This window comes from Neovison vison, chromosome 14, assembly GCF_020171115.1.
Source record: "Neovison vison isolate M4711 chromosome 14, ASM_NN_V1, whole genome shotgun sequence".
NCBI lineage: Eukaryota > Metazoa > Chordata > Mammalia > Carnivora > Mustelidae > Neogale > Neogale vison.
In genome coordinates, this window is record NC_058104.1 from 27,568,988 (window position 1) to 27,699,328 (window position 130,341).

The 130,341-nt window shown below is 46.3% G+C and overlaps 1 protein-coding gene and 1 non-coding gene across 2 annotated transcripts; both read left to right on the plus strand.

Annotated features, from left to right (window-relative positions):
* The first annotated feature begins 14,252 nt into the window (after positions 1–14,252).
* On the plus strand, positions 14,253–121,055 carry BMERB1 (bMERB domain containing 1). Its single transcript, XM_044233249.1, has 6 exons — positions 14,253–14,495; positions 80,439–80,562; positions 109,070–109,143; positions 115,681–115,795; positions 117,093–117,175; positions 119,766–121,055. The coding sequence occupies exons 1-6, from the start codon at positions 14,390–14,392 to the stop codon at positions 119,876–119,878; spliced, it is 615 nt and encodes a 204-aa protein (XP_044089184.1). The 5' UTR covers positions 14,253–14,389; the 3' UTR covers positions 119,879–121,055.
* LOC122896197 lies at positions 107,686–107,849 on the plus strand. Its single transcript, XR_006382375.1, has one exon. It is a non-coding gene; the product is annotated as a U1 spliceosomal RNA (small nuclear RNA).
* Positions 121,056–130,341: the final 9,286 nt, after the last annotated feature.

Below are 130,341 nucleotides of genomic sequence, written 5' to 3' on the forward strand. Positions count from 1 at the left end.
AGGGAAGCACATGACCAGGGTTAAGCCAATCGGTGCACTTCCTGCCCCTGGTGCGTGATTGGTTCAGAGATGGCCACGTGACCCACTATGGTCCAGTTAGAGCGAACTGCCTCCCTTCTGCTGGGAAAACCAGGACCAAGGCCTGTATGCTGTCGTTTTCTGGTTTGGGTGTTAATACTGGACGCCTGTAACTGCCGTGACCCTTTTTATTAGCATGAAGGCAGGGCACATAAAGAAGCAGGTAGCACGGCAGGAATCTCAGACGAACAATGAGGATTTCATCATCTCCGGACCAGCCTATGCTGAAAGCCTACCCTATCTCCCGGCTTCTCTGTTACAGAAGCTGATGGATCTTCCTTATTGTGTAAACCACCGTGAACTGGGTTTCCTGTGACTTGAAGGAAAGCATCGCACATGATCTCATAGTAAATAACAGGCCCATTTTCATAGTTGAGCAAACAAGAGTATTTGTCTCCATCACCACGCCAATACATAGCAGAACTATGATCTCAGTCAAAGTTCAATGGACTCCGAAATCCACGCTCTATGACTGTACGTCCCGCAATCTTAATGCAGTGTAAGAGGTAGATGAAAAGTACAGTAGTGACAGAAAGGAAGGAAGGATCAACTCCCGTGTGTGTGTGGTGGGCGTGGAGATATTCCCGGAGGAGGAATGACGTGTTCAGAGGCATGCACGGAGTGACTGGCTCATGACATATACCGAATCAATGTTTTCTGTTTTATCTTCTTTCACCCATTTCTGAAAAATACACATTGCCAGAGAATCCTAACCTGAGGGTCCCCATCTCTTCATGGGGCCTTGAAGACAACACAGGCAACTGAAAGTAAAGTTACCATTCTAAAGCAGAGTTGCACTGATTAATTCAAACACTCCTTTACCGTTCATAAGAGCTATGTCAGACTACTGTGGCTACCCCTTGCCACTTGGTCAGCAAGTCCCGTTGTCCCTTTAATGTCATTTTGATCTAGACCCTCCTTCTGATCTCACTGCCATTGTTCATTGTCATGTAAAGCCTTGCTACTCAAAGTATGGTCCACAGACCAGCAGCCTCAACATCACATGGGAACCTCTAAGACTTTCAGAACCTCGTCTAAAACCACCTGGATCAGAACGTCCATTTTAGCCCATTAAACTTTGAGAAGCACTTTTGTATTTTACTGCTAGAGCCTCCCTGCCTCTAATTTTATGTCACCTCCACTCCCCACCCCATTTCCTGGGAACCATCAAATGACATTTCAGAAATCCCGACTGTGCCACTATCCTGCTGAATATCAGTGGTTCCTTCCATAGTCTCTTTGTGGCCTTCTCTACATTCCTTTGACCTAGGATGTGACTAGGTCACAAATGTGACTCTTTTCTGCCTGGGGAGTCTCATCTCTTGCTGGCCTTGACTCCTACCTATATGGCAGCTTAGTTGTGGAACAGCTCAGTGGTTGAACACATGGGCCTTTGGGTCATACAGACTTGGGTTCAATATCTGGCACCAACCGGGGTGACTTTGGAAATCTCACTTAACCTCTCTGCAGCTGTCTTTGTCTGTTAAAAAGAAGGGGGAAAAAAGGCAGGTGTGTGCGTATACAAGTAAAGCCAACTCACTGGCTTGTAACATGCATAGAACCCAGAACTCTGAGCCTGGCACAGAGCAAGCCCTCAATAGAGCAGCCATTTTGGTTTGGACTTCCCTAAACTCATTTGCATCTTTTTTGTATCTTTCCACTTGCTGTTCCAGCTGCCCAGAACTCTTACTTTTGCTCTTCACTTGATCACTCCTATCCATACCTCAAAACCTAGCTCAGGTGTCACCTCCTCCAGGAAGCCTCACTTGTCACCTTTGCCATCTAAATCAGTGCTTCTTGACATTCGTGGCTTACCTCTATCATGACACTCTTCAGAGGTGCCGAATTACACAGGTATTTCTTTAATAAAATGGGAAATCATACATATTAACAAATGTAGCTTGTTTATAGACAGAACCTAACAAAACAGGGCATCCCCAGGGAAATAAATATACAAGGTCTTGGTTGAAACGTTTATATTCCTTCTCATGAGGATGCACTTTGTGACACAGTTTTAAGAACCTTGTAACTGATATCCAACAAGAGGGTTCCTTGTTGAGAGAAGTGTGGGAAACACAGGGACAGGGTTACATAAAGCCGAATAGTTCTCAGAGCTTCTAAGGTGCTAATGTCTGTAAAGAATTTCCAACAAAGTGATATATTATGCACTGGCCAGCTGCCCCGGCCCACAGTTTCTGCCAACTACTGAACAATACTTCTTCATGGCTGAACCCTGGAATCTAGCACATTCTCTGGCACTGAATTCAGGCTCACAATTGCTTGTTGGAAGAGTAAATATTCAATGTATATTGCATTGTCCATGGGGAGACATCGCTGGAACTCAAATTAGTTCAACAGTAATAGAAACAGAGAGGAAGGGACAGGCTATTGGTTAACCGATGTCAAACCACTTAGGCTAATATCAGCAAGATTTGTAGGTCGAAATACACATTTTCTGGCTTGAATGACTGGCTGGAAGAAAAATGTCATCTGCTGTGGCTGGTTTTGAAGAGAAGGGATTCAATGTGAGGTGCTTCTGGGACATTTAGTCTAGTGGAGCTGTCCAACAGAGTTGCTTATACACATCTGGAAATACAGATCTGTGAACTTGTGGCTCCTCTACTCACTTTGCTATTAGGTTTATGTCAGCCTTTTTCTAAGAGAGTACGTGACCTGCCTCGGGGCTGATGGAAAATGGTAGAGAGTAGAACTGGTTCTGTACCTACACAGCCAGTGTGGATAGGATACAAGGATTTTGCTCCCTGGATGGAGCAGTATTGTAGAGCATCTGGGAATATCAGCCTCGTGTACAGAGGGGGGCTCCCAATCATTCCACATGGAACAGTCAGGTGCACATAGAACAGCACAGAGCATTTGTGTTATGACATGCCTGTGAGAGCTATACACAAATCAGGGAGTTTTTAATAGACTTCTCTTCCACTTGCTTAGTTCATTCATTCACTCAACAAACATTTACTGAGTACCTACTGTGTGCCATTCTGTATTCCAGCTCTGACGATTTGCAAGTGAACAGAGCATAATTCTACTCCATGGATAGACTCATGTAAACATGTGAATTGTAATAAGCTGTAGTACACACTTTCTGTATAATTATTTTAAAAATATTTTATCTATTTATTTATTTGAGAGAGAGAGGAAGAGTGGGGGAAGAGAGCGCATGGGTGGGGGAAAGGGGAGAGGGAGAAGGAAAGAGCAAGAGGCAGATTCCCACTGAGCACAGGACCCAACCCTGGGCTCATGACCTGAGCCAAAGGCAGACACTTAACTGACTGAGCCACCAAGGCATCCCCATGTAGTACACAATTCTGGTGAGTATAACTTGGCAGGACATCTCTGGAGAACAGTTTAACAAAAGGCATCAGGTGCCCTTGACAATGTATATATCGTTTGACTTGGCAATTTCACCTTTAGGAACTCCTCCTAAGGACAGAAAGGATGTCTCCAGAGCTTTCACTGCAAGACTGTTCTCACAGTTTTCTAGATCATTCCACGAAGCTGGGGATAACCTGAATTCCTCAAAACCAAGGAATAGGTTACATCAATGATTCTGCAGGCAATGGGAATGCAATGGAGGATTAAGCACACGAGGGGCATTGAATGTGTGTGCACTCCAGGATAATTTTAGAAGCAGTGTGGAGAATGGTCTCTAGTCGGGGGAAAACAGAGAAGATGGTTTTTGCAAGAGTCTAAGTGAAAGATGACACAAAAGTGAGCTAAAACAAGGCAGTGGAATGGAGGGGACAGTTGGATTTGGGAGAGCTGTCGGTAGAATCAGTAGGATTTGTTGACCAACTGTGGTCAGGGGGAGACCACAGCACATTGGAGAGTGAGGTACTGAGGAAAAAATGTGAGATTACTAATTCAGGTGGAACAGGTTTGGGCAAAGACCTAAGGATCTGATCTTGAAAAATGTTCACATTTTGAGGTTATAAACCTCTTTTCCTGGGCATTGCCATGGTGATTCCTTGAATGGAAAGGAAAGCTTTGAGAGGTGGTGTGAACTGTGGGTAAGTGGCCTCTGGAACTGGCGGGCTGAGATTCAATGCAGGTCCTGCCTTTTACTGTAAGCAGTTTACTTACTTATTAATGAGGAATTCTCTGAGCAACAAGCCTCTATGTCATAGGATATTGTTTGGAGTACAGAGTTAAGTAGAGTAGGTATTGGGGTGCCTGGGTGGCTCAGTGGGTTAAGGCCTCTGCCTTCGGCTCAGGTCATGATCCCAGGGTCCTGGGATCGAGCCCCGCATTGGGTTCCCTGCTCAGAGGGAAGCCTGCCTGCTTCCCTCGCTCTCTCTCTCTGCCTGCCTCTCTGCCTACTTGTGATCTGTCAAATAACTAAATAAAATCTAAAAAAGAAGAGTAGGTCTTGTAAAGTGCCCAGTTTGTAGTAACCGATCAATAAATGTCAGTTAAAAACAAAACAAAACAAAACAAAAGGGGCGCCTGGGTGGCTCAGTCAGTTAAGTGTCTGCCCTCAGCTGAGGTCATGATCGCAGGGTCCTGGGATCGAGTCCTGCATCAGGCTCCCTGCTCAGCTTCTCCCTCTGGCCCTCCCCTTCCCATGCTCTCTCTCTCAAATAAATAAATAAAATCTTTAAAAAGTATTAAACAAAAACAAAAAAACTAGAAAAGCACCATAATACAGAGAGAGTCCCCACGCACCCTGGGGATTTTTCTCCGACTCCCTCCGTACCCTACACAGGAACATAGCCTTGGCTTCTCTCATAATAACTTCACATCTCAGCATGGCTGAAACACCTGATGCCCTCCCCTTGAGCATTTCGTGCAGAAGCACAGTCCCAGCTCTCCAACAGATGCAGGATTTCAGGTCTTAAGTCTTGGGTCTATATTTCCTTAGCTTCTTTTCTCTCTCCTAAGCCTCCTTCAAGAGAGTGCTTGAAAGCACACAGTGTGCTTTCTGGAACTCTCTTTAACTCTGTTTGCTCCTCCAAATCCATTTCCCTCTTTTGTCAATTTTACCAAGACAGCTGGGTATTTCCAAGAGGTGGCGGGGGCAGGGGTGGTGGAACACGGGGGAGGAACAAGGGCTGCGGATGGAAATCAGAAGCCACTGGGGTCGGGGCCACCGCAAAGGAGAGTTTTAAGTAGGAAGGGGTGAAGAATGAGAAGAGAAGAGCCGGAAGGGGATCAAGACCAGAGAGGTATCACTGAAAGCGGTGAGCCATGGGGAAAGAGCTCGTAAGGGAGATGGAACCATGGGGCTGGAACCAGAATGAGCAGAAAAGAGGAGTTCTGGGAGGCAGGTGCAGTGGGAGTTTAGAGTAGGGTCTGGTTTGCAAGGCTGTACTTTTTTGGAGAGATCAAGTAGGATGATGATTGAAACAAAGAGAATGGATATAACAAGAAATGGGGATCTTGAGCTATTTCAGTGGAATGGAGAGAGGCGACTTGCCCAAAGGTTATGAGCTGGTCAGCGGTGTAGCGAGGACCCCACGCACACTAGAGTGTTAGTGGTGTCTCTTGTGTGTTTTGGAAACTAAGGATATGTTATTGCATTGTTCAGGAGACGAAACCCTACACCCCAAGCTCATACTTTTGTGCTTAATCCAGTATTCACTTCTCCCTAAGCTGGGAGGAGGTCTGTCAACACATTTGGTCTATTGTGCCCCATCTGTATTTATTTGAGATGCCTAACAAACACATCCAGATTTGCTTTATGGAAGCTTATGAGCTCCTAAGACATTGATCACAGGCTTTACAAACAGAGAACTGTAGGATTCCCAACTCTGCATGAAGAAAAGTACACAGTTCTGCTTTGGAACCAACCCTCCTGGGCCCCCAGCCCTAGGCAACCATTCACCTGCTTCCTTTCTCTATAGAGTTTCTATAGATGTGCTTCCTCTATAGACAGACATCCCAGGCACTCCATATAAATGGAATCATGCAATACACATGTGGTCAGTTACGACTGGTATCTTTCACTTAGCATAGTGTTCTCAAGATTCACCCATGTTGTAGCATGCTATCGACACTTTTTATGGCCAAATACTATTTTACCTTAAGAACATGCCACGTTTTATTTGTCCATCGTCGTTGATGGACTTTTCTGCTGTTTCTAGCTTTTGGGATCTCCAGAATCATGCTGCTATGACCAATGGTGCACACGTTTTTATATGGTCGTATTTTTTCATTTCCTGCGGGTGCATAGCCAGGATTGGAATTGCCGGGTCCTATGGTAACTGTGTTTACCCTTTTGAGAAAGTGCCAGGCTTTTACTTCCAAAGTGGCTTCTCCGGGGTACATATCTACCCGTAACACGTGAGAGGTCCAATTTCTGTCCAGAGTCTGTTTTAACAGATCTCTGCTTTGTCTTGGAGACTTGAGTAAATGCCCTCAAGGTGAGAACTCCAAACCATCAGCCAGCACAATGTAGTAGCAGGAATAATAATACAAACAGCAAAGATGATGACAGTTGTTTTGGGGCCCTCCGATGTCACGACACACATGTTCTCATTTTGCCATTGCGGGAGTCCCCCCGCACAGTGTCATTAGAGGCTGAGAGGTAAAGAAAGTGAAGCTCACAGAAATGAAGTGGTATGTCACACGGGGTAACGCAGCTGGCAGGTGGCAGATTCGGGGCTGGAACTTAGATATTCCAAATTTCAAAAGCCTGCGTTTTTGAGCAACATGCTGTTCCGGATACGCTCGGGGTTGCATCCATTTACAAATTGTTAACATGCTGAATAAAGGATCAAATTACCAAGATGATATTGCATTATTTTCCCTTTCAATCAACCCAAATGACAGTTATACAAGTGTGTGGCACTAGCCCTTTGTAATCATCCAGCATCCCCTACGAGTCTGGCATTCCCAGAGGAGAGAGGCGCAGAGCCAGGATGGGAAGCCAGGGCTGGAAGAACCACTTAATAATTCCACGCAGATGGTTACTTCAGTCAGTTACCGACCTTGAAGCATTACCACCCTAGACTAACACAAACAGACAGGGTTCTGGGCACGGCTGTGGCAGAGCTCCTTTTGTCCCCTAGGATTACGGAATTGTATTACTCACACATTTTTAGAAACAGAATTCATCCGCCTTTCAACGATGCAACAGCACGTGCTCAGTAGAGATGACTGGAGAATTCAGAAGATTAAAAAGGAAAAGGTTTCCCCCAACTTTCCACTCTTAGAAACAACTACTGTGAATATCATTGTGTATTTGCTCCTAGTCTTTTTATTTTCCATGCATTAAAAAACATTATTGAGGGCGCCTGGGTGGCTCAGTGGGTTAAGCCGCTGCCTTCGGCTCAGGTCATGATCTCGGGGTCCTGGGATCGAGTCCCGCATCGGGCTCTCTGCTCAGCAGGGAGCCTGCTTCCCTTCCTCTCTCTCTGCCTGCCTCTCTACCTACTTGTGATCTCTCTCTGTCAAATAAATAAATAAAATCTTTAAAAAAAAACATTATTGATTCTTTTTCTGATTATAAAAGTAACACCTATCCCTTCTGGGAGCATTAGAGAATTCAAACAAAACATTATTTGTTATCTTGACGGTCCATAGGTAGTCACTCTTGATGCTTTGGTATATGTCATTTCAATGTTTTCTTTTGGGGCACCTGGGTGGCTCAGTGGGTTAAGCATTTGCCTTTGGCTCAGGTCAGGATACCAGGGTCCCGGGATGGAGTCCCACCCTGGGCTCCCTGCTCAGTGGGGAATCCACCTCTCCCTCTGCTCCTCTACCCACTTGTGCTTGCTCTCTCTCTCTCAAATAAATAAAATCTTCTAAATTTTTTAAAAAGATATTTATTTATTTATTTGACAGAGAGAGATCACAAGTAAGCAGAGAGAGAGGGGAAACAGGCTTCCCACCGAGCAGAGCGCCCAATGTAGGACTCGATCCTAGGACCCTGAGATCATGACCTGAGCCGAAGGCAGAGGCTTAACCCACTGAGCCACCCAGGTGTCCCTCAAATAAATAAAATCTTAAAAAAAATAAGTCTTGTTTTATTGGGTATGTATATATGTGAATGGATAACAAAATTGGATCACAGAATTTTTCATTTAATTTCTACTATTATCATCTTATGAAATACTTAATATGACTGAGATCACAGTGTACACTTGATCTTAACAAAAGATAAAAAAAAAACCAGCCCATACTTTGCATTACACTGTGTTCTCTACTCCATACTTTGCATTACACCGTGTTCTCTACTTTTCCATCTTAAGTTTTGGTGAACGTTGTGTTACAATGTTTCCCTGTGACATTTCAAACTCTTTGTAAACATAATTTTACATTAAGTACAGAATTTATTTAGCCATTTCCCTTTTGTTAGATACTAGACTTTTCCCACATTTTACAGAAATTATAAGAAATACCTTGTGCGTATTTTTCTTAATATTTCATGTATTTCTTAGGGTAGATTCCTAGGAGTTGAATGATTGGATCTAAGAGGTCTGGCTATTTTTTTCTTTTCTTGTTTTTTTAAAATTATGACATTAATTTTAATTTAATACAGAAAATTAGAATAACATGACAAAGTTCCCTGAACCTACTGACCATTTTGTCTTTAATTTTATTTATACACCCTTTTGTTTAGTTTCTTTAAAAAAATATTTTACCTATGTATTTGAGAGAGAGAGGGATTGTATACATGAGCAGGGGAGAAGTAGGTTCCCTGATGAGCAGGATGAGTTGTGGGGCTTGATCCCAGGACCGTGAGATCCTGACCTGAGTGGAAGGCAGATGCTTAACTGACTGAGACATCCAGGTGCCCCATTTAATTAGTTTTTAATACTGAAATATAATTTCCACACAGTAAAGGGCATTTATATTAAGTGGTTTTCTCAATGAATATCCATATTCACATATATATTATATCCACGTAAGTCATATATACGTGTTTGTGTATACACACACACACCCCACCATGTCATCAATCATTTCAGTACATTTCTAGTACTTTAACGAATTCCTCTTCTTGTGTATTGTTCAGTAGCCCCCTTAAAGTAGCCACCATTCTGACACTTATCACTATAGATAAGTTTTGTGTTTTTGAAACTTACATGGATAGAATCATTCAGTATGTACTATTTTCCATCTGGTTTCCTTAGTTTATTATTAAGTCTCTACACGTCATCCCTTTTTTGGTAGTAGTTTGGTTTATTCCATTGATGTGGCTGTAACTCCCCCAAATAAGTACATATTGTAAGTGTTAGTGAGGATGTGGAGAAATGAGATCCCTCCTACATTGCTGGAGGGAATGTAAAATGGCTCAATCACATGGAAAGGAGTGAGGCTGTTTCTCAAAAAGCTAAACACAGAATTACCATATAACCCAGCAATTCCAGTCTTAGGTACCTTAAAATAGGTACTCGAACAGGTATTTCTATGCACACGATCACAGCAGCATTATTCACCACAGCCAAAAGGTAGAAACCACACACATGTCCATTGATGGATAAACCAAAGGGGGTGTATTCATACATGGCGTGGCCGTCCAAAGGAAGGAAATATTGATTCATGCTACAGCATGGAGTATGCAAACAGTACGCAAAGAGCAAGAAGCTGGACACAAAATTCACACAGTGTATGATTTCATTCATGTGAAATGCCCAGAACAGGTAAATTCATACAGAAAGAAAGGACCGGGGGTTGCCAGAAGCTGGAGGGAGAGGGAATATGGGATCACTACTTAATGGCCGTGGAAGTTTCATGAAAGTGTAATGAAATGTTTTTTCTTAATATATTTCTTTAAGGTTTGTGTTTTGGGTTCTTAGCTAACATAAGCTTCTACTACGAAAGAATAAAGATATTCTTCTACATGATCTTACAAATTTGAAAAAATTTGTTTTTTCTCATTCAGGTCTTTAATCTACCTGGAATTTTATATATGATATGTATCTATATTAGGAAGTCCAAGGTTGACATTTTTTTCTTTTTTAGTTCTCCATTTGGTTAGGCAACTCATTTAGTGAAGAGTCTATCCTTTCTGTACTCAATGCCTCCTCTGTCATATACCAGCTTTCCATATATATGTGGGTCTATTCTGGGGCTCTTGATTTTCTTCATATGTCTTAAAGTTTTACAATAGGTTTTTAAAAAATATTTATTTGATACAATTCTTATGCTTCATTTATTTTTCCTGTCTAACCAGACCAGGATCTCCCAAAGTGGAGATGACAGACATCCTTGTTTTGTTCCTGACCTTAATGATCAGGCACAGAGAGTCAATAGTAAATGTCAAATGTTTGCTGTTGATTTTTTATAATGACTCTCTAGAAGGTTAAGGAAATGATCTTCTATTCTTAATTTGCTAAGAAAAAAAGACAGACATATATTTGCTGATTTTTTCAAATGTTTTTTTCTGTACCCATTAAGGTCATCCAACAGGTTTTTCTTTTAATCTGTTACTATGGCATATTCTATCAATAGATTTTCTGATTATGAGGTCATTTCTACATTTTTAAAATAAACCTCATTTGTTCACAATGTATTTTAACATTTAGAACATTTGTACCTGTGTTTATAGGTGAGCTCACTCTAGAATTATTTTACTGTGCCATTTTAATCTAGGTTTGATATCAAGGTCATATATTATCCTCATAAAATGAGCTCTGAAATAATTTTTATGAAATAAGGATTATCCGTTATCTTGTTAAAGCTCACTTATAAGGGGCACATGGGTGGCTCAGTGGGTTAAAGCCTCTGCTTTCGGTTCGGCTCAGGTCATGATCTCAGGGTCCTGGGATCGAGTCCCAAGTCAGGCTCTCTGCTCAGCAGGTAGCCTGCTTCCCTCTCTCTCTCTGCCTGCCTCTGCCTACTTGTGATCTCTGTCTGCCAAATAAATAAATAAAATCTTAAAAAAAATTTTTTTTAAAAAGCTCATCTATAAAACTATGTGGGCCTGATGCCTTTGTGGGACTCAGGAGGAAAATAAATTTTTATATTAAGAATTCAGCTTTTGGGGTGCCTGAGTGGAGTTGGTTAAGCAGCTGACTCTTGGTTTTGATCTCAGGGTCCTGGGATTGAGCCCTGAGTCAGACTCTGTGCTCAGCGGGCAGTTTGCTTGAGGATTGTCTCTCTCCTTCTCCCTCTCCCCACCCCACACTCACTCTCTTTCGCTAAAATAGACAAATCTTAAAAAAAAGAGAATTCAGTTTTTGAAGCAATTATTGATTTTTTTTTTACTTCTTAAGTACATATTAGTAATTTACTTCTTAAAGAAAGTTATCTATTTCAACTGGTTTTAAAAAAACCTTCCTGAATTTGTATCATGTATCCCTCTTCATTCTTAATTTTACTCATGAATGCCTATCCTGGTGGGTCTTGAGAAGTTTGCTTTTTTTTCTTTTTAATTTTTATTTATTTATTTGACAGGCAGTGATCACAAGTAGGCAGAGAGGCAGCAGAGAGAGAAAGAGGAGAAAGCAGGCTCCCTGCTCAGCAGGGATGCAGGGCTCAATCTCAGGATCCTGGGATCACGACCCGAGCGGAACCAAAAGCAGAGGCTTTAACCCACTGAGCCACCAAGGCATCCCGAGAGGTTTGCTTTCTTTACTAGTAATATTCCCCCCAAGGAATGAGCTTTTGGTTTTATGGATCTCCTCTACTGCTTCTTACTTTTCCATTTTTAAAATTTATGCTCTTGTTATTATTTTTTCTACTTCACAGGTTTTATTTTTTTTTAAAGATTTTATTTATTTATTTTAGAGAGAGAGAGTGGGGTGGAGGGGCTAGGGGGATAGGGAGAGAGAGAGAAACTGAAGCAGACTTTGCATTTAGCATAGAACCTGATGCTGGCTTGATCTAACGAACCTGAGATCATGACCTTAGCCAAAATTAAGAGTCAGGCTTTTATCAACAGAGCCCCCAGGGCACCCCATCTATTGTTATTCATCAAAGTCTTTTGAGTTGAACACTTAACCCCCCCCCCTTTTTTTTTACCATTTTTAAGGGTATAGTCAGTGGTAGTATACTCATTCATTTGTATGCAGCCATCGCCATTCATCCCCCAAATTATTTTCATCTTGTAAAATTACAAATACTCTACCCGTTTAACAGTAATGCTCTATTCTTCCCTCCCCCAGCCCCAGGCAATCAACATTCTACTTTCTATCTCTATGATATCTGACTCCTCTCAATGGCTCATATAATTGGAATCACACAGGTATCTGTTCGTGACTGGCTTACTTCCCTTAGCATCCTGTCCTCAAGGTTTATCGATGTTGTGACATACTGTAGAACGCCCTTCCCTTCTAAGGCTGAATAGTATTCCGTTGTATGGCTAGACCATGTTCTGCTTATCCATTCATCCTTACCCACTTATTTTTAGCCTTTTTTTTTTCTGGAGTCAGTTGGGATTTACTTTTTAGCCTAAATTCGATTACTTATTATATATAATTTATTATAATTAATAATAAATTCTAACTTATTACAAGTTATATATAATTTATTAATCACTTAATTATATATAATGTATAATTATACAATTATGCAGTAATTATATATTGTGTAATTATAAATTACATATAATAATATATAATATACATATTATATATTATATTATATATTTTATTTATATGTATAAATATTTTTATTATATTTATTTATTTTTATTTTATTATAAATAAAAATATTTTATTTATCATATTTATATATATAATATATATTTTTTCAGGGGTACAGCTCTGTGATTCATCAGTCTTATATAATATCCACTGCTCATTACAACACATAACCTCCCCAATGTCCATCCCCAATTTTTTTTTTTTACTGTAGGCACTGAAGGCTAAACATTTACTTCCACCAAAACTTAACAAGTTTTGATATGTGGTACTTTCATGGTTATCAGCTCTAAACAGTTTATGATTTTCATTTTTATTTCCTTTTTCTCCCATGGGCTATTTAGAAGTTCATTATTGATAATAACTTTTTTTTTTAAAGACTTCCCCGCTCATTTTGAGAGAGAGAAAGTGTGTGTCCGTTGGGGGAGAAGCGGAGGGAGAGAAGCCCCAAGCAGACTCCCTGCTGAGCATGTAGCCCAGTGTAGGGTTCGATCCCTTGATCCTGAGATCACAACCTAAGCTGAATCCAAGAGTTGGACACTCAACTGACTGAGCCACCCAGGTACCCCTATTGATAATGACTTTTTAAGGATACTTACTACCAGTGGCTAAATACTTTTCTTAAACACCTAGGCCATGCAACACTTCCACAAGCTAAATGGATATAAAAATCACCCCAGATGACATCTTAAAAGCAACAACAACAAACAACTCATATCCTCCAGCCTCCTTCCCACCCCTCCTGCCATAGAGAACACCATATCACAGCAGTGTAAGAAATCAGTACGCTAAAGAGGCTATGTCCGGATTCAATTGCTGACCAGGCCCCTTGGTAAGCGTGGAACTTGGAGCAAACCATCTTTTTGCACCTCAGTTTCATGCTCTGTAAAACAAGGCTGAGAAAAGAACATCTGTTTCACAGTTATTAGGAAGTTTAGCACCCTGCCCTCATTCAATAAACTCTTCCTCATTTTTATCAATCTAGCTGCTGATTTTACTTTGTGTTCTTAATGCTTCCATGCTGTGTTGCTTAGATAAACCTCTGAGCTTCTGGAAAGTAGAGATCCGTGATCCAAGCAGCTTTGTTATATTTGTGTCCAAAATATGTTCATGTCACTCTCAAGTTCATGCAAACACCTAGGGAGTTGACACAGGGCATCGGGGTAACAAGACTGTCCCATTCCACATTCTAGCTACATGCAGAAGCAAAAGCCCAGAGATTCTCTCAAAAATGCACCCGACCAAGCTAAGAACCCCACAGATTCAGGACCACACTCTAGCTTCTGCACACTCCCCACCAAAGATGGATCCATCGCCCACAGCTAGAGAGGCGCTCACCAATCCCACTCAAAACCTAGCTGCCCGCTGACAGATCACAAAGCAGCGCAGTGTCCCGGCAAAGCATCACCACCGGCTTCAGCACGGGCGGGGCCTATGTTTTTACTTCCTTTGGGTTGGTTCTGTTTTAGTTGTTGTTTTTGTTGTTCTTCTTAGAGTTATCATCTGCCCCTCTTTCTCTCTACCCAACCCCCCAGCCCCCTCGCCTCCAGTGCGCATGCGCCCCATATCCCCCCCCCCCCCAAGCCATCCTGCCCCGCTGGGTACCAGTCAGCGCCCCCCAGCCCTGACGGCGGAAGAGATGTAGCAGCGTCACCATCGCCCGGCCCCTTAAAACGCTGCTGGCTGGAGCCGCCTCCCTCCCTGCAGCCCGCGGCGGGGATGGAGTAAAGGGGGACCCATCGACCTGCCCGCGGGGATCAGCGATGGAGTTAAAGCAATCTCTATCCACCCATCTGGAAACCGAGAAGCCTCTGAGGCGCTATGGGGCGGTGGAGGAGACGGCGTGGACAGCGGAGGGACTGGGGAGAAGTGAGTACTCGGTTGGAAGCGGGGGGAACCGTTGGGGATCCGTGCGCTGGAGCCGGTGGTCGGGGGAGCGCTGGGATCGTAGGGGAGCGGACCAAGGGGAGCGCCCCCGCAGCGGGGCTTTCAGGGCTGGGAGGGATGCGCAGCGCTGCGCAGCGACGCGCTCTTCCGCGAACCTTTTGTTAAGGGGGACCCTCCAGGCTGGGCTTCGCCGGGAGGCTTGGGAAATCTCAAGGCAGCAAGCCGGGAGCCTGGGGTGGACTCGGTAGTCCCGGATCCGTAAGCTCGCAGCTGATCTTGGAAAGTAAGGTCTTGCCCGCAGCCGAGATTGGAGAGTCGGTTCTCCGGTTCTCCGCCTGGGGTGCGCTAGGACGCTGGAGCGGTCGGACCATCCTGGAAAGCGCCCACGTCCCTGGAGGGGGGAGTGTCCGCTGGGTTTCTGCCGTGTTTCTCCCCCGGCGCCGCGAGGTTTAGGGCACACCTGAAATCCCCAGCTTTTCTTCCCCCGCCTTCTCCTGGGTCGCGGGTGGGACGGAAAGGGTTAGGGGAAGGTTAACCCTGTGTGCACCCTTCTCCTTTTTCCCTTGACTCATTCAGTCTTTGGTTTGGGTATAATCCTAGAAGGCACTTCTGAAACGGGCCGACTTTATTTGCCGAGTCTGTCTACGGTATTTAGGTGTCCACAGTGTTTGCAGATAAACCAAGGATTTTTGTTGTTCATGAATAGGACGCAGCGGTTAAAACTCCTGCTTTCGAGTATAGAGGCAGCCGCAAGGGCCCCACAGGGGCACCAGCCCTCCCTGCAAAGCCAGGGCTCTCTGTGGTGCTCCTGTCTTTTCAGGGCTCCCCCTAGCACGCTGCCTCCTGCCGGGCTGGGAAGGGCCTCTCACCCTTCTCAAGGACCCTCAGCTTCCTGCCCTGGCTCTGGGTAACCGTGCTCATCTCCAGTCGCAGAGCTACGTTGGATCAAAGTATTGAGTGTGCTCCTGTTTTGACTTGGTAGAAGACGGTGTGGGTCCATGCATGCATGCGTGCGTGTGTGTGTGTGTGTGTGTGTGTGTGTGTGCGCGCGCGCGCGCGCGCACGCTCCTTCTCCACACCTGTTAAGACAAATTCAGAAAATCTTCCTAGAATGGCTCAACTGTATTCTGGTTCTCAAGGGTTCAAGTTGAAATCACAATCAAATGCCTTCGTTCTGCACCTGGCACCCACAATGCTCCCAACCTCTTTTCTTGCTCCTTTTAAAATCTGGATCCTTCCTCCTCTTTCTTCCTTTCAAACCCCGTTGGCTTTGGTACTTTGGCGTGACACGGGGGCTGAGGGGCTCTGCTTCCTACAAGCTCAGAATAATCCCCACAATGGCTGCCCTTTATTGCTAAGACAGACACGCACCAGGTTCTGTGCTATAAACTTTAAAGGCATTATCTCATTCAGTCCCCACAGCTACGTCCCGGGTGAATTCTGTGACTCCCCATCCGCAGCTGGAAAAAGCACGGCTTGCTAGGAGCCGTGACGGTGAAGTTTCAGAGTCAGAATTTGAACCCAGAGCCCCTCTCCGCTTTTAACATGAAGGTTTACTGTTTTCACAGTTTCAGGAAGCTCTCTCAAATCTGTGTGAGTCTCAGAACATATACAAGTACACGGCCACCCTTTTGGTCTCTGGAGCCCCCAGTGGCCTTGAAAGAATGCTGGGTCCTTGCAGAGTGGAAGCCGTGTTCAAATACTCTCTGGGTTTGAATGCTGGCTCTGCCCCTTGCTGCCTATGGGACTGACTCAAGGCACATTTCTAAGCCTTACTCTGCCTCTGTTCTCTGAAATGGAGATGGTAACAAGACCTACCTTATAGCTCCACTGCAAAAACTCAGTAAGAAGGTATATGTCGAGCTCAAGGTTTAAGAGCTCAGTACGTGTCAGCTGCTTCAATTATTTTATTACTACATCTGTAGAAGCAACAGATTCCATCCTTCCATCCTTAGCAAGGCACTGCATAAAGAACACGCTGGACTCAAACTGCCATGATGGTCAGTTCCCTAATCATTCTCTTACAGCTTTTTATTTTCTCACCATTTTGCTAGGACAGTTTTCAAACATACAGGAAAATCACACTGAACACCTAATATAAAGCAGATTAGCTCCTGAAATTTTTATCCTTCTGAGTCTTAGGCTGCAAACCGTTAAAAGCCTAGTAGAAAGGCTTTCTCATCTTCTCTGTTCCAAACCATCAAAGACTCTGACTTTTCTTCCTATTCACATACAAGACTATAGTTTCTGATCTCCTTTTGCATGGATCCCCAAATCTGCTTTTTTCCCCTCCCACTTGAACTTGAAATATTCTTAAGGCACCCATCCAGAGTCCCCTTTTGAATCATAAATCTGTGGTTGTTACCTTTAGAAAGCTTTGATCTCTGGACTTTTGTCTGCAATCTGACCTTTTTTTTTTTTCTTCTTAAAGATTTATTTATTTATTTGAGAAAGAGAGAGAGAGCATGAGCTGGAGGGGCAGAGGGAGAGGGAGAGAGAGAATTTCAAGCAGACTCCGTGCCCACTGCAGATCCCCATGCAGGGCTCAGTCCCAAAACCCCGAGGTCATGCCTGAGCCGAAACGAATGGTCAGACACATAATCAACTGAGCTACCCAAGCACCCCTTAAAAACAATTTTAAAAGGGGGAAAAGATTGCAGAACTGGTCATTTTCAGGATAAGTTGTATGAACTATTGTCTTCAATTTGAACTATAGTTTTTAGATGGAAGATACATTTTGTATGGCAAGAATGGGAGTTTTGAAATCTGGTTAAATGGGTCCAAACCAGTTCTAACACTTTGTTGCTTTGTTAGAAATTGGTGAAACTGGTGAAACTCTCTGTGCGTCAGTTACTTCATCTGTAAAATGGGGATATGTTGGTTTGAGATGTTGGGAGCTTCTCCAAGGTGAAATTCAAAACTGAACCCCCACGGAGAGGAAGGAAGGAGAGACAGAGTCAGGATGCTCCAGAGAGACAGGTGGCAGGTGTAATCAGGAAGGAAATTTATAGGTGGCCGCAAGGCAAGTAGATCTCCATACCTACCCACCAGAATCTCAAATAGTTTCATGCAGGCCTGAATAGGGTTCAGTTATATATACTTCCAGATGGTCCTGGCAACACCTTACTCTTTCAAGGCTGTGCCCTTGGAATAGCTCCTGCTGTGAAAATGCTTGTACATTTCAAGGACAGGGGAGGGAGTGAGGAGTCTGCAATTGCTGGGGGGGGGCAGTTCTTGGGTCAAATGGTGGTCATATCCTCTCCATAACCTCCCCCAACAGGATGATAATCATAACGATCACTTCAGGCTGTCAGCAGGTTTAATGGAATAATGTATATAATGTGTTCAGCACAGAGTCTGGCACACTGTAGGCGCTCAATGCTATAAGGCTGTCGTGATAGGACATAAGCGGAGGTGCCCAACAGCATGGGAGAGGGTTATTTCGAGCTCACCAGTCAGTTCTTGCTTGTGTCCATTGCTTTGTAAATCGCAGATAATGATTGTGTATACACCACGTTCCTCCTCGTGGGAATGTTTGGAGGAATGAATGGCTTTTGAACCCTTGCAAACCACCTGGTATTTTCTCCTTTGAGAAGGATTGGAAGCAATTGCTTGCATCCACCTGAGACAGCATTTTGCCCCTAGAAGTGAGTTAGGTTTTTTTTTGTTTGTTTGTTTTCTTTTTACTCAGTTGGAAAATGGATAGTGACATTTCAGTGTGGTTCGATGTATAAAAATATTGCTTTCAACCAACTGTAATTAATTGAGAGAGACACAAAGACAAGGTGACTTCTGAAAAAGCGTGGAGCTTTTTAAAGCACAATTGTCTGTGGTCATAGCCATTTCACAATAGGTTTTCATGTCCCCTAAAGGGTGATCAAGATTTTGGACAGAGGAATGTGGGTTGTGGGGTGGGTGGGGTAGGCACTGGCACAGCGGGGAGGAAATGCCCTTAGAGGTAAAAGCATTGGCAAAAGCACAGAGGTAGAAATAAATGAGCTGAGAGAGGGGGACTGGAATAAAGCAGAGAGCTGAAACACCAGGGGAGGTGACAATTATTTAAAAGTCCGAGGGTGTGTGCTGACTAGCAAGCAGGTCATTCCACTGGCCAATGTTTCAGGTATTAACAGTGTGGGGGTAGAAATAACATGGATTGCCGGCGATCTACGTAATCGATTCTTGGCAAAGGTTTTATGTTCCTTTCATCTGTCTGATTAACAATGCTAATTTTATTATCTCAGTTTTATTTTGTTCTGGCATGATTTCTTTTTTCAAGTGTACAGACTAGTATGTGCACTTCATTTAAAAAAACTGAAATTCATCTGAAATAGAAAAATAAAAAGTGAAAAATGACTTAATCTGTTCCTCCCGCCCATTCCCCATGTATTCATTCAACAAATAGGTATTGAGTGCTTTGTGACTGCCAGAAAGTGTTCTAGGGGCTTCGGATACAGTGTTGAGCAAGGCAGACAAGGTTCCCGCCCACGGGGAGCTTCTCTTCAGGGAAGTGAAGGGGTCAGATAATACAGAGACAAACAAATAATGTAGCTCAAATGGTGTTACATGGGAATATTTCCCACCTGGTGGTCGGGAAATGCTTCTCTAAGAAGGTGGCATTTTGCCAGTAAACGTCAGAGATCATATGCAAAGGTCTTTGCCGTGTTAGAGGAAGGATAGAAGGCCAAGGTGGCTGGCACCCAGAGAGTCAAGGAAGACAATGGAGATGAATCAGAGGGGAGCCATAATGGGTCGGGACTTGTAGGTTGTGGTTACCAAAAAAAGTACATGTTTTATTCCTCTTATGGAAGAAGCTACTGCTGAGTGTTAAGCAGGAGACTAACATGAGCTGGGTTTTGTATTTTAAAAGGTCACATAAGCTCCTGGATAGAGAATAAGACCACAGGGGCAAGTGAGGGTCAATGTAATTATCCTTTGCTGTGGTCCTAATTTTTCCTTCATCAATCCCATTGGTAAGGTAGGAATTTTCATGAGTGTGAAAGGTATGACAAGGGGTAGGGCAGCTCTGGCTGTCTGGTGGGAGATCAAGCTCTGGCTTAAGATTGAGGAACTGTGACCATCTCTGCCCTAGGCTGGATGGACAGCGAATGTGTAATTTACAGCAGGAACTATGTAGCAGGAACTCGAAGATTATGAACTTGATCCTTATCTAGTATGCACAGGGATCAAATCCAATTATTTATGTTTCTCTGTGTTCATACTGTTGTTTCATTGTTTTAAATTTATTTATTTGAGAGAGAGTGAGAGGGAGAGTAGGAGCAGGGGAGAGGGACAGAAGGAGAGGGAGAAGCAGGCTGCCCTTGGAGCAGGGAGCCCCATGATCATGACCTCAACCAAAGGCAGGTGCTTAACTGACTGAGCAACCCAATGCCCCCGTTGTTTCATTTTTGCAAGCATTTCTTTCTTATATGTTAATTGAAGAAAAAACTATTTGTGCCTCTTCTTGGTCTCTGATTAGTTATTAAAGACTTATTAATAATAATGGTAGTTAATGAGCTCTAGCTGTGAACTTGAGCTTATTAAATTCTCATAACAACCCTATTATGTCAGCTGAATTCTCACTCCCCTTTTACAGGTGGGGACATCAGGGCTTCAGGAGGTTGAGAAACTTGGTCAAGGTCCCAAGTTGGTACGTGGCAGAGCTCAAGCCCCCTGCCACTCTAGCTGTCTGTGACTGTAAACGTTCCTCGCCTGTGTCTGTTATGCCTAGCATAGATGCTGAAGAGAATAAAAATGAGATAAGACACAGCCCCCTATCCTTAGGAAGCTTCCAGATTTGGGGAGCGTGGAGACACAGAAGTAAAGAACAGCATAATCTGTAATACCAATAACAAGAAACGAATGTGAAATGAAGGGACAGGGGAAAATGAGGAAAGAGAGCTCTGCTCTTCCTTGGGGCCCCCAGCGTGACATCAAGGACTGTCTGCACTGGGCCTGAAGGTTAAGCAGGGTTTCGAGAGGATATTAGTGGAGAGAAGGGCATTTCAGTGAGCTGCCCAGCCCGACAGAGAAGTGGGGATCCCTAAGGCCAGGGTCCATGCACTAGGGTCCTTTTTTTTTTTTTCCCCCCTGTTTCTTTCTCATTGGCTCTCGAGTCCTGGGACCCAGCTCTGTGTGGTTCACAGATGTCAATCTCTATTATCTGGAAGAGCCTGCGAGCTGGAGACCAGCACGGGCAGATGCTAATCGTGTAGCCGCGCAGACCAGTGCTCACAGAGCTCCCACAGGGATGCTGCCCAAACGGTTCATTCGTTCCTCCACTAGTCACTTATGCAGCAGGCTTGAGCCCCTGTGGGGGTACTAGCTTCAGAGGCAGAGAGAGGAAAAAGACCCAGGCCCCGCCTTAAGGAGTTCTCAGGTTGTCTGTGTTCCTGGCCTCCTGCTGCTGCATTTTCGCCTCATGATCTGAGCCCAGTCACCTACCTTCCCTACACCTTAATTTCCTCCTCTGAGAAATGGGAGTGTACCAAATACCACTGAACTGTTCTGGGGTCTGGGAGAGAAAGTGGTTCTTAAAGCAGCCTGAAAAGATGAACAGTAATTCAGGCTCCTTGCTCAGCGGGGAGCCTGCTTCTCTCTCTGCCTCTGCCTGCCACTCTGCCTGCTTGTGCTCTCTCCCTCTCTGACAAATAAATTAAAAAAAAAAAGATGAACAGTATTTCATTAGTGATTGCAAGGAACAGCATTCCAGGCAGAGGAAACAACATGTGTGAAGACACAGACTGAAGCAGCAGGAGGTAGAAGGCTCACCACATTGAGACAAAACTTTCCTGCAGGGTCCAGGGGGGCACATAAGGACCAGATTCTTAGAATAAGTTTGAATGAATCAGAGTCAGACTTACTAATAATTACTTTTTTCTTAAAATGTCTGTACACATAGGGATGGTAAAAGGAGAAAAAAACAATTATTCTAAGGGAAGTAGAAGGGAATGATTATAAAAACTAACCCGCACAGAAACTTCCTACATGCCTACTTCATGGATGTGTTTATATACATCCTCTAGTTCCACTCCTTACAAAACATCTTGTGATGTGAAGTACATGGAGATTATTTATTCCATTTTACAGATGAGGAAATTGGGACTCAGGGAGGTTAAGCAACTTGCCTAAGGTCACTCTGCCCATAGAGGGCAGAGTTGGAACTTGAACCCAAGCCTGGGTGACTGAATCCTGCTCCCTTCTTGATGTCCTGGGAGTGGCTGGGGTTCCTATTCATTCAGACGGGGAAGGTCAATTAGTGCTTCTAGTACAGCGTCGTGTCTCCTAGTACTGATTCTGAATTCTTGGGCAACAGAGGGGCCGATTAGGGTCGTGTTTGAGAGTGGAAGTGCTGCCTACATTTGAATCCTGGCTCCTAAGCTGTGTGGTCCTGGGCTGCTTCCTTAACCTCTCTGAAGTTCGGTCTTCTCCTCTATAAAATGGAGCTAATCACAGGACCTGCCTCATATGGTAACAAAGAAAATCCAAAGAGGAAGAGGAGTCATGAGGGCCGAGGTGGGTTGAACAGGGTTGCTACCCTCAGCCAGAGTAATCATGCCAGGTGTCTGGAGCAGGACAAGGGACAGAGGTAGCATTTAGAAAGTAGCATTCAGAAAGACTTGTATGACAGTGGTTGCACCCTGAATGGAAGGGCAGGGAAGCTGGAGGGTTCTGGAAACATCTGGTCATGAGGTCACCTAGGCTGGGGTCTTAAAACAGAGGCAGTGGGCGGGGAGGAAGGGGTGAATCAGATATCCCGAAGGGAGAAGACATTAGTACTCGATTACAGGTAGGAAAGAAGGAGGGTCTCCTAAGAGCCACAGTGTGGTAGGGAAGGAATAACAGTGTGGTTAGCCTGGAGTCTTAGGGTTCAAATACACTGGCATCTGTGCTGCCCACTCTCACTTTCAATAGGGCTCAAAGAGGTGCAGGCATTGTGTGTATGGGGAGAATAATGACCCCTTACATTCATATAGCACCTTCTAATTTATACTTTTCCTGTGTTTTCTCATTTACTCTTTATAAGGAAGGGCTAAGAGCTGGAACTGTCTTGTCCTTTGGGATATGGGTTAACAGGTTAAGGACTCACCCCAGGGAAGGGGTTAAGCCAGTAAGGACTGAGCAAGGATCTAATAGTTGAGGTGATTTGCCCTAGACCAAGGTTTCCAGGTGCATTTTTTATTTGTGTAACACACAACCAACTGCATTATAAATGATATGTCTTGGGGCACCTGGGGGGGCTCTGCTGGTTAAGCATCTGACTCTTTTTTTTTTTTTTTTTTTTACTTAATTTTTTTTAGGTTTTCTTTACTTATTGTCAGAGAGAGAGAACACACAAGCAGGGGGAGCAGCAGGCACTGGGAGAAGCAGGCTCCCCACTGAGCAGGGAGCCTGATGCAGGACCCGATCCCAGGACCCTGGGATCATCACCTGAGCTAAAGGCAGATGCTTAACTGACTGAGCCAACCAGGCGCCCAAGCATCTGACTCTTGATTTAGGCTCAGGTCATGATCTCAGGGTTGTGAGATGGATCCCTGCATCAGGCTCCTCACTGAGCATGAAGCCTGTTTGAGATTCTCTCTCTGTGTCTCTGCCCACCCCTTCCCCACTCTCCTGCCTCTCTCTCAAAAAAAAAAAAAAAACAAAAAAAAACGAAAAACAAAAACCCAAAACAACAACAAAACCCCAAAAGCAAAGAAACCCAAATGGTAATACTTGTGTCTAGATTCCATAACATCAAAATTGCAAAATAATCACAGTTCTGTGCATTTATTTGAAATCCCTGAGTAGGTCAGTCATTCATTCACCCACTTGCCCATCTACCCATTCATTCCCTCATCCATTCAACAGCATATTTATTGCTGGCCTCTTATATGCGGATTATTGTGCTAAGCTCTTGAGAATATTTTATTGAGTAGCATTTTGAGTAAGATGTTTACAGTTCCTGCCTTCAAAGTGATTTAAGGTCTACTGGCAAAAATAGAATTACCATATGATCCAGAAATCCCACTTCTGGGTATATATTTGAAAGAAACGAAAACAAGATATTGAAGAGATATCAGCACTCCCATGTTCATTGCAGCAATATTCCTAACAGCCAAGATATGGAAACAATCTACATGGCCACTAACAGATGAATGGATAAAGAAGATGTGGTGTGTATATCCAAAGCAGTATTATTCAACCAGGAGAAAGAAGGAAATCCTGCCATTTTCCCTTTAAGACAATGGATGGTCCTTGAGGGCATTAAGCTAAGTAAAATAAATCAGACAAAGACAAAGACTGCACGATCTCACTTATATGTGGAATCTAAAAAAAGAAAATGAAGAAAAAGCCAAGTTCAGAGAAACGTAGTAGAGAAGCAGTTGCCAGAGGCTGGGGGATGAGGGAAAGAGAGAAAGGGGTTGGTAAAAGGGGCAAACTATCATTTAGAAGAGGAGTAAGGGCAGAGGATCTAATGTAAAACCTAGTGACTACAGTTGATAACAACATATCCTATAATTAATTGAAACTTGCTAAGAGTAGAACTTAAGATATTCTCTCTCTCTCTCACACACATACACAAACATAAACACACATACACATGAGATCAGTAGGTCAGGTGATGATGGATACGTTAATTCCTAGATGACAGGAGTTCTTTCATACTGTATCTCTGTAACAAATCACCACAATGTCCACTTTAAAGATCTTATGATATTGTCAGTTACACTTCAACCAAGCCGAGAAGAGGGGGTCTACAGGGAGTGGTCCCTGTTTCCAGGGGTGCTGAACCAAAGAACCAAGAGATGAGGCTGTCCCTCTTAGTCCTTTAGAAACAGGATTTAGGTCAGTTGGGTGACCCAATGCGTTCTTAGTGAAATGCTGTCAAGAGATGAATTCAGTTGTTTTGCTAGATGTGTATTTCTGAAGGCCTTTGAGAAGATGAGTCCTAATGGGGTCAAACCACATTTTTTGGGCAAATCCAAGTGCAGTGATGTGATCCCGTCTTCTTGCAAGAACAATGACTGCAGAAACCCTGGATGTCTTATGTCGCGCTGTTCAGTGCTGAATGCGCGGCATCGACCACAGTGGCCGGTACTTAGAAGCCTCTCATTCAATCAATAGTTGCCGAGTTAGGGGGCTGTTAATCCACAAAGACTGAGGTCCAAAGGATTTAATCATGTTTTGCAAACCTCTGAAATCATCAAACTAAAGAGTAAAGTTAGCTGGAATCTTGGTCTGAATTGTCTGCCTGTCCCCTGGTTTAGACAGTTTGTTCCCGAGGCTGTAGTTATATGAGCAAGCCCCCTTGCTTGCCTGCTTCCAGGGAGAGGCAAGATTTTCAGATCTGATACAAAATAACAGGAATAGGCACTGGTTACTGCCAACTGGCCCTGTACTAACAGTGTCACGATGGGAGTAGGCTTGGCTAGGTGCTTAATGTCTGAGTCATATCTCCTTGACAATTAGATGTCCACAGAGGCGGGCACGCCACTCAGAGTTGCTCAGATCTTTTTGCAACCACAGAACCAAAACCCAGCATGGCCACATTAAATATACCGGGCCATTAAAAGACCTTTTAATTTCATGCAGAGAACAGAGTCATCTTAGACGCCGCTGGTGGAACTGTTTGGAGTGTTCCAGGCTTTTTTGGAAAGCCACCGGATAACATCTATTAAAATTTAAAATGCTCAGATGCTTTGACCTAGCAGTTCTGACTCCTGGGACTCTGTCCAACAGAAATAAAAACACCAGCATACAAAAACATATGTGCACAAAAATTTTTAAAAAATGGACACAAAATGAAGGCCCATCAGTAGCAGGATACATGAATAAACTGTTCATCTTTGTGCAATGCTGCAAAACCATTAAAAAGGAAAAAAGGTAGAGGAAGACCAGTTGTCTTAGAAGTATGATTCGGGGAGGAAAAGGAGAGCCAGGAAAATGTGTGTAACAGGATCTCGTTTCTGTAAAACAAAATTCTCTATGTCTGTCTCTCTAGCACATACAATATATAGCATTTATGTGCATGTGTCTGTGTGCGGTTTTATTAGGAAGAGAAAAACACAGAAGGATGCATAGTAAGTTGATGCCATAGGCTACCTGGAGGAAGGGACTGGAGGCAGGGCCGATGTGAGGGAAGGAAGAGGAGGCGGCAGCCGTCAGCCAGGGAAAAAAGAAAATTAAACAGCTATTTCCCTGGCCAAAAAAAAAAAAAAAAAATCCTCTGATATTAATACACATATCTATTTGTGCAAAGTTACACATTTGTGGGGTGAGGAAGAAGCATCCTAACTTCAGAAAGGTTAAAATGTGCTGGGAAAGGTGGGTCCCAGAATTGAGAGAGAATTTCCTCGGACTTAATCCTCACCACAATCCTACAAAGATCAAGCAGTGTGTGTGTGTGTGTGTGTGTGTGTGTGTGTGTGTGTACAGATATATATCCAGGAGCTTAGAGATGGAAATCTTGCCTCATTAGTCAAGAATGAAAGGATTTGAATCTCTAGACTTTCTGGTTAAGAAGTTCATACCTTTTCCTCTACAATGATTTGTAAATGTCCAAGCATATTAAATTCCATTGCAATTTCACATTTTTTTAAAAAAGGAAAGGCATCTGCAATAGTTTGTGGAGCTCTATTTTAAGAATCTGGGTCATCCCAGGGTGGACCATGTTCCTTTAGATCTTCTCTCTTTGCACTTCCCAGTTTCCCCCTGGTGGTTCCGGCGCTGAGAAATGAAACCGCTCACTCCCCATAATCCCGGTCTCAGAGACAAATTTGGGAAAAAGGCAATAATCAGGAGAGGCAGAGATCTAGAGGCTTTCCTCAACTCCTGTGTTGCTTCCTGTTACCCCTCAGGATGCTGTAACAAAAGGCCACAAACTGTGGGGGGTTATGAAAAACAGAAATTTCTTGCTTATGGTTCCAGAAGCTAGACGTCCAAGGTCAGGGCATCTGCGGATTCCGTGCCTGCTGGGGACCTACTTCACAGATTGTCTCGTAGCTGCGTCCTCACATGGCTGAGCATGCAGGGAGTTCTCTAGGGTCTCCTTGATCAGGGCACTAATCCCATTCATAATGACTTCACCCTCAAGACCTAATCACCTCTCAAAGGTCCCTCCAAACACCACCACCTTGAGGGTGAGATTTTTCACATATGAATTTGGAGGAGGGAGGGCAGAGACATTCTAGCAACCTCCTTAGTCCTGGAAGGAATTAAGACAGCTGGGAAGTTGGAGATCTGTCCAGGCCCCCACTCCAGGGGTGAAATGCTTTTACCAGGTGGCCCTTAGAAAGTAGCCATCATTTTGACAAGGAACAAAACTGATTCCCATTTTGGTTCTCTTTGGTTTTTGCATGCCCAGCACCCCATGTGACGAGTTCTCCCACTGGGGTGTTTGCAGTGCTGTGTCCCTGCTGGAAACCAGCCGCCCACCACAGCAGGGATCCGTCCATCTTCAACCTGTTGCCACAGACCTAGGGAAGGTGTTCCCAGAGCACGTCCTGCTGGTTAAATCCGGTGCAATGCCATCCGCCATCCACCATCTATAAGAGCGGCTCAGCCCCGGCCCAGGGCGGCCCCGGGCTGGATTCCAAGAGCTAAGACGTCTGCTTTCTCAGGGATCAGTTCTGCCTTAGAGCGGGGTTTTTGTTATTTCCCAAATGCTTAGCCAGGACTGGTTTAGTTTTATGTGTCTTTCTTCTCTACAGAAATAGAGATTTTTTAAAAAAAACTGAGATAAAACTCAACAATACCATAAAATGAATGCTGAACACTGAAGTGTACAAGTTAGTGGCATGTAGCACGTCCACTGTCTTATGCAACCTCTGCCTCCAGCTACTCCCAAGAAGGCGTGTACCCATGCAGCAGTCCCTCCCCATGCACCCTTCCCCTAGTCCCTGGCAACTGCTTTTTGTCTCTATGCAGGAACCTTTTCTGGATGCTTCAGATAAATGGAATGGATCAGTGTGTAAGCTGGCTTCTTTCACTGAGTGTAGTGGTTTTTTAAAAAAGATTTTACTTATTTATTTGAGAGAAAGAGCACAAGCAAGGGGAGCAGCAGGCAAAGGGAGAGGGAGAAGCAGACTCCTGCTGAGCAGGGAGCCCGATGTAGGGCTCCATCCTAGGACCCTGAGATCATGACCGAGCTGAAGGCAGAGGCTTTAACCCACTGAGCCACCCAGGCGCCCCCACACAGTTGTTCTTAAGAAGAGGAGAGGACACCTAAATCATCAGGAATACTGATAAATAAATACTGGAATACAGGAATACTGATAAATTTCTCAGGACACGTCTACGCTAAAGAAATTCATCCGGTATATTAAAGGAACCATGTGTTCGTCTCCTCTCCACCCCACCAAGCCAAGGGCTCGTTTCAGTTCACAAGAATGGAGAGGTCATCTGTTACCCATTGTGCTGTTTTCTTGGTCCCTTTCATTATGGTCTGTGCACTCTTTGGGGTAGTAATAGAGAAAAAAAAAATGGTCAGTCTCTGGACAGAGCTTTCCAGAGAAAACTTCGAGTCCATGTTCTCCAGGCTGACATAAATCCCCCTCATTTTGGTAGCAGAGCTAAGAGTTGATGTTTATCTCCCTGAAACATTTTCTTTGTTGTCCGTGTAAGCGACAATTTCTTCTTCACTTCAATTTGTAGTGAATAGAAATCCTCCCAGGCAGGAATGCCTTGAGGAAAATCGAATCCATTTTGCATGGGGAGATTTCTTTAGGCTTTAGGGAGCTCATAATCGGGTTTCTCTTGGCTTACTCCTGAACACAGCCCATACAGTTTTTATCAACAGTACTTTCTGTGCATGTGAACAGAAAACTGTGAGGCATGTGGAGAAAAAGAGGCCAGAAACCTTGGTACCAAAGTGCAGAGATGGGGTAGAAAAATCTTTGGAATCATCCACATCACAAAATGAGGGTGTCTGTATCAAAAAGGAATTAGATCTGAACGGCGCCTCTCAACTGGGGACAAGTCCTCCCCTCTCGTGAACATCTGGCATTGTTGGGAGATGGTTTTTTGTTGTCGCAATTGGGCAGGAGTGCAGGGGGTGGTGCTACTTGGCGTCTAATGGGCAGAGGCCAGAAATGTTGCTGGCCATCCTACAATGCCTGGGACAGCCCCCACAGTACAGCATGATCCAGCCCCAAATGTCAATGTCAGTAAGGCCAAGGTTGAGAAATCCTGGACAAAGGAACTCCACAAATTTCCCTCCAGCCCTAAGACCTCATGATGCTAAAACATGATGTCCAGTCCAAAAGCCCAAGTCTCTTGTTAGGGACTTAAATGTCCCTCCAAATTCCTGTTTTAAGGCCTTAGCACCGCACCCCCCGCCATGTGATTGTATTTGGAGGTAAGGCCTATAAGGAGGTAATTAGGTTTAATGAGGGGGTGGCTGGGTGGCTCAGCATATTAAGCCTCTGCCTTCAGCTCAGGTCATGATCTCAGGGTCCTGGAATCGAGCCCCGCATCGGGCTCTCTGCTCAGCGGGGAGCCTGCTTCCTCTTCTCTCTCTCTCTGCCTGCTGCTCTGCCTGCCTGTGATCTCTGTCTGTCAAATAAATAAATAAAATCTTTAAAAAAAAATGACTGTGTGTATGTGTCTGCCTATTAAAGTGTTTATGGTTCTATTGCTTCTACAGGGCATAAGACAAAAATTGTTATTTCTGGAGACAGCCTAGCTCTGTGTGATTCTCAGCTCTGACTATACATTAGAATCCCCTGAGTAGCCTTTAGTACAGTTAGCCCACTTCCTCACATCCCTTTTTTATAAAGATTTTATTTATTTATTTACTTATTTACTTGAGGGGGGGGAGTGTGTGTGTGTGTGTGCGCGCGCACGCACGTACATGAGTGACGGTGGAGGGAGGCAGAAGGAGAGGGAGAAAATCTCAGGCAGACTCTGGGCTGGGTGCAGAGTCCAACGTGGGGCTTGATCTCACAACCCTGAGATCATGACCTGAGCTGAAATCAAGAGTCAGATGCTTAAACGACTGAGCCACTCAGGTGGTCCCTCCCCACTCCTTTTTCAATGGACGAAATATTCCTACCCCACAAGGACGGTGATATTCCCAAATGCTCAAGCTGCACAGAACCAGAACTTGAACCCATTTATCCTGTCTATTCAAAAGGAGCTAAGTAAATAAGAGTTCCCTTCCTTTTTACAATATTATTTTATTTTATTTATTTGAGAGAAAGAGGAAGCATGAGCAGGGGTGAGGAACAACAGGAGAGGGAGAAGCACACTCCTGGCTGAGCAGGAAGCCCCATGCAGAGCCTGATCTCAAGGCCCTAAGATTATGACCTGAGCCAAAGGCAGATGCTTAACCAGCTGAGCCACCCCAGGCGCCTCCAGAGTTTCCTTCCTAATAAAGGAGTTCCTCCCCCAGACCTGAAAACTCTCAGTAAAATAAATTACTCTCAGTAAAATAAATTACTAAATCCTCAACTGTAACTCTGTCCTTGCTCTTGGCAGAACAATTCAACCCACGAGTCCTGTTGCCCTAGATCTGCCATCCATTTCTGAATACAAAAGATACTACTGCTATTATGATTAGCAAACATGGTTCTAAAATTTGTCCTGGATCCAGAGAGGCATACCCAGTATTAGATGGACCAGCCTCTCCATTAATGTAACTCCTTTTCTGAAACACAATCATCTATATTTAGAAAAGATAATTGTTTGCTCGTTCATGTTTCTCAAAGAAACAGCCGGCTACTACACGATGATGTGGCAGTAGCAGGAGAAATTCACTCACAGTTCTAATGGGGCATAGGGCAAGAGACAGGGCATATTTGAGGGCCACAGAAAAACATTAATATATCTTTGTTATTGTTAAAAGGTAATTTTCAGGGGCGCCTGGGGGGGGTGGTGCTCAGTTGGTCTAGCAGCTGACTCTTGGTTTCAGCCAAGGTCATGATCTCAAGGTGGTGGGATCGAACACCACGTCCACCTCTGGCTCCACACTCAGTGGACAGTCTGCCCGAGATGGTCTCTCTCTCCCTCTGCGCCCCCTCCCCCGTTCACACACTCTAAAAATACATAAATCCTTAAAAAAAGATAATTTTCAGAAAAAGGTAAAATCACGACTCTCATGATGATATAAAAACAAACACGTCACAGGGCACTGGGGCTCAGCTGATTAAGCGTCTGATTCTTCGTTTCAGCCCAGGTCTTGATCTCAGGGTCATGAGTTTGAGCCTTACTCTGGGCTCCGTGCTGGGCATGGAGCCTACTTAAAAAAAAAATTATATAACAGGGGAGCCTGGGTGGCTCAGTGGGTTGAGGCCTCTGCCTTTGACTCAGGTAATGGTCCCGGGGTCCTGGGATTAAGCCCCGCATCGGGCTCTCTGCTCAGCGGGGAGCCTGCTTCCCTCTCTCTCTCTGCCTGCCTCTCTGCCTACTTGTGATCTCTGTCTGTCAAATAAAATCTTTTAAAAAAATTTATACACACACACACACACATATAGAAAAGAAAAAATTTTTAAAGACCCACATGGTGAAGATTTTATTCTGCTCAGTCCTGGGGGGCACCAAGTAGATATTACAACCTGAATTCAACAGTCTGAAGAAGAGACTAATATACAGATCAGGAATATTGATATGACGGGGTAAGAGAAAGTAAATCTGGGTTTTCTTGGAAGGCAGCTATGCTCACCACTATACCACCAACGCTGCATGTAAATCTGGGTTTTCTTGAAGGAGGGATAAGTCAGTCGGACCTCTACTAGCTAGCTGAGGATTTGCAAGTGCACGAGCATTATTTTTGCCTCATTATACTACTACTTACAGAGCTGTAAAACAGCTCAAAGACAAGGAAAGACCAGAATCAGATAACCCAGGAGGCAAGCCCTAGGTACATAATCTCCCTACCAAGCCCTTTCCCCCTTACACGACCCACTCGCCCTCCTCAAGAGGAAGCAGGGGGAAATCAGGTTCTGAATTAACTAGCTTTCCCACACAGAGAAAGCGACACATTTTCAAGAGTTAACGGTTAGGAAAATCATCCTTGAGAGCTGAAAATGATTTCAAATGAAACCTGGTCTGGGGAAAGTCTGTACTTGGAAACGAGTCCAGAGGGGATGGAAAAATGAGGGAGAACACAGTCTATTAATTATCCAGACGTTGATCTCTTGATGCCAAACATTTTATGGACTTGAAAGCACCATCCAGATGTTCAGCTTGATTGAAGCTGAGAGAGGCTAAGTTGCTGCTCAGCAAATGAAAATTATCTCGTGTGTGTGTGTGTGTGTACACATGTATGTATATATTTTCAAGTTCATGTATGTATGTATATATTTTCAAGTTCAGGGTCATTTCCATATATCCTGTGACATATCTCCCAACCCTGCCTGGTTAACAGATCTTCCTTTCAAAGAAGACGCTGTTAAACACGGGAATTGGCACACACTAGGAATTCCGTGCGTGTCTGCCGAATTGCACTGCAGTAATTGATTCCTAAGCAACTGAGGCATGTTGCTTCTTTTCCAGGAGGAGGTAGGGATACTGGGCAGGATGTTGACAAGCTTCTAAAAATGGCCCTGAGAAAGAAATCACTTTGGCCTCTGTGGGACTGGAATCGGGTGTCTCGATTTACAGTACGTACTCAGCTGCCACTTGTATTATCTAAAAATAAAGCCAAGCAGCTTGGAGTTGGCAAGGGAGTCCAAACCCCTTGGTGTTCCATTACTTACTAGCTTGACATACGCAGCGGCTCGGTGTATAAGATCTGGAGACTCCTCACAGAGGCAAATCGGAGGCAGGGTTTAAAGATAGAAATCCGTGCATCCATTTGTCTTTTTGCCACATTTATGAAATCTGCCATCTGGACGCTCGTGGTCCAATAACATGATCTCTCATATGACCGGAGGCCTTTTCTCAAAGGCAGCATTTCCTAAGCCGTGTTCTGAGAAAGAGCAGCTGGTAATAGGTTTTCTAAGAAAAAGGGAGGACTCTGGGCCGTGAGCTTGGGAATTGCTGGGTGAAATTTAGTGGTGCACAGATCTTGATGGTAGGGATCTTCAACAGGCTACCGCCCGCTGTGAATTTCAAAGGTGCAGGATGTGCCTTGGGGCTGGTGTCCTGCCCTCACTTCTGCCCGCTCTGCTGCTGACCAGCATTTTTATCCCCCTCCTTTTTGGCTTATCTCCTCTTTCCCCCAAACTTCCCATTGCCTTTGACACCAAGGGCAAACTCCTCTATCATAGACAGATAGATAGACAGACAGACAGATGGATAGATGGATGTATAGTTTTTTGTTTTTTTTTGTTTTTTTTTTGAGAGAGAGAGAAAGAAAAAGAGAGGGGTAAAGGGAGAGAGGATCTTAAGCGAGCTCCACACCCAGGGCTCGATCTCAAGCTCATGATCGGAGCTGAAATTAATTAAGCTGGGCACTTAACTATCTGAGCCTCCCAAGTGCCCCACCTCTACCATTTTTTGTTGACTGTTCTTTTTTTTTTTTTAAAGATTTTATTTATTTATTTGACAGACAGAGATCACAAGCAGGCAGAGAGGCAGGCAGGCAGAGAGAGGAGGAAGCAGGCTCCCCGCTGAGCAGAGAGCCCGATGTGGGACTCGATCCCAGGACCCTGGGATCATGACCTGAGCTGAAGGCAGCGGCTTAACCCACTGAGCCACCCAGGCACCCTTGTTGACTGTTCTTACTTATTTATTTAAAGGTTTATTGGCATGAGAGCACGAGTCAGTGGGGGAGGGGCAGAGAGAGAGGGAGAGAGACAGAATTCCAAGCAGGACTACCCGCCCAGTACAGAGCCCGAATCAGCGCTGGATCCCACCACCCCGAGATCATGACCTGAACCAAGATCAAGAGCCACCCAGGTGCCCCTCATATTTACTTTCTAATTTGAGGATAATACACCCTGCCTGGTCTTCCCCACCCTCCTTAATCCGCAGCCTCTCTCCCTCCCGACAGACTTATTGCCCTCCATGGTCTGCAATTCACCTCTGATCTGGGATCAGCCGCCTTCACATCCTCATCTGTAAAATGGGACGAATACGTCCCTACCTCATCATAGTGGTGGAGAGTAATCAGTAGAGGCGAGGCACTGAACACAGTGCCCAGCACGTGATAAGGGCTTGATCATAGCAACTGTTATTATTACTGTTGTCGATATTGTTGTGACTCCCTTCTTTGTGCCGTGCCACCCTCCTTTCTTCTTGTCTGCTTAAGCGTGCTCCTACCTTGCCTTGGTGGCAGGTCCAGTGATCTCCCTGCTTTCGCAGCCCCTTTCCTGTGGTGTGCACAGCGGATCTCTGCTCCTTCTGTAAAAGAAAATGCCAACATAGCCCGCAGGTCCCACCCAGACTGTCTCCAAGTCCCACCTACAAAGAATACACATGTTGTCAAGGTTTCAGGCTCCCCTCCTCCAGAAGCCCCCGTATTGCCTTCCAGTCCCCCCGTATTTTGAAGAATTTCTTCCATTTCTGACCTCCTGTTATACTTCCTGTCCTGGGTCCTTGATCCACCTCACCCCATTGATCCTAATCTCCCCTAGAGCAGGAAACACGCCTTACCTTTGTTTTAATCTCCCTCTAGCCTTTCAGCCAGGGGTTGGCAAACTCTTTCCATACGGGGCTAGACAGAAAATACTTTCGGCTGCACAGTCCATACAGTCTCTTTCAAAACGACTCGGCCCTCCTGCCGGAACCCCAGAGCTGCCGCGCACGAGAACACCCGAATGAATGGGCACCGCCATGTTCCTTAGGAACTTTATCTCTGGACACCGAAATTTGGATCTCATGCCATTTTCCCACGTCGTGAGATCTTCTTCTTGGGATTGTTTTTTTCCCCAACCATTTAAGTGGGCGTCTTTGGCCTGCAGGCTTGTCAACCCCTTGCCTAGACAAATGCCAGGCAGAGAGAAGGCGGTCAGATCCCAAGTGACGGTTTGTTTGCTGCAGGAGGAGAAAGTTCTGGCTGCTTTGCCTTTGCTGTTGTGCTTGCTTCTTCCCAGTCACCAGTGGCAGGCTTTCAGCTTGCAGAGCTTGTCCTGCAGGTGGGGAGAATATGCTGCCCGAGAGACTAGTTGGCGTGGTTTGGTATTTCTCTCATAGGTGCTCGTCTGGGGGCTTTCCGCACACAGGAGGTAGGACTGGTTGACAAGCCAACAGAAATCGACTCTGGATAACCGAGAGGCTTTCCATGTGTGGGGGTAACCCCCGATCAGCTTAAGGGGCTGAAAACAGAGTTTAAACAATGAAATAAAAGTGAATAGAAAACATGAGGATGCATCTAAGATACTAAGGGTAAATATTAATTTGTGTGATTCTTTTTTTTAAATTTTATTTATTTGATAGAGAGCACAAGTAGGCAGAGAGGCAGGCAGAGAGAGAGGGGAAGCAGGCTCCTTGCTGAGCAGAGAGCCCAATGCGGGGCTCGATCCCAGGACCTCGGGATCATGACCTGAGCCAAAGGCAGAGGATTTAACCCACTGAGCCACCCAGGCAGCCCAAATCTGTGCAATTCTTATTTTACTTCTGCTTATGAGCGTATGTGGATGCCGGGACCACTCTGTGTGGGTCTCACTGTGCATCCCATTTATGTAAGCTTGTAGAGCAGAGAACCTTAAGGAGAAAAAAAAAGGAGTTTATTGGAAGCACATGGAAATCGTTACAGAATAATAATAATTTTTAAAAAGGCTAAATAGCCAGGTTTTGAAAGGAAGAGGACCCATGATCACTACTGAGTTCTGGGTACAAAAATCAATCAATCAATCCAAGTGGCAGAAAATTCATGCTGACTCAGCACGCCCTTTCCTGGCTTCAGACTCCAGACACTGTGCTCAAAATTCAAACACACAAGGAGAGGACAGAGAGACAAATTTCTGAGTTAACCAGTGTCAGCTGTGTTGCCTGAAAAAGATCTGACCTCCTGTGTGCAAAAACTCCTGAAATGAGAACCTAGAAAGGCAGGCCGGACCCTACAAACTTTCCCAGTGCCTCCTCCCGATACTGACCTTTGCAACTACCCTCAGGCAGTGGGCCCTCCCTGGTCACGGTCACAGGACCGGCTCCATGAGCCAACAGTGGCTGCAGGACGGTTGGGGGAAGCCATACTAAGGTCACAGACAAATGCCCAGGTTAGTGTAGCTCGACCGGTACCCAAGCCTGGGCTAGCAAGGGTGTGGCATCTTGACTGCCGGTCCCAGCACACAGCACTCCACAGGGAAGAGAGACTTTCACAAATACAACGGAGGTGCAGGGCCAGGGAAAGGACAATGGGTTTGCAGAGCAAAATCTCTCCATCCCTCAACAGATGACCTCCTCAGGAGGGAGGCTGCTTTTCCCTCTCCCATAAAAGTACCTAGGTTTTTTATTCTGATAACAAGAACATGAATGCTCATTAATTTTTTTTACTAGATCATCAGTTTATTATAAAAGGATATAATTTAGGAAGAGCCGATGGAAGAGATGTGTACAGCAAGGTATGGGGGCGGGGTAGCGAGTTTCCAGAGGCCGGTCTCCCTGTTTGTCCACATGTTCAGCAGCCCGGAAGCTCTCTGAACTCTGTCCTTCTGGGGTTTTATAAAAGCTTCATCACCTAGGCACGGTTGAGTCATAGTCTTTTTTAATTAAAAATACTGCAGATTATCAAAGAAAGCAAATGTCACTTAAAATAATGCTGCCACCCTCAGATAACCACTGACTGACATCCTTCAGATGTCCCTTTGTCCTCCTTCCTTTCCTTCCCCTTTTCCCACCCCCGCCCCTCCTTCTCCTCCTCCTCTGAATCAAAGAGAGGCAAATCACAGTTTGGAATCTGGTCCCTTTTCTCACACATTTCCACGGTTCTAGGGTACACCCCCCCCCCACTATGGACAGGAGGGAGGGTTCTTCTCTTTTTTAGTGTTTGGAGGCAGAGCTGCCTGCAGCTCACAGCAGGTGAAAAGGGGCAGCTCTTTCTCAGAGAGAAAATAGTCCTTGACAAATTGGATGTAACTCACAAAATTTAAAGCCACGGTAACGAGAATGGGATGCAACAGAAAGTCTAACTTGACTCAATAAACACACGTTCTGATCCTTTGTGTACAAATGGCTTGCTGGACTGGGAGAGGGAGGAAAACCAAGGTGAATAAGGCAGAGTCACTTCCTTCCAGAAGCTCACCTTCTAGTAGGGGAGAGAATGACAGACAATGGGCCATGCCAGCCAGTGGTAAATGCGGGAAAACGTGATTAACATGCAGCTACCAAACTGGTTGGTTCTCATACATTTTCATTTCACAAATAGGCGGCATCCGGTCTGTCTTGCATTCCGGTCTCGCCTGGATCCCCTCCTGGTTGGTTGTTTTACTCTCAGTTCCCAGAGTGGGGAACCTATTCTGCGGGGGCCTTTGCTTGGATTCTCGCCTTTCTCACCTGGCAAACTCCTCCTTCTCACGCTTTTAGGTGTCCAGTATCAGTGCCCCCCCCCAAAGGCTTTCCCTGGTCTCCTGCAGGCTGAGTGCCCTTCTGTCTTGCCAGTTTCCTTCCCATCACACCGTTATTCTATCCCTGACTCCTGTTACAGAGGGGCTCACACGTGCTCTGTTTCTCCAGCGCTTGGCAAGGACTCAATTATTACTGGTTGAATGAATGAGAAATAAGTAAACGCGTCCAATCGTAGAACACACTTTTTGAAAAACAAAATCCAACCGAATACATTTTAAAGATCTTACGGGCTTTAATCACGATTCGGGCAGCAGCCAATCTAATAGATAGAACAGAGCTCTGAAAAGCGGTACAAGGCAAGAGATTTTATAGCCAGAAGGGAGCAGGAAGAAGAAAGTCATACTAGACAAAAAGGTGGGTTGGTTATGGCATGATTACTGTCTTTAAGGGGATGGCACAGGTTTGCCAGGTAGAGGATGTAACTAATCTATCAGGCAAGTCCTGATTGGTTTAAGGTTCCATTTCTGGGAGAGCTAAAACTGCAATTAAGTTAAGTCTCAGTGGGGCCTGGCATCAGTAATTCCATTTGGGGTCTGCTGTCTAGTTTCTAACACACTCCAATGAAAAAAGGGAACTGAGACTCATCGTCCTGATTCAGACAGCGTAGCTCTGATTAGTTAACAAAGGGAGACACTAAAGCAGTGTGGGAGGCTGGACTGAATCTTGCAACAGAAAAAGAACATTAATGGGAAGAGTGGTGAATTCAAATCAAGTCTGTGGTTTAGGGAATAGTATTGCACCAGGTAAATTTTAAGTATACTCCACACCAAGCATGGAGCCCAATGTGGGATTCGAACTCACGACCTGAGATCGTGACCCAAGCTGAGATCAAGAGTTGGATGCTTAACCGATGGAGCCACATGGGCATCCCTAAAATTCTTCATTCGACACACGTGCCATTGTTCTGGAAGATATTAATACTGGAGAAACTGGGTGAAGAGGACATGGGAACTTTCTGCAGTATGACTACAACTTTTCTCTAAGTCTAAAATTATCCCAAAATAGAAACTTCATTTTAAGAAGGGAGGGAGATGAGAAGAAGCAAAGAAGTCAGTGTGTGGGTATGACCAGTGGTGCAGAAGCTCTCTGAAAGTGTGAATATTAATGTCTTTTTCTGACCTTTGTTTAGAACTCCTTCCAGAATGCTGGGATAGTGTGGGTCTTTCTGTTTCTGGCTCCATGATAGTCAATCCAGAAAGGTTTATCTGTGGTTAGTAAACTCATTCAAGTTTTGGAGGTATGGGATAACACTTAAGAGAAGGAAGCAGAGGGACCACACTGAGCTTTCTGTTCCCTCCTGGGCAGTCACCTGTGAGGGGTCACTCATTTTCTTTTTTTTTTTTTATTTTTTTTTTAAAAGATTTTATTTATTTATTTGACAGAGAGAGATCACAAGTAGCCAGAGAGGCAGGCAGAGAGAGAGAGAGGAGGAAGCAGGCTCCCTGCAGAGCAGAGAGCCCGATGCGGGACTCGATCCCAGGACCCTGAGATCATGACCTGAGCCGAAGGCAGCGGCTTAACCCACTGAGCCACCCAGGCGCCCGGGGTCACTCATTTTCAAGGCTGGTAATGAACCACACTCAAGAATATGAGGAAAAATACTAAAAAAGTTTTTTCTTCCCATGTGCCAAGTTTTATGGCCCAATTTTGTATTTTCAGAGAAATATCAGGTCTCCCCATTTTTTAAAGATTTTATTTACAGGTCTCCCCATTTTTAATCACATTTTTAAAAATTTTTTTAAAGATTTTAATTATTTATTTGAGAGAGAGAAGAGAGAGCCAGACCATGAGCCGTGGGAGGGGATGAGGGAGAGGGAGAAGCAGACTCCCTGCTAAGCAGAGAGCCCAATGCGGGGCTCGATCCCAGGACCCTGAGATCATGAGCTGAGCTGAAGTTAGATGCTTAGCCGACTGAGCCACCCAGCCACCCCTAATCACAATTATTAAAAAAAAAATATGAAATTCTCTAAATAATAAAGCCTAATTTGACGCTAACTGAATAATGACTAACTCTATTTCTCCAACACTTGTCGAGCACCTCAATTCAGTCTAGGACATTTATCAAGGTTCTACTGAGTGTATGGGACAACAGCAGCAGTAATTGAAAAAAAACAAGAAATCTACCTCTGGGTATCAAATAATATCTCTGGGATCAAATAATTTTCAGTCTCCTAGAAGAGGGTCTTTTGTGATACCAAGAGTGTTTTACTTTTATTTTTTTTGAGATTTTATTTATTTATTTGACAGACAGAGATCACAAGTAGGCAGAGAGGAAGGCAGAGACAGAGAGAGGGGGGAAAAGGCTCCCTGCTGAGCAGAGAGCCTGATGTGGGGCTCCATCCCAGGACCCCAGGATCATGACCCAAGCCGAAGGCAGGAGCTTTAACCCACTGAGCCACCTAGGTACCCTAAGAGTGTTTTAAGTCTCAAAAAAAAAGGGCACCTGGGTGACTCAGTCAGTTAAGCCTCTGACTCTTGGTTACAGTTCAGGTCATGATCTCAGGGTTGTGAGATGGATCCCCATCTCAGGATCCAAGCTCAGCAGGGAGTCTGCTTAAGATTTTTCTCTCTTCCTCTCCCTTTGCCAACCTCCCCCTGCACATAGGCACATGCACATGATCTCTCTCAAATAAATAAATAAACATCTTTTTAAAAGTCTCATAAAGTGGCGCCTGGGTGGCTCAGTGGTTGAAGCCTCTGCCTTCAGCTCAGGTCATGATCCCAGTGTCCTGGGATCAAGCCCCGTGTCATGCTCTCTGCTCAGCGGGGAGCCTGCTTCCTCCTCTCTCTCTCTGCCTTCCTTGATGATCTCTGTCAAATAAATAAATAAAAATCTTTAAAAAAGAAAAAGTCTCATAAAATGAGCTTTCAAAATTAATTCCTTTGCATTGCAATAATAAACACATGCAGTATACCTGTTTAAATGTATTTTGCAAAGTCAAGCTATACCTAATCAGATCATAGTGTCAAAACTTATGTGTCATTTTGTTAATGCCTAACTGATTTTTCCTTCTGTCATCTAACTTGTAATCATTATAAGCTTAGCCATGGCCAGTGATTAATTATTAACTGCACTGATGGAGAGCAGTCATGTCTGAATGTGCCCTTCTCAAACAAGCCACTGGAAGGGACCAAGAAGAACTGTCAAGTTTCCGGCCCTACTTGCCTTCCATTGAGTCCGTTTCTCTTCTGAAGTACATACTAAAATCACCTATGCCCAGACAACATCTCAATCTCAACACAGATTCTAATATCTGGGAACATGCAATAGGCTTTTGACCATAAATGACTTCGCATGAAGCTACAAGATCAAGATCACTACTCTGTTATACTGTGAACATGGTGGGGAATGAGCAGGAAAAAAGGGAGCTCAACACTCAGCAAATTACATTCGAAAGACTCTCCTTTGAACAGAGCAATAGTTCAGTTAGTGGAATCTGGTTACAATGAGTATTTTGTGAGAAATCATTTACATGGGCTCCGAAGCATCTACAGTCTCTTGCAACAAAGAAGGCTTGAAATTAATAGGGGAAGAACAGAAAAATGTCACCTGAAAAATGCACAATGATGGCCACCACCAGGGTGTTCCAACATCTTGACTGGCCTGCCCCCAGTTGAGCACTGATAAGTCCTGCATTCCCGGAAACCATCAGCCCCGGAGCAAACCAGGCTAGTTGGTTGCCCCTACTACCTGTCTTATGGAGATTGCAAAATAAGAAAGTGTTTGCTACCCAATGGTGCACAATACAACTGGTCACCCCTGCTTATCCCTGACACGAAAGGCCAGGCACTGTGATGCTGGGGGTAGGTGCTTCAAGAACATGGCCCCCAAGGAGAAAAATATATGTATGGAATGAGCCGGTATATTGGATGCACATGAACCAAATCAACAAAGCAGGCTGATGTTAACTAGATATCAAGATAGGAAATAGCTTTATTTTAAGGAACACTCCTCCCCGGCAATTCCGGGTTGTGAGTTCGAGCCTCACATTGGGTGTATAAGGAACGTTCCTTTGAAGCATTCACCAACAAGGCAATTTAACCTCTATACTGAAGCCAGGACCTTCTGGCTTGATTTTCCTTCCATTTTCTCAAAAAGGACCGTAGTTAATGTTTGACTGTTCTTTATAGCAATTTCTGGCTAAACAAGTTGACATTTTCCTTCCTCTTCAGGCAGTGGAGACGTAAGAGATTGAATTAATTTTGTGGTATTTATTGCAGGGGCTGCAGGAGATGCTGTCAGTAGGCTTTTAAAAAGTCTTTTAAAAGTCATATGTGCTCATTATAAAAATTCAAGCAATACAGAATGCAAAAAGTACTAAGTCAGAGCCATTTCTCACCCTCAAACTACCCCCAGATTTGGTGGACATATATTACCATAGCATTTCTTTTTTTTTTTTTTTTTTTTTTTTACCATAAGCATTTCTTTAAGGAAAGGAATTATATGTAGTAAACATAGCCTAATTTTTTCACTCAAAATATCATGGCCAACTTCCTATGTCAATAATACAGAACTAGCTCATCCCCCCCTCCCCAACTTTTTTTAAAGATTTATTTATTTGACAGAGACACACAGAGAGAACAAGCAGGGAGAGGGGCAAAGGGATCAGGGGGCAAATCCGACTCCCCACTGAGCAGGAGCTGGACTCAAGGCTGGATCCCAGGACCTCAAGGTCATGACCTGAGACAAAATCAGGAGTCTGATGCTGAATCAACTGAGCCATCCAGGTGCCCCGTAGCTCATCCTTTTTGATGACTGCATAATCTTCCAATGTCTGGGTACCCTTAACCAGTTCCCTACTGATGGACATGTAAGCCACATAATATTTCTGCTCTTATTGTCAATGCTACAGTAAATATCTTTTTTAGTTTCTGTCACATCTATCCCATTATTTCCTCTGTTTAAATTCTTAAGAGTGGAACTGCTGGATGAAAGGTGTTCTGTTAGGTTTAGATTGTGAGAGGTATGTAAGTCTGAATTCATTTTGTGGGGTTCATTTTGAAACTACATTAAAATTTCTGAATTATGCCAAAAGAAAATGTGATTCAAAGTGAACATGATGTAGTAGAAAAAGTAGCAGACTAGGAGCCAAATTCCTTGGTTCCAGTCCTTGTTCGCCCCCAACCTAAATGTCTGACCTCTGACAATTCCCTTAAGCTGACTCTTGTCTTCCACTCTCTCTTGTCTCGTGAATCTTCCAAATAATTGACAGAGTCATTTTGTACAATATGAGTGTGACCCCCTGTTTAAATTCATTAGGAATTCAACATTGCCTTCAGGCTGCAGCTGAATTCCTTTCTAGCTCCCTAGCAGCTTGCCTTTCTAGCTTTCTCTCTTTCCACATACCCTACCAGGACCTTGGATCCAGCTGCCAACATTTCCTTATATTTCTTGCAAGGCTTACAGTTTAACATGTTTCCAGACTGTGTTTGAGGTTGCTCCCTCCTTCTAGAATATGCAGTTCCCACTTCTCTGACCTGTTAACTCCTCCTCATTCTTCAATAAATAGCCTGGGCTTCTTGCCTCCTTAGAAGGATTTCCTGATCTCCCCAAGTTGAATGGGTATCCCTCCTTTTGGCTTTCATGGACATAATGTATTATCCCATGCGTTCTTGGTAATGTAGCACTAATCATACTGCACTATAATGGCTGACTGTTTTGTCTGGGTCACATCCCTCTTTAGAGGGCAGAAACTGGACCTGTTCATCTTTGAGTCCCCAGCGTCTATCACAGTGTCTGACACAAGTAGGTGTTGGCTAAATCCTTGCAGAATAAACAACTGATCTGACAAAGAAGTGATTAGATTCAGTGATACAAAATTCTGTGATTTTATGAGAATTAAAAATTGACAGGAGCCCCAGAGCAACCACTAAATATCTCAAAATAAGATAGTGATGGGACTCCTTGGTAGCTCAGTTACTTAAGCGTCTGCCTTCAGCTAAAGTCATGAAACTAGGATCCTAGGATTAAGTCCTGCACTGGGCTCCTTGCTCACCAGGGAGTCTGCTTCTTCTTCTGCCTTCCTCTCTCCTTCTCTGACAAATAAATGAATAAAATCTTAAAAACAAAACAAAGATGGCAGAAAACAAACAAACAAACAAAAGAATTAAAATGGCACACTAGAAAATAGAAAATAAAAGAAGTCCTTAAAGGAGCAATAGAGGAATAAAAAGACACAGAGAAAACAAATAGCAAAATGGCAGGTGTAAATCCAATCACATCATAATCACATTAAAGGGACACCTGGTGACTCAGTCTTAAGCCTGCCTTCCACTCAGGTCATGATCCCAGGGTCCTGGGATGAGGCCGGTGTGGGGCTCTCTGCTCAGTGGAAAGCCTGCTTCTCCCTCTCCCCCTTCCCCTGCTTCTGTTCCCTCTCTCGAATGTCTCTCTCTGTCAAATAAGTAAATAAAATCTTTTTTAAAAATCACATTAAATGTAAATGGATTAAATGCTCCAATCAGAAAGCAGAGATTGTCAGACTGGAGGAGGGGAATGGGGAAGACCCAACTACATGCTGCCTATGAAAGACAAATGTTAGATTCAAAGACACAAACAGGCTGAAAAATATATACCAGGCAAACACAGGAGAGCATGAGTGATTCTACTAATGTTGAACAAACTAGACTTTAAGACCAAAAAAAAAAAAAAAAAAAAACACAAAACACTAGAGACAAGGAGGGACATTTTGTCATGACGAAAGGGTCAATGTAATAGGAAGTTCCAACATTTATAAACAGAGATGCATCTAACCACAAAAGTAGAAGGGAAGAGTAGAATGAGTGGTATGTGTTTTCAGAAGCATCCCTTGGAACCTCTCCAAGTTCTTTTCTCTATTCCATTCAAAGGCATCATGCTCAGGTGTACCATAGTGGGGTCTCGGATGCAGGAAAGAAATCACAGCAGCATCAGTAGGAAAGAGCCTAAGGGAGGAGGCACCATCATTTTTAGGTGGGGCAGTGGGAGGGTGTTCAAGAGCCCATTCTCAACATCAGTACCCCTGGTCCCCAGACTTTTGTTCTCTTCTTTGTTCTCTTCTTCTCTTCTCAGGTCTCTGTTCCCTTGGTTGCTCTCCCATTTGCCACATGGCACATCTCATTAGCTCTGGTCTTGATGCCACCAACCTTGCATTTCTGCATCGAATTAGCACATTTTCTACTTTAATTCCTGTCCCACTTTCAGATGGATAGTACCACCTTCTGGTGTGACCAGGAAGCCCTAATTTAAATGATTGCTTTAAAATTCCCCTAGCCTTCTCCAACTTCTAAGGAAGTGGACTCCCAAGAAGACTTCTCTGAGGGGGGTGAGGATTCTCTGATACAAACTGGAAAAGTCCAGAGAGGACTAAACAGCCCTACCTAAGAAAAAAACCCAAAAAACTACAGGTACAGGGAGTTGGGGGCAGTGCTTGGGACCCTGGAGCCAGCTTTCCAGAGAGGGGTGGGGGACAAATCTGGAGGAGATTCAGGGAAGTATCAAGGGTATACGAGGAAAAGAGATGCAAAGCAAGAGGACATTTAGATATTTTGCTCTGGGATGAGTCAGATAACCATCTCTCCCTAAAGCTTCAATTAAAGAAAAAATACATTACTTCCTGTTGGAGTTGGGTTTGTTGTTTTTGTTTTTCATTTTCATTTTTGATGTTGTTAAGTGCCAAAATCTGCCTGAAGGTGGTCAAAGCAAGAAGCAAGGGTGGGCCACATTGAGACTAGGCAGTCAGTGTGACCCATCAGCAAACCAGCTTAACACACCAACGACTACTGGCTGAGCACCTACTTACCAGCTCTGCCTAGTTACAGGGTTTCCAAGATGAATGACCCACTGTGCCTGCCCTGAAGGAATTTATGGGCTGATGAGAGAGACAGCCACATTAATACATAATGATCTCATATGTTAAGTACCTCATAAGAGGGAAGATCTGGGTACATTGGGAACTCAGAGACTTCTGGCCCAGCCTGGGGAGCCCAGGAGGGCATTCAGACAAATGACCCCTGTGTTCAGGTGACCAGATGAGGAAGAAAATCAAAAAAGTCACAGAAGTGCAAAGCAGAGTAGTGCTTCCGGAAACTAAACACAGTTCATTGTCAAGAGAACAAACCTTGCATGGGTTCTATTCTTACCCTTCCTTCTTCCCCTCCCCTTCCTCCCTTCCTTCCCACCCACCCACCCACCTTCCCTCTATCATTCCTTCCTTCCTTCTACCTCACACTCATCCATTCACCTAAGAGAGTTCATTCCCTGCCCTCTGGTTTCAAAACTTGCTGCTAGAAGCCAGGAATAAAACACAGGAGAAAGGAACCTACCCATGGCTCTCAATGGAGCTCATGATACCAACAGAAATCTAATTTCCACATGAGTTAAGCGCTATGCAGGAGAAGTCCAGCTGGGGCTGACAGATAACAATGCCCGGTTAACTTCGAATTTCAGACAACCAAGAAATCATTTTTGAGGTATAAGTATATCCCATGTCACATCTGGAACATACTTATACTAAAACATTGGTTTGTCTGAAGTTGGAGTCAAGGGTGGGTCTGGGGCACAGACACGGAGGTGGTCGGAGACTGTGTGCATGAGACCTGTAGAAAAGAAGCCTTTGCCTGGCAGAGGAGTCCAGGAAAAGGAAGGTGCTTCTGGAGGAGGAAACCACAGGAACCAGAGCAGCAAGCAGCCTGGACAGAGAAAGCATCTGAGAGAGAAGCCCCCACCCCCCACCCACCCCCCGGCTGGGGGTGGAGGATAGAGATTTAATTCACTGGGACGTGGAGAGAGAAGCAATTGAAAAATGAATAAATAGATCATGTTTTTAAGGAGGATGCTATAAATGTCAGGTATAGTGACTCAGGTTATTGATTCTAGAAGATTAGTCAAGGGGCAGCTGTGCACCGGACTCACTCAGTCCTTCTGTTGCTAGATGTCAAATAACTCAGACGCGGGGGCTGGGAAGCCGGCAGGCCAGGATTCTGAAAGCAGCAGAGTCATCTCTCAGTGCGTGGGACTTGGCTTGTAAACACGCATCCACAGAGAGTCTGAAAAACTGGACAGGGTTCTGGAAGGCCCATTTGTTTCCGCCTGAATATAACGTGCTGCCTAACCGATCCGGCTGAGGGACACCACTGCGGAAACCTCTCAGGAGAGGAGAAGCAAACGTTCCTGGCCATGCGGCTACAAGGCCAGGAGGTGAAGAGGATGAGTGAGCGGGCACCCGGGGGGCTCAGCTGCTGAAGCCTCTGCCTTCTGCTCAGGTCATGATCCCAGGGTCCTGGGATCGAGGCCCAGGTTGGGCTCTCTCCTCAGTGGGGAGTCTGCTTTTCCCTCTCCCCCTGCTTGTGCTTTCACGCTCTCTGTCTCTCTGACAAATAAAAAGTAAAATCTTAAACAAGCACCCTGGACCCAACCTGCCGCTGAAACCATAGGGTGGCAGGTGACCTGAACCAAAATACCCATTAACTGTGCATCCGGCCAATTGCCTGGGGCAATGGTTCCCAACCTGGGATGAAGTGGCCCCAGGGTACTTTTGGCAATGTGTGACACATTCTTCCCTGCCCCCCTCCCAGGGATAGATAGAGGGAGACAGAGGTAGAGGCAGGGTGGTAGGACCAGAGGGAGAGAGAGAAACCCAAGCACACATCCACACTGGGCACGGACTGGGGCCCAATCTCAGGACCCTGAGATCATGACTTGAGCCAAAATCAAGAGTTGGAGGCTTGACCTACTGCACCACCCAGGCGCCCCCGTCTTAATTGTCACAACTGGGGCTGAGGGCGTGCTGCTGGCATAGACACATACTGCTAAACCTGTGATGTGCGGGTCAGCCCCCCTCCTCCCCAACAGACTTATTTGGCCCCAAATGTCAATGTGCTGAGGGCGAGAAATCCTAGCAGGGATGCACCGACGTGGGGAGGAGCGGAAACATCATTCTGAATCCAATGGCAGGAACGAGGTCCTGTGCCTCCTTCTAATGGCATCACGGGTGGCAGGGTCTTTGAAATACCTTTAAGAGCCTCCATGGAGTCAGTGTTAACAGCAGAAGCAGTCGGGTCCTAACAGGAAGGCTGAAGAAGCCCCGGGGGCAGGAGGATGTGGAGGTGGGGGAGGGGGCATAAAAGGCGTTTCTCTTTGCACACCTGCGGTGGCTGCCCTATCACAGGACCAGTGAACAGCCTGCCCTTGGCTTTCACACAGCCTCTTCTGGTAAACCTTCGCTTAGCCTTGAAAAAGATCACAGTAACTTCTCACCTCACCCGAAAAGATACACTTTGGGAGAATGCAATTACAGAGAGTCACCCTCATGCCTCACTCTCCCTGCTACCCCACACCCCTCCTCAACCACCACCTTCCCCCCTCCATCCCCCCCACCCCCCACCCCCCACTCCAGCCACAGCAAGTGCCCTAGTGGTGAGGCTGTGGGTTTTCACATGGGGAGATGCCCCAGCATCCTGAAGCAAACATGGGGTTCTTTCTGTGTGTGTGTGTTTTGTTTTGTTTGTTTGTTTTTTAATTTCAGGCACAAGAGTAGCACAGAGAAAACCTAACACTCCCATATCTACCGTCCAGATTTGGCTACTGCTGAGATCTTTATTTCACATCAATTAAAAAAAAAAAAAACCTTAAAAATTCAGCCGAAGATCCCTCTTTTTTTTCTCCCCCCAAAGATTTTATTTATTTGAAGGAAAGAGCAGGGGGAGGGGCAGAGAGAGAGGGAGAGGGAGAAGCAAACTCTACACTGAGCAGGAAGCCCAAAGTGGGGGCTCAATCCCAGGACCCTGGGATCATGACCTGAGACAAAGGCAGATGCTTAACCGAGTGAGCCAGCCGGGCACCCCTGAAGATCCCTCTTTCGTCCCCTTCCTTTCCAAAAGTGACTCCTGTATCCTTTGTATCATGCTTATGTTTTTACTGTATGATGTATATATCCATAATATATCCCATATATATGGAATATCACTGTACATATCTTTTGCCACTAAACATTATATTTTTAGGATTTATGCACATTGATACATATAGACCAATTCTTTTTTTTTTAACTGCTCAAAGTATTTATAGTATATGAATATACCACAAATTCTTCACCCAATGTCCTATTGATAATATCTGGGGGGTTTTTGATTTGCCACGTTTAGCAAACACTGCTCTCATGATCATCCTGGGATGTATCTTTTTTTTCGGCCCAGAAGCAAGAGTTGAGGCAGGGTATTTATCTGTAAGGGAAAGGACTAAGCATAGAGTATGCCCATCTTCAGTTTTAGCAAACACCCTCAAACTGTTACCCAACTGTGACTGTACAAATTCACATCCCTCCCAACAGGGTATGAATAGCTGTCTTTTTTTAATATCCACACTGAACAACCATCAGCTCTCAAGATGATTAAAAGTTAGCCAGTCTGATATTTATTATTTCATTTTTGCATTTTCCTGATTACCAGTGAGGTAAAAGATCTTTTTATATATTGACTGGACATTTGAATTTCCTCTTCAGGGAATCCTCCTTTTTTTTTTTTTTTTTTTCCTCCTTACCATGTTATTTTACTTGGTTCCTGATCATAGGTATATTTGTGGGTGATAAATACCTTCACTCAGTCTGGCCTGTCTGTTTTTTTTTTTTTTTTTAACATCTTAGAGATAATTGTGCTGTGCATGCAGTTGTTAAGAAATCTCGGTCTACCTTCTACCCATGTTCACCCAGTGGAGAACTGTGCATAACTATTGGATAATGTCAAAAGCAGAAGTTTGACATTTATCCAATCTGTTGATTTAATTCAGATTTCCCCAAATTTATAAATACTGTGTATATATATTAGTGTGTATGTGTATGTTAAAACTATACAGTTTTTTTTGTTTTGTTTTGTTTTTATTTGTTTGTTTTTTAAACTATACAGTTTTTTTGAGATTTATTTATGTATCTGAGAGAGAGAACGTGCACATGTGGGTTGGTTGGTCAGAGAGGGAGAATCTTCAAGCAGACTCCATGCTAAGTGCAGAGCCCCCATGGGGCTTGATCTCATGACTCATGAGACCCTCTGAGCCGAAACCAACAGTCAGTCATTCAACTGACTGAGCCACCCAGATGCCCCAATTTTGTTGATTTTTCTCTATTGTTTTGATGTTCTTGGTTCACGGATTCTGCTCTTATCTTTATTATCTTCTTCTCTGTTCTTTGGGTTTTTTGCCATTTTTTAAAATGTCCTTGAGATAGGAACTTAGATTATTGATATGAGAACTTTGTTTTCTAGTATATTTAGTGCTATAAATTTCCCTCTCTCTACTGTCTTAGCTGCATTCCATATATGTTGACATATTATATTTTCATTTTCTTCTTTTTTTTCCCTTTGCGGTTTCTTTTTTGAACCAAGGATTATTTAGAAGTATATTGTTTAATTTCCAAGTGTTGAGAGTTTTTTTGGTTACATTCCTGTTACTGATCCCATTATGCTCAGAGAACATAACTTGTATGCTTTCAATTGTTTTAAATTTGTTAAATTTGGGTTTGTGGTCCAGATGTGGTCTATCTTGACTAATGTTCCATGGGCACTTGGGGGAAAAGTACGTTCTACTATTGTTGGCTCAAGTGTCCCAGAAATATCAGCTACATTGAGTTAATCGATAGAGCTCTTCAATTATTCTCTATCTTTGCTGATTCTCTGTCTAGTAATCTCATCAGTGTGTGGAACTGACAGTGGAGGGTTGAAACCCCCAACTATAACTGTGGATCTGTCCATCCTTTACACTCTGTCAGTCCACATCATATATCTTGATGCTTTAATGTTTGGTGCATAAATAGGGTTGCTATATCTTCTTGATGGAATGACCCTTATATAATGTCCCTCTTGTAATTTTCTGTGCTCTGAAGTTTACTTTATCTGATATTAGCATAGCCACTCCTTCTGTCTTTTGATTAGTATTTGTATACTTTTTTCTGTCATCTTACTTTTAATCTGCCTATGCTGTTGTACTTGAAGTGAGGTTTTTTGCAGATAATATATTGCTGTATCATGTTTTTCTATTCACTCTGCCAATTTGGTGGGCTACTTTAGTTGATATATTTAGACCATTTAATTTAAGATAATTATTGATGTGTTAGGACTTAAGTCTTAACTCAGTTTTCTGCCAGGAATCACTATCTTTTTCACTGCTATGCACTCAACAGTTAAAAACAAGTAGACATCAGTTTCACTTAAGACTGTTCTTGATGGGTGCCTTAGTCAGTTAAGCATCTGACTTCAGCTCAGGTCATGATCTTGGGGTCCTAGGATCGTTCCCTGCTCAGTGGAGAGTCTGCTTCTTCCTCTGCAACCCTCCTCCACTCACGCTCACTCTCACAAAAATAAATAAATAAAATCTTTATTATTTTTTTTAAAAGATTTTATTTATTTATTTGACAGAGAGAGATCACAAGCAGGCAGAGAGGCAGGCAGAGAGAGAGGAGGAAGCAGGCTCCCTGCTCAGCAGAGAGCCTGATGCGGGACTCGATCCCAGGACCCTGAGATCATGACCTGAGCCGAAGGCAGCAGCTTAACCCACTGAGCCACCCAGGCACCCAATAAATAAAATCTTTAAAAAGAAAAAAAAAAAAGAATGTTCTTGGTGAAGCAATAAGAATTACTAATTTCTTGGGGCACCTGGGTGGCTCAGTGGGTTGGGCCTCTGCCTTCGGCTCAGGTCATGATCTTGGTGTCCTGGGATCGAGCCCTGCATCAGGATCTCTGCTCAGCGGGAAGCCTGCCTCCCCTTGTCTCTCTGCCTGCCTCTATGCCTACTTGTGATCTCTCTCTCTCAGTCAAATAAATAAGCAAAATCTTTTTTTAAGTTAAAGAAAAGAATTACTAATTTCTTTTGACTTTGGACCCTTGAGTACATGCCTTTTAAATATTCTGGATAATGGGATGCGAAGGACATATAAAAGCACTGAAGGAAAAACACTGCAATTGTTTGAACTAGCTGCTTTTTTTTCTGTATAGAGTGCCATTTTTACTTAAAAGAATAACTGACAATTTTCAAGGCTTGGATGTCTGCCAGACAATTTCTCAAAAGTGAATGAAGTGAGCCTGTCACTTCAAGGAAAACAACTGAGAATATTTGTTGCCAGTGATAACACTTGAGCTTTCAATAGACAATCAAGGTTTTGGAAAACTTGCCTCTGTTCCCATGAGCTTGACAGCTTCCCAGTACTGACTTCTTGGATGACGCTGGTAGTAACGTGAAGTAATGTGATTTTTCTGACGAAATGCATCAACATTTAGAGATTAGCATAACTCAATGAATCGATATTTTCTAAATGACCAATGTATGACATTAAAAAATTATGCCTGGTTAAAAGATTTCTTCAAAGAGTAGGACAGACCAATGGATTTTCATGTAACAGTATAAGAAGTTCTTTGATATAGTTTCAGAATCCACATTGCAACTAACCTTGAAGATACTACTTCGTGAGTTTTGGTCTAGTAGAAAATAAGAATATCCACAATAATCTGGAAGGCTATTAAAACTACAATAGCCAATGACAGAGACAGCCTAAGTGTCCATCTACTGGTGAACTGATGATGGGGTATATATATGTACAATGGAATATCACTCAGCTGTAAAAAAGAATGGACTCTTGCCACTGACAATGACACAGATGGAATTAGAGAGTATCATGCTAAGCAAAGTAAGTCAGTCAGAAAAAGGCAAATACCACATGATTTCACTCAAATGTGGAATTTAAGAAACAAAAGAAATGAACAAAGGGGGAAAAAAGAGAGAGATAAACCAGGAAGCAAACTCTATAGAAAATACAGTTGATGGTTACCAAAAGGGAGGTGGGCAGGGGTGGAGTGGGGTAGGTAGGTGGGAGTGGTGAAACAGGGGATAGGGATTGAGGAGGGCACTCGTCATGATGAGCACTGGGCGTTGTATGGAAATGTTGAATCACTATACTGTACACCTGAAATTAATATTGTGCTGTATGTTAACTGGAATTTAAATAAAAACCTTTTAAAAGGCTATTAAATTACTTCTCTTTGCTAACCACATAATCCATGTAAGGCTGGATTTTCTTTATGTGCTCCAACCAAAACAAAATCACAACAGACTGAATGTAGAAGCAGATATGGAAAGAGCCAGACGTTAATGCAAAATGGTGCCACTCGGAGTTTTTCTTGTTTTGGAAAACAGGCATTTTTTTCCTAATTAAAAATGTTATTTATGTTAACATGTAATGAGTTTGTGGTAATTATTTTTAAATGAATTAATAAATATTTCTAAAAGTTCTCAGTCTTAGATTATTTATATAATAAATGTTGATAGATGTATAAACAAAAACTCTTTGAGTCAATAATTATTTTAAAGCATTGAGAACTACTGATGTATGGCTTGAAACAGAGATATAATTTTATCTTTTTCTCATGTGAATAACTAGTTTCCCCAGGACTGGGGAATCTATCTGTCTCCACTGATTTATAATGGAACCTCCTGCCTTTAGCACATTTCCATATGCTTGCATGTCGAGACCCTTTTTTATTATGTTTTTCTATTCTCTGTCTACATGTCAGTTCCACGGTATCTTCATTACTGTTGCATAATATTATTTTGCTATCGGGGAGAATTTGCCCATTTACAATACAAGTCTTCCCATCTATGACCAAGGTATATATTTCCATTTTTCTCTTTATGTTCTCCAATAAACTTTCATCACTTTCTCTCTGAAGATTTCACATATCTTATTAAATGTATTCCTACAAGAACTACAGTTTTATTTGCTGTTGTGATTTTTTAAATGAAATTTTTAATTAATAGTTACTGGAGTATAGGAATCTCACAGGTTTGGGGGGATATTAATCTTATAACCAGCAACTTTACTAAAATCTTTTTAATATAGATGCTCTTGCAACCATCATGCAATCTGCAAATTAACACTATTTTGTTTCTTTCTGTTTCTTATACTTTTTTTTTTTCTCATCTTATTGCACTGGCTCAGCCTTCAAGTGTAATGTTAATAGTGGTGATGTTGTGCTTCATCAAATGCCATGACTTACTGAATCTGAATTCCTGATGATGAAGAAGGGTGTCTGTGAAAGGGCTGTGCAGGTATGCTCTTACGGTCGTGGTGTGTGGTGGATGAGGCATTTTAGCATGGTGGTTAGAGCGTGGCTTTGGGAGTCACGTGATCTGAGTTCCATTCATAGTTGTGTCTTGTTCTAACTCTGGAATCTGGGCAATCATTTCATTTCTTACAGCCTTGGTTACCTCACTTGTAGAAACACAATAAAAATAGGGGTACCCAGGTAGCTCAGTTGGTTAAGTGTCTGATTCTTGGTTTTGGCTCAGGTTGTGATCTCATGGGTGGCAGGCTTAAGCCCTGGGTTGGGCCTGGAGCTTAGTGGGGAATCTGCTTGAAGATTCTCTCCCTCTACCCCTCTCTTCATTCGTGCTTGTTCTCTCTCTCTCACACACACAAATGAATAAATAAATCTTAAAAAAAAAAGAAATTGGGAAAAAAAAGAATAAAAATAGAAACTTAACGGTGTTTTTGTGAAGATGATATAAAATAAACATCGGTTTTTGTTTTGAGCCCCTCTACCTTGGAGAGGACAATTAGTCTGTTACTGAGTTCCCATGTGGGCAGTGGTGGATTTTGTCAAGACAACCAAGTGCATTTTATTGCTCTTTCCCTTAGGTCAATTATGCAATTATCTCTTCTATCTTACATTCAAGTTCAAGGTAGTGAATGTGCCTATTCTATAAATATTTATCTCTTTGTGGAGATCCCTTGAAAGAAAGGAAAATATAGGGATAAAGCAAACTTAAAAATACTTTTTCCTAAACACATATCACAAGTGTCTGTTAAATCCTGACAACTCAGCATCAACTCGAAAGACTGAATTTGGAAATTCATTTCCCATTTCAGAAAGGCCTTTTGGCAATATTTAACAATATTTTAAATGAACCTCACCTTCGCCCCAGGAATTTCCCTTTTATTTGTGTTTTACACATTTTTGCATGAATGCATAAAGCTCTCTATAACAGAATTTCATTATATTATTGTATCTAGTAATGAAAATGTGGAAATAACACAATGTCTATCAATAGGGAAGAGATCAAACTTTGGTAGAGCTTAGCTTTTTTTTTTAACTTTTTCTTTAAAAAAAATTGTTTGAGGGACGCCTGGGTGGCTCAGTTGGTTAAGCAGCTGCCTTCGGCTCAGGTCATGATCCCGGCGTCCTGGGATCGAGTCCCATATCGGGCTCCTTGCTCGGCAGGGAGCCTGCTTCTCCCTCTGCCTCTGCCTGCCTCTCTGTCTGCCTGTGCTCGCTCTCTCTCCCTCTCTCTCTGACAAATAAATAAATAAAATCTTTTAAAAAAAAAAATAAATAAAAATAAAAAAATAAAAAAAATTGTTTGAGAGAGAGAGCACAAAGGGATAGAGATGGGGGGAGAAGCAGACTCCCCACTGACTGGAGAGCCTGACTCTGGGCCCTGATCCCAGAACCCTGAAACCATGATATGAGATGAAGGCAGACACTCGACTGTGTCACCTAGGTGCCCCAACCTTTTTCTTTTTTAAAAAGATTTTTATTTGAGAGAGTGAGCAAGAGAGAGTACAAGGTAGGGGAGGAGCAGAGGGAGAGAGGAGCAAAGTCCCCACTGAGCAGGGAGCCCAATGTGGGACTTGATCCCAGGACCCCTGGATCATGACCTAAGTTGAAGGCAGCCACTTGACCGACTGAGCCACCCAGGCACCCTGGTAGAGCTTTAGCAGCTATATAGAAAAGACTGCAGTAGATCTATTTTGAAAATCAAGGAAAAGGTCTTCAAGACGTGTCAATTAGGAAAAAAACAAAAAACAAGTTGTACAACACGTACATTCCCATTTCTGTAAAAAATAAAACCAAGAACCCTGTACACGTGCATATATCTATATGCCTGCCCAACTATCACCAATGGTTGGTTACCTCCAGGAAAGGCTTGGGCCCAGACGAGAGATGTCAAGGGAATACTCTCCTTTCCTTTCTTAGTATACTTCTAGAATGTTCCATTGCTTGTGTAATTCTAAAACTGATCTTAGCCAAAAGGCTGAGAAGCGATTATTGCTTGTGTAATTCTAAAACATCACTGGGACCCTGAACCAGACCTTCTGGGAAAGACAGATATGTTTCCTTGCAGGATATAATCCACTGCCATTGATATGGGCACGATACCCACAGCTCCCCAGCCTGCCCCAAGTGGCAGAGTGACCTTGAGTAGGAACCAGCCTTGAGAGAAAGACAAAAAAGGCCAGGTCCTACTCCGAGGAACTGCCCAGAGGTATGGGATGATGCTGAGGCCACATCTTCTCTATTTCTAAAGGAAAAAGTCTTTGCCCCACATGGACTGAATTGGATGCCTTGATGTCAGTACCCACAACACGAACCCAGGAAGTGAGCAGAGATGCTCTTCCTGATTGCCTAGGGTTGGAAGTAGGGAGTGAGATGTCTTGGTGGCCACCAGAACCATCTGCTGATATGGCTTTGAGTCCTGTCACCTTCTGTGGAGTAACCCCCTTTGGAGGGGCAGCCTAGGGACAGAGTGCTGATCCTGGAAGAACCTAGTTGGTTTCTACGCAGAGTAGCATGGAGCTGAGTCAAGCTCACATTTCAAGGGCACCTGTGGAAGCAGCCATGACTCACTGCCCCCTCCAGTTTCACACCTGGAGGAGGATATCACTGACAGAGAGCAAAGAGAGGTGACTTCCGGGGGCTGGGATGTAGGAGTGTCCTATATTTAAAACAAAAGCCGAGAAACAAAAAAGGTTCTACAGGATTCTGAAATAGCATTTACTGTCTGTGTTCCCAGTTACAAAATTAATCCATGTGCCTGATAATATTTCTAGTTCCAGTTATTTTAATTGGGCATTTATCCTAAGTCAGACACTATGCTTTAAACTTTACATACATTATCTCATTCGGTCTTTGTAACAATTTGATGGGAGAAGTCCTAATATTATGTCCATTTTACTGACACGAAAACTGGGGAAAAAATTATAAAATGTAAGAGGAGTATCACCCACAATTCCACCTTCCTAAGTTAACGAACATCCTGATGCGTGTTTTCTGTCCAGTCATTTCTCCATATATTTTTTTCCCATGCATCTAATAATAGGAAACTCTTCACTTTTCCATATTACACCTTTTTTTACTTGGTACCATATATTGCAAGCATATTCCCAAGTCATTCAATAACTTGATTTTAACCATCCCTTGCAGCTCAACATTTCACATTTCCAGTTTTTCACATTGTAAAGAAGGCTGTTATGAGTATATATCTAGTGGATTAGTCTTCCATGAAAAACCTGAGAAGCGTAAATTCTTTTTTCTATGGAGGTATAACTAACATATAACATGCTATTAGTTTCTGGTGTACACCATGACGACCCAGGATTTGTATATACTGTGAAATGATCCCACTCATCTAATGCTCGTCACCACACACAGTTATGCATTTTTAAAAATTATTGTCATGAGAACTTTTAAGATCTACTCTCTTAGCAACTTTCAGATGTACAATACGGTAGTATTAACTGTAGTCACCAGCTGTCCATCACATGTCCAGGACTTACTTTTTTATTTTTTTTGAAGATTTCTTTATTAGGGAGAGAGAGGGAGCATCTCAAGCAGACTCTGTGCTGAGCGCGGAGCCCATCTCGAGGCTCGATCTCACGACCCTGAGATCCTGACCTGAGCCAAAATCAAGAGTTGGACCCTGAAATGACTGCACCACCCAGGCAGCCCAGGACTTATTTCTTTTATAACTGGACCTTTCTACGTGTTGACTCCTTTCACCCATTTTGGATAAGTTAATTAAAAGGAGAATTCCAAGTGTACGTGCTTTTCCTTCTATAGGAGACAGCTCTGCCTGGCTGAGTCTAAGCCTGGATCAGATCCCAGCTCTCCACTACTCCCCAGCCCTGCAATCTTAGACGGCTCATTTCCCTTTCTGGGACTCCCTCCTCTATCTATAAAACAGGGTAATGTATTGCTTCCTTCTTGGAAGGCTTGCCCTGAGGATAACTGATGTAATTAAGCCTCACATCTTTATTAGGCTCAGGGAATGGATGACTCTTACCCTCTTCCTGCCTCCGGACCTCCACAGGACAAGACCCAAACCATCCGTCAGGATCCAGCACCAATGCCACCCCCTCCATGAAATCTTTAGTCTCTTCCCGGCTAGAATTACGTCCTCCCCCGCCCCTTGTTCTTTTCTTATTTTTGGTTTTAAATGGAAGCAAAATCCACAGAGTGTAAAATTAACCATTATACAGCGTACCCCTTAGGGTGCTTAATACATTCACAATGTCATGCAGCGGTCACCTCCACCTGGTTTCCAAACATTTCTGTCGTCCCCAGAAGAAAACTCATCGCTTCTCATACACCCCCTCTCCTGGACTGCTCTTTCTGTCTCTCTGGATTTGCCTGTTTTGGGTATTTACCCCTAAAAGGAGTCCTACAGCTTGTGGCCTTTTGTGTCTGGCTTCTTTCACCATCTTTACTTCTCTGACATTGAAAATACTTGTTCTAGGGGCGCCTGGGTAGCTCAGGTGGTTAAGCGTCTGCCTTTGGCTCTGGTCATGATCCCAGAGTCCTGGGATCGAGCCCCACATCGGGCTCTTTGCTCAGCCGAGAGCCTGCTTCTCCCTCTACCTCTGCTTCTCTCCCTGCTTGTGCTGTCTCTCTCTCTCTGTCAAAAAAAAAAAAAAAAAAAAAAGCAAGGGAGGGAGGAAGGAAGAAAGGGAGAAAATAGTTGTTCTACACTTGCTTTTCCTCTTTTTCCTCATGAATTTCTCTCTCTCCACGGGTTTCAAAGCTCCTCCGCCCAAGACGTCCTTCTGTGTGTTCCCGACACCAACCCCCAGACCCCGCCATCCAGCACGCGGTCCTGCCCAAAAGAAGCCCCGAACCTGCTTCGCTGAACTGACCGGGAAGTGCGGCCCTGCGCACGTCCTCCGCCTCGGAGGCTAAAGAATTCAGGGAAGACCCCGGAGTATAACAAATCATTACTCACTGTGAATTGACTCAGAGCAGCCTGGCTGACTTCGTCCTCACCGCCACAATTCCTCTGAGTTGCTCTTCCGGTAGACCCTCCTGCTTCCGGTAGACCCTGCCCCTTCCGGTGGCCCCGCCCCTTCCGGCAGTCTGAACGCAAGTTCAGAGAAGGGCTTCAGGCCCCGGGTTAGAGATAGCTAAAGATGAGCTCTTCCGCCTTTAAAGTGGAGACCTGGTCGCAGGAAGAGCATCTTCTTTCCGGGCTCATGTTCTTTCGGTGGCTTCCTACTGCCTTTAGCCGCACAACTGTGGGATAAATGGATTGTGCGGGTTCAAGCCTGGGACCACGGAGTGGGTGGCTCAGTCGGTTAAGCATCTTCCTTTGACTCAGGTCACGATCCCAGGATCCTGGGACAGAGCCCTATATCGGGCTCCTTGTTCAGCGGGGAGCCTGCCTCTGCCTGCCACTCCCCCTACGTGTGCTCTCTCTCTCTCTAATAAATAAGATCTTTAAAAAAAGAGAGAGAGAGAGAAACTGGGATCATGGTGTTCTAGCCATTGCTTGGCTGATGGGGCCCTGAGACTGTGTGAAGTGGATGGATTCAGGATAAGCTTTAGGAATCCAGTTAACAGACCGGAGGAAGAAGAGAGAGGAACCTTCAGCCTTGTCTCTTGCCAGTTCCTAGCTCAAATCCTCAGCTGCCCGTACTGTGTTCTCCTTTCTTCATAATAGCTAACTCGTTCTTGGAGTGTCACATTAACAGTCACTCCCTCAGGGACACCTTTTTTTAAAAAAATATTTTATTTATTTATTTGACAGATCACAAGTAGGCAGAGAGGCAGGCAGAGAGAGGAGGGAAACAGGCTCTCTGCTGAGCAGAGAGCGGATGTGGGGCTGGATCCCAGAACCCTGAGATCATGACCCTATCAAGGACACCTTTCTAACCTCTAAACTAGGCGAAGCCTTGATGCCTTCCCCTCTCCCCGCCCAAACACCTATGTACTGTATTGTAATTCTGGCCCCTGTGATTGATGAGGACGGAGGGAGGCCCTATCCTTTTCACCTCTGTGTCTGCAGCCCTGGGGTCAGCATCGGGCATGTAGTTGGCACTCACTAAACAGTGCGTGCAAGAATGGCTGTTGTCACCTTCAGTCATTGCTAGGTGTTTGGAAGGTCCAGGGCAGGAAGCCATCAGCCCTGCAGACTATAAGATGATGGTTGCATTACTCAGGGCTCTCAGGTTCAAGCAACACGATGAATTCAACTGCCTTAAGCTAAAGAAGGAGGTTACTGGGGGCACCTGGGTTGAGTGTCCGGGGGCACCGGCATCTGTCCGTTGAGTGTCTGACTCTTGATTTGGGCTCAGGTCATGATCTCCGTCCGGGGAAAAAAAAAGTCCCACCCAGCAGGGAGTCTGCTTGAGGATTTCTCTCCCTCCTTCTCTGCCCCTCCCCATCTCCCACTTATGCTCACTCTCGCTGTCTCTCTATCTCAAATCAATAAATAAAATCCTTAGAAAAATAAAGAGGTCATTGGCTTATGAATAGATTTTTTTTTTTTTTTTGAGAGAGAGAATGAGCGAGGAGAAGGTCAGAGAGCGAAGCAGACTCCCCATGGAGCTGGGAGCCTGATGTGGGACTCGATCCCGGGACTCCAGGATGACGCCCTGAGCCGGAGGCAGTCGTTTAACCAACTGCGCCACCCAGGCGTCCCGGCTTATGAATAGATTTAAGGCATGGCTAGATCCAGGGTTTCAGAACCTTATCAGTTCAGTCATGGGTCAGCCAGACAGAGTGATTTCATCTTCTCTTTATTCTGCATCTAGCAAGTGTTAGATTCTTTCTCAAGACAGGTGCTTTCCATGTGGTGACTCCAATCGCTCCAAGTTTATGTGACCCATCAGCTAGCAATCCCAGCAGGGACAGTCGTCTTCTCTGGTAGTTTCACTACATGTCCTGGGACTGACTCTCATTGCTCCAACTGGGATAATCCGTCCATCTGAACCAATTATTGTGGCAGTAGAGGGAGAGGAAGAGGTGGCAGTGGAATATTTTGATTGGTCAGTTTCTGGGTCACGTGTCCAGTCCTCCAAAGGAAAATCAGTAATGCACAGTAGCTGGGGCAAAAGAAAGACATCATTCAGAGGTCACTGGGCTTGAGGACCTGGACTCGGAGGCTGGAGGCCTGATTCTGACATTGCCATCAGTTAGCAAATCTCTGATTCTGACGTTGCCATCAGTTCGCAAATCTCCTCGCTATTCAGGTCCTTCACCCATAAAAGGGACACTCACACCCATCAAATGCCAATAAGTACCAGCCCCGGGAAGACATTGCTCTCTTTTTCATCCCCCTTGCTTACTTTCTTCAGAAAACAGTTTGGATAAAAAAAAAAAAAAAAAAAAAAGAAAACAGTTTGGATGATGTCTGAACCGTTTCAACCTGATGTGACTTACAAGGAAATTATGCATGTGTTTTATATCCATTCTGGTCATTTCGGTAATTGGTTCTGAGACACTGTTTATCTCCCCCAGCTCCATCCCAAGTATAAACTGCCATTTCCAGCTGTTTCACTGGAGGAAGATGGGGAAGGATGCTTGTTTCCTTCTTGGGAAAAGAGAAGGGACGTAAACAAACATCCACCAGAAAAACAAAACCAAGGCCTGAAACCAATTTGCCGATTCCCAGATTGTCCATTTTAGGCATATTCAACTAGTCTCTCCACCTGCAAACCAGTAATTCTTGGGAGCTGGGCTAGTTAGTGCACAACTGAGGGAGTAATTAGAAATCCAGAAAATCCATTTTTGAGAGGCCCATGCTGATGATTCAGAAGATATAAGAACTGGGAGACTGTTTTGCCTTTAGCTGGGCTATGTATGAGGATCCTTTTGGGTGTAGGCAACTGAAACCCATTCGACTTAGCCAAGGGGATATTGTTTAGGATTTGGGAGTTAGTTAGGATTGCCCAGAGAAACTCAACATGAGCTATATATCTATATCTCTGTATCTATCTACGTAGATAGATTTCTCTCTCTCTCTCTCTCTCTATATATATATATATAGTTTATCATGAAGAATTTGTTCATGTGATTATGGAGGCTGGGAATTCTCATGATCTGCCATCTGTTAATTGAAAACCCAGGAGAACCCAGGGTGTAAATCAGTCTGAGTCCGGAGGAAGGCCTGAGAACCAGGGGAGCTGATGATATAAACACCAGGTCTTGGGCAGGAGAAGATGAGATGTGCTGTCCCAGCTCAGTCAGTGAAGTAGAAAAAGGAAGGGGTGAATTCCTCTTTCTTCTGCCTTTTGTGCTGTTCAGACCTTCAGCGAATTAGACGCGGCCCACCCACACTGGGTGAAGGCAATCTCTATTGCCTCTTAAACCACACAGATTGGAACTGTGCAGATTCTCTTTTATGAGGATATTTTTCAATAAATGCAGTACAGTCCTACAAATGTATTTTCTCTTCCTTATGATTTTCTTAATACTATTTTCTTTCTCGCCTACTTTATGGTATATGATACATATAATGTGTGTTATTGTTTATGTTACTGGTCAAGTTTCTGGTCAACAGTAGTCTATTCCTAGTTAACTTTTGGGGGAGTTGAAAGGTATACATGCATTGGACTATGTAGGGAGTAGGGTGTCATTGCCCCCTGTGTTGTTTGAGGGTCAACTGTGTGGTGCGCCTAAGTAAATTCCCAATGACAGTGAGATCTTGTTACCGTCACCTCTTTTAAATAAAGCTGAGATGGTCTACCCCATAGCACAGCACAGGTTAGGGGGCCAGAGTCCTGGGGTTTGAATACTGGATCCAATATTCAATGACTATGTGAACTTCTTAGGCAAATTAACCTGCCTCCATGTCTTAGCTTTCTCATTTACCAAGTAGGTATGATAATAGTACCTACCTGATACATGGGTTGAGACCATTAAGTGTGTTAATATAAGCAAAATGTTCAGAATTCTGCCTGGCAAATAGTAAAGACAATAAATAATAACTATTATCTTTACAGTAAAGTTTATTTCAATTATGGCTTGGATTATTTATCAGATTATATGAAAAAAATAGAAAGTGCTAGAAAGAGAAGTTCTGTGAGTATGGAAAAATAGGGCTAAGTAACCATTACTAAGATTGAATATATCATTGCTGTTGCCTTTAAGATTATTGCTTGAATTCTAGATCGAAATTCATTTTACAACTTTAAAACCTTAAGTAGGAGTTTCTTCTAAACAAACTTGTGGAAATAATTAGCTATTCTGCTCATGTTACCTGGCAAGAAAGACAAATTGTTTTTGTTTTTGTTTTACCAAGTTTATCAGCATAAGAAGTTTGGAACTTAAAACCTTTGACATTCTCATTTGTTTTTTGTTTTTTAAGATCTTACTTATTTACTTGACAGACAGAGATCACAAGTAGGCGAAGAGAGAGAGGAAGAGAAGCAGGCTTCCCACTGAGAGGAGAGCTCAATGCGGGGCTCGATCCCAGGACCCTGGGATCATGACCTGAGCTGTAGGCAGAGGCTTTAACCCACTGAGCCACCCAGGCACCCTGACATCCTTGTTTATAAAAGACAAGTCACAGAGTCACTTTTCCTAAATGTCTAAAGTACCCCCTTTGGAGAAGGGTTTGCAAACCTTTTCTTAAAGGGCTAATAGTAAATATTTGTGTCTTTGAAGCCATATGGTGTCTATCCCAACCATCCAACTCTGTGTGAAAGCAGCCATAGACGACACATAAACAAATGGGCACATGGCTATGTTCCAATAAAGCTTTATTTATGGACACTGAAATTTGAATTTTGTATAATTTCCACATGTCATGATCCAGTCCTTTCCTTTCGATTTTCTTCCCCCAACAATTTAAAAATGTATCAAAACCAGTTTTAGCTCCCAGGCTGCACAAAACCCGAAGGGTCTAGATCTGGCCCTCAGGCTGCAGTCTGCAGACCCTGCCTTAGGAGCCGGGTGTGCAGCTTTCTGGAGGAAGGCAGGTGGGAGATACTAGGACCGCCCTTTGCTCCATAGCTGGGTTACTCTAGTGGCATTTTCAGCCCCTGCTGCTCAGTCTCACATGTTTTTGGATGTTGAGTGGGATGCCTGGATGGCTCAGTCATTAAGCATCTGCCTTCAGCTCAGGTCATGATCCCAGGGTCTTGAGATCAAGTCCCACATCGGACTTGCTCCACAGGAAACCTGCTTCTCCCTCTCCCACTCCCTCTGCTTCTGTTCCCTCTTTCCCTGTGTCTCTGTCAAATAAATAACTAAAATCTTCAAACAAAAACAGGAAAAAACCCTCTAAGCACAATTGAAAAAAAAAAAAAAGATGCCAGGTGTTAGTGTGACTCTCTACAGGAAACTTCCAAAATGTTTAAGCAAAAACAGGACACAGTAGGTTCTATTTTTCCAGGAATGGTTGATTCAGGGTTTCAAAATACCTCATTTGTTGCTGCCCATCTCTTGGTTCTTGACCTCCTTCCATGAAGGCTTTGCTCTCAGGATCCATGTGACAGCAGGTTCATGTCCAGCAGGAAACTGGACAGAGTTTCTCTTCCTGCAAGAGTTCACATAAGAGTTCTGGGCCGGATTCCTTGTGTTTTGTCATGGGGCCCCTTGCCCATCAGAACCAGCCCCGGTGGCTAGGGACACAGAATGCTATGCCACTCCACAATCCCCAAGACTGGGGGCCAGTGGCCCCATTGGTTCCCCAATGGATGTCAGGGTCTTATTACCAAAGAAAGGCGAAGCATGCAGGGAGGCAAAATCAACAGATGGCCACTGCATGTCAGAGACATCACACGATGACATTTAAAGCTGAAATGCCCTGATCAAAATGAGCCCGCAGCAGGAACTTGCCCTTTAAACTCCCTCGTCTCAAGGGAATTGCTGGTCTCCCCTTAGGCAAAATGTTCTTTGAGGGTTCCAGCTTCCCTCGGAGCAGATCCTCTGGGCTTGGCACAGCTGGAACTATGGAAAGTTTTATTTTTCATTTTCCATGCATTCAGGTGGCCTAGACTCCTAGTACTCTGTTGATTGAAATTCTGTTTGGGGGAAGCAGTGACTTGAATAGCTAACAGGCTGGCTCAGCCCCTCGTCCCTCTCAGGCAAGGCAGACCCAGGCCAACTCTAGCTGTGCTCCAAATAGCCCCCCTTCATACTGGAGTTTTCCAGGCTCACGGGTGTTTTTGACAGTTTCTCCTGCTCTTCTCTACCCTATGGCATTGAGCTTTTCCTACCTTTTCCCAAATACCTTTCACTATTTCACATTCACCGTGGGGTACTCTTCATTCCCATGCCGTTTTTCTCCCCCAACTTCTGCCAGAACCAGACTTCAGCCCTTGGTTCCTGGCACCCACTTTAAGAGATGCCAAGCAGTGGGGAGGTGCCTGGGTGGCTCAGTCAGTTTAGTGTCTGCCTTCAGCTCAGGTCATGAACTTGGGGTTCTGGGATCGAGCCCTGCATTGGGCTCCTTGCTCAGTGGGAAACCTGCTTCTTCCTCTCCTTCTGCTCCACCCTGCTTGTGCGCTCTCTCTCTCTCTCTCTCTCAAATGAATAAGATCTTAAAAAAAAAGGCACCAAGCAGGTGTAGGGGAAGAAAAAAAATCTTTTTCTTCTACGCACATTAGGGTCCTGGGCTGGGGGGGTCTGTAAATTAAACTGACAAAAGATGGATTTACAAGAGAGGAATGAACGGAAGTTTGTGACTGTGTGCATTGCACATACACACGGCCTCCATGGTGAGCAGCTCATGGGAGTGGTTAGAATTGAGACAAAAGAACAATAAATTTTTAGAAAAGTGACAGGTCACTTGACTTGGAGCTGCCAGGCAGTACATCGTGGGGAGGTAAATGAACGTGGGAAATTCATGTCAGGGAAGGGCTAATTTTCAGCAGAGTTTGTTTTATAGATTTGTCTGGTAATGATAACGGTCTAAAGTTCTCTCTGGTGATTAACCTCTGCCCTTCCTGATATTGAGGAGAAGGATAACACCTCTGCAGACTGATGTCCTACTTTTAGGCAAAACAGGGAAGGGCAGAGAGCTTTCTTTGTTTCTCATTCCTTTGCTTTTTTTCTTGAATGCCTTTAGCTCAAAACAATTCTTAGGCCAAGGGGGCAAATTTGGGGATGCCACATTTTGCTGGCCTTCACAAGGAACTTTCTGGATGCCCTCCAGGGCTAACTGAGGACTGGGCTGGTGTTTCGGACTCCACCGGGTGCGCCTGGGTGTACGCCCCAAAACACTCTGCCTCCTCATGATTTGAATGCCACACCCCAGGCCAGTTGGCCGGGTCTGTGGGAAGAGGATGGGACGCCAGCGGGCTGTGGGCTGTCCCACTCTCAGAAAGATCCACAGGACCGATTGCTGCTAAGTGGGGAAAAGCAGCAGGCATGTGCCTAATTGCATTTGAAATGATTGCCTTTGTTTTATTTTATTTTATTGCATTTACTGATTGTTTGCAATGACCAGGCCCCGGGCTAAGCACTTTGCACGGGTTGTGAGGCATTTAATCTTCATCCTCTGAGGCAATGGCGGGAGGCTGGGCTGGCTTCCCCTGGGCTGTTCCCTCCGCTGTGTGCTCTCTTCCAGGAGACAGCAACTGTGGAAACCACCACCAGATCTCCTCACTGGCCCCTTGAAACGGCCTTCTGTAGGTCAACCACCAGGAATCCAACCCTGATTTTCCACCACGTCCTCTGGCCCTTTCCCATCACTGCCTCCCACAGCGCTGCTCCTCTTTCTCATTTCGCTCCAGCAACATGGACCTTCTCTCTGTTCTTGAACATGAAGCTTGTAGCCATCTGAGGGCTTTGGCACCCACAGCTTTGTCTGCCAGTAGCGGTCCTTCCTCCTATCTTCTCAAGCCTGCTCCTCTTGGCCATTCGATGGCAGCTCAGATGCCATTTTCTCGGAGCAGCCTTCCCAGACCCCAGTGTCAGAAGGGGTCCCCCATCCATCACTTGGTAGCTCATAAGCACATATTTCTCGCTATGTAATCCCGCCAACTTAAAGGATACTGTCTATCTCCCTTGCTTGTTGCCCATCTTCCCCCAGTAGGAAGGAGGTTTCATTTCCATAGGCCAGCTTCTGGAACATTGGCTCGTGTACGGTAGTTATGTTGAACAAACAGAGAGTCACCCAATGACATGGGAAGCCATGTCATTTGTCCAAAACTCCACAGAGGAAGGGCCACCCGAGGGGACAGAGCGCTGAGTGTTCAAAAAGGATGAATGAACTGAATGAAAAAAAATCAGAACCTATGAAAAGAATACGATCTGGTTGAACCTCTGCCTTGGTTTGGTGTCCAGTTTTGTTTTGTTTTGTCTTAGTTTTGTGTGTGTGTTTTGTTTTTTGGTGTCTTCAGTTTTTCTGAAATCAAGTTGACCCTTGGATGTAATGCTCAGATTTTTGCATCTCTTGAAGCATTGCTGGGGGGAGCTGGCTCGATGCCACCCCTCCAGTTCAGGCAGGGACACACAAGAAATTCTGGGCTTTTGCTCCATTTGCATGTGATCCTCTTCATCTTTTACCGTGGGAATATTTTTCTTCCAATTTTGAAAATAACACCAGAGTCTACCTGCAGGGAGGTGTACGTAACTTCTCACCCTGTAAATGTGGGCTGTGCTTGGTGACTTGCTTCCAAAGAGGACAGTATGGGAGGTAGTGGGGCGGAGGGCAAGAACAGCCTTCCAGTGGAGGGATCTGACAAACACTACTTGGCCAGGTGGTCAGTATCAGCATTGATAAGTCATCTTCAGAACATGTGCCCTTGATAGAAGGTGATGAGAATGGCCCATCCCCTCTGTGGTCTTCCTCTTTCGAACCCATTGCCCCAGTATAAAGATCAGGGAAATAATCAGACAAATCTCAATTGAAGGACATTCTCTAAAACAGCTGGTGAGTACCCCTCCAAACTGTCAAGGCCATCATCCAAAACAAGGAATACTGTCACAGCCAAGAGGACCCTAAATGTCGTGGTAACCTGAATGGAATCAGGAATAGAAAAAGGACATTAGGTAAAAACTAAGGGACTCTGAACAAAGTCTGGATTTCAGTTAATTAAAAAAAAATTTTTTAATTAAAAAAAAAAGTCCTAAATCTCTTGACTTTGTGATTGATCTCCCTGGTGGGGCCATGGCATACTTCTCATGCTGGACTTCCCATCCAGAATCTCCATCTCCACGTTGGCTTCTCTTTCCTTCCTCTCCCATGATCCAGCTCTGCCCCTGGCATCCCAGTGTGCCTTCTGTGTTGGTGAATGTTGACCTTGGCCTACCCATGCTCGCATGCAGTCCTTGCACTGGCTTCCTTGACTGAGGCTCTCTGACCCTAAGACACCTTGAATCACACCCAAATCACCCCTATTCATACATGGTTTATCCCATGCTATTCCCCTCTCTGGCATTCTCTGAATGAAAATAATATTCTCCAAGCAGTTTATCCCTAAGTTTCCAGCCAGTGAAGGATGAAATGAGCCACATGATTTCCAGGCTAGGCAATTTTTAAAAACTGAAATATTACTTTAGACAGTTGCAATTAATTTTCCTCTGGATCCCAATAATTTTAGCCCCACCAAGCATGGTTTTAAGCAGCACCATCTGGTTCTCTAGTCATCCTTGCGTGACCTTCGCCCTTCACCTACTTCTGAATTGGTTTGTAAATTGCAAGTGTTAGGGAGTCTGAGTAGAGATGCATGAATCACAGCTCAGGATAGATTCATAATCATCTATATTCGTGAAATTGTTCTGAGATTGCCGAGCTGGAGGATTTTTTTTTTAATGGGCTTTGAATAATAGGATGAACCTGAAAAAGTGCTACAGAAAATATTAGTTGCCTGTGCAATTTTATTTTTTATTTTCTAAAGATTTGTTTATTTGAGAGAGAGAGAGAGCACGAGTGGGAGGGGCAGAGGGCTTGGGGAAGAGAGAATCCTGAGGCAGACTCTGTGCTGAGCATGGAGCCCGACACAGGGCTTGATCTCAGAACCCTGAGATCAGCTGGAGCTGAAACCAAGAGTCAGATGCTTAACCAGCTGTGCCACACCCCATGTTTATGAAATTTTAATTAGACAATCATCTTATTCTTATTACAAGGTTATCAATTTCCATAGTTTAAATTTGACATCTCTACCAACTCCCGCTGAATTAGTAAGAATATCTGATTCTCTTACATGGTCTCAAAGGACTTTTGAAACCAACCCAAGCCCTTCCACTCGGGGCTGGGAGAAATATGACAGAGCTGTTTGGTGACTCATTGAAGGTCACTTATAAGTGCTGGAGGGAGGATGCCAAGTAATGAAAAATGACATTACACATTGTCAAATAATCTGCCAGAACTCGTGTGTCATCTCCTTCAAAGTCCCACCTTGATGGTAACACACACATTATTCAGATGAAAACCTTTCTAGAAATCCTCCTTTGGATCTGTAGTCCCAGTCTGTGTTGAGATCTTGTCAACAGCCCAATAATGATAAAGCTTTGCCTTGGAGAGGAAGTTTGATTTTTTGGAACTACCCAAAGTCGTTCCAAGCCAGCTTGTGCAAATAAAGTGGGTAATCAGATCATGCGAATATAAAAACATGAATTTAAATGCGCTAAACTGCTTTTCTTCAGTGGCTCATAAGCTGATTTGAAAGTAATTATCAAAGAGTTTGTTTATTAATATCTCTCATTATTCCAGAAAGGATTTAATAGTCATGTAAGAGTCTAAGAAGTTTTAAAAGGCTTGAGGAATGTTGGTATTATTAGAAACATAAAGCATTCCAAGATGATTCCTTGAAGAATAATATTCTAAATTTTTTTTAAAAGAATTTATTTCCATATCCATATATCACTCCTCCACCCCAGGCTTAATGTTGGTTTTGTGGATGATGTAGGTGGGGCACAAGATTTTGGGTGCTTCTCATCCTTCCTAAGAAGGCATGAGATGGGATGGTGTATGAGTGGGGTATTCCCAATGAACAGAGTTCTGGGACGGAAGGTAAAAGGGAGAGGGACTCCCAAGGGACTGATCTCCTCTGTGCTTTCCCACCCATAGCTCCAGCTGTGATGGTGTCTGTGGTGGGGTGCTGTCTCTTGTGATGATGATGGTGATGGTGGTGGGGATGGTGTGGTTGTGGTGATGGCAATGATGGTGGGGATGGTGATGATGTTGGGGACAGTGATGATGGAGGTAGTGATTGTGATGATGGTGATGATGGTAGTAATGGTGATGACGGAGATAGTGATTGTGATGATGGTGGTCATGGTGATGATGACAGTGACGGTGAATAATTGACACTCATCAAGATCTAACTTGGTCCTTTTGATGTACTAGCCTTAAAATCTCTGACTCAGCCCTCACTATGACCATTGTGTAGTTTCTATTATTGTCTCCACTTACAAACAATGGATACTGACAGTAGGTTAGCTTGCATAATCCCTGCACCAGCTGTGCAAATAGTATGGAATGAACAAATATTGTAAGCAAGTATTATTAGACCCACTTTAGTGAGAAAGAGGAAACTCAAAAGAATTTAAATTACTTGTCCAGGGGCACTAGCCAATAAAGGGCAGAGCCAACATTCTGAGTTGAGCCACGTCATCAGCTAAACAATACTGTGCCATGGCTGCTGGAACTGAGCTGGGTGACATGGACAATGGCCAGTGAGCTGGAGAGCAGTCTCTCTGCTTCATTGTCCCACATCCTTCACTGAGGTCCCCACCCTACAGACCATAGTTTCTTCCCTCAAAGATGATAATGAGGGAAGGACCTAGGACCCTCCATGTAGGTCCTAGGACCCTCCATGTAGGTTTCTTCGGCCTTCTCCATTACATAGACTGTGGTAGGCTCAATAATGGCACCTCCAAGATGCCCACAGCCTAATCCATGAAACCTGTGCATATTACCTTGTATAGCAAACAGGAAGTAAGGTGTTCCTAGGAGCTCTCCTGAAAAAGTGGATCTAAACCAGTGATTCTCAGCCAGGGACACTTTTGTCCCCCAGGGGTTATTTGCAAATGTTTGAAGACATTTGGGGTTAGTGGGAGGATGCTCCTGGCGTCTAGTGGGTGGAGGCCAGGGACACTGCCAACATCCTACTGCCCCTACGTGCCCCCTGCTAAGGGGGCATAGGACAGCCCCCTTAGCAAAGAATGATCTGGCCTAAATGTCGGTAGTGCTGTGGGTGAGAGACTCGGGTCTAAACAAAATGTTTGGAGGCTGCTGAGCAGGGCTGAGATTAAACCCTTGCCATAACTTCAGTCTCTGACTTTTCAGAGCAAGCCTTCGATGTTCTCACGCTCTACTTCCTTACCCCCATTTTACAGATAAAGACACTGAGGCTTAAAGAGGTTAAATCATTTGCCCAAGGTTGGCATTTAGAAAGGGACAGAGCCAGAGCTTAAACCCAAATCGGCTTGGCTGTGGCTCGTGTTTCTTAACCCCAGGGCTGACCACGCATTCTCTTAATAACTTTTGCCATTTGGACAAGTCAGATGTGGCTGAGAAAACAGAAACTCAGGGAAGCTAAACAATGAGCCCAAAGTCACAACAGAGACTAAGAACCATAGCCAAGGTCTGGAGACAAGTCAGCTTCCTCAGCTGCAAAACCTTCCTTGCAGGGTGATTGTGATTATAGAGTATATTCAGGAAGGCCTGGTGCAGCGGGAGGGATGATTACATGCAGGACCCAGCGGCATCCTCCTTCACAAGGCAGGCTGGAGGGGGGGGATGGAGCAGCCAGGAGTGCTGGAATTAAAAGCAGTTATGCATCTTCTTGGGAAATGATGACTCATTAAAAGCAACCGCCTGTTTCCTATAATATTCCCGTTATAGCGAGAAGGCGAGATGCTTGGTGCATCCCATAAGGCAGTGTTTGGGGGTTGAGATGAGCTTCTTTCCTCCATGAATGATTGATGACAATAAAAGGCAGGGGTGTCACCAGGAGCTTAGAAGTGCATCAGGATATAGTAATGGGGCTCAGATATATTTCCCTGGGATTTAAGACTAATGGGTCAGAAGACGTGCATGGGTATGCTCAGTGGTGAGCCAAGAATGGCTCTCAACAGAGGTTTGCTGGGAACCCTCTGGACCCTGCTTCCAGGGCAGGTGGAGTTGGAGGATTGAAGTCTTACCTAGAGGGACAGAGGAATGGCCCAGATGCAACCTGTTGATCTCCAGATCTGAGGATCCTCACCCTGCCTTCTTCCCCGTGTCAGTCTGGCTTCTTCCAGGGCAAGGACATGTGAGGGTAGTCAGAATGATACCGAGCACCCTTTATCATGCCAGGCATAGCGTCAAGCACTTCACATCTTATGTCCCCTCCCGAGCAGCAGCTCTGTGAGATGGGAGACCCATTTTACCCAAGAGGAAACTGAAATTAGGAGGATTAAGTGGTGAGTCTGGATCACACACTCGGCGATAGAAGCAAAACTTGAACTAGAATCTGTCTAGATCTACTACCATCAGGGATAGGCTGATGGTATACTAATGACCTTCCTCCTGACATGTAAGTTCCTTCCTGGAAGGTCAGCTCAATGAGGGCAAGGATTTTGTCTGTTTTGTTCCAACCCCGTTGCTTAAAGATGTAGCTGGCACAAAGTGGGTTTCCAATGCACACTTATTAAAGGAATAACAAGGGCAAATATCACAGAGGGAGTTAGAGAGAGAACTTGTTATGTGCCTGGCACTTTCGCAAATAATCTACAATATGGGTGTGATTGTTCCTGCATTGCAGATGAAGAAACTGAGGCCCAGAGTCATCAGTGGATGAGACCAAGGTCAGCATTAGGAGCCAACCCTGAGACCCCAAAGCCCATGCCCATAACGATCCCTTTCGCTTGCTCTCTTCAAAGGCTGGCCTGGCTCCCACAGTGCCTGTATCCACCAACTCTTTTCCTTTGCTCTTTGTTTCTTTCTTTTTTTTTTTAATTAACCTACCTTGACTTATACCTGCTCATGCTAAAATTCAAATAGAGCCAATAGCAATGCACCAACATCAGCGTCTTGGTGATGCTGGCAATGGGGGAGAACTAAGTGAAGGGTATATGGGAAGTCTCTGTGGTATCTTTGCAACTTCTCTAGAAACTTAAAATTATTCCAAAATGGGAAGTTTATTTAAAAATTCAAACAATAGGGCACCTGAGTGGCTCAGTGGGTTAAGCCTCTGTCTTCAGCTCAGGTCATGATCCCAGGGTCCTGGGATGGAGCCCCTCATCAGGCTCTCTGCTCATCAGGGAGCCTGCTTCTCCCTCTCTCTGCCTGCCTCTCTGCCTATTTGTGATCTCTGTCTGTCAAACAAATAAATAAAATCTTTAAAAAATTTTCAAACAATGGAAAAGGTTGTATTAGGTGGAAGGGGCTCCTCATAACACTGAACCCCCTACCCCACAGGCAATCCCCAAGGCCCTTCTCTCAGGTGTCCTTCTGAGGGCATTCTAAGGATGCTAGATACTTCATAAATGCTCGTTGGGGCTGAGATTTGTATGTCCACTCACGTAATTGCTTCCATGATACAAGCTGGGTTGGAATAATAACTCAGTTAACTGACGCATCTTTGGGTGAGAAAGTTGACACATGGTTGTGACTTTTCCTTCAGGCTTGTGTTCTCATTCCATTTTCCAGAGACAACTCTGGAGTGTAGGCCTACTGCTCTTTGTCAACTGGGGACCCTCAGAACCCAGTCTTCTTGTGTCCGGTCACACCCTGTTGGACAGGGCTATGAGACTGACTGAATGACCTCGAATACCCTTGCAACCCACAGGGCTGGAATCCCAGTGTGTGACTGCTTTTCTAGGGTGGGTGACCGGGGTACCCCCAGTGGTACTCAGATGCTTCTAGCATCAAACAACATCAAATTACATGGTTGCAAAATAATTTTTTTCCTCCCCCAATTATCAACATTTATGATTACCAGAGAAAGCTTTGCCTTTAATACCTCCCGGGTACTTACTCACTTTCTAAGACTTGCTAATCCACCTTGCTGAGAAGGAAGATTTGGCTTCAGTCTGAGCATTTAGCCGGAATTTAATAACATTGCTTTGTTTCCATTGGAATTATTTTTATGGCTACTTCCCAATTATGCTAAGTAATAGTGACTTATTCTTTACGGACACGATACGAATTTCCTTTTAGGAGCTTATTTGAGTGAAAAAAAAAAGCCAATCTAAAGAAATATTGAGTAAATGATAATATTGTGTCTCTGCTTGGGCAGCTTTAGCAAAATTCCATAAACTGTAGGGCTTAAGCCATGAATACTGACTTCTCACGGTTCTGGAGACTTGGAAGTCCAAGATCAAGGTACCAGCAGACGTGGTGTTTGGTGAGCGCTCCTCCCTGGCTTGTTGAGAGCTATCTTCTTGCTGTGTCCTTGCATCGGGGAAAGCCGAGAGAGAGAAAATCAGCTCTGCAGTCTTGTCTGATAAGGACACTAATCCCATCATGGGGCCCCACCCAAATAACCTCTCTAACCCTGATTACCTACCGAAGAGCCCAACTCTGAATACCATCACGCTGGGGTTTAGGATTTCAACCTATGAAATGAGTCGGGGGAGGGTTGGGGTGAGAACAGCCATTCAGCCCATTGCAAATCCATGCAGTGATGGAGGTTTGGAAAAGCTTGTCTGTAGCCCTTCGATCTGCAACGTGGGTTTTGAACTCAGACACAGGTCGGAGTTCCAGCTCCGGCACTCACTGGTTCAGTGATTTTTTAGCCCATGATTTACGATCTCTCTGAGCCACATCTTAGCAGTCTGTAAAGCAAGGGTAATAGTGTGCTAGCATATGGTACCAGGTGCGTGAAAGTTAGGAAGCAGAAAGAAGTAGGGGATGGTCCGGGGGATGCTGGGTTTAAAGTCCTGTTTGGACCCATGGTTGGAAAAGAGACTATAGGGAAGGCTTCTCTGTTCCCTGGCATGGCTTTACCCTTCCTTGCCCACATTTGAATCTCAAGCTTCTGGGAGATGGCCCGCTTTCATCTACGGCCACCACCACTGCTCCCACCCCATCTCTGGACTGCTTTCAATTTTCGAGGTATATGGTGAGACATGCAGGTGCGTCTCAGTCATGCCCAGTGCTCAGCTCTTATTAGCTGGTGCTGTAGGGCTTGTGAGCCATGCATTTCCCTGATGTGGCATTTGGGGATAAAAAGATGGATTTAGCTGCCTCATCCCCCAGAAGTGACTCAGCTCCCGGGAGCTCAGTGACGGCAGTCCCAGTTGGAGCCCTGGGGACCTCCTTGCTTTAGTGCTTGGCTCTCTCTCTATACAGCAGTCCTGGAGCCTCATGGGCACGTCTTCTCTAGCTTGTCTGTCATTTGTTTTCCTTTAAGATTTTATTTATCCATCTGAGAGAGAGAGAGACAGAGATGAGAGCACGAGTTGGGGGGTGGGCGGTGGATAGGCAGAGGGAGAAGCAGACTTCCTGCAGAGCAGGGAGTGGGACTCAATGCAGGACTCGATCCCAGGACCCTGGGCTCATGACCTGAGCTGAAGGCAGATGCCTAACCCACTGAGCCACCCAGGCGCCCTGCTTGTCCATCTTCTTCCAGGATTTGTCCTCGTGGACACGCTCATCGGCAGCTGTTGGATGCCTGCCCTCTAGCTGGAAAATGGTGTCAGGAAGGTTTCCATCACGCCAGCTCTGTTTGCAAGTTCAGACTGAAAAGCAACCGACTGTGTGTGACGCTCATTTATTTAAAACCTATACCACCGTTTCTCAGGGTCTGGCCTGGAGACTTTCTACGGAAGTTCCCTGGACACGACTCCCCAGCCCTGTTTTAGCCTAATCCCTGGGGGGAACCTCTGGGGGTAGAAGCAGAGAATCTGCCTTTTTAACAAGCTACTCAGATAATCACCATGCCTGCTAACACTTGAGAACAGCGACTCCCCATATGCTCAATTTTCTCTCTTGTCAAGATGATGATGATAGTTCTTAAGTGGGGAGGTAGTTCTTAAATGAATGTGATTATTACGACAAGGGCTCTGGAGTAGGACACATCTGACTGGAAATTTCAGCTCTTCTTATTCCTTTTCTTTTTTTTCTTTTCTTTTTTTTTCTAAAATATTTTATTTATTGATTTGACAGAAAGAGAGATCACAAGTAGGCAGAGAGGCATCAGAGAGAAGCAGGCTCCCTGCTGAGCCGAGAACCCGATGCGGGGCTCCATCCCAGGACCGTGAGATCATGACCTGAGCTGAAGGCAGAGGCTTAACCCACAGAGCCACCCAGGCACCCTTTATTCCTTTTCTTGAGCTTCAGCTTGCTTGTCTGTGAAATGGGGGTACTATTAAGTAGGGCTGTTTTGAGAATCAAATAAGGTGATTTGATCCTAAAATCCGATAAATATTCAATCAATGTTAGCTCTTTTTGTTACAGGGTAAATCTTTTTTTTTTTTTTTTTTAATCTTTAAACAGGAAATGATAGTATCTACCCTCTAGGGCAGGTGTTTTTCTGTAAAGGGCCAGACAGCAAATATTTGAGGTTTTATGGACCATGTGGCCCCTGTTGCTGTTAAAACTCTAGCATTCTGTACTTGTAAAGTGGAAGCGGCCATAAATAATATGTAAACGAATGAGCATGGCCAATGCTTCAATAAAACTTTATTGGCAGGGGGCCAGTTTTGGCTCATGGACATAGTTGCTAACCCCTCACCCAGGATGCTGTGAAGATTAACTGACATGAGGCTTATCGTGAGCCCAGCACAGTGCCTGCTCCTTTCTCCAGGAGAAGGAAAGCACTCAGGAGCGAGACTTTTCAACAGAGGTATCAGTCCTATTCTCGGCCCCAGGTCAAGGCTGAATGTTCCTCTCAGCACCTGGAGACTGGCTGAGCCATTTCCTCCATCCTCCCTCTAGGAGGGAGGTAAAATGCCATTCCATGGGGTGTGAGTAAGTCTTTGTCCCACATTTTGCCCCAGGGTACGTGGCCATTTTCAACATCTGTCCATGGAAATCAGACTGTGCATCTGAACCACAAGTGAGAAATGAGGATACTTATCTCTGCGGGGTGGTTAATGACACACTTTCCCAACCACAAATGTCTTTAGTCCTGGCCCAGAGGCTATATGATATGCTTGAGAGAGAGAGAGAGAGATTGAGCCCTGGGTTTGCATTCTGTCTCTGCAATGTTCTGATTGTGTGATGTTGGCCAAGTCCCTTCCTTCTCGAAGCCTCTGATTCATCAGGTATAAAATAGGGATGGAGTGAGATCATATAAAGCCTCAGCACAGTATAGAACATGGTAGCTACTGGAAAAGGCAGGAAGAGATGCTAAGAGCTAAAGAACTCATTCAAGGTCACGCAGCTACCACTGGCCTCAGACCACGGATCTCTACCTCTGCCCCTCCTCCTGGCTGCTTCCTGGCACCCCGGCTGCTTCCAGCGAGGGCTGGCTCCAGGAGCAGTGATCAAGGCTCCCCAAGAGGGGACATGGCCTTCAGGGAACTTTCAAGCCCATGGCCGTTCATCCCTGTGCTGGGTTAAATGGTGCCCTCCCCCAATTCATATCCGCCCAGAACCTCAGAATGTGACCTTATTTGAAAATAGGGTCTTTACAGAAAAAGACCCAGAGGGACATGCAGAGCCACAGGGAAGATGGCCCGTGAACATGGAGGGCAGAGGTTACAGCAATCCTGCCACAGGCCACAGATGGCCAGGAGCTACCAGGGTCTGAAAGCGGCAGGGAGGGACCCTCCGCAGAGCCTTTGGAGAGAACACAGCCCTGCCGACACCTTGATTTGGGACTTCTGGCCTCCAGGACTCAGGAAAAATAAATTCCCGTTGCTTTGAGCCAACCAAATTTTGTTGATCTGTTCCAGCAGCCCTGGGAAACTAAGACACTGACCTTGACTCTAAGATGAGGATGGACAGCAGGAGGTGGCCTTAAAACATCTGCTTACACAAAGGGCGGCGGTGATGGGGTGAAGTACCTGCGTTTTGAAGGTAGATGAGGGCTCAGCTCCTTCCCTTGCCAGCGCTGAGCCTTTGTTTCCCTCTTTGTTCCACAGAGAACATCTTGATCCTGCTGGTTTATGGTGAGGACTAAAAGAGAGGGCAGGGCAGAGCGGGCTGGTGGTGATGGCCAAGGGCATGGTAACCACACATGGAGGCTGACCGGCCTCCGTTAATTCCATCCTCGGAACTGCCCTCGGTGTCCTCACATGACACAGGAGGAAACTGAATCACGAGATGTCAACTAACTCTCCAGGGCCACACAGGTAGTGAGGGGCAGAGCTGGGACTCAAAAGCGAGCCATCTAACTCCTGAACCCCCACCCCACCCCTGGTCCCTACAACCCTCTACTGCCCTGTGCCCAGAGTCCATGCTCCTTCAACCTGGGCCTCCAGCCTGGCTGGAGCTGGGCACACAGTAATGCTCAATTAACCTTACTGCTTTTATCTTGTGTCTTCCCTCTTCCCTCTTTCCTCAGGTCGGCCCTCAGTGCCCCAGCCCCAGAAGCCATCCAGTCTCGGGGAGGGGTGGCCACAATAAGTCCCCAGATCTGATTCCAGGAGCCTTGAGATCCTGACTCAGCATGTCACATGGACAATTCCTAAAATTCCTCCTTGGACATCTGAGATAGCTCCTCTGATCCCCTTCCCTCTCCCTCTTCTTTCTGACTCTTACCCCTTTCATTCTCTGTCTCCACTTCCACCCCTGTTTCCACCCCCAGCCCAGCCTGACCGCAGGCTCGTCTTCAGGACATGCCATGCTTGGAGGGCTGTGGGAGGGCATAGAGAATAGCCCCGATTTAGCATGTCCTCCATCTGCCCACCTCCCCATCACCCGTCTAGACACTCGGCCCTCCTCCTGGCTCAACACCGCGCCTTGTCCATGCTGGAAAACCTGGGAGTTCTCAGAAAGTATAAAGAGAAGCAGATGTTCCTCTGAGGGGCCGAGCCAAGTGGAGACAGGATCTCCAGTGGGCCCAGGGTGGCCATACCACAGTTTCTTTGCCCTGACTCATTTCTTGGTCTTGCCCCTTGGTTTCTCTCTTACAAATTACAAATTACTTCCAAGAGCATTGGGGAGGCCATTCGTTTCAAGGTGGGAATCACTGGTAGGTCATGGCCTTCCTCCTGCTTCCTCAGCAAGATGGAGAGTTCTGAGGGGTGGAGGGGAGGCTTATGGAACAGACGTGTTAGGGGGCACATGAGGGAAGGCAATTTACCCCAAACCTGGTATCCAGTGGAGAACCGAGGGTCAGGAGTTTCCCACAGATGAGAAAGCAGCCGTGTGGGCTTCTGGCAGCGGGCAACAGTTCGAGATCCAAGCCGGAAATACTCAACTTAAGGGATATCTGCAAATCACAAATCCCCAGGCCCTAGGTCAGGGGTCCAAATCAGGGGTCAGGGCTTCAGGTCATAGGAGGGAGACAGGTAGAGAGAGGGCAGCTTTCCAAACCATTGACTTGGAGGTAAGGAAAAAGACAGACGCCAGGCAGCAGAAGGTGCCGGGCGTAGAAGGAAGGAGCAAAATGGGGGTCGTGTGCAGTCAGCCTCAGTTAGAGCAACGTTATGTCCTCCTCTCTATCTTTTTTTCTCTGTGAAAGATCTTGGGATACTGCAGCCTTTAAAACCACCATTCACACCGGCAACATGGCCTAAAGTCACCCCCGAGATGCACGCAAGGACTGAGCGTTGAGGATGCTCGTCACAGGGCTGATTATGGTTGGGGAAATGGAAAACAACCTAAACGTCCGGGGGCTGGTGGAGTGATTCACGATACAGCCACAAATAGAAGACCACGCCACCTTTCCCACTGCTGCAGGGGGGACCATCCAAGGATGCGGGGAAATGCTCACAATACGTTATGTGAAAAGAACAGGTAATAACGTGTGAGCCCCTAGCTTTCTATGGAACTGGACCTGGGTAATGGTGGAAATATAGGTGTACAATGGTGTGGGTGTCTGTGGACATTTTTAACTACGCTAACATTTTAGCATACATTTTTCCAGTTTCCTTTTTTTTTTTTTTAAAGTTATGGCTGTTAGGGCATCTGGGTGGCTCAGTCGGTTGAGCATCTGCCTTCAGCTCAGGCCAGGATCCCAGGGTCCTGGGATCGATCTCCGCATCAGGCTCCCTGCTCAGCGGGAAGGGAGATCATGAGATCATGACCTCAGCTGCTTCTCTCCCTCTCCTCTCCACTCATCTCTCTCATAACACTATCTCTGTCTCTCTCTCAAATAAAAAAATAAAATCTTAAAAAAAAAGTACGTGTATTTACTCCTTATTGCAAGTTTGTACCCTTAAGAAATCTTAAACTACATCAATTTTATCTGCCCTCCCATCCCCTGGTAACCACCATGTTACTGTTTTCTACAAGTCTGACTTTTTAGCTTCCACATGTAAGCAGAGCCATACAGTACTTGTCTTTGTCTCACTTTCCTCACTTAGCATAAGGTGTCCAAGATCCATCCATGTTGTCCTCCTTCCTCGTGGCTGAGTACTATTCCATTTGGAAACTTCATTTGTAATGAAATGCAAATGTAATGAAATGTAAAATTCATTTGCAATGAAATTCCATTTTGTTCCACATGAAAGCATGTAAAAACCCCAGATGTGTTACCCTGAATATGCATACCACATATATAATATATAATCATCTAGTTATTCTAATCATATAAATTATCATATATAGTTATATGATATATAGTTATTCTAATATACAGTTATTCTAATCATATAAATTATCATATATAGGGGCGGCTGGGTGGCTCAGTGGGTTAAAGCCTCTGCCTTTGGTTCAGGTCATGATCTCAGGATCCTGGGATGAGCCCTGCATCGGGCTCTCTGCTCAGCAGGGAGCCTGCTTCCCACCCACCCCTGTCTGTCTCTCTGCCTACTTGTGATCTCTGTCTGTCAAATAAATAAAATCTTTTTAAAAATAAAATAAATTATCATATATATATGTACATATATATATGGGAAGAATGTACATCAAATAAATATGAGGCAGGAAGAATTTCCATCAACATGTAGATTGTGATTCTCTCTGGGGTTCTCTTAGTGGGGGTATGGATGACTTTTTCCTTCATTCCTTTATTTTGCCTAACTGTATGACCTGAATTTTCTACAACAAACTCATATTCTTCCTATTACTATTCCTTACCTTACTTAGTATTCCTGTAAGATACTAGTATTGCTGTAAAAGAATGATAATAAAATGATTTTCTACCCCAAGTTGCCCTTGGTCTTGAAGCTGGGACAAGGGACAAAGAGAGGCTCAGGAGCTGGGACCAGGCAGGGACCGTAAAGCCACATGGATACCCGCGAACAGGTTTGGTGAGCCTGTCTGAGCCTCCTCTTGCCATCCTAACAGGATTCCCATGGAAAGCGTGTTTTCTGGTTTCCAAAGGTTTGACTCCTAAATGCACAGGTGCGGCTCAGAGGGCCATCTGGGTGCCCTCGGTGTGCGCCCAGGGAGCTGGGGCAAGGCTGCTCCCTGGACCGAGGACAAGGATGGTCCTCAGAAACCGGGTGGCCTTGGGTTCTTGACAGCCACGTTTCATGTCTCCTGCGCAGATCAGCTGGACATCATCTCCATGGCAGAGACAACCATGATGCCCGAAGAGATAGAGCTGGAGATGGCGAAAATTCAGCGCCTCCGGGAAGTCTTGGTCCGCCGGGAGTCTGAGCTCAGGTTTATGTGAGTGCCTCGGGGAGGTGGCCGAGAAAAGGAAGTGGCGGGGAGGGGAGGACACACAGAGAAGCTACCGGGGCCAGGCGCTGGGATAAAGGCTTTATGTATATGTCACTGCCTAGAGGAATGGGTATTAGAGTCTTCCATTTTATGACTGATTGATTGATGATTTACTTGGGGGGGGTTTGAACATGAGCGGGGAGGGGCAGAGGGAGAGTCTTAGCAGTCTTGGTGCTGAGCGCAAAGCCCAGTGCAGGGCTCCATCTCACAACCCTGAGATCATGACCTGAGCTGAAACCAAGAGCTGGAGGCTCAACCCACCAGACCCACCCACGTGCCCCAAAGAGCCTTCATTTTTAAACAAGACCTTGAAGTTGGGATTGAATTCAAGCCAGTCTGACTCAAAGACTCCAAGAGCCCAAGCTGCTTCTATGTTTGTTTCTGAGAAGAGAAGAGGGAAGAGAGATAGGCAGACACGGGGACCCAGTGGTGGTATGTGTGTCGGTGTCGTTAAGAGCACAGCCTCTGGGTTCAGATAGTTAAGAGATCCAAAACAGCTGGGAGAGTTTGGGGCTGATTCTCTCTGAGCTTCATTTCCCTGACTTGTGAAATGGGGGGAAATGATAATACCTCTCCTGGGGTCACCGGCAACCCCAGAATCGCATAATTTGACCCAGCCTCCACTGGAAAAAGCAGCAACATCACACCTTCTGGGTGGGCGCTGGAAGGTACACATTCCATTTTCCTTTCACTGATTTCACTGAGGCCCATTATGCAATAAAATACGAATAAAAAACATCTTCCCTTTGATCTGGGGATAAGCGAAACGAATACATACATGAATGTGGAGAGACAATCCCTTCCTCCTCGTGGGTTTTCTGTTTTTTGGTTTTGGGGGGTTTTTTTGGTTTTTGTTTTTCAAAAGAACTTGAGGAAGGCTTGGTTGTATGGGAGAAGCATTGACTAAGACCAGGTGTTTGACTAAGTCAGATGATTCCAGCCCCCAAGATAGCCAGGACCGGGCAGGAGTTTCAGGTGCCTGTGGGTCACCCAAGTACAGAGGAGTGGCGGAAAGTTCTGGGTCTTTGCGCGGGACACCACGGAACTAGACACAGATTCTCGGGGATAGCCCTCAGAGAGGCAAGTAATGGGTAGAGTGACCCCATGGAAACGAGTAGAGAGAAACAGCCAGGATCCACGCATAGGATGGGGCAATGCTGACATCTCCGTGCAGACCCTCCTTCTGGATGGACTCCAGGCAAAGGGAAAATCCAAGAAGTATGGAATGGTTGATAGTTCAGTGGCAGCAAGAGAGTTGGGGATAATCACAGTCTCTAAATAATATAGATGTGCCTTAGAGATATTGTGGGTTCGGTTCCGGGTCCCTGCAGTAAAGCAGAACTCACTATAAAGTGAGTCAGGTGAATTTTTTGGCAGACAGTGAAGTCTGCTGCTTGGATGGATTCTTCTTTCCATGAACAATTTCTCTGCTGCCTGTGATGCTCCTTGACTGCATTTCACCCACAGCAGAACTTCTCCAAACCGGAGTCAGTCCTCCAGATCCCGTCTTTGCTCGTCTACGAGAAGCAGCTCCTTACCTGTTGAAAGTTTTATCAAGACATGGTAGCAATTCAGTCCTGTCTTACGGCTCCACTTCTCATTCCAGTTTTCTTGCTAGTACAGCCACATCTGCACTGACTTCTTCCACCGAAGCCCGGAACCCTCCATTTGTAAAAAATGCGGGATCTTGAGGTGTGCCGGTAGATGCAAATTAAGTCTTTCTTCCTTCTTTCTACCTTTATTCCCCATTCATAAAAATGACCTATGCTAATAGTAATGGTCTTTATTAATTCTGACGGATAGTTTTATGACTGTTCTTCTATTACTTAACATACAACCTTTAATTGGGGCACCTGGGTGGCCCAGTCAGTTAAGCATCCACCTTTGGCTCAGGTCATGACCTCAGAGTCCTGGAATTGAGCCCAATATTGGCTGCACTACTCAGCGGGGAGTGTGATTCTGCCCCCCCCCCAAATAAATAAAATCTTAAAAAAAAAAAAAAGATTCTGTCTCTCCCTCTACCAATTTCTGCTCTCAGGTGAGCTCTCTGTCTTTAAAAAAAAAAAAAAGAAAGAAAGAAAAGAAAAGAAGAGAAAGAAGACGGAGAACCTCTGAGTTCCCTTCAGGCCTCCGGGTGCTCAAGAGGGAGCAAAGTTTGCTCTTGGGACTGCAGGAATAATGGCTGTCACTTTGCATTTACTGACCTTTGCATCCCGTGTGGGTGTGTGCGTGCTCACTATCCCCAGCATCTGGCCCAAACCTGGCACGTGAGCACGCAATGACAAGAACGACTAGCGTGTAGGGTCCAGCTCTGGGCCAAGCATGGCCTGACATTCTTGACTCACTGAATTTCCCCATTGTGCCCACCTAGGGATAAATTGAAAGCAGCTAGGCTCACCACTGTACCACCCACGCCGCAGATACTGGAATAAACCAAGTTATTCAAAGGATACAGAAGGATGTCAGTGTAGTCAGGACCTAAGAGGGGGCTCAGTGCCATTCTCCAGGGGAGGGACCAGCTCCTGGGCCCCCAGGGAATGGGGAGACTTGTTAGGAGCCTGTAGACAATAGTGGGATCTACTGACAGCTCCCCCACCAGGCCCAGCCTGGAAGTGTACCCACCTTGTCAATCTCCGAGGTGTGCGATGGACCCAGGGACCGCAGGATGGAGATCACTGCCCACTCAGACCTGAACAGGGCTAGCAGGCCAGGTGGGGGCCATTCTTGAATTCAGTTTCCTCTCTCTTTCTCGGAGCCAGGCCTTCACACAGCTATAGGGCTCCGATTCTCCCATCCCTATTAGAAAAGAGAAAATCGGAGGTTAAAAAATTTGCCCAAGGTTGCATTAGCTAATCAGAAGCTGAGCTAAGTCAGTGATCCCAGAGTATTGATTCAGTGAGTGAATGAGGGAAGGGAGGAAGGGGGATGGGGAGGAAAGATGGAAATTCTTTACGGAGTATACACCACAAGGGTAGGAATCTTTTCATCTTCCTCACTGTTCTATCTTCCCAGCCTCTTGAATAGGGCTTAGCATTTATTAGGGCAATTAATATTTGCAGAATATTCACATTCCATCCTTTCCCAACAACTTCCCTACACACACACACACACACACACACACACACACACGAGGGCCCCTGGCACAGTGTAAGAGGGAAACAGAATTTTCAGACCATACTAAGCATTTGCAGGCTCAGGCGGGGAAGATCTGAATGACAGGAAGGTGACAGCCATTGACTGAAACTGTCCCAAGGATTGTAGCTGTAATAACCAGGATGAGATTGGTTTTGTCACACCTGCTCCAAAGTAATCAAGTTAATCCCCATCAGCTCCTACGGAGACCATGTGAGTCAGACCACATTTCACGGTTGCCAGTGTCTTCTCACTTTTACTGTCTCCTGCTGTATTGATTGCTTTATGAATGGGCCCAATGGCCGCTGCCCCAACACCCCCAATGTTTAACATTTTTCTTTCATGGACTTCCATGTTCTTGTCTTGCTCGTTCAACCTCTCTTCTTGCCAGGATGGTGAGGAAGTAGAAGAGTGAGATTCACCTAATCCTCGGGGAACTAGCATGGATTCAGGAGAAGTAGAGTCAGGGGTTGTCCTGGCTCTCCTGTGTCCTCAGTGGATGACCTTGGGCACATGACAGAGCATAGAAAAACTGCCGTTTACTCTTTATTCCCTCTCTTCTTTGTCCAGCGCTTCTAGAATGCGAGTACAAACTCCTCGTTGGACCTCCACAATTCCACAATTGTGCAATCCCACGTTGGGTTTTGTCTTGTTCCGCCATCTTGAATTAAGTGAGGTAGAAATGGAAAGGATTTTACTGAGGGAAGCTCAGTGAACCGGATTCCATCAGAACTTTTCCTCACTCTTTCTCTGGAGAGAAGCAATTTATTTGGAACTCAAAATGATGAGCTCTAACTTAGATAGGTGGCCAGGTTTGCAAGTCAACCTCCCAGGAATTCTTGGCAGTGCTCTACAAGGTTCTCAGGGGGCACAGCAGTCAACATTCAGTCAGCCCTTCCAGCGGGCCAGCCCTGAGCACATGTGATCACACCATCTATGAAAAGTACCTACTAATGAAAGGACGAATCAGGGCAACCCCCTATTTTTTTTTTAAAGATTTTATTTATTTGTCAGAAAGAGAGAGAGAGAGCACACAAGCAGGTAGAGAGGCAAGCAGAGGCGGAGAGAGAAGCAGGCTCCCTGCCCAGCAAGGAGCCCGATGCAGGACTTGATCCCAGGATGCTGGGATCATGACCTGAGCCGAAGGCAGCGGCTTAACCCACTGAGTCATCCAGGCTCCTTAGGGCAACCCCCTATTCGCCTTGACTAAGAGCCACAAGGTCAGGCTTGGGGAAGGGCTATGAGTTGACCTTGGGGGTCAACTTATCTTCTCCACCTTCCTCAGCTTCTCCTCTGGTTTACAGATTGCTACATGGCAGCTGGAGCTCTCCCACGTGAAGTTTGGTGATTTTATGAGCTTCATTTGAATGAGTCAGTAAACCCCTCCGTATCACAATCACACCCCTGTAATAGGTACCAAATGGCCGGGAGGTAAAGCCTGGAGTCTGCTTTGTTCTCTCCGTGATCCTCCGTACCACCCACCTCCCGTCCCTCTGCCGCTGCCCTGGGTCCCTACCATTCCCTCTCGCCTGTCCCACCTGGACTGTCGCCAAGCTCAGACTCCTTTTCTCATCTTTAATTCCAGGCACTGAATCACACCATTAGCTTTTCCTAACTTAGCAGCCCGTGCTCGCCTGCCTGGGCTCTCCTGCCGTCTCCGAACAATTCCAGCCCTGCCGTTTCTCTGGGCTTCAGATAATTAAGAATCTTATGCCTCTGAGCAGGGGCAGGGGGGGGGGTTATCTTCATTTTACACCCGCTTGCCGGATTTTCATAAAAGGGATAGCGTGCTCTGTCTCTCGGCTTGCCCTGGGCAGTGGCGGGTTTTAATCAGGGAGTGTCAGCCCCGCAGTGGGGAGGGAAGGCGGGCTTGTGCAGGATGGATTTCAGGAGCATATAGCACTCACTTTCTGCTGTTTCCAGAGTCACAGCCTGAACCTCAGTCACTTGGTTTCATTAAGTAGTATCAGCATGGTGGAGAGGTCAAGTCCTAGGATCCAGATGGCAGGGAGTCTGGTGGGTAGGATAGAAGGTGCATGGGTTGTGAACAGCAGCGTTTTGAGTACTTGCTAGGCTGAACAGCATTCTAAATATTTCATGTGCATTGACTCATTTAATCCTCACTACAACTATAGAGGTAGGCAGCAGCCACATCCCACCCCGCTACTTCTCATCTTATAGAGGACGTGGAAACTAATGCACAGAGAGGTCGAGTCACTTGCCTGGGGTTGCCCAGCGTTCATTAAGTAGCAGATACTGGTTTCTCCAAGTATTCTAGGTCCAGCGTCCATCCCAACCACCATGCTATGGGGGTCTCTCAACTGACTTTGAACCCCAGTTTCTTTCTTTTTTCTCCTTTAAAGATTTTATTTATTTATTTGACAGAGAAAGATCACAAGTAGGCAGAGAGGCAGGCAGAGAGAGAAAGAGGAGGAAGCAGGCTCCCTGCTTAGTAGAGAGCGTGATGTGGGGCTCGATCCCAGGATCCTGGGATCATGACCTGAGCCGAAGGCAGAGGCTTTAACCCAATGAGCCACCTGAACCCCAGTTTCGTCTTGTAACCAACCGTGTGGCCCTGGAGCAGATTTTTAGCTGTGTTTCAGCTTCAGTTTCTCCCTCTGTACAGTGGGGCATCTACGCTTTTCTGGCAGCAAGACAGCCGGAGATGAAAAGAGAGGACGCGTCTGAAAGTAGGTGGCTTTTCCTCCTAAGGAAATAAGCAAATCCTCCCTTTCACGGTTAACGCCATGCTTTGAAGGATCACAGGAGATCAGGGTGCTGAGTCATCCCCAGAGAACACCCAGAACATGCTCCTCTCCCCGGGAAGCTGGGGAACGGCTCTCTACCAGTAAGACCAGCTCCACCCCGGGGCCTTGACTTTATTATTACCCGTGTTATTTTTAAAAATGTTTTATACACCTGCATTTTTTTTTTTTTTTTTGGTCTTCAACGAGCTGACGATTCTCAAGTCCTTTAGGAAGAGCTTCAAGCCAAGGGCAAAAATGAAGCCTGTGCGTTTATGTAACTTGACACATCTTAGCCACGTTCGGGAATTCTGCCTCACACCCGTTGCACTCCGGGTTTTAAATAGCATCCTCTAAGAACAGGTCACTGTTGACAGAGCCACTGTAGGTATCAGGTGGGAAGAGATGCTCTCAATGCAGAAGATCTGAAAAGCTTTTTTTTTTTTTGGGCAAAATGTGCACAGATTTGAGGAGTTCGGGGTGGGGGGGAAGGAAAGAGGGAGGGGTAGGGAAATGGAGGGAGAAGGAGAGAGGATGGAGGACGTTGCAGGTTGGACCTCTGAGCGGAAAGATCCTCCTGAATTTCTAAGCATGCCAGGAGGTAGGGATGGGCGTGGGAAACTGGGCTGATCAAATGGAGAAAGATTATGTCCCCCACTCGACAAGTTTCTGCTGTTCCAAGTTGCCTTTTGCAGTCAGAACACACTTCAGGAAAGGAAACTCTTCTCCCTGGGAACTCAGACGGTCTTACCATCCAGGACTTGGTTCTCTTACCTCCGAGGATCTGAGCGTCCTGTTTGCTGGTGAGCTGGGAGGGAGATCACAACAGTAGGCTCTTGTGATGGTGAAGTTTATGTGTCAGCTTGACTGGGGCTGTGGGGTCGCCAGGCATTTGGTTTTATGTTATTCTGGGGAGTCCATGCGGGGAATTCTGGGTGAGACGAGACATTTGGATCAGTGGACGGAGTAAAGCAGATTTCCTTTCCCGGAGCGGGTGGCCTCGTGCAACCCACTGAAGGCCTGAAAAGAACAAAAAGGCTGAGAAAGCGGGAAATTTGCCTGCTTTCAGCTGCGATATTGATCTTTTCCTTCCCTGTGGACTTGAACTGAAAAATCAACTCTTCTTGGGGCTTGAGCCTGCCAGCTTTTGGCCTGGGGCTATACCATCGGTGCTCCTGCTTCTCCAGGTGGCTGACGATAGATCTTGGGACTTCTCAGCCTTGATGATCAAGTGAGACCCTTCCTTATAATGAAATAATCAATCGCTCAGTCAGTCAATCAAATCTCCTATTGCTTCTGTTCCATGAGAGAATCCTGACTACCACAGTCCTGTTTATTCTCAGAAACTTCCATCTGGATGCTTTCTCTGGCTAGCAAAGACCTAGGAAGTTGGCAAAGGCTGATTAAGATGAAGGGATACTGGCTCTAGCACTTTGTAGAACAATCTGGAATTACCTAGTAAAAATGAGCATATACTTACTCCACAACCAGTAGTTTCTCTGTTGGGGATACCCTGGAGCGGCTCTGTTATGACTGGGCAAGCCCGAGCTCCATGAGGCTATTTCAATTTAAATTCATGGAAATAAAATGAAAAGTATAGTCCTTCATTAGTGCTACTACATTTCAAGGGCTCATTCATCGACTAAGCCCAATAGCTGTTCTATTGGAAAGCATCCGCACTGTTGTACATTTCTATCAATCTAGCACTGCCCTAAAGAAACTCTCATACTGACTCGCTCTCGGACACTCTCTCTCAGTGACCGAGCCACCCAGGCACCCTTACCTGTTCCTTTTTAAATGAAAAATGCTAAGAAACGGAAGCAAGTTTATGATCTTGGATATCTTTGCATCAATGTCTCAGATACATCGAACCCAGTATGTCCAGGTCCAAACTGATGATCCCCGTGCCATCCCCCAGGCCTGCCCCCACCAAGCGCAGCTCTGCAAGCGGCCCGGCACCACCATCTACCACGGAAATGCCAAATGCTGAAGTCAGACATCATTCTTGACTCCTTCCAATTTGCCGCCTTGCGTATTCAATCCATTCCCAAACGGAGTCCATTTTACCCCCTACAGTAGTTTTAAAAACTGTCCACTTTCCTCCATCGTCATGGCCAATACCCAAGTGCACATTCCCACCTGTGTCCCTGATCTCAAGAACCTCCCAGCCTTCTACCCAGCTGCCCTCCGGACCAGGGTACCACAGCCAGAGGGAGCCTTTGGAAATGCAAATGAGACCATGCTCCCAGTTTTAAACACTTTCCAGAATGTGTTAGTGTGATCAAAATAACACATATACCGCCAGGTCCACTCCTGTCTCTTCTGCTTTCTGTTCTCCCTTCATTGTTCCTCCGCCCCAGCCCCTACCCCTGATCTGTACCCCCCACACACTCCACGCCCTTTCCTGCCACTGAGGCCATTTTCCATGCTGTTCCCTCTGCCTGGACCCCTTTTCCCACCATCCTCTTTACCTGGTTGACTTTCCCTCTCCCTCCAGAGCTCAGATCCAGGGAAGGGAAGCCTTCCCAGGACCTCCCGGTCTGTGTCCAGTGTTATCCCCCAACCACTGTCCTTTTCTTAGAAGACTTTCCCTCCACTTAGATCTCCGTGCATTGGTGTGAGTATGTGCTCACTGTCCTTCTCCCAGACACCCGCCTTGCTGAGAACAGAGACTGATCTGTTTTCACCCCCAGCACCTCCCCAAATTCCGAGCAGGTGCACAGTGAATACTTACATCATCGATGAATAAGAGCTCATCTTCCCGCTTCTCCCAGTGCCTGACCCATTGCAAGGGCTCCCCTGGGGCTGGCAAGTCCAGGTAGTGAGAGGGGCCTGGCCCTGCGAGGGTTAGACAGATGGTGGATCCAGTTCATAGCATTCCAGCGGAATGACAGCATGACACACAACTTGCCGTGTAGACACTTTGCAAAGTGTATGAGTTTCCCATGGCTGCTGTAACAAAGTCCCACAGAGTTGGTGTCTTAAAATAACACATATATGCTCTTACACTTCTGGAGACCAGAGGCCTGAAATCGGCATCACTGGGCTGAAATCAAGCGTCCGTGGGATCATGCTTCTCCTGGAGGCTGCAGGGGAGAATCTTTTTCCTCATGTTTTCCAGTTTCTAGGGCTGCGTTTCTCACAGTCCTTGGCTGGTGGGCCCTTCTGCCCCTGTCAAAGCCAGTAGAAGGGAATTTTTAAATCTCTCTCTGCTGACATGATCCCATCTCCTTTCTCTTCTCCACCCAAATCTCACTCTGTCTCCCTCTTATGAGGCTATTTGTGAGTACATTTAGAAACCGCCCAAATAACCCAGGGAAATCTCTCCATCTCAAGATCCTTAATGTAATTCTACCCGCAATGTCCCCCATATTCCTAGTTTCCAGGGATTAGGCCATCATATCTCTGGGGGACATTATCCAGCAGGCCACATTAGGAGAGACAGCAAGTCGCAGTGGGGCTCAGCATCGAGCTGGAGTCTCAGCGTGGCCACGATGGTGACAGATAGGGCCGTGACTGAGCTGAACAGAGGGGAAGGCACTCTCTACATGGAGAATGTACATTGCTTGATCTTATGCTAAATTCTCATTATTTTTTGAAATCTCCCAAAGAAGGGGCATCTTATGAGACAGAGAGAGGGAGAGGGAGCGCCTTGGTAATGCACACACGGCGGCCTGACAATTAAGGGTTTTCTCACTCTCACTGCGTGTTTCTGGAGCAGTGCTGATTTGAATGGCAGCAGAACTTGAGAAGGGCTCGGCAGTATCACTTGATGATCTCAGCGGAGGGTTCAGCTTTTCCTTGGCGCGTATGGAATCAGATAACGCTGGACTGGGCTGACTTCATTTCCACATTGTCTCTTCCCATGAGAGCCAGCCCTCCCTTGGTATTTCCCAGGCAGGATGCTCACAGAGAAAAGGAAGGACGGAAGGTACAAACGGCTTAGAGGGTGTGCCTTGGTGTTTCCCGTCCATGAGCTTTGCTGGCCCCCATCCTCCAAGAAATGTAAATATCCTGATTTACATCTTTCACTTTATTTAATTGGCTGCTATTCGTTGAATGATCAGATACGTGGATTTTTTTTTTCCTTCTGGAATTTTGACCCACTCTGGGTCTTTCTTTCCTCCATCCCCTAAAATCCTCAGGTGTTTTGAATTATATGAAGTCAATCCAAGACACTCCTAGTTGGGGTTCTGCCACTGGGAAGGAAGCCTGTGTTGTCACTTCTGGGTGTCCTCATCTTGGACAGTATGGCCTTCTGATCAAGAGAGAGACCTATACTTGCTCTAGGTTAGATTATACGTACGTTGGAACTCTAGCTCTGCCATTTACAGGCTGTTTAGTCTTGGTCAAATATTTAACCTCTCTGAGCCCCAGCGGTCTCACCTGTCAAACGGCAATGGCCCCAACATTGCACAGGGTGGTTATGGGGAGTAAAGGAAGTCATTTATACATGAAGTGCCCGGACCAGTGCCTGCCACAATGTAAGTACTCAGGAAATGTTACTTCCCTTTGCTTCCGGAAGAAATCGAGTTTGGAAAAGAACAGATGTCTTTGTAAGAGCAGACGTTGGGCCCACACTCTTGGTTACTAGTTGTACAATTATTCATCTTGAATAGGGGGCACGGGAGAAGGGATGGAGATTGGAAGGTAGACTGAAGCTCTCCTCCATGACAAGGAATTTCAGACTGGAGAGAAGGCTCAGGGGCACTTGAGATGTGTCTCGAGACAACTGAAGGACTGCCTGGTAGAAGAGGGAGTCATTTTCTTCTTTGTGCAACCGGAACCAAACACAGATGTCGCTGGCGAATCAGGTTACCATCTCAGCCTGAGAGAGGGCACCCCAAACACTTGGAGCTGTAAAAAGTGGGAGACTTGGGAGATCTTGAGTTTCCATACCTGGGGATGTTCAAATGTTGATTTATTCCTTCCTTCATGCAGCCGGCATCTATGATATTATTACCATGGGTCAGGTCCTGGGAACATGGGAATGAACAGTGTAGACGAAAGCTCTGTCTTAATGCCATCTGGGGGAAGACATTAAAAAATGCATGACTCCTGGGAAGGATACGGAAGCTTCAGATGGGTGATGGAGAGGAGGGACAGTGAGTGCCAGGATTCTATGCTCAATTCTTAAGGTCTCTGTCTCTCCTTACACCCCTCTGCAGGCCAGAGCTGACTGGTCCAGACTGACTCAGAGTCTCTCTCCTTGGGATACAGGGAGACTGGGCCAGTTCGGTGATGGATCTGCAAACCAAAGTCAGTGGATGAGCACAGAAAGCCTGTCTTTGGGAAGGAAGGAGAATAGCACAGCTGCCTCAGAGTAGCAAACAAGAGACACTGTCGTCTCGGAAAGCAGAGAACGATCTCGGCGATGACATTCCCATTCCAGTCCCCAAGCAGCTCAGCTGAACTGGGCCTTTCTATAGGATGTTGTATCTTCTTACCCCCTGGGTGTCTGCTGTCCGGACCCTTGGAGAAAGGCCTCACACTTGTGTGGCCGCAGCCTGGGGAAACCCCAAATCTTCCGCTGTGCTGTTAGTGAATTTCAGGATTTCCCTGCTCAGCTTTTCTCTGCCCCCAGGCTTGGTTCCCTGCATCCTGGAACCCCATCCGCGTGGGTAGGTGACTTGGATGCTTCACCAGTTTCCATAACGACAGAACAGGACAAAGCCCTATGCTACTTCCACAGGTCATTCGAGGAGTTGAAGGGCTTGCACTGAGCCCTTCACAGCTATTTAAAAACCCAGCTTGACATTCTCTGCTAATGGGCTCCTTTTAGGCATCTTGTACCAAGCGGTTGCTTTTTCCTGGCCCTTCTCTACTTCCAGGGCCCTGGCTCATCCACCTAGCTCAGACCTCTCCGTTCCCAGGAAGACAACTTCCCCTTCCTGTGGTTTTTTTTTTTTTTTTTAAGATTTTATTTATTTATTTGACAGACAGAGATCATAAGTAGGCAGAGAAGCAGGCAGAGAGAAAGGAGGAAGCAGGCTCCCCGCTGAGCAGAGAGCCCGATATGGGGCTTGATCCCAGGACCCGGGGACCATGACCTGAGCTGAAGGCAGAGGATTTAACCCACTGAGCCATGCAGGTGCCCTCTTTTTTTTTTTTTTTTTAAAGATATGTTTCAGGGAGGGACAGAGGGAGAGAGAGAATCTCAAGCTGACTCCATGCCGAAAAGTCATGGGCCAAAACCAAGAGTCAGATGCTCAATTGACTGAGCCACCCAGGTGCACCCTCCTTTCAGTCTCACGCAGAGCAATTTCACCTGCTTCCAAAAAGCCATTGTGCCAAAAGACACCTGGGCTCTTGGACACATTACCCCAGCTGTTTGTCAGGTTAAGATTCTGAGCAAAAACTCTTTCTTCCCCAAGATAAATCTGGGCACCAGCTGTCAAAGTGATAACATTTCTCCCCTTTTTTTTTTTTTTTTTTTTGGTTAAACTATCTTTCATCAGATGAGCTTGAGACGATTTCTGTTCCTTCTAGCCCATGCTGGGAGGGTCTGTCGAAACCATAGCTCAGTCAGGAGCCCCAGAATCCTATTCCTTGTCTGTTTCCGGGTTGAAGGTGGGAGATCCAAGAGGCAGACAGGAAGTGCAGTGTTGATTCACTGAGGGCCGCCATGTTTGGATGAGGAGGCAATCAGATAGAGAAGGCATGGAGGTTCCAGCTCCTCCTGACTTTCGCCGACTTCCCAGCTTGTCATCCCCAGGGCTGGCCCTGCTGACCAACAGCAGTCCTCCATCTCTTAGACCCTTGGAAGCCAAAACAACAGCCTCCCAAAGACCCCTCCACTTGCCTTCCCTCCCATACCTTGATGGTTGTATGTACCTGACTTCTCATACGGCTGGTGACTCCTCTGGTCTTCTGCCACCCCTCCCAGACCTGCGTGTCCCCAACTCCTCCCACGATGGTGAGAAGTCCAGTTCCTACAGTGTATCCCTTGCCCCATAATTCATGGTGGTTCTGCTTTCCTGAAGGAGCCCTGACTGACACACATCCAGAGCCTTTCCAGAAGAGCCTCATCTTCTTATTTTCTTTTCCTAATTTTTTCTTGATGAGAATTGGCCTCAGTCTGAAAGTGTAAAATCTGCCCAGCATTAGCATGGCTCCTGGAACGGCAATAGGTACTTCTCTTTCCAGTTGATTCTAACCGTGATCAGAATCAGAATGAAATGTATGTTTGTGGTCTCTCGTGGCTCATGAAAATCCCAAAGCCATCTGTTGTCTTCATCCTCGTGTCCGTTATCAAAATACACTGATTAGGCCTTTAATTGAACCTGGTGCCGTATTTATAGAGAAATTCACAACAATTAGCTTTCTAAAAGCTTATCACCAGAACCCGAATATATAATCATTCAGCGACAGTCACTTTCAACTCGCTCCGTGGCCTACCTGTGTTTGCCCTCAAAAAACCAAGACACAGTCTCTCTTTTTTTTTTTTTCCAAGAGATCAAGTGAGCGAGCTGAGAGCTGGCAGATGGGGAATTTCTGAGCTTCTTCACCAAACTGCAGAGGGATTTGGGGGATCAGAATAGAATAGGATCAATGTGGATTCTGGAGCCGGGTGGTGCAGGGAGTCACTCCCAGCCTTACCACGGACGGACTGCAGAAACTTTAAGCTTTGAGTCCCTCATCTGTAAAACTGGTACAAATATAATTTCACACCCTTTCGAATGAAGAATAAATGAATGATTGTGCATAAAGAACTAGTATAGAGCTCAGCTCCTGTAAGCACTTCCGATGTAGTCATGAGAAAGCTTATCCATGCCTTCTGTGACCCCAGGAGGGAGTCGAGGACCTCGAGTTTGGCCGGAGACAGAAATGGTGCAATTATAAAATGAGATCTGAATTTCACTTTGAAAGCAGCACTTTAGAAAATGCTGAATAAGCTAACATTTTGGCTTCCCGTGAGGTTTCCCCAGATAGAGCTTGGTGAGCTGGACCAGGTTATGAAAAGGGACCCCTGCATTTTCCTTCCTCCGGCAGAGGGTGATTATCAGGTGCTGGTGCTGGTGTGCGAATCCTGACCGGCAGTCTTCAAGCCCATTCTCCCTTCAAGTCTTGCCGGAATCAGAGCACCTTCACCCCAGACTAATTTTTAAGCAGCCCCCAAGACAGCCTTGCCAATGCTGTCTCTCCTTGTCTCCAGGTGCTGGTGCTGCCTCTTAGACGTGCTAGGACTGGCCTTTCGGATTCTGGGGGAAAATTCCACCTGCTGCTAGGACAATTTAGAGAGGATATGTCTCAGGCTGTGATGATCTCGGATTAAATTCAGGGAGACTTGCCCAGGGCATCATTAACTGCCTGGAGGAGTCAGTCCTCCAGCCATCTGTCGTCTGCCATGCCTCTGTCTGGTTTTTCCTTTGGTCATATTGAGCCATCTTGAGAAACTTGGAGAGGTCCTCTCCTCTTGCTGCGTTGGCACGGTGAATGAGAAACACAGCGTGGTCAGGGGTTCAATGTTGGGGCTGAACCAGCACCAGACTTAGAGATGGTACCTGCGTTGAGATCTTGGCTGTGGGACCAAGTGCTGCTGGGGAATGTGACGTAGTCAGCAACAGCTAGAGGAAGCCTATTGGAGTGATCGAAGGTCAAGAACTTTATTTGGGTAAGAGCTGATATCCCAGCGGAGCCACTCACCTGCTCTGTGATCTTGGGAAAATTGCTTACCTTCTCTGTAACTCTTTGGTTTAGTGTTTGATGTTTTTGAGCAAATACACATCCTTCTTCCATACCAACTTTCTGATTCTCTGACCCCAACTGAATATCCAACCATTTAATTCAATTTTGACAGCACCTACCTGGAGTTAGGTCGGATCCCACAAGTTAAAGGGCTCATTCCCTGCCAAGACTGCACTCACTTCAGATGCTGGTCACAACTCGGGGGCATACCTACACTTCTGTCCAGCCAACTACAATTTTGGGGTTCCCACATCCTTCCCCCTAGATTGGATAATTCGCTAAATTGGCTCAGAAAATTTAGGAAAGCATTTTTGCTTGTGTTGACTGGTGTATTCTGAAGGCTACAACTCGGGAACAGCCAAATGGAAGAGAGGTGTGGGGCACAAGACAGGGATGGTGGGGTGATGCCGAGCTTCCATACCCTTTCCAGGCACACTAGCCTGCCCAGCCCATGTGCGTCCACCAAGCCAGAAACTCCTTGAATCTCACTGTTCAAGCGTTTTTATAACTCAGTCTGCATTCCTTTCCTCTCTCTTCCGAGGCTGGGGAGGGAGGTAGGGACTGACAGCTCACCTTCTAATCACAGGTTTGGTCTTTCTGGTAGACCAGCCCCTACATGACACTAACGTGTAGTTCCACTCTGATCACCTCATTGGCAGGAACTCGGGCGTTTGTTCTCAAGGGGATCATTAGGAATGACAAAAGACACTCCTTTCCCTCGGGAAATTCCACCCAGGGTTTTAAGAGCTCTGTGCTAGGAGCTAGGGACAAAGACCAAATATATTTTATGATCGTTCCACTGGGATACTTCCCAGACCCACAGGTGGAGGCCTGAAACCACATAGATCACCAAACTCTACATGTATACCATGCTTTTTCTTAAGACATACATACCTATGAGAAAGGTTCATTTATAAATTAGGCACAGTAAGAGATTAACAGTAGCTAACAATAAAACAGAACAATTATTAACAATACAGTGTATAAAAGAAATGTGAATGTGGCCTCCCTACATCTTGGAGCTGACCCTTGTTGAAGGCATTTGAAGAGGCTCCTGATGGCAGGGATGGGACAAAGGACGGGGGTCCTGGGGGCAGAACGGGACAAGCTGGCGTGTCTGTGGAGCACTTCTAGTCAGTGTGTTGTAGTGACATTCGTCAGGGCTCCGGAGTCAGACTGCCTCCTTGCAAATCTTGCCTCCGTCCTTTGTCAGCTCTGTGATATTGGACAATTTACTCAACCTCTTTGAGCCTTCTATAAAGTTAAGAATGATAATGCCTGCCCTATAGATTAAATGAGACAGTGCCAGGTCCAGTTCCAGACCGGGGTCCGTGCTCAGGTGAAGGCTAGGGGCTGTTAGTACTAGACGTGCTAGTAGGTTTGGCAGAGGAGCTGGTGCATGGGAGGGAGCTCAGCAGATAGCCGAGAAAGGACTGCGCAGGAGGGCCCCAGCGCCACCCAGAGGGGGGTCAAGAATAGAATATTGATACCCGAATGCAAAGCAGGATATGTAATTGGATTTCTCTGGGCGGGGGGTGTGTGACTCACCCCCTTTGATAAATGCTGTTGCCCTCCTGAGGTCTCTATCATGCGATTTGGAAAATTTTCCACCTGCACTCGCCATCTCGAGGTTCTCATTTTAATAAAACTCCAGGACTGTGTGTACTCTGGGCCTGCCTGCCTGCCTACTTTTCTTGATCACAGGCTGACTGCCATGTGTCAGGCACAGGTGACGTTTGAGAAGCACGGAGGGAGGAGGCAGGGTGCTTTCAAGGGTGCACATGGGCGATTTAGGGAGAAACACAAGTGCCCAGGTGATTATCGGGGGTGGGGGGAGGGGAGGTGGATGGACGGTGGTAGGACATGGGGTCTTGGCAATGAGAGTGTAAGAGCACCCGACCAAGCCCGGAGGCATTGGCAAGGCTGTCTTGGGGGCTGCTTAAAAATTAGTCTGGGGTGAAGGTGCTCTGATCCCGGCAAGACTTGAAGGGAGAATGGGCTTGAAGACTGCCGGTCAGGATTCGCACAGCCCTGCAGGTGGGCTGCTAGCCCCAAATGGGCTCTCCCTGGCTACAGAGGAGGCCAAAGAGATAAAAGGCCATGGAGGGGTTTCTGCTGTGGTTACAGTGACCCAAGGCTGGCAGGGTTTGGCTCTGCAGAAAGCGGTGTCCCGTGGTAATTTTAAAACAAAAACAAAATATCTTAAACAAAATTTATCCACTTATTTGAGAGAGAGCACAGCAGGAGGGGCAGAGAGAAGAAGGAGAGAATCTCAAGCTGACCCCACACTGAGCACGGAGCCCCGTGCAGGGCTCGATCCCACGACCCTGAGATCATGACCTGAGCCAGAATCAAGAGTCGGCTGCTTAACCAACTGGGCCACCCTGACCCCACAAAACACAAAACGCTTTAGAAGTCATCAAGATACCCATACCAAGCGTCTTTTCCAATCACAGTGGCTTCAGATAATACATGCATATGGTGAAAAAAAAAGAATTAAAATGCAGAGAAGCAAATGAAAGAAATAAAATTTCCTTCAAAATCATCATTGTAACATTTTGAATGGAATTTATGCATAGGTACTGTGCAAAATTGGATCCTAACCTTTGTGAACCATTTTTATATGGTTTATTCTCTGATATCAATCACATCTCTCCTGAGCGCCATTTTTAATGCGTATGTTATGAATTCTGTCATGCATACATCCCATATGTAAGTCAGCAGTCTGGTATTATCGGTGGATACTTAGGTTGCTTTTTGTTTTTCGTGATTGCAAATAAGGCTGTCCTGCACATAATCACTGCTAAGTTTTCATGGTACCCTTTAAACGACCTCTTTAGGGGTGCCTGGGTGGCTCAGTGGGTTAAGCCTCTGCCTTCAACTCAGGTCATGATCCCAGGGTCCTGGGATCGAGCCCCACATCTGGCTCTCTGCTCAGTGGAGAACCTGCTTCCCCCTCTCTGCCTGCTTCTCTGCCTACTTGTGATCTCTCTCTCTCTGTCAAATAAATAATAAAATCTTAAAAACAAACAAACAAACAAACAAATGACCTCTTTAGGATGAAACCTTAGAAATGGAATCAGTGGGCTCAAGAGTTTAATTGTTTTCAAAGCCCTTGACGCGGTTTTCCAATTGTCCCCAATTTTCTCCACCCATTAGCCCATGGGCTGTATTTGCTATTTTGTTTTTTTTTTTAATAATTTTTCATTTTTTAATTAACATATCGTATTTGCTATTTCTGCTTGAGGCTTTTCGTCCCCATCTTCTCAGGCTCCCACACTGCAAGAAACCTGTCAACAGAGGGCTCTCCAGTGGCCATGGGGAGAGATGAGTCTAGGAGAGGCAGCAATTATTCTAACTACTGAGGCCTTCAGGACACTTCCCTCTTCCCTTGGCCCAAAACGACCCCCACCTCCCCGCCCCTGGGCTTGGAAGTGAACCTGTTGCTGAAACTCTGGCCTCCCTCTTCTCTTAGAATTGCCAGAGAAAACATGGGATGCCATGTTAGATCTGAATTTCAGATAAACCACAGATTCTGTTTTTAGAGCAGGTATGTTCCAAACAAATATTGCCTGAGCCATTCTTATACTAAAAATTATTCGGTATTTATCGGAAAATCCAATACAATTGGGTGCCCTGGTTTTTGTTTTTTTGTTTGCTAAATCTGGCAATCCTAATCCCTAAGCATCCTCCCTCATCAATTCTCTGTTGGCTGTATTTTCTTGAGAGGTCCTCTTGAGAAAAGCTTGTGGGTTGGCTGGCCATAACTTTGTAATGGTTGTTGAGTTCTTCCTTGTAGAGGTGGAAAATTATATATGGAACCACGTGCTGTTACTGGGCATTTATAGTGATTCTTTTTCTCTCTTCCCTCCTCTTCTCCTTCCTCTCTCCCTCTCCCTCCTCCTCCTCCTCCTTCTTTTCCCCTCCCATCCTCATTGTTTGAGCCTTAATCTTTATCCCCATCTTTAATTCTTTTTTTAAAAGATTGTATTTATTTGAGAGAGAGAAAGAGAGAGAGAGAGAGAGAGTGCATGAGCAGGAGGGAGAGGCAGAGGGAGAGAGAGAAGCAAACTCCCTGCTGAGCAGGGAGCCCAGCGCGGGGCTCCATCCCAGGACCCCGAGATCATGCCCTGAACTGAAGGCAGTTGCTTAACCAACTGAGCCACCCAGGCGCCCTATCCACATCTTTGATTCTTGGTGAACCACTCAGCCAAGGGACTCAGGGCTAGGATTAGAGAAACCCCAGGCCAGAACCCCTCTCCTCTTCCTAGTTTGCTGAGCCATCCAAGGGAGAACATACGTCTCAGTCTAGGCTCTATCTTGGTAGGAGATTGGGGAACAAACAGTAAAAAAGGAATGAAATCTTAGAACTTTGTGTCTCCTTTAGAGAGACAGAGGACACACTGAAGGACAAATACGGTTGCAGAAACTGCCAGATCACAGTAGCTGGTGCCTGCAGGCAATCTGTTGGCAAACCTTCTATGCTTTGGGCGCAGCCCAATACCCCATAGGAGCCTGGAATAGAGAGTGGGCTGGACCGTTAGTGAAAAGCAGCAGGACCCAGGAGAACCCCACTGGCTTGCTGCGTCGCCTTGCTCGCTGGCCAGGGTCCTCAGTGGCTGGTGCAAGTGAGAACTGAGTCAGGAAGCCCGGCACACAGTAGGCTCTTAGTAAGTATTTTCTGGATGACTGATTTATTAGATAAGTCTGCAAATCAATGCATCCAGGATCAATATTCCCTCTCTGGGCTTCTTCATCCATATAAGCTGAGAGCTCTTCCAGCCCCCGCAATTTGATTAGTCTCTGATTAATGCATGGTTCTTTCTGAAGATCAGGACGCAACAAAACATTTCTACAAAGAACCAGCCAGTAAAAATCTGAGAGTCCAGCAGGCCACAGTACGGTCTCTATTCCGATGACCTCTGCTGTAAAGAGAGAGCCGCCAGTGACAGCACGTGAACAAACGGGCATCGCTGTGTTCCAGTAAAACATTATTTATAGGCACTGAACTTTGAATTTCATGTAATTTTCATGTGTCCAGAAATTTTATTCTTCTTCTGATATTTTGCTATTTAAAAATGTAAAAACCATTCTTACCAAGGACCGGGTGGAAGGCTCAGTCACGTTAAGTGTCTGACTCTTGGTTTTGGCTTAGGTGGTGATCTCAGGGTCTGCGGGCCTCCGCGACAAGTGTGGAGTCTGCTTGAGAGTCTCCCTCTCCCTTTGCCCCCTCCCCACCGCATATGTGCATGCTCTCTCTCGCGAAAACAAAACAAAACAAAAAATCCAGAAACAGAACAACAACAATAAAAAACCCCTTCTTACCTCATGCAATGTACCAAAGCAGACGGTGGGCTGGGTTTGGGCTGTGGGCCATAGCTTGTCCACGCTGCTCAAGATTCATGAACAGGGACGCCTGGGTGGCTCAGTTGGTTAAGCAGCTGCCTTCAGCTCAGGTCATGATCCCAGTGTTCTGGGATCGAGTCCCACATCGGGCTCCTTGCTCGGCAGGGAGCCTGCTTCTCCCTCTGCCTGTGTTCGCGCTCTCTCTCCCTCTCTCTCTGACAAATAAATAAATAAGACCTTTAAAAAAAAAAAAAAGATTCATGAACAAACCTGTCCTCTACGAAGTCTCCTGAGCACTTTAAACAGAAAGTTCAGAGTGAGGGTGCTCTTTCTTCTTGCTGTGTACATATGGATCCCCACATCTGCCAGACTGGCTTCCACAGACCCATTGATGGGCCATGCTGTCACTCTAGAACCTAAGATGACTCCCATGGTCGTCTTTTGTAACCCAGACCCACCAAGATGTCCTGTGCTGGTGGACGCTTCACGGTCACATCCTCGGGGACATCACGCCCCTTTCTCGAGTCAGTATTTGAGTGAGCTGCCCCCTTTCCATGAGTGCCTGGCACCCACCCTTCTTCCTGACCATCCAGGTTGTGCTCCTGTAAGTGGCCTTTGAGTTAAGAAAATTGCTCCCCCGCAACTACTCTGATCTCTGTCTTCCCTGAACTCCTCCCACCATATGGCTTGGAACCTGCATATTCCCCACTGGAGAGACCAGACTGCCTAAGTTCAAGTCCCTGTCACCTACTCCGTGACCTTGAACAAATTCCTGACATCATGGGAGGGGTGATAATAATAGTACCCACCTAGGAGGGTCATGGTGAGAGTTAATTGAGATGTTTTGTGTAAAATGTTTAGGCCAGGGCGCCAGGGTGGCTCGGTTGGGTAAGTGCCATCAGCTCAGGTCATGATTCCAGAGTGCCAGGATCAAGTCCCTCCTTGGGCTCCCTGCTCAGCAGGGAGCCTGCTTTTCCCTCTCTGGCTTCCCCTACTTCTGCACTCTCTGTGATAAAATAAAAATTAAAAAAAAAATTTTTTTAAAGGGAGTATTTATACGGTAACAAAAGATCAGAAATACCCTTCCAGGCCTTCACCAATATTGTTGATAATTTTTTCAGGTCAATTGTTAATTGACATGCAACATGCACACAGAAAAGGGAACAGAACCCCACGGTTCAGTGTGAGGAGTTTTTTCAGTGTTAGTAATTTCCTTTGACTCAAAAAGGAGCTGGTCTAGAAAAGGGGACAGAAGAGTCATCTGTGCTTCAGGGAGGTGACATTCTTTTGGGAACAGAGGCTCGCATCTAGAAACAAGGGTAGGGTTAGGGTTACAACTGAAGGAGAAGCCACTTAACATCCAGACCTTGAACTTGCCTCAGGGAGCAAACAGGCAGCTTACTTCTCAGTCATGCCTCACAAAGACGTCCCTCTCATAGATGTGTCACCTAAGCCCATGGCAGGCACCTGTCTGGGCCCTTGATCCCCGGCAGGATGTGGAAAGGCAGCTGAGCCCATGGGCTCCCTGGAGATGTCTCAGTGCTTCTTCTCCCTCTGGGGACAGCATCTGAGCTCATTAATCCAAGAACACTAAACAGATGCCCACATTCATCATCTCCAAGCCATTCGGTTTGAGGAAATGGAAATAGCTCACAAAGGTGAGGCTCTTTCTCTGACGCAGGAATGTTGGCAAAGATTTTTCAGGAATGTCTGCGAGGCAACAGCCAAGCCTGGAGGGGCTGACAGAAGTGGCCTTCTCCTGTGCACCTACTAGATGTATGCAAAGCTCAGGGCTGCCTTCTCTAGGCCCTAAGCTTTCTTCACGTTCATGCACCCAAACACAAGGGTGTCATTCCTTTTCCAAGTGAGGGCAGTGAGCCCCAGAGCAGTGAAGGGACCTGCCCACAGTGTACAGTCAGTGAATGGTGGAACTGAGATGGGCACTCAGGTCTGGCTGGCTCTGGGTGCTAGTAGAATATGGCCCCAGGGGTCACCTCATTTTATACATGAGGAAACTGAGTTCCTGGGGGGAGGAATGGCCTGCCTGAAGTTATTATGGTATAAGAAGAAGAAAGGGCACCGCAGCCCTGTGCCCCTTCCCCATACCTTGCTCTGTGTTTCCTCCTCTTCAGTCTATTCACCTGTATCCTTTGTAATATTGTTTATAATAAATCAGCAAATGTAAATAACTGTTTCCTCAAATTTCACGAGCAGTTCTAGCAAAGTACTGAACCAGAGGAGGGGGGTCACAGGAACCCCAGTTTTTGGCCAGTTTGTCAGAAGAACAGGTGATTGGGGCTGGCAATCAGTATCTGAAGCAAGGGTAGGCTTATGGGACAGAGCCCTTAGTCTTGGGGTCTTGCTAACCCGAGGCAGCGACTATCAGAGTTGAGTCAAACTGGAGGACACCTGCCTACAGTTGGACATCCGTCAAGAACTGCAGAGTTGCTCGGTGCAGAAAAATGCACACATTTGATGTCAGATGTGTAGCGTGTATAGAAAAACAGAATTTTCCTTTTGGGAGAGGTTTGTGGTGGGACTTCGGCTGGGGTCCAGGCTCCAAGCACTAGACTCATCTCTGGATGAGTATTCCTGCTTTTTACCCATCCCCAGAGTGCCAAACATCCACTTTTTATAAAAGAGCCAGATAGGGTGCCTGGGCGGCTCAGGTCATGATCCTGGAGTCCCAGGATGGAGTCCCACATCGGACTCCCAGCTCCTTGGGGAGTCTGCTTCTCCCTCTGACCTTCTCTCTCATGCTCTCTCTCACTCATTCTCTCTCAAATAAATAAATAAAATCTTTTTTTAAAAATTTCTTAAAAAAAAAAAAAAAGAAGGAGCCAGATAAATATGATTTTTTAAAAGTCAGGCTTCTCCTCCATCAGTCTGTTTTGACCTTCACATGGCGGTCTCTGCTGGATTTCCACTAGGCTCCAGACCATGTTATTTTCAAAGATATTTTGTAAAGTAGGTGCATTATTATTCTGACAGAGCTTGATCGCCTCTCCAGCCCAGAGCTGGTAAAATGACCGATTTCCTCCATCGTCCCAGCATGAAAGGCTGGGATGGAGAATAGCATGAGCTGGCTTCTTTTCCCTGCTGCGTTCATCAGGTTCTTGGAGATGACATCTCTCTCTCTCTCTCTCTCTCTGGAACAAGCTGACAACAGTAGAGTTTGGTTTCCAGGACTTAGCTCTCTTCCTGCAGAGAACTGGACTAACATGCCTTATTCGAAAGGTCCAGCCAAGCTTCAAAAGTGCTTTGCATGAACTACTGAAATGCTTTCGTAACAATATAATTTTTTTTAAAGATTTTATTTATTTATTTGACACACAGAGAGAGAGAGAGATCACAAGTAGGCAGAGAGGCAGGCAGAGAGAGGGGGAAACAGGCTCCCCACTGAGCAGAGAGCGGAGAGCCTGATATGGGGCTCGATCCCAGGACCCCGAGATCACGACCCGAGTTGAAGGTAGAGGCTTATCCCACTAAGCCACCCAGGTGCCCCAACAATATAATTTAATAGGACTTAAATTCCATTCATGCTTGCATTGAGCAGTACGTATGTTTGTTTTAATCAAAGCACACATATCCATGCACATGTATCAGTGAAAATGTCTTCAACTCTAAGTAACAAAACATTCTCTTAGTAGTGTCTTAAATCTTAAAGCTCCTGGGTGGCTCAGTCGGTTAAGCATGTGACTCCTGATTTCAGCTCAGGTCATGATCTCAGGGTGGTGAGATCAAGTCCCATGTTGGGCTATGAGCTGGGCATGGAACCGGCTTCAGATTTTCTCTCTGCCCCTCCCCTCCCCCAAATTTTTAAAAACCTAATGTCTTAAATCTAGGATGTCCAACTGTCCCTGTTTGCCTGGGACACAGCAGTTTCCCAGGACATGGGAATTTCAATGCTGAAGCTGGGACAGTTCCAGGCCAACCAAGACAGCTGGTCAGTCTCCTTAAATCATAAGGACATTTAACATTGCCTTACCAAGAAGTCTGGATGCAGGTGATCTGAGCATCAGCAAAGTACCTCTTAGCTCCCTTCCCCTTGTCACTCTCGCCACAGTGACTGCAGAAGCATCAGGACGAGGAGGTGGGTAGCACTCGGGTTTCGGATCATCCTTCCCAGGAGTGCCCCCAAGCAGACTTCCTCTTCCATCTCATTGGCCGGAAGTGGGTCTCATGACTACCTCTAGCTGCAAGGGAGCCGGGAAAAGTGGATATTTGGCGAAGGCAGACAGGATTGCCATCACTCTTGCCAAGGACTGAATTTTCCCTCCTCAATTCCTATGGTTAAGCCTTGGTTTCCAATGTGATTGTACTTGGAGGTGGAGCCAATGGGAGGAGCTTAGATCATGAGAGTGGAGCCCCCATGAATGGGATTATAGCCCATAGTGACACAAGGGACCCCAGAGAGAGGATCTCTTTCTTCACCATGTGAAGATTTAGCAAGAAGGTGGCCATCTCCAAACCAGGAAGGAGGCCCTCACCAGGAGCCACACTTAGCTGATATCTTGATCTTGGCCCTTCAGAACTGTTTGAAATTAACGTTCGTGGTTTAAGCCACACAATCTATGGTGTTTTGTTATGGCTTTGGGCACGTTGCTTCATTTCCATTTCCTCGTCTATAAAATGGAGATAAAAACAGCTTTCCCATAGGACGCCTGTGACGATATAGATGAGTTTATGGGTAGAACATGCTGAGACACTGCCTGGCCCATAGTAAATGTTCGGTACATGGTGACTTTTTGTTTTTGAGGATAAGAGCGGGATTGAATAGAGATTTTTATGAGGAGCTGTGTTGTGACTCCCCTGAAAGCTTCCCAAGAATTCCTCACCTGTTAATGTTGGTGAATTTGAGTGTGTTTGGGACCACTCAAAATCATGCTGACTGCAGTTTTGAGATGGACAGAGAGTGAGTGCGAAGGCCTCCCAGGGCAAGCCCGCCATACTTGAGTTACAGAAAGGAAACTCAACTGAACATGAGCTGGCACGAGCTACACGGAAATACTTGGAGTGGAAGAGTGGCCCCTGGGTGCAGGGAAGGTCAAGGTCATGCGTCATTTTAGTTTCCTTCTTCATACCCGTTGGTGTTTTCTAAAACCTCTGAAGAGAACAGGTGTGTCCTCTACAATTACGTAAGAATTTATTTCAAAACTTTGATATAGAGGAAAATACCCAATAAGGATGATTATTTTTAATATTGAACACGTTCCATTTATCACCTATTTCCCCAGCGTTATTTTCTCTTTCTCTCCCTGCTTCTTTGTCATAGCGAGTAGTTGTACTAGACACAAATTACCGAGCACTTTACCTGTCCCAGGCACGTGCTCAGCCCTTGACATGGGCAGCAAGACTGTTATTATTCCCATCTGAAAGATTTTTTTTAATTTATCTATTTGACAGACAGAGATCACAAGTAGGCAGAGAGGCAGGCAGAGAGAGAGGGAGAAGCAGACTCCCTGCTGAGCAGAGAGCCTGATGCAGGGCTCGTTCCCAGGACCCTGGGATCATGACCTGAGCCAAAGGCAGAAGCTTAACCCACTGAGCCACCCAGGTGCCCCTATTATTCCCATCTTAAAAAGGAGGAAAGTAAGGCTCAGAGAAGTTCAGCTGCTGGTGCATTGACCCCTTTGAAGGAGAGCTCTTGGGTACCAGGGCTCTTGCTTCTGACCACAGTCTGTCTCTCTTTTGTCCCTTTCATTGCCTTTCCTTCTTTCATCTCCCGAAAATGATCAACCAGGTACCTGTCTCAATTCTGAAGTCATAACCCATGATTTTTCAACGTGAGAATGACTGACATTCAGACCAGATCATTCTCCACTGAGGTGCCATCCTGCGCACTGTGGGACATTTAGCAACATCCCTGGACTCTACCCAGTAGATGCCGGCAATGATCCCCACACACCAGCCCCAGTTGTCAAACCAACGTGTCTCCAGACGTCGCCAAATATCCCTGGAGACCAAAATCATCCTCATTAGAGCCACGGATGGAGGCTGATCTCAGCAGTCGATGTGGCAAAGGATTCTGGAGGCCCTCCAGTTGAACGATCGCTGACGAGAGCCCATGGGAACAGGCTGTGCCCTACTGGCAAGTCCCCAAGCTCACTCGAGGCAGCTGCCACCTGCTAGGACATTTCAGGGCAGGGCCTGACAAACACTTGGGGGGCTCTGGCAACAGGGAGATGATTCTGCAGCTTGTCCCAAAAGCTGGGAGCTAGGATCAGAAGGAGTAATAATGGGCACTCCTTGGCCAGCAAAGGGAAGGGGGCCCCATGCTGGTCTGTGGAATTCGGGCAACAGATCCGCGGAAGGAGGTAGGAAGATCAGCAGGCTCAGAGGTGTTGATTTCTAGTCCTTGTCCTGTTCCCACTTGCCATATGCATTCAGTCAAGTCCTTTGAGAACACGAATGCTCCCCTCTGTGTCTTCCCAGGACAGGAGTAGGATGTGTGCAAACTGGCCCCTCCGTGCCCCCAGCCCCTCACTTGACTCTTCTTCAGAGCATGTGACGTTCTGTTGTATTTGTGTTCACGCTCTGTCACCCCACCGAAATTTCAGCTCCCGAGGGCAGAGGAGCCTCGGATGCTTGGAGCCCACGACCGTCCGTGGCAGGCACAGGAAATGTTCCATAAAGACGTGCAGAATGAAGGCAAATACCCTCCATGCCCCACGGGGCAGTGATCTGAAAATACACCTTAACAGCCACAGCTGTGTCAAGTTCTTTGTATGCAATGGCGCCACTTCTGAGAATCCACGGCCCCCACTCCGAATAATCCAATGTGAAGAAAAAGCCTTGTATTAATCCATGTGTAGTCAACAGTGGCTCAAATGGCACCCCCAAAAAAAACCCAACCTAAGCCTCTGCCTTCGGCTCAGGTCATGATCCCAGGGTCCTGGGATCGAGCCCCGCATCGGGCTCTCTGCTCGGCAGGGAGCCTGCTTCCCTTCCTCTCTCTCTGCCTGCCTCTGCCTACTTGTGATCTCTCTCTGTCAAATAAATAAAATCTTTAAACAAACAAACAAAAAAAACAACCTGAAAACCCCACCTAAGTAGTCAAGATAAGGGGATAATTAAAGCATCCTTGAAAAATACACTTGGTGAAATTCCAGATTTGTGGTGTACATACCGTGCACAATAGTTACAAAACTGTGAAGCAGTTCTTACCTGGCAGGAGAGTTCCTGTGATCACGAAGAGGGTTTTCCCAGGGCGAGGCTTACCCATTGCACTCTGGATATGCTGACCCCTGCGATTTCCCCAAATGTGGGAAACTCGAGTGCATAACGTGTGGTAGTGGGGCATTGTGTTCACACTTTCCCCTGGGGAAAAAACAAAACAAAACAAAACAACTGTAAAGCATGTTGCAAGACTGTCTGGGTAGCCTAATAGCAGAGATTATAGGAGTGAGCGTCCTTTCCTGGTGGGAATATGACGCATCTGGAGGGCAATTTGCAAGTTCCTAATTAAAATGCAAGTGTTGGGGCACCCGGGTGGCTCAGTTGGTTGAGCAGCTGACCCTTGGTTTTGGCTCAGGTCATGATCTTGGGGTCCTGGGACCGAGCCCCGCATTGGGCTCCTCGCTCAGCTTGGAGTTTGCTGGAAATGTTCTCTTCTCATTCCCTCTGCCCCTCTGCCCTGTGAGGGTGCATGCACCCACACTCTCTCTCCAGTAAATAAATAAATCTTTAAAAAAAATAAAAACGAAAGGTAAAATGCAAGTGTTCATGTCCCTTGACCCAGTGATTGCATATCTAGGAATTAATTTTTCTAGGAATTGATGTGTTTCTAGGAATTTATCCTAGAAACATTCCAGATGTCTGCGCCTAGGAGAATGGTTAAATAAATCACTGTGTATCACGATAATGGAATACTACGCAGCCATTAAAAACAAGGAGGTACGCACATACCAATGTGGAGAAATGCCCAAGATATATCATTAAGTTAAAAAAATTGCAAAACATTTTTGTATGATAGTAATGATGTTGTAACTTATAGTATAAACATGAACATTTAAAAAATCTGGAGGAATATAAACCAAGGTGTTGACATTTTTTTTCCTAAAGTTTCTAAAGGACTGAGGAAGATTTTTCTCTACATTGTGAATTTCTACAATGTCTGAAATTCTTAGCATAGCTGCTAATGGAAAACACTGGGCCTGCAGCAAAGAAGTAAGGATGTGAGGACCAAAAGCAATTCCATCAAGGGGTCATTAACAGTGATTCATCATTTCTCAGTAGTAGGATAACACGCACTTTCTGTTTGTCTTCTTTTTCTCAAGTTTTTATTTATTTAAGTAATTTCTACACCCCACATGGGGCTTGAACTCACAACAGTGAGGTCAAGGGTCCCATGCTCTTCCCGCTGTGCCAGCCAGGCACCCCTGTTTTTCTTCTTTTGAGGGGGAACTTGTAGGAAGAGCCTGTGAGGCCTTTACAAAAGACAACATCCTCCCCAAACACTTTGTTTAAACTGGATGATGCTCAGGGTCATAAGAACATTCTGTCAACATAACCTGCTGTGGGATGGTGTCCTGTCTCCCCAGGATGGACGACATCCAGCTCTGCAATGACATTATGGACCTGAAGCAGGAGCTACAGAACTTGGTTGCCATCCCAGGTAAGCATGGGGGACTCCAGCCTAGTTCAGGAGGCGCCCAGAGCCCCCCGGCCAGCCCGGTCTGTGCCCCTTAGGTCTGGAAGGCTGAGTTCATCTCTGCTCCTAGCACAGCCCCATTCTTGCTCCCTGTCAGGTAGACCCGGCTTCAAGTCTTCATTCTGGTCCCCTCCTTGACCTTGGGAAAGTCACTTTATCTGACTCTCCATTTCCTGGCCTCTGAAAATAGCATAGTACTAGTCATAGCCCTTAATTCATTGGGTATAAATCTCACTGTAATACATTGAATATGGCAAGCCATGGGCTTAGCTTCACATCTGGTCCAAAATGAAGAGTCCAGGAAGTATTAATGATTATTACTATTACTATTCTGTTTGAGGGTGGGTAGAGTATGGGGGTTACAAGCTCTGACTTTGAAGTCCGACCTAGATCTCTCGATTACTAATGAATGACATGACCGGAAGCAACTTACTCCACCAAATTCAGTTTCCTCGCCTGTCAGCTGGGACAATAATGATATCTATAATAAGGGTCGTTGTGGAATAATGGTATCTATAATAAGAGTCGCTGTGGAATTGACTGAGAGGAAAAACATGTTTGGTGCTAGAAAGGGTTCCCATCCTTTAGTAAGTGCTTAAGAAATTGTTACTGTTGTTCTTGTCGTTATTGTCGTTAACTGAACAAACTTGTACCCACTTTTATGTTTATACACTGATTCGTTTTAACCTGATAGTAACAAACCTATTACCTTTTGACCTAAGTTCCTTTTTATGGATCATAATTATCTTTTCTAAACCCACAAATATTTAATGAAAAGTGGCACGTTCAAAAATTTTTTATGAAATCTCTTTCACATCTTGTTTAAGATATTGCTGTATCTGCTATGGTAGGTATTGGGTTGGAAAATATGGTTTTGTTTCAAGTATATGAAATAAAACCAGATGCAAACACACACACACACACACACACACACACACAGAGTGTCTACTCACTACTTCGGATCTGAATTTATTTGGCCTCTTTTCCCAAGAGAGCTTTCCTCGCTCTCCAGGCTGGGTTAGGAATGAGGGCCTGGCGGGTGCTATGGGAAGGTGTATTGGGTGCAGAAAACAACCCTGTGTCAAGAATCTTGCTTTAGGGGACACCTGGGTGATTCTGTCAGTTAAACATCTGCCTTTGGCTCATGTCATGGTCTCAGGATCTTGGGATCGAATCCCGCATTGGGCTCCCTACTCTGCAGGGAGGCTGTTTCTCCCTCTGCCTGCTGCTTCTCCCCTGCCTGCCTGCGCTAGGCTAGGTGCCGGGCACGTGACAAAGACAAAATGATTCCCTGCTCCAGCCACTCACAAGTCAGTGGGAAGATGGGGCTTGGCATTCAGTGGTACCAGTGAGTGGTGGTAGCTATGCTGGGCAGGAAGAACAGTCGAAGGGCTTGTAGGTCCAGAGGTGCCTGGGTGGCTCAGTCAGTTAAGCGCCTGACTCAGTTTCAGCTTCAGGCCAGGACTGCAGGGTTGTGAGATTGAGCCCCCTGTGGGGCTCCACGCTCAGCGGGGAGTCTGCTCAGGATTTTCTCTCTCCCTCTGCCCCTCCCCTCACCCCCCTTACACACAATCAATATCTCTCTCTTTCTCTCAAAAAAAGAGAGAGAGAGTGCATTATGGAACCAAGCACTGTTCTAATGCCTTCTCACTAGAACATGTAGGGCTGGGCCATTCTTTGCTGGGGCTGGTGGGGGGCCTCTTCTGTGTGCTGTAAGGTACTCGGCAGCAGCACCCCTGGCCTCTACTCATGAGATGCCCGTAGCAACTCCTGCCCCACAGCTGTGACAACCAAAGATGTCTCCAGGTGTTGCCAAATACACGCTGGCAGACCGGTGCAAAATTGCCACCTAAGGGCCCTTACCTTGTATTTTTATTTGTTTAAAGATTTTATTTATACATTTGACAGAGAGAGAAAGCACAAGCAGGGGGAGTGGCAGAGAGGGAGGGAGGAGCAGGCTCCCCGTTGAGCAGGGAGCCTGATGCGGGGCTCCGTTCCAGAACCCTGGGATCACGACCTGAGCCGAAGGCAGACACTTAATGCCTGAGCCCCCTGCGTGCCCCGAGAACCCCTACTTTAGAGTCCAGGACCTGGCTTTGAATCCATGCTGGCCAGATAGGTGGCCTTCAAGCGGCAACTTAATTTCTCTGAGCCTTACGTTCCTTGTTTGCAAAATGAGGCCAAGAATGCCAGCCTCCCATGGTCGCCGTGCAGATGCTGTGGGGCGGGAGATGCGAAGCGTGGGAGCGCTCGGCCCATTCCTCTTCTGATGGCAGGGCGGGCGTAAGGGGCCAGCAGATCCTCCGGACGCTGCTGTCCCAGCGATCACTCGCCAGGTGCCAGGCACGGTGCGGGAGGACGGCACTCAGGTACCGGGCATCTCCTCAAGGGACCAGACTCTTCTAGGATGGCTTGTCGACACGGTTGCATGACTCGAGGGGGGACTTGTAATGCAACGTGAACTATATCTCGAGAACACCCCTACCACAGAAAGCCAAATGCCCAACGCAAAGCATCCAAAGAAGGGAGCAAGAAGAACAAGGTCCAGACAGCACCTGCTAGAAATTCGATCCTGGGAGTGCGGAGCTCTGGCATGGGTCATTTCTTAGAGCCTCGCGTGACGGTGAGGAACACCCAGGGTGTAGAGCCACCCCTGAGGACAGCCGGTTCTGCTGTCCCGTTTTTATATCCCGCCAAGAACCAGTTTCAAAGGTAGAAAAACCCACCCCAGCTGATGGTAGCACTAAATGGGCAATTACTGGAAGGGCAGAGGAGGCTTCTGGAGCCCTGGGCCATTGTATGAGCTCTCTGTCAAAGTCCCTCATGGAACAACCCAAATTGATTCTCTTAGTTCTGGAGGCCAGAAGTCTGGAATCTGGGCCCTGCTCCCTCCGGAAGCTCTAGAGGAGAATCCTTTCTTACCTCTTCCTGCTTCCAGTGGCTGCGGATGGTCTGTGGTGCTCCTCGGCTTGCGGCTGACTTGCTCCAATCTCTGCTTCTCTCATCGCATGGCTTCTTCCCTGTTCATCTAGACGTCCTCTCCACGTCTCCCAGGACAGCTGTCATTGGATTTATGCTCCCCCTAGTGAATATGATCTCATCCCACTAAGTACATCTGCAAAGATCCTCTTTCCAAACCCAGTAAACAGGACATTTTGGAGGGGTGAAAACTGGCCTGAAGCGCAACTCAATCTCACAAGGGTTCGGAAACAAGAAAGTTGTTAGAATATTCCCTCCCTGTCTGTCTGTCTGTCTTTCTCTCTCCCCCTCTGTTTTGGATGAGCCAAGCAAGCCCATTCCATCTCCCTCCCTTGATCTTCTCACCGAAAAACCCAACTCTTCTATGGTTAGCAGAACTCGCAGGACACACAGATTAGCATAGCGTATCCTTCCTGTAAACAGATCCTCCTAGTTCCAGTAAGACCCCTTGTCACACATCACTTGCTTGAGAAACAGTGACAAAGATTTACGATTATCCAGAAGGACCAAAACGGTGGGAGCAAAGAAGAGCAGACGGTCTTCTCTGAGCACTGACCCTCTTGCCTTCTCTCTTTCACAGCAAAAACAAACAAACAAAAACAAAACCAAACCCCAAAAAACCAACTTTTATGGCCTCCGTGTCTTAATTTTCAGCCTCTGAAAACTCTGATGGGCCTAGCAAAGGTTGATTTCCAGGATCACATTTGTCTCAGCAGAACACATGGGAGCTCCTGAGGCAAAGGAGACATGGGTGTGTGACCACTGGACCAGCCAGGGCCAACTCAGGCTTCAGGGGCTCCAGTCGGGGCCATGGAAGCTTCTAGAACACAGGTGGAAATGGATGGGAGCAGGGGTTCTTGGCTGACGCAGTCCCTGGGGTGCCTGGCTGACCCAGAACAAGGACTAGGATGAGGAGGACAAGGACAGCCAGGTCACCAAAAAATCCAGTAACCACGACAAAGATTATATTAATGCAATATTTAAAATACCAAAATAGGGGCGCCTGGGTGGCTCAGTTGGTTAAGTGTCTGACTTGTGATTTTGGCTCTAGTCATGATCTCAGAGTCATAGGATCGAGACCCGCATCAGGCTCTGCACTCACCAGGAAGTCTGCTTAGGATTCTCTCTCTCCCTCTGCACCTCATCCTACCCATGTGCACTCTCTCTGTCAATCTTTAAAATAAAGTAAATAAATCTTTTTAAAAAGTTTTAAAATACCAAAATACAAACCCACACATACACACACACACAATCCATAATAAACAAAATACCAAAAATTTAAGTTAAGATCAGTACCCACACTTAGCAGGCAAAGTCCAGGGATGCCAAAACCTGCAGCTCAGAAGGAGTCTTGAAGAGTGCCTTCTGCCTGAAACGTCATTGACTATCTGGCTAAGAATCATGGGTTGATAAGGTCATGGGACCAGTTAGCAATAGAGCTTAGGTCCTCAATGCTGGTTCCATTGATTCCCCCAGGAAATCAAGTTTTCCCAGGGACCTTTGTGTAGAAATTCACATATTAAAATTTTCTTTCTTCTTCTGCTTTCCTACTCCCCTCTCCCTACCTTCTCCTCCAACTCCTTGTCGAGTCTTTCTGTGTATTCCCTGGCCCAGGGCCAGGTGTCTAGATGGATTCAGCTGAGTGCAGGCTGGGGAAGAAACAGTGCTCCTGACGACACATCAATAAAAGTATCAAGCAAAGAGATCACTGAATGGCCAAGAAATTCACACCTCTCCAGCCAGGGTCAGAAGATCATTCACCAGCTCCCCAGTGGTGGATGCAGATTGCTTGCATCCACCAATGGCTGGAGAGAATGCCTGGGACCTTCTCTGCCTTGAGGACTCCTCTGGGACAAGCCAAGATATGTCATCTCACCTCCACTGCCCCCACTGCCTCCTTAGAACTGGAAAGGTCATGGCATCTTCCCCTTAAAAAGTAGTATCTCCCTCATACGGTTGTCAGAAAGGACTAAAGTTGTGGTTCTCAACCAGGGGTGGTTTTGTCCCCCCTCCAGGGGACATTGGGCAATGTCTGGAGGCATTTTTGGTTATCACACCTGGGGTGGGGTACTGCTGGCCCCTAGTGGGTAGAGGTTGGGCATTTCGCTAAACACCATGCAGTATACAGGAAGGCCTTTGCAACAAAGAAGGATCCAGTCTCAAATATCAGTGGTGCTGAGGTTGAGAAACAGGACTACATGGAAATGACAAGCTCATGGAAATAAAAATATAACAGCTGCAATTTATGAAGCACTTCTCATTTGCACACTTAGGCTGAGATTTGCTTTTCGTTCATTAAATAAGTATTTATTTCTTTTGTACCTGATTCGGTAAATATTTAAGAGGGGAGCCTTTAGTCATTAAAACAACAGTGACGATATACAATGATAGCTTATAATGGAAGAAGCTGACGGTTCATGAGCCCTTACAACATACCAGGCAGTGAGCCTACTTTCCTTGGTCTCTCTTAAAATTTGCAGCAACTTCATGATCACCTATGTTGAGAGACTGGATGCCCAGAGGGGTTGAGGGACATGCCCAGAGTTGCACAGCTAGGGAGAGGATGAAAGCAGGACTGTCTGGTTCTATAATGGGTGTCCAGTTAGGAGGGCAGTCCAGGGAGTCCAGTTAGGAGGGCACACATGGTCCAGGAAGAGACGGCCTGGGCTAAGGAGGTGTGCTGGAGAAGATGAGAAGCCCAGTTGGAGAGTCACGTTGGTAAGCATGTGGAGATGTTGGGAATCAGGTGTGTGCTGCCAGCAAACAGGGGGTGAAGCTGGCAAGTTGGCAATTCTCATTGGCAAGGAGGTGGATATTGTTGGCAAGCAAAAGGATCACATCACCAAGCAAGTGTTGGTGCCTGGAGTGGTGAGTGGTGCATGGAGGCAGTTGGAAGATGCCTGGTAGAAGGTACGGGTGCCTAGAGGCTGGTGGGTGATGCTTGGGGGCAAGTGGGTGGTACCTAGAGGCCAGTGGGTGGTGTCTGCAGACAAGTCGCCCAACACTTTTCATCTTCTGAAGAGGTCCGGGCAGAGGGAGCAGAAGCAGGTTCAAGTTTCTGCCTCCTTTTCTCAGTCATCTCTAGCCCTGACTCTCTTGTTTTCTCTTTGGCCTTCTAGGCCTTGGTATCTAGGACAGGACAAGAGCCATCAGGATGGATGATGCCCTTGTACACTTTGGTTGGCCCTGGCTGTAGAGTAACTCCCTCCTACACCCCTGCCTGGGCCCTCTGAGCCCCTTGCCTTCTGCATGACCCCCTTGTTGCATCATTAACCACCTCCTAAGTACCTGCCGCAGGCCCATCTCTGTGCTAGGCCATTCACTAACACCGCTGCCTTTAAGCCCCACCATGTGTCTTTACAGGAAAGGAAACTGAGGCTTGAAGAGGTCCAGTTGACCTTGAATATCAAGTTCACCCAGCGAGGGACATGGCAGAGCCGGGATCCAACCCAGGCCCCTGGACTTATGTGCTTCTAGCATTTGCACTTGACAGTTTCTTTGCTGGTGTTTTCTTTTTCCCAGAAAAAGAAAAGACCAAGCTGCAAAAGCAGAGAGAGGATGAGCTAATCCAGAAGATCCACAAGCTGGTGCAGAAGAGAGACTTTCTGGTGGATGATGCGGAGGTCGAGCGGCTAAGGTGAGTGGGCTCCCATCCCAGTGCTGCTAGAACGCAGTCCTTGGTCTCCTCTCAAAGCTGTCTTCTGCTGCAGGGACTCATGGCCTGGCCTGACAGGTGTGGCCTCAACAAATGCGCCCACATACTGGGTCCAAATGAACCCCCAGCCTTCCGGTCTGAGGACCTGTTGCACATCCCAGGGAAACTGGAATCCAGCTCCAGAAAGTCTTGCAAAGGCCTGTGGGTCCTAAGACAATGCTACTTGAGGAGGTGACCAGGGAGGAATTATATCACATGACGCGTGACAGAGCCTCCTACGCATTCTCTTCACTGACCTTTCTCCCAAGGCAAACTGGTCATCAAGGCCACTTCCTGAATCTTCTGTGGGTTTCTACAGAAACCCTGCCCCTTGGGTTGACTCGCTTCCTTGCCTGCCCTCTCCACTTCCGGGTTTTGTTCTCTTCTCCTCCCCCTCCCCCAAACCCCCTCACTGTCCCCCACCTTGGTGGCTCCAGCACTACTCCCTAGCTCTCAGGGTCTCCTATTTGCAGATGCACCTGCCACTTGATCTGGACAACCATGGGCACTGGAGGCACAGAGCACCCACTCAAAGGAAAGGAATGTTGATTCTTGAGTATTTTTGTCCTGGAGCCATGCCTTTGGAAGGCCCCACAAGGACAGAGGCTCACAGGTCTTCTTCCAACCTAGGAGGCATCTAGCTCTTTATTGTCTGTTCTCCTGGGTCCTCTGAGGGCTGGAATGCTCCTCGCCTGGCTCAGCCAGGCTGGGCCTGCTGACTTTGTTCCTGATGACCCTTGGAAGAGTTCAGGTGAATTGCTGACACTTACCACAGACCTCATGGGAACACAGATGTGTAGGTGACTTAAGGGTACAGGGTCAGGAGAAGTATTACTCAGCTCACTGAAACCCCTGCAGAGGCTGGGTCCTAGCATGGCCTTGCCTTTGCCCTGGGATCTCACCTGGGCCCCAGGGAGATAGTTACTCCATTGTTGATACATGTCTGTGGTTCAGAGTAAGTTCTTCAGATGCAACATGTACACACCACTGACACGTAACACACACCAAAAAAACATGGGCACACCACCCACGCATAAAACAGAACATACATTCCCCATCCACATGTAACATGCAGCATACACGTATCAGCCGCACACAATACACAGAAGCATACCCACACCAGCCACAGAGCCTGATGCGTGGTCCCACACACTTAACCTCTGGCCCCATTTCCTCAGTTCCCTGATGCTTTCCTTGCTTACTCTACTTCCCTCTTGTCTTTACATGCCTGTCTCCACAGGGAGCAAGAAGAAGACAAGGAAATGGCGGATTTCCTGAGAATCAAGTTAAAACCCCTAGATAAAGTAACCAAATCTCCAGCCAGTGAGTGCCTACATTCTTCTTCCTCCTTCCCCCATTCAGGAGAAAAGGAAATTTTAAATAGGTCTGGGAGCCAGAGGGGGGATAACAAAATACTTTCTAGAGATCAGACTTGGGCACATGATGGCTGCAGGTGGGGCCAGCTTCATGGGCATGCCTCCAAGGAGGCTTCCCAGGCCCCGATGCCCAGAAGGGCACTGTGCTTGTTTTCATGTTCTGCTCCTGCTATCTTGAGGTTCTTAATAGTTTTGGAACAAGGGGCCCTGCATTTTCATTTTGCCCGGGGCTGGACAGACTGTAGCTGGTCCTAGCAGCAGCTATCTCTTACCAATTGTAGGTTTGGTGGATTTCTCAGAAGTTGCATGGCCACTGAGGCAGAAAGGTGGGGGCTGAGGCTCAGGGAAATCCAGCCTCTGTTGATAATCAGAGCAAAAAGGTTCCATGTGAAATAAGTTTGGGAAATGCTACATATTTGACCTTCTGTTTGGTGCCAATATCTATTAGCCTATAAAAGTGGTAACAGGTTCTGCTTCTCTTTGTTGACCCAGTGAGGCTACTTTTAGTTATAGGAAACATACTCAATTCAAATTTGCAATAGCACAAAGGGGGATTTGAAGAAGAGCAACAGGAACCAGCTTTGAGAACTAGACACTGTTAGAATGCCTTCATTTTCCTTCTGTTTCTATTTCTGCCCCTCTTCGTATGTGAGCTTCCTTTTCTCCTACTACATGGATGGGCCTTCTTCCTGGGGCCTGAACTCCAGAACCATAAATTAGCAGCAGCAAGACAACACCATACATTCTCTCTCCTGGTATCCAAACACATCAATCTCGGGGGAATACTCTGACTGGCCCTTCTCAGATCATTTTCCCACCTCCTAGGCCTTTGCCATCATCAAGAGGCTGGGATGCTATGATTGGCCAGATCTGTGTTGCATGCCTGCTTCTGTAGCCCCAGAGACATCAACTGTTATCAGAGTGAGGAGACTGGAAATCTTGCTAGGAAGATAAAACCCAAAGGCTGCCACCATTTATCATGGCCACAAACTCAGTTTTCCTTGACCATCTATTAAGATCCCATGAAATGTGGGGTAGAGTACAAGGGAATAAAGAAAGAAGAAGGTCCCCTTCTTCAGGCCCCTAATATCACAAGGCATATGGTCCTTGCCTAAATCCAGCATCCTCAGTGGACTGTCTCTTTCATGAAAAGCCAATCAGAAAAAGTCCACCTAATGGGAGAGAGGAGGAGCAAGGAAAGCACGGTTATGAATAGCAAAAAGTAATCTGGCAAGAAATCAAAACACCCGTTTTTTTGTACCCCACGCAAAGGGCCAAGCGTCCAAATTTGCACAAATCTTCTAGTGCTGGGATATAAAGTTGAAAAATTAAAACTAATAAAAAGCTACTGAAATCTCTGGGGTCCCAGCAAAGCGATGCAAAACTGCTCAGTGAGGACCTTTCTGCATCCCACAATATGTAACCCACAGTTTGGGGAAAAAACCAACAACAAACAACTCTATGAAAATAAACTGTTGATAAAAATTTTAAACCCATAAAGGACTGAACCCCATGAGTGGAGTCAGTAGATACCACAAAGAGAATGTCTTCCCAAGAACTGGAGATAACAAACTATCTAAAAGAGAAAACAGGGATGCCTGGGTGGCTCAGTTGGTTGGACGACTGCCTTCGGCTCAGGTCATGATCCTGGAGTCCCGGGATCGAGTCCCGCATCAGGCTCCCAGCTCCATGGGGAGTCTGCTTCGCTCTCTGGCCTTCTCCTTGCTCATGCTCTCTCTCACTGTCTCTCTCTCAAATAAATAAATAAAATCTTAAAAAAAATATATTTAAAAGAGAAAACAAAGTATATTTAAAATGATGAAAGAGATAAGAGAAGGGATAAAACCCAAAATGAAATAGCAGGATGCCATGAGAAAAGAATTGGTAGATTTGCAAATAATTATGTTTCTTAAAAAACTGTCACAGAAGTAAAAACCTGTAGATTAAACAGAGCTGGAGGGAGAATTCATAAATTGGAAAACAGAACTGAGGAAATTAACCAGCACATAACACAAAGAGACAAAGATATGGCAAATGTCTTCCAAAACATGGAAGAGAGAATAAGGAAGTCCAGCTTCTTCAAATAGGCATTCTAGAAGGAGTGATAACAGAAAACAAGGAGTTTTCTGGAAGGATAATGTATGACCAATTCCCAGAACTGAAAGACATGAAACCCCAGATTAAAGTGACTTGGACAATATTTCCCATTTATCCATTCACCAAATACTTTGAATGCCAGACCCTGTGTCAGGCTTGGCAGATACAATGACGAAGAGAACTGAATAGGATAAGAGCTCAAGGCTGTGACTGGAAGCTGAGAACTGAAAGCCACGGGGCTCCCAGGGAGGTGGGAATAGTTATTGGAACCATATAAAACACATGCCAGCTCTCCACCGCACCTGATCTGTAGAGTTGGAGCAAGGCCTGGCTAGGGGTTGGGATGGGACAGGAGCTACTGATGGTCGGGGATCTCCTTATGTCACCTCTTCCTCTCTCCCTTTTCCCCTCTCTCTTTCTGTGCCCCTATCCTGCTGCAGGCTCCCGAGCAGAGAAGAAAGCAGAGCCTCCACCTAGCAAGCCCACGGTGGCCAAGACTGGGCTGGCACTCATCAAGGATTGCTGCGGAGCCACCCAGTGTAATATCATGTAGCCCCCCATGTGGGGTGCCCCCGGGGCCACGGGGACCCCCCCTCCCACCCTCTTGTCTTCATAGCCCCCATTTCACAGGGGCCCAAGAGCTCTCCAAGGCAGAAGGGGTTGAAGGCAAGCCTATGACTGCCGCCAGGGGCCGTGGGCGTGGCGGGCGGGCCCGGCCGCCCTGTACAGAGTGTAGCAATAGGGAGTCCCTCACTGTCGCATGGCCCCCCCCAGAGCATGCCAAACCCAGGAGTCTGTCTCACTGTTTATCCAACCACCAGGAAAGGTCCTCCCTTGAAAAAGTATATCTCCACTTCTATCTATCTATATCTAACCTACCGTGCGAATGAACTGGGAGAGGGGCATGATCCCCAGGTGTGTATAGTCGTGACTTTTCAACAATCTAGCACCATGTTGGACACATCCCCCATCCACCCTTCTAGCTCTGCTATCAGGCCTGCCCTGGATGGGCACAGCTCCCATCTCCCATCTGTCCTCTCCCAGGGGCTGTGCTCTGGAGGGCTCCACACAGCCCATGCGTCTTGGAGACATGAAGGCCCATCTGTAAAGACTGAGCTTGTGTGTGGTGTTGTGGTTACGTCTCCTGCTTCTTCCCCTCCTGTGTCTGGGCACGGTTCACATCGGGAGTGTGTCCATTTGCTCTTCAAATAGGCATTCTAGAAGGAGTGATAACAGAAAACATTCCCTTGCAATGTCTGCCCCAGGTGTGTGGAGCAAAGTGGGTATGAGGGCCTGGGCTGGAGCACAACCAGTGCTCAGAAGAGGTAGCAGAGTGCTGGAGGCTCCAACACCAGGCATGGGCAGATGAGAAGGGGACCCAGAGCAGATGCTGATTCAGGCGCTCTCCACCCACTGGGGGCCACTGGAGGGAGTGCCAGCAGGACACCACTCACCAGCCTAACACAAAGACCTCCGGAAACAGCAGCGGCAGGCGGGAGAGGTGGCCTGACCCAACCGTGTCCCATCGTTTGGTGGTGTATTTTAACCAGCCTAATAATTCCACCTGTGTAACTTGATGTACATTTGCGACAGCCAGCCCGGCACAGCCCATGTGACCTCTCTGTGCGTGTGTGTGTTGTGACCGGCCTAACGTAGTTAGCGTAACTCAAGATTCGCTGATGTGCAACCATCCATCAGAGAAAATAAAAATGGAAACCACGTACACAGGATTTTTAACGTTTTTTACTTTTTCCTTGACTATGGAAGTTATCCACATACCCAGTAAACCTTTTAAAAGTATAGAAAGTATAAAGAAGTTTCTCGTTTTCTGTTTGTATCTCCCACAAATTTTCCAACTTGAGACCATGCTGCCCTTGTGGCAGATTTTCCTTCATGCAATTTTTTTTTCCCCACAATCAGCATCATATTGTACCATTTTATAACCAGTTTCTTTTTTCATCTGGTGTTATATCACTACCATTTTCCCACATCATTAAGACCTCTTTGTAACATTAAACACTCTTTACAAATATTTGTAATGGCTGCTTAGTAATCCATCTTGTAGGTATGCCAAAATCTATCTAACTAACCCTACCTTACTGTCGGACATTGAAGCTGCTTCTACTTTTTCAGTATTATCAAGAATGTCATGGGGTACCTGGGTGGCTCAGTTGGCTTGGTGTCCAACTCTTGGATTTTGGCTCAGGTCGTGATCCCAGGGTCCTGAGATGGAGCCCCATGTCAGGATCCATGCTCAGTGCGGAGTCTGTATGTCCTTCTCTCTCTGCTCCTTCCCTGCTCGTGCTCTTTCTCTCTCTCTCTCAAATAAATGAAATCTTAAAAAAAAAAAAAAAAAAAAAGAATGTTAAGATAAATACCATGGGGAACAAAGCTTCATCTGAATTTCTGATTTTTCCTTAAGACAAAAGTAAAGTTCTTAGGATCACCTTTTTCAAAAACATTTGTGAATCTAAAGGTCTTTCAAGTTATAGCAGCTTTGCCGTTGACACATAGTATCTCAGACTGAGGACCCCGGAGCCTTGGGTTCCCTGGCCCTTGCAGTGGGCAGCACCCCCTCATTCCCTCCCACTGTTTCAGATGTGTTTGTGCCTTAGTCCAAGCTTCGGCCTGCACCACTTCCTGCCACTCTGAAGCCCAAGAGGCTGCCTTTGGCCACTGCCTGTGCCACCACACCGGCCTTTGGGGACCCCATGGCCTCCTCCTCTGCCCTAAACCAAGCATGAAATCAGACTCTGTGAGCTGCCCAGGACGCTCCCATAAGATGGTACCTCAACCAGGTGGCTGAAAACAACACAAATATATACCGCTCACAGTTCTGGAGGCCAGAGGTCTGAAATCAAGGAGTTGACAGAGCCATGCTCCCTCTGGCAGTCCTAGGGAAGCATTCTTCACTGCTTCCTACTCCTGGCAATCCTTGGTATTCCTTGGCTTCATCATCCCAGTTTCCAGCTTTGTCCTCATATGATTTTGTCTTCTGTGTGTCTGTATCCTATCCTCTTCTTATAAGGTGCACCTAAAACCCAGGGTGCTTTCCTGTAGATCCCTAGCTTACAGACTTCTGCAAAGACCCTATTTCCAGATAAGGTCACATCCTGAGATAGCAAGTAGACATGAATTTTGGCAGGGGGATGGATGGGAGACATGCTCTTCAAGCCACTCCATGGATGCTTCCCACTCTTGTAATAAAAACCCACAGGCTGCGAAGGGTCTGCTACTTTTATTTCTTTGTAGAAAACATGGGTATTGAAGGCTTGACCTCAGACCAATTAGAGAGCAGTCACTCACTGATCCAATGAGCCAAAGGAGATCGAAAGCCTCATAAAAATCCTTCCTCTAGTACATCCCCTGAGCCCTGGGGTACACCTAATTTATGTTCCTGCTATTTCTATTGATTTTTTTTTCAACAAACAAACAAAACCCCCACCATTTATTCAGGCTTTCACACAAGAGTCAAAGAAAGTAATAATTCAAGAGGTTTCCAGATCACCAGGGCTGCCTGCAAAGCCAGGAAACCTTGCAGACCCAGACTCACTCATTTTGGAAGCTGGAGCAGAAAAGATGCAACAGGAGAAATGTTTACTGAGAGCCACGTGGGCCTTTTCTCTGCAGCTCCTCACATCAACCCCAGAGGCAGATGTTCTCATCACTTCTCTACAAATGAGGAGGTTGTTCCAAGTCCTTGGAGCAATGCCCTATGGATTGTTGGTGGTGGAATCATCATTAATCCAACCTTCTCCTGTAGCCTAAGAGGCCTTTGTTTTCCCACTAGAACTGAAACAAATCTCTCCCATCACTGACCAACCAACCAACCAAGCACCAACCCTCCATCCCATTTTCCCCTGCAGCTACCATCTCTCTGTCCCTCCTCATAGCCTTACATGTTCCGAATTATCTGCCATCTTGTTATCTTCATTTCCTCATCTCTAGTCCCATCCTCACTCTATTTCAATCTGGTTTCTGGCACTCTTTTGTCCCTGACCCCTCTCACTGGGGATGTCACCAAGTGGTATGTAGGGAAAGAAAAATCCTTTCCTTTGCCTGTCTCACGTTCTCCAGCTGGAGTCCTTTCAGCGAGATGGGCCAAAGAGAAGACCAAGAGAAAAACAGGCAGGAGTGTATGAACATGGGCACTGCACAAGTACATGTGGGGGCACTGGGCAATCAACAACCCAACGAGGTCCTTGGAACTTGAACTTATATACCACCTGAACTAAAAGGGGAAGGGGTTCTGGGCTTCCGGGAGGGTAGCAAGTTGTGGGAAGAGGGCCCAGAAAAGTATGGTAAACAAGGGTTGTGTGGTTAGGTTTGTTATGCAGATGTAAGATCTGCCTTCTCCACAGATGAGATTCCTCCTCCTGGTGTGGGAGGGAGACACCTTATACAAATGGGAATTTCCTTTATAAATGGAGATTGCCTTTATGAAAGGAGAGCTTTTGCTGTACTTGTTGGTTCTCAAGGAACTTTAACTCAAAATAATCCATATGCCAAAAGGGCATGACTTTGGGTGGCATATCCTGGCACCCCACATTTATGTCCCATCCATGCAGTCAGCCCTCAGGCTAGCTCTCTGAGATGTTTCATGGCCCAGTTACGATACTGCCAAAATACCCCATCTCGAGGCAAACCTCACCACCCAGGAAGACCTCTCTTCGGTCTCCTTTCTCTCTTCCTTGACCTCAGGGCCTTGTCCTCAGCATTCTGCTCTTGCCCGCTGGGGGCCTTAGAAGGCCTTTGCCCCCAGACTGATCCTGGATTCCTTCCTTCACCTAGAATAGACCTTTCTCCTGTACTCAGACCCACTTTCCCAACTGCTTCCTAAACTCTCCATTTGGAACCAGAAGAGGCACATCAAATGTGACATGTCCCAAATGAGGGGCCAGAGAACCATCCCCTCACCTGCTATTGTAAATTGAGTTTTATTGGTGAGTACCCAAAAGCAATTGTGCATGTATTGTCTCTGGCTGCTTTTGGGGCTACAAGAGCCGAGCTGAGTACTTGTGACAGAGACCCCATAGCTAACGAATCCTAAAATATTTATGGTGGCCCTTTAAGAAAAAGTTGGCCAGCCCCCATCCTAAGCTGCCTCAGTTTCCCCTATGGTTTCCCATTTCAAGAAAGATTATGGCAGGAGGTGACCTGTACTCATCTGTTTCTCCTCACATTCCCCCAGTTCCCAAGTCTTTAGCTTTTGCCCCCCCGAGTCTCCCTAGAGTCCGTGCACACTGCCATGCTCCCAGCGTAACCGCCATCCCCTTTTGCTCAGTCACCCACAGGAGCTCTGAACCGGCCTCCTTAGCACCTGGTCATGCTCCACACCGTGGCCGGCTGCTTTTCTGAGTAATACAAACCTAATTGTCATTCTGCTCTTTAAAACAAGTGCCTATGCCTTTAGGTTGAAATCCAGGTTCTTTCGTGTGGCTAAAAAGGCCCTCTGCACTCTGACCATCCCTATACCCTGGCTTCATCTCCGCTCGCCTTTTGTGCAGGGCCACCAAAGCTTTCTTGGGTTTTTATGGTTCTTCTGGCTATGCCGTCTGTAAGCTCCTCTCGCGGGCCCTCGTACGTTATTCCCTGTGCCAAGAACTTCTCGGATTCCCTGCCAGTTCTTTCTCTGATCTATCGGTGCGCCATGCTGAAGCCAAAATGACCTTCTTAATGGGCAAATCTGGCAGGTCTCCAGCTCTCCCGCACCTGCCCCCCAACCCTTGTGGTCCCTGGGGCTGGGGCCTGGTTTGCAAAGCCGTTTGTGAACCAGCTTCTCTGGGGCCTTCTCTACCCCCTTCCTCCCGACTCCTCCAGCTTCTCACCCTTGCTCACACCATCGTTTAAGGGAACAAACATAGAAGCAGCTGGGGAGGAAGAAGGAACACCTGGTTGTGTCAAGGCCGGGGGTTCTGCAGCATCCAACTTGACCCACACATTGCAGGGCTTTAAAAACTGTGAGAAAAGGGCCCAGGGGACATGGCAACAGGAGGGGGTTGGTGTGAGCGGTTTCAGCAAGGGGCTGGCCCAGAAGCCAGATGCATCAGGCAGATGAGTGCCCCCCCCCCACTGTCCCACTGCATTTCCATGTGACAAATGGGGAAAGTGAGTCTCAGCGAGGGGAAGTGATTAGCCCAAGTTCATACAGCATGTCCGCGGGAGAGCTGGGACCGGAGTCTGAGAGCAAGGGGAGAATCGGGCTCAGTGTTTTTCTCATTTCTAACTCCCAACAGCCTCACACCCCACTCCCCACTGAGCTGTCCTCAGATGGAGGTTAGCTTTGGCCACGGCCACAGCAACTGAGCCTCTTCTTACCCTTTCTGTTCCCTGGTGGCCTGGAAGCCCTGACCTGTGGGAATGTACCAGCTCAGCTCGAGTACAGCTCGAGAAGAAACAGAACGCACCCACTGCCGGCAGCCAAGGCTCAGATACCTGCTACCACCGACAGGACAGCAAGGTGGGCATCATGGGCTGGGGCAAGACATTCAGGAAGGTTGGTTCGAGGAACAAATGTCGGGGTCATTCTTCTATCCACTCACATGTTTAATTCCACTATGGAACGGAACACATGGCAGGTGCCAGGGAACGCCAATAAACCAGACAGGGAGGGTTCTGCCTTCCTGTAACTTACGTTCTAGGGAGGGAGGTGGACATCCAACAGGAGCACGGAGGTAGGCCTGCTCAGTGGCGGTGAATCTGACCAAAGCCCAGTGACATGCAGGAGTAGCCAAAGGGAGAGCCATCTGGAAGGTGATGAAGGGCTTTGGCTTGGAGTCAGTCTGCCCGGGGGACGATGCCAGCTGCTGCTCTCCCTGGGTGAGCAACTTTCCCTCTTTCCCTCTCGGCAACTCAGTGGCCAGTCCTGTAAGATGGAGAGAACACACTGGGGCGTTTATGAGACATTAACTGTGCAGGATGGCTGAGAACAATGCAGGCGGTAGATAATGCACTTCGAGAAGTGGGTTCTTGTCGGCCACGGCCGAAGGCAAGAAGCTGTGGGATCAGAAGGCTGCTCAAGCCTTGCTATGGTTCTGGAAGTCCTGGGGTGGAGAGGGTGAGTGAGACCTGCTGGGTCCTGCCTTCATGAAGCTGACAGGGAGGAGATGACGGGCAGCAGTGACAAAAGTTATTGTTACCTCAATGTCCACGGGAGTCCCATTGCACATGCTTTCCCAAGGTGTCTGCACCTTCCCTGAGGCTTACGGGGCCTCCCCAACAGGTCACACCCATGACCTGGCCTATGCCACCACTAGCTCTGTACACCCCTCAGATCCCTTCCTATAGCTGTCCTCTCCCTCCTCCTGCCAAGTCCAACGTGGAACTCACCTTTCCTCACTCACCACAGAACCCAAGCTACATAAAGCCTCAGGACATGAAGCCGACCTTCTGGAATGTTTATGGAGGTGGGTGTGGGTTCACATCACAGCTGCACACACCAGTGAAGGTCGGCAGCTCCTGTTCCCACCAGCTTTGCTACCAGCCACTCAAGGGCTCACCTCTGTCCCCAGCCCTCCCACTTATTGGAACAATACAGCTCGCTCTGGCCTTCACCCTAACCTGACTCAAGGGCTCACCTCTGTCCCCAGCCCTCCCACTTATTGGAACAATACAGCTCGCTCTGGCTTTCACCCTAACCTGACTCAAGGGCTCACCTCTGTCCCCAGCCCTCCCACTTATTGGAACAATACAGCTCGCTCTGGCCTTCACCCTAACCTGACTCCAGGCCCCAGGGCCCACTCTCCCCGCCAAGGTTTATTTCTCTATGGATGCGGTAGCTGGTGGGCGGAGCAGCAGCTGCCACGGGTTTGGGTTTTCATGAATGGTTGAGGACTTTCCGTCCCCCTGAGGCCATGGGAGCATGGGAGGGGGCGTCTACCAGACTCTGGGGTTCAGGGATGTCCCTGCAGGAGACCAGCACAGACAGGAGTTGGAGGAGGTGAGGCTGGGTGGGGACAGGAGGCTGCTGGGGGCTGCCAGGAACTCTCAGTGGCCAGTTCCAGCCCCCTCCATCGTCCCCATGGGGAGCTGGAGCTCTGCGGTGGGAAGCTTTAGGTTGTAAGTAACCGAAACAGAAGACAAAAGAGGCCAAAACCTAAGAACACTTCCTGGCTCCTGGGCCAAGATGTGGGGTACCCTTGGGTCCAGGGGTTCAAGCACTGTCACCTGGACTTCATGTTTGTCTGCCTCTCGGCCCGCCTCCCTTAGGGTGGGAGGGTGGGGGGGCTGCTTTATCTTGGGCAGAGTCTCCTGGTGAGGCACAAAGGCAATAGCTCTAGGCACTCATCCTCCTTGGGGCGTCCTGGACCCCAGCATAGGGTCTGCCAGGTGTGGCCAGCATCAAGGTAAAAAATAAACTAAGGCATATTAAAAACGTTAAGTTTGGGGAGCCTGCGTGGCTCAGTTGGTTAAGCGTCTGCCTTTGGCTCAAGTCATGATCCCAGGGTCTTGGGATTGAGCCCCACATTGGGCTCCCTGCTCAGCAGGAAGTCTGCTTCTCCCTCTGCCTGCGGTTCCCCCTGCATGTGCGCGCTCTCTGACAAATAAATAAATAAAATCCTTAAAAAAATGTTAAGTTTCCTTGAGCAAAAATCAGTTGGAATCAGGAAGTATCCAGTGGAGCAGACAGTAAGGCTCTCTGAGAAGCTGTTACAGGCAGGAGACAGCGGAACCGGAAGTTCTACCAGGCACACAAGCAGGTTGGCTACTGCAAGGCCACCTCCCTTTAGGGGATGACAGGGGTCTGACAGGCACGTCACCTGGCTAGAGCTGATCAGACTATTCCTGATTGACTGGTTTAGGATTCCATTTCTGGGAGCGGCGAAATTGTCGTCCAAGTCGCGGTGCGGTGACATGGAGCTTAGCATAAACACTTCCATTTGGGGCCTGTTGTCCTGTATTTTTGACGGTCACATGGCCAGCCCAGAATTACTGGCTGGGTCAGAGGGGGTGGTTCTCTGCTCAGCCCCCGCAGCCTCCCGTTCCCATCTGGAAACCTCAGCGCGGAGGTGGAAGCTGGGTGGGCTGTGAGCCGGTCTATCACGGCTCTTGCGGCTTTGAAACTGGGTGGCTGACCCTCAGCGGGTTTAGCCTGGGACTCCTTTCATTCCTCCCCGGTCACTCCCTCCAGGATCGTGCGGGAGCCCCTGTGGGGCAGGCTTCCACCTGCTGGATGCTGGCAAGGACCATGGGAAGCCGCTCCCTTGGTTCGGTTACTTTCTGTGGGGCTCCCTCTCAGCCGACTGGAGATCCTCACGGGGTTGATGAACTAAGCTGCCGTCTTGAGGGAGCCCATGTGGGTGGATTTACAAGTGGCTTCCAGCTGTCGGCCCACAAAACCTGGGGCCCGCACTCAGGACAGAGGACAGAGGGGAGATGCAGGAGGTCGGCAGGGGTCGGGACTCACAGTCCATGTGTAAAATCCTCTTATTGTCCTCATGCAGGGAAGCGCAACAGGCTATTTGAGAACGGAGAGGTCTTTCCTGATTCTGCATCCGGGCCCCCCACACCAGATTCAGAGGCTGCGAACACGGAGCGCGGGGGCCCTGCAGGGCCGTGGGCAGGCTTGTCTGTACTCACTGTGAGCGACATCAGAAACTCTGAGGGAGAAAAGAGTGGAGGGGGGAGTGGGAGTTCTCCGTGCCAGGCCCTGCAGCCCAGCTGGGAAGGCCTCCTGGCAGAGGCGGAAGCAGAGGCCTTCCCACAAGCGGCCTGAGGTCGGAGAAGATGGCGCCACCCTGCCCTTGACCTCTGCAGCACTCCTGGCCACTTCCACATGTGGTGGTGGCTGCCGAGCTTCCCCTTGCCTCCTCTGTGCTCAGAGTCCCCCATTTCCAAGTACTTCCTTCCCAGGAAATGGGAATTCTTCTCCTTGTCTTGTTGACTTGAGATCTAAGCTCCTGGCCCTCCACATCTGAGAAGTGAGGGGGGTTCTCTCTCTTTGCAGCCATTTCCATAATTTGCTGACCATGTCCCATAGGCAAGCAGCTGTTTCCTCCTATTTCCCGGGGATGCCTCCCTCTGAGGGAGAGATTAGAACTTTTCCTGGGAAAGTGTTAATTCAAACAAGCAAATGGGCTCAGTCTGTCCCCCAAGAGCGTTAACAGTGGCAGCTTAGAGGCTGGCCGGCTAAGGCAGGAGTGTGCGGTCAGGCAAGGCAGTGGTTTGGACCATGCTGACTGCCAGTTTATGGGGTGGTGAGTAGGGGTGCCTGCTCCTCCCATAGTCCCAGAGCCAAGGTGTGACCTGTCCCAATCCACGAAGCAAGCTCATTGGTGGGGGAAGACAGTGAGGATGCTTCTGAGACACAACTGGGTCTCTGCCCATGTGAACCTACTAGAAAGCAGAGAAGAGACATCCCAGAATGCCATGCTCCTCAAGGTGGAGGACACAGCTAGCGTGAAGCATTGGGAGCCAGGTTTTAGATGTGGACACCTGTCTCCTTGCACGGACAGGTGCGCCTTCATTCAGCCGGCCATCTTCGAAGCTACCACCTCCAGATCTCGTGGGGAGCGCAGAGAGAGAAAGGCAATGCCCCATTGCAAGTCCCAATCCAGACCTACAGAATCCCCCTGTGTCAGTTGAAAGGGGAATGGCAGCAGCTCAAGGTTTTCTGCAAAGGTCTGCTACCAAAAAGGTGTTTGGAAAGGACTGCCAACGGTGTTTAAGAGCAGTTTCGTGTTGGAATTTTAAAAATGGCACTTCATCAAGACGCAATCTACCCCAACATTCAAGTGTCTTCTAGGTCTTTTCAGACATCTTACAAGTGGGGGTAGTGGCAGGTGTCACAGTGGCCTCAGAGGAAGGACTTCAACATGGAATCGATGAAGGAAGTCTTTTCCAAATGGGCTTACTGGAAAAGCATGCTGGGCAGTGACCAAAAAGGTAGCCTGCAGAGTGGATTTCTCTCTCAGGGTGAGAGAGACCCAAGGGATGATCTCAGGTTTCTACCCAGAGGGGTCTGTGGTTACTGGATTTGCCCCACAGGTGATTCCACACCGGAACCTGGCCGGAAAC

Excerpts from the sequence above, each read along its gene's own strand:
- BMERB1 (XM_044233249.1), top strand. The coding sequence starts at position 14,390 with ATGGAGTTAAAGCAATCTCTATCCACCCATCTGGAAACCGAGAAGCCT. Across the intron at positions 80,563-109,069 it reads GAGTCTGAGCTCAGGTTTAT|GATGGACGACATCCAGCTCT; the intron begins GTGAGTGCCTCG and ends CTGTCTCCCCAG. Across the intron at positions 109,144-115,680 it reads GAACTTGGTTGCCATCCCAG|AAAAAGAAAAGACCAAGCTG; the intron begins GTAAGCATGGGG and ends TCTTTTTCCCAG.